Source organism: Nothoprocta perdicaria, unplaced genomic scaffold (assembly GCF_003342845.1).
Source record: "Nothoprocta perdicaria isolate Ctin4 unplaced genomic scaffold, notPer1 scaffold_134, whole genome shotgun sequence".
Taxonomy (NCBI): Eukaryota; Metazoa; Chordata; class Aves; order Tinamiformes; family Tinamidae; genus Nothoprocta; species Nothoprocta perdicaria.
This window is the reverse complement of record NW_020454472.1, coordinates 2,031,098-2,164,849: the sequence shown is the minus strand read 5'-3', so window position 1 is coordinate 2,164,849 and position 133,752 is coordinate 2,031,098. Positions and strand designations below refer to the sequence as shown.

Sequence of the window (133,752 nt, the reverse complement as noted above, 5' to 3'; positions counted from 1 at the left end):
CGCCCCCGCGCGCGGCCCGGCCGCGGAGGAGCCTCCTGCCCGCGGGCACCGCGCCGCTGTCACCGCTGCCGGCCGGAGGCCTCGCCGGCGGGGCCTAGGCCGCCCTCGCGACCGGCCTTGTCATTAACTATTACTCCTGGTGGTTGTTATTATTTCTCCCGCGCTCTGGCAGCTCTGAGGCCGGCTCCAAACTGCCGCCGGTCCCGTGCCGGTGTTTTGCGCCATCGCTCTTGGCACGGGCGACTGCGCTGGCGCTCGCGGCCTCTCGCCCACGGAGGCCGGTCTCCCGAGCGGCTCCCCCGCCTGCCGCCCCCTTTGCCCCCCGTCAAGATTCAGGCAGAGCTTCCCTCGTACGCTCGAGAAGTTGCTGCGTTTCAGGTGTTTCGTTCCAACCTCATGACCGTGACTGGCAGCAGAGGTGCCTGTGAGAATAGGCTCCACATAGGCTGTATTTTATTTTATTTTATTTTATTTTATTTTATTTTATTTTATTTTATTTTATTTTATTTTATTTTATTTTATTTTATTTCCACTCTTAATAAATCACTAATTAGATAGCAGTGAGAAGATGGGCTCTTTCCAAAGATTGAGAGGAAACATTGGAAAGTAAGGATCTAAAAAAACCCACATGATATAATATCCAATTTTTGGTTTGTGTGTGTATATGTATATATTTTAAGGCCTATAATGGCCATTGGAAAAAATCTAACAGGATTTTTCTTTTTAGTACATGCCATATTCTTTTCAAAATTAGGTTCTTCTGAGCTTACATTTTAAGTTTTGAGAACGGTGTCTCCATGTGTGATTCTATGAGCACTTTGCTAATCCTGCAAAATTTTCTACTTTATTTTCTATTTTCAGTAAGCTCATTTTAATGTTATATTTGGGAGGAAAAAGGACAGTTCGCAGTGTATTTTTTTTTTTAATGGTCATCTGATGTTTATTTTACAGTGCAACAGTGCAATTCTCCAAATGCCTTTGATTGGTCTGGCTTTCATAAATCTTAAATTTGGTTTATCATAGGGATAAAGAAAAACAAAGTGCAGTGTGTTGGAATTTCACGTGCAGAAAAACCAGTAGTTTATTGATCCACCAAATCAAATAAGCCTAAAATTTGTTGGACTGGACATCTTAAGTTTTTGTGACAGCTTCAATTTTTAAATTGCACATTCACAGGTAGAGCCAAAACTGCAGTTAAAGCTTCCCCCCCCCCCCCCCCCCCCCACATTGGTGTTAGTCAAATGCTGCCAGATTTGGCTGCATTTGAAATTTTGATAAACTGTGCTTTTCTTGCAAGAGAAAGTTGGAGGAAAATTCATGGATTTAAGGAAAAAAAAATCCCTGCCATGTCTAATTAGAAGCTTGCAAGGAGAGTGTGTTTGAGCTGAAAGTRAGCTGTATTTGTGATATGTAAGAAATTGTTGATGTAAGGAATGTCAAATAAATATTGGGTTAGAGGTCTGCATGAAGCAMCCACCAGTCAATAGTCTTTATTGGGGTGTGTGTTTATGTGTATATAAAACACAACATGTATTCTTTAGGCATCAACTTTGGTTTCTGGCGTATGCGTCTACTAGCAAAATTTCAGTAGAGCAGGCTAAGGGAAACTAAAACCCGAATCATGAGACTGCAGCATTTTAATACCCTGTAGAACAAGAAGGACATYAGAGGTTCTCTCAATAAGTATTTTCTAACTGCCTGTTATTCTGAGATGTTTGGAAAAGGTTTGTATGCTACAGACAGTAATTCATGTCCTACGTATTGTRTTGAAGAGTATGATATTGGCAGGTGGAAATTCTGAGTATTATATTTTAAAATAAACAGATTGGCTAGTGAGAAATTTTATGCCTCCCAGTAAATGTAACTGTCTGTAGAAAATTGTATGACTTCACTTAAAAAAAAAAARKWWYCMWTTTTTTCAGCATAGCTGATTGTCCAAAGTTCTTTTATTGCGACAATTGTCCGTGGTTGACTTAACGCCGATGATGTTTGTGTAACAGATCTGGTTCAAGTTTGAAGAGCTGAGTAGGACAACGTAGTTGTTTTGGTTTTCTTGCCTGGGAGAGTTGTTCATACTTCCTACTCTGGTTTTATTTGGATTTGCTGGCGTTAGGGATAACAATGAAATTGTTAATGTGCTTTTATGGCAACAGTGTCTTAGATGAAAAAGTAAATAGGACTGGAGCAGCTTTTGACTAAATCTAAAATTCATGTTTGCCTGGTGAACCTCTTCTTCATTTTAAGTTACTAGTCAGCAAAAACAAGGATTATAAAGCATTTGTGCTGAACTTCATTCCACACAACTCGGGGCTTGGAGATGGGGTCTAAAAAAGTGTCTGATGATGATTAAGTCATTCTAATATTTCTATCACTGCAAATACAGGATTACCCATTTCTGTATCTTGCATTCCTGGAAATCTCAGTCATTAAAAGCATTTTGTGTGAGCATGATTCTTCCCCCCCCCCCCCCCCTYCCTTCTGTCATAGGCATGTTTCTTTGGAACCATCAGGAAATATCTAAAGAAAACTACGTAACAAATGAGTGCAAATTTTAGAAGCGAAATAAGTATACTTAAAGTAATAGAAACGAGACAGCAGATAGGATACAGAATATCTCTTTAGAGATGCACTGGGAAATTAATGCATGGTTCTTGTATCCAGGTTTTAAGCTATATTACTCCCTTAAGTTAGTCTTCTGCTGTATTTTAGTCTTAAGACATTTTGTTTAGCTTTTCCAAATCTGAAAGTGGGTTTGTTTAGGATTAGATAGGAAGACCTGAAATATGAGATACTCCAAAGCAACTAATGGGGCAAGTGAAACATCTTTTGTTTCTAGTATTAGAGTCTTTGCATGTCTCATGAATATARTCATTGTCTGTAGCCCAGTGTAGTAAAGATTGCTGTAATTTGCAATTGACTCCTTGTAGATATATACATACATATATGTTTAATTATATAGATAAGTAGTAGTACTTGAAATTCTCAGCTTAAAGCTTTCCAGTGTTACTGTGCAATCTCAATTGGTCTTCATCAAACCGAAGAAGCCACTTTTACCATATTAAGTAGCTTGCATTTAAGTTGGTCTTGGTTGATTGTCCTTTTTACAAAAGCTGCTTCAAATCTTTGTAACAGTTATAAGACATGCTTTTACAACACCTAATTGGAAATCAATCATAATTCATTTGATGAGCCTTGGGAGTTTAGTAGACAGTGCTTAGAATTTATTTCAGGTGATACAGAGGTGTCTGACTGGAAATAAGTGCCAGGTTTTATGAAACCTCAATATTCTAAATGATTATCCTGTACTGAAGTAACTGCTTACASGTATGCAAAATCCAGTTACATGGCTTTTTGTAAAGTAGGGAGCCACAATTCTCCTTTTTTTTTTTTTGTTAGCAAAAAAACAAAATTAGGATTGTTAGCATATAAAATAATTTCTGTCAGCTGGCTTGTGTTCAAATAGCTATTTTCAGGTAAAGTAGAAAGTCCTTCACTGTAATATGACAGCTCACTCTGAAGTGCAACTGTCTGTGACCTTTTAAATAAAAAATATTGGTGTAGATTATTTTATAATCACTACGCTGCTATTGGTACACAAACAGTATGTTACTGCAAATTGAGAAGGTGGAATTGAAAGGTAAAAATAGCTCACTGTTAAATCCATCCCCTGCCCTCAAGATCAGTTGCCAAAATTGGCCCAGGATATCTTTTAGTGTAGGCAGAGTTTGAACTCCTTAAATATGATGTGCCTTATTGAAGTGTCTTGTTTAGATCAAATTTTACATCCTGTTCTCACTGTACTCGAAGTACCAGTAAATTTATGGCATTCTAGCTTTCTTAGATGGATAGAAAATGTTCTGGAATAAAGATACCAGGAAATTAAAATAGTGTTTTTTTGTTTTTTAAGAAATGGAAGAGTGAGAATATAGGAGGTGTTTGTGAGGAGGGAGGAAAATGGTTATAAGTGATTACTGGCACATCTGTGACTTTCTGATACTTACAAATGATTCTTTTTTTTTTTTAATTTTTCCCCTCTGACTATACATGAATATTATTTAAGGAGAAAGCTTAAATGTCTAATATTCTGTTGAATCCTAGTATTAAATAGGTAGTGTTCATTGTATTTTATTTTTAAATTGGCAGAAGATTACTGAAGTAATTTTTTGTTCCTCTATTCCTATATTTGTGTTTATTGATTCTTTATTCAAATAAATTGTTAATATATACTTTTTATTAATGCATATCAAAGATTAAATTTAAGACAGTAATTGGGGTGAATATGTTGGGGGTGGAATGGAGGAGGTTTATTCTAATGAATTTTTTAGGCTTGTTGCTTTTGAGGTGAGTAATTCTTAAGCCTGAACCTCAAAGTTAGGCTGCATTTAAAACTCACTAATAAAAAGACAGTATGCTAATCTGTCAAGCCAGGTGTATTGTATGTGTTAGGTTATATTTTGGCACATCTAGTTTGTCTTTTATTTATTTTTCCACTTGTTTTTAATATTCAGGTATGGATGATTTCACTGTAAACATAGAACAACACAGCAGTAAAAATTTAGATGTGTTGTCCTTGCCTTGCAATAAATGGAACTCAGTTTTATTAATATTACACCTTCAGTAAACAGAGAGACACCGTCTGAACTTCCCCGTCCTGTGTGTCTCGTTATCGGTGTAAAAGCTTCACCTTTACACATAGTAACGACAAAGTGTCTACTCATTGTGCTTGTTGATAGACTAATCAAGTGTTTGAGGTCACTATAAACATATAATTAATTTTGTAAAAAAAAAATTGCATCACGTATGCGTCCCCTATCATTGTTTAAGGTCAAGATGAAAAATAGAACWGTATCATGAACAAGAAAAGCTGTTACATGAGTTTGGTAGCAGGACTGAGTATTTATCTTACTGATGTGCCATTGTAGTATTACAGATTGCTCCTGGTTTGCCTTGGATGTGGTGTCTCAGTCTGCTTTGCTTTCTGCTTGTTTTAGTCTTCAGGAAATGTTTTTTAACCGGCTAACCAGATTTTTGTGAACATCAGTGATTAAWGGGTTATAACATGCTCTGCTTAGAAGCCATACGTTCAGATTGGATAAGGCTGCTGGAGAGAACTTGCTGTATGTAAGGTGGTGTGGGGGGAAAAAGTTCACTAATGGGAAAAGTACTACGTCTTCTAATGTGAAAGCTGTCACAATTGAAAGCTGTTTTCATCATATGAGCTAGATAATGCATATATGCTAATGTCTTGTTTTTAAAAATGCTGCAAAATGATTTTAAGAGGGTTATTTCTCATGTGTCACTTGTTGAAAACAGAAATGTAGAAACAAAAGTTAGATTTCAGCAGCTATGTTTACCTTAAAGTGGTAAAGTGTTTTATGATTTCTAATGACCTTGGCCTCTTCAGTTTCTCATGAAGTTTTATGTTTTGTTAAGTCGGTATTTTGTTATTTCATTGCATTGTAAATCACTTGAAAATGGAGATGTCACATTTAATCTTACAGTTTGAAAGTATTAATTTAGAATTTGCATATGTGAGTTAAATATTTTAAATCTTGTTTCTCTATGAACAAGATCTTGATAGTGGAGTTTCTTTTGCAAAAGATGCTGGTGTAGGACTGACTCAGGCATTTGTTCAAGGAAGAAAAAGACGAGTTGCTTGACTGAATTTTAAAAAGATAGTCACATCTGCAGTTTCCTGTGCTCTTTCAAGTGTGGGTACACTTGGAGTAATTTTTAGTTTGATATTTGAATGCTTGAAAAGATTCAACCTTGAAAATATGAAAAAATATGTACGATTAAAAACGTGGAGGTAAATGGAACATGGAATAAAATGCAGCCTGAGTGTTCTGGATGAATGCCTTGGTTTTAGTTTCTCTAGCTGTGTCTATTTTCTTGGACTCTGCCTGTCCCTTTACTAGCACAACAAAATCTCATTTGAACTCTGTATTTATTGCCTGTCATTAAATTATTTGATACATGCATAACTACAGAACTAATAATTAAGTTGCAGGTGGAAGGATCTTGGTGGAGTAGACGCAATCCATAAAATAGACTGCAACAAAGTATGGTCCTGCTGGAAGCTTAGTAAAGAACTTCCTCAAGGATTGGATGTTGAGTTTGAACTTGCTTTAGCATCTTCATTATTGACAATGGTACAAGTAGTGTTGTGTTTGTGGATCTTGCTGGTAATGCAAAATTGGAGATATGATGACCGAGAGGAAGAAAACAAAAGTAYTTGATGTTCACTAACAACAGTTTGTTAGTTCTGGGCTCATTTTGTTTGGAAGTAGTGAAGAGGGAATAAGACTAGAGCATAGTGCCTTATCAGAGGCTTATTGTGGATGTGATGCCTTGTAAAAAGGGACAAATGTGATACCTTGATTTTGTATCAAGGAAAGTATTAATATCATGGTCTAGGGTATCAATGAAGCTTTGGCACCAGACATATGGTCAGATGCCTAGTCAGACAAAATGAACCAAAGTAAGAAGAGTGTAAGGAAAAAAATGACTAAAATAAAGTAGAAGAATTTGGCTTGCTTACTTTAGTAAAAGTAAGATCGAAATGAGATGTGATATTTATATATAAATATAGCAGAGGTGAGCCTGAGGGAAGAGAAAAAGCTATATTGGCTAAAGGGTGTAGGATTGATACAAAAAGTTTATACAAACCTATATATTTAYGGATACTTGATGCTAATTCATTTATTTGAATTTCAAATCTGAATCATATGAGTCTGAGCCAAGCTTTTACTAAATTATGTGGGTAAGAACACGCCAAATATTTCAACTGATCAGATGCCATTTGCATCTGATGCTGTCTTGCGAAACGATTGGCTTAATGAGGACCTTGGAAGGTTCTTCGTAGGTCACCAGGGTACAATGTTCCTAAGGAATTGCAAGGACAAAGGTTTAACTTAATTGTACACGTAAGTTAGATTAAGTTGTGAAATATTCCAAGATGTCAGAAAGGCTTGGCTGATATAAGTAGTCTTGGTTTAAATTTCCTTTATAGGAAGGGTCATTTGTGAAATTAAAAAGCATGCATATAGAAGAAATTAATCCATGTGTGAAGTCAGTAATTAAGAGTTCATAGCAGTATGTTGTCAATTTAATATGGCGCTAAATCTAATGTACCCAATGAAAATAAAAATAGTTGGGGTTTATTTTGGATAGCTGCTAGACGTCGTTTCACTTGCGTGTTAGAGCTCAAGTTAGAACTCCAAGTAATTCTATAGAGTTGAGCTATCAGGTTTTGGAAAAAAAAAAAATGATTGCACTAGTTTAGCTCAGTACTTTTGATGTCAGAATAATGAGGGAATTGAGTTTGACTATGTCAGAGTGAAAAGATAGGTACAACTTTCATTGAAAGCACCTTTAGTGTTTTTCTGAGTAATGGTAGGATGTGCTATGCTTGGGAAATGGAGATTGGCACTCCGTGGATCCAGAGAATCGATTCGCTTCTGGATGGAGGGTCACTGGAATCTTCAATTTCAGGGCAGAACTAAAGTGAGTAGTTAATGTCTTTGGGAGCTGTTCCGGTATTAGCTAGTCCTGTCTGGAGAAAATTTAAATGTCCAGCCTTCTTAGACTGGTCTCTCTTCTGTGCCAAGAAAGTAAACTTGGACATGATCTAAAAACAAAGCACTTGAAACTGGTTTGGAAGTGTGCATTTTCTTTTTCCAAACAATTTGCTGTCTGTACTGGGAGAAATGTAAATAAAGATAGAGAAGAAAAAGATCCCTGTTATGTTGTTGAGATGACATTTGCAAGGAAAATGTCCATAATCACAAGAACTTTTGCATTTTAATTAATATTTGAGCCTGACATCCTTGATATCAAGTTCCTGGTGGGGAGATCTTGTGTGTGTGTGTGTGTGTGTGTGGTGGTGGGTGGGGGGGAAGTGTTAGACATCTGCCTTTGGTCAGGTGTTCTGTAGGAAGTTTGATTTCCTTGGAATGCTGTGAGTCATTACAGCTGTCATCCAAGATAATTACCGGTGTTCTGATTGCTGCTATGTACTTTGAAGAGCATCTTGTATGGTGCAATTCAGATCAGAAAGATTTATCTAATCGCAGGTTTAGTATTTGAGGTTTATTTATTGCAGGTTTAGTAAGTTATGGTATGTTGAACATCAGGTCATAGGACTTCGGTGCCACTAAAACCTTTTGTCATTAGATTCTTGGGACTGTCCTAGTAAAATTATGAACTATCAATTTTAATATATTCTTAATGTGGAGTACTATGTATTTGATAAGAATATCACTGTAATGAAATAAAGCTAAATTGCAGATAAAGTATTTATGCTAATGTGGAGGTCAAATATAAGTAACAAGCTCTTCTAATTATTAATAATGTTTATTTAAATACTGACTTTAAAAATAAGGGATAATGGAGCTTTCAATAGAAAATAAATAATGGATGCATGTCACTGGACCTAAACTGTTAGATTTTAAAACTGAAACTAAATATAAACATTAATAATGCTAGTTGAAATTACTTCATGTTATACCATGTTATTATAAGTATTTTTTTTATTGCTTAGGAAGCTTTAGTCCATATCTACCATAAAATGCGAAATAGTTCCTTTTTAGTCTGCATTTTATCCAATGTAATGCAAACATTCTCTTTGCTAGAATTCATGTAATCATGTATTCTGTGGCTGTAATCAACCCTTGGGATAGATATCAYTTCATTTTCACTTTCATTTGGTCACTGACAACAGACCAATGACAAACGGATGAATTTGGAAGAAACTGTAAGAAAATAATCTTTACTCTGTCAAGTTTGAAGCCCCAGGGTATTTATGTCTTTTTCTGTGGCTGATGGGCAAGCAAAAAAATTTGATGGCCATTTCTCTTGCTCCCTGCTCCCAGTAAGGTGTGCCTGGCACGTCTGCACGAGCACCTCTCATGACTCGGGGGTGGGTTGCTCAGGAGCTGTGTGTCCCTTTGACAGCTTTTTTAGGATTAAAAACTGGATGTTCTCTGAACGCTTTCCTTACAGGAAAGGTCTGTGATGTGCATAGTTAACATGAATGCTGGCAAAGTGTCACTGTGGGGAGCTGGAGTAAAATCTGTTGTTGCTCATGATGAGTAGTGACTGCCTGGAATCTCTCTTCTGCAGTTGTGCACGTCCAGGTGTGTTAGCTCTCTTTTATAGAAATATATAGTTTTTGGCATTCTGATGCTTATGTGCAGMTGGATTAAAATTAATAGCAATTTCTCAAGTGCCATAGCAAAACAAGAAGCAAAAGAATCTAATATTGATGTAATAGAGGGATATGTACCTGAAAGCTTTGATTATTTGTAGGTATTAATCTTGAAACATAATCAACTGATGATTCCTGGTGATTCAGACCTCTAATGTTAAAGCATTAATTCATGAGGCCTAAGTTGTTACGCATCAAAGACGACAAAATTAAAACAGGTGATTTGTTAGGGCTAGCAATTTTCTTCCATGCGAGTTTATGGGAAATTTGAATGACCTTTTTTTGGTTATTTCGAAAGGAAGGTAAGTGTATGATGTTTATTGGCAACAGATGTTAGGAATCTCATTAGATTATTTTCACAAATGGCTGAGTATTAATTTTTAAAAAATGTAATTGCAGGAAACTAGCAACATTCCTCCTGTGGCTTATTTTGTGCCAGCTATGTCTCCAAAGCTTTTCTCTGCCTTAGAAAAGCATCTGAAATAAATACAAAATCCTTCTTGAAGCATTTCAAAGGAATTTGTATATATTTCTAAGATTACTTTTATCTGGTTTGGTAATCAAGATAGTTTGGCAGCTGAACATTGGTCCTTCTTTTTTAGATGTCTTCCATGTTTTCAATTTGGACTCAAGTTCATTTGCAAAATGCAAGTTTCAACTTAATATTGACAACTTTTCTCCTTCTCCTTACRCCTTTATGTATATAGAAATGTACTGTAATAGCAGTATAATAGTATAACAAGAAATATTAGTGTTTCCAGGTGCTTTTAAAATAACTGTATAAACTCATGTGAAGGGAAACATGAAGGTAATGAAGACATCAGTGTCCTGTCTACATTGAAGGAAAACTGGAGTCTCTGACTATCAGAAGCCTGTAGAAAGTACTGTTATCCCCAGGTTCCCTGGGAAGTAAATGCATTCTTTTCAACCTCATTATATATCACAACCAGTGTGTGTGCGGATGTATAAATGTATATATGTATGTATGATGGTTGTTTATATCATAGCGGATAATTCAGCCAGCTACGTTAAAAAAACAGTTCTCAGTAGTATTGTCCCTATCCTATGTCACATGCAGTAACAAAATGTCACAGGAAAGAGCTGCTTTCTGTATGTCCAGCCCATTTTTTGAGTGTGCCTGTGTTGTTGTTGTTCTTCTGGTGTGACTCTCAAAGGAGAGCAAATCACTGATGTGCTTCTACTTCAGCAGATGAAGTGGACTTATCTTCCATGCATGCAATACAGTGTCTTCTGGCAGAGTGAGTTTAAGTATCAGATCTTAGGATAGTTACAGTTCAACATCTTAAACTGAAAGGAATGGTAAGCTTAAAGCATAAACTATAGTTAATAACCAATTCTTGAATTTTTGAGTAATGCATGCTCATTTTCATACAATGTTATCTGCCTTTTAATTGAAAATGTTATGTAATGGTATCCAAAGATAAATTCTTGCTTTCTTTTTGTTTCCTTTGAGATATTGTTCTGTGCCAGTCATTGTGTGTACCTCATGATAATCTTTTCTGACTTTCTAAGAATGGAGCTTTCGATAACAAAACCTTTTCTATTCTCAACAATTCTTCTGTTAGGTTGCTCTGTACTGCCAGCAAGAGGAGATATTTACTGTCATCTCTGACTTTTCCCCTGGGTGCTACAGAATGAAAAGATTCTTTTAAGCTGATCTTTGCTATTCAACACAGACGGCTTTGCATCATCATAGGATATGTCATGTAGTTTAGACTGTGCTTCTTCAGTGGATGCTAATAGATACCTAGAGGTTTGCTGTGTCCAGAAGGTCTTTCTCCAACCTGCCCATGCCCAGGTCATTGCTGGCTGTCACTATGCCATTGCATTTCCTGAAGAGCTGGGTTATGCCAGAAAAAGTGAAGTTTAGTATTTTTACCTTTTTGTGCACCAGTTTTGTCACAAACTTTTTATTAAAGTGGACAGTTGTGAGTCTTGGCAGGTTTTATATAGATTTTTTTCCTTTGAGACTTTTAGAAAGCAGGTGAAAAGTGAAGTTGTGAACGGAGTTCTGTGGACCTTGAAAAAGATTTCAGTTTGGTCTTGGAGAAATGTCTAAAATGTTGCTAAAGATAAAGGCCTGGGGAGAGGGGGGTGTAGTCGGGGGAGTATCTAGGAAATGTGCCTGTGTGTTTGGGAGACAGGCAGGATTTCCACAGGTGGTGGTAGAGCTCACAGGAGATACAGGCTAATTGGAGGAATAWTTTAAATCAGTTTTTACTCTTATTACGCAGACTTTGAGAACGAAGATGTGAAGGGACCTTTCATGCCTTTTTTTTCCCCCTAAATCTTATCATTTAGGAAAAAAAATCACTTGAAAAACTGCTCCYTCCATGTTTTGAGATGAGTCCCTTTGTGAATGAAGTAGCTCCTTTTGTTCATGGCAGGGACTTTCAATATTAGCCTCTGAACTGAACCTTTGTTTAGCTTGATTTTTTTTTTTTTTAAGCAGGATTTCTTCAGCACCAATTTTCATGAAGATTGAGAAGCAGTTAGAGCTCCCTCTTGCTTTTAACCACAGGTTGTCTAGAGTTGTGTAAAAAAAGGCTTTGCAAACCAAATCCCAAGTATAGTGTGTAGTGGGGCCCTGTAGATGCCTAGATTACAAGGCAATGCCTGGATGGCCATAAGTAAAATTCTCGTAATAACTACCATAAAAATATTTGTATTGCTCAAATGTTTGGTCTATTCTGCATATTTTGGCAGTGTTAGATTCATATGCATTTTCAGATGCTTGATGCTGGTTCTGTGGGATATGCCTGTTGTTTTAGTTCAAGCTCTATAGGCAAATATGACTGAATGCAGCATGAGCTATTGAGTGGTAAGTGGCAGGAAGCTTTGATGCAGTTTTGTACATACTGCCGTGAGGAGACCACCTCATGTTTGCTTGGATATGTATGAAGCCATGTCATATGCAAAGCTTTCTGAAAATGAGTGAGCAACTCCCCCAGAAACCACCTTCCTAAATGTATGTACTAAGTATTACTAAATAAATTTCATGTTTATATAAAAAGTTGTTTTTTTTTCTGGTACCTGCTCAGTTGGGTTTTCAGATATCSTAAGTATAAGGGAAATGAGTGCAATTCAGTGCACTTTACTTGGTTTCACACTGTTGCTTTATTGTATCACATAAAATAATTCCTGCTGGCAGAGGAGTATGTGCAGCTGCCTGCCTATTGCCTGATTTTAGCCTCAGAGGCCACCTTCCTATCTTGATTTAGAAAGAAATAGAGTTTAGAGACTGTGYGAATGATTCATCATCCTTCTTGCCTATTCTTGGACTTAAAGAATGAGACTGGGGTCTGTTTCAGTTAAGGCTGTAGTTGCTCATTAGCACAATAAAGCTGAATTCTCCAGAGCAGATAGTGCATCTCAGTATCACACTAAAAACAAAATTGAGAGCATTCCAAACGACATTTTGTTTCTATTTCTAAAAATACAGCAAAATTTACTTTAGCATGTGRCTGTTGTTACGAAAGTATTCACATGTGCTTTCTGTGCTATCCTTTGTACTAATGTTGTCATACTAGTATAGYTAAAATGGTAAAATGTATGTTGTAACCAGCAGATTGCTTAATATGTTTATGATTTAATCTTCTACTTTTAAAGTATAATGACAGCAACAACCTTCTAAGTTGCTGGTGCTGTATGAAGGTCTTTTCCTAAAAATGGGCATTTATTAAAACAAAACAATCCATTTTTCAGGTCCCTTCACAGACGTAGTAACTACAAATCTTAAGCTACGAAACCCATCAGATAGAAAAGTATGCTTCAAAGTGAAGACCACGGCGCCTCGTCGGTACTGTGTGAGGCCAAACAGCGGAATTATTGATCCAGGATCGTCTGTAGTCGTTTCAGGTACGCATCTGCTCAGGTCTAACTTATTTTTAGAGCTTTCATGGCATTCTCCAATAGTCATCTTRGACTTCAGGGAGTGCATCAGCTTTTTAAAATTATTAAATTCTAAAATAAAAACTGTTCTTCATTAGTGCAGCTGTCCAATTTTGGTAGGGGTGCAATGATACGTGAAAATCTGCTGTAGAGAGTTACTTGCCATCACATTTATGTGCAGTTCTCAGTATGCAAGGCAGAAAAGAAGTTGGAAGTGGGCAGTGACATTAGCAGTGCCTTGCTTCAGTTTATTCTTGCTTATGTCATGAGGTGGGACATTGCTTGGCTACTCTGAAGTTTAACATTTGATAGCTTATGGCATTTAAAAAACTGTTCAGAATAGCAGGGTAGTTTTTTGGACCCTATAATTTAGTATTTTTTACATTTATCACTTTGTGTTAAATGACAACAATTAAATCACTTTTAAGAAGGRTATTTTCTCTTCTTTTATGTGGTCGACTACATTTTACTATAGAAACAGCCCTTACTCAATTGTGGGGAAAAAGAATGAGCAGAGAATGAGATGGGGGGCCAGATGATAGCTTTCCTATCTATCCATCTGCCTATCTATCTCTCTCTTTTTCTTTTCTTTTTTTTTTTCTCCTTCCCTCCTCCTTAAAGTCCACGTTGGATAGCATGTCTACTTTATTTTGATAGTCAGCAGAGTTTTGGTAGCTGGACATAAAGAGGTTAAAGCTTATCCTGCCTGGAATGTGAGAAAGACTGCATGTTAGGAAATGTGGGTGTGAACATTCTCAAAGACCTAGAAAAAGAGAAGGTGCCTGTTTTTTTTGCCCTGCTTTTGGTAGGTCATTCTCCTGATCATTCTGAGACAGAAATCCCTGGCTTGAGAATCTCAATATTCAGGAGATTTCAAGAGGAGAATCCTACTTTCCTGCGGACCCATCATGTTTCCTAAATTTGGATATTGAAAATCAGCTTTTGATAAGTTGTGGTTACATAGGCTGTAGGAGGTCTAGAGGCTTGTATGTGTAACACCTGTAGCTGAAAGCAGGATAGCTCAGGGTGATGCTCTTTTTGTAGAACCTTTGAAAAGCTGTAGCAAAGCAAAGGGGGAACATTGAGCAATTCTCAGAGCTTTTCTTTTTCATATACTTAGTGTTTAGTAATTGAAAAGTTGGGGAAGTTGTTTCAGGTGATGGATTCAAAAGTTGCAAGAAATAACTGGAAAACTTTGCTTTTATGATGCTTTAAAACCTTGGAATAACTTTCTGTAAACTGTTTTTCTATTTTCATACAATATTCAGAGAATGACAGTGTAAAACTTGGTACTGCTTTCTGTGCACAGTCCAACATACTGTGTTTGAAAAATCACTTGTTGAGGGAATGTTTTAAAAATCAAAGCGTACTTAATTTGTCCTTTGAACTTCCACTTCCAGCCATTTGTCCTGCTGTATGTGGATTGTTTGACARCAGTTGTTAGGTGTCGACTACCTTTCCCCAGAGGAAGTCAGATACAGTTCATGACTGAGATATTGCTGGACTTTCTCTTAAGGGAATTAGATTGAACTATTCCATTTGCCTGTTTGTAGTTCTTTGAATGTGCCTGTGAACATGCCCATTTGCCAGATTTGTAGTTCCTTGAATAGTTCCTCTTTTAGAATGGTCTTTTACAAATAAGTGAATTGTAACTGTATTTCAACTTGGAGTTCACCAGTGAAAGGAAACCACTGGTTGAGTCTGTGGTTTGGATAGCTGTAGATCTTGGATATTCTTTTTTCAGTCTTAAAAGAAGCTTATGTATGGTTGTTTAGCTGTAAGCCAAAGATATTTCAGACACATCTTTCCCAAAACATGGCTTTTTTTTCCTTTTTTTTTTCTTTCCCCGGGGTCGTTTGGTAAGTACACAGAGAATTTTTTTAGTGACCCRCTTAATCTCATAATTCACTCAACTAAACGTTTTCAGTGCTGTTTTCAGATCTCTTTATATCATTAGAAATACCTATTTCTTGCATAGTTGTATAGAGAAGAACGACTCTGTCACTGACATGTTCAGAACTACCTAAATAATCTTCAGCCATTATAATGCATCATTCGGATACAGAGTCAAACTAGTTCTTTAATTCTTAGATGCAGGACTTGGCACTCATTTTAGGGGAAGGCTATGGGTGTATTGTCTGTTGTACAGCTTATTTTCTGTTGTACAGTTTCAAATCTGTAGGTAACCTCTTTCAATTTCTTTTTCCTTCCAAAAATAATGATTTGGTAAGACCCAATTTTCTGATTTGTCTACTTTACCCTTTAATATGATGCTCTAAATTAACTAATTGTTATTGTATCATGTATAGTAACTGCTTGTTGATTTTTCAGAATATGACATGTTTTATTTTTCCTTTCCAACTAATTTCAGTCTTCTCACTCTGTTATCAGTTTTGTGGAGGTAACTCCCCCTTGGGAATTTAACAAGAGTTGTTTTGGTTCCCTTAGCAGTGATCTGAGAGCTATTCAGTGATCTCAAGAGCACATATTGAAAACTGTGGCTTCATATATTCTTGTGGTTTGCCATGATTATTTAAAGCCTGATCAGAGAGCTTGAAGAGCTCTATGAGATTCTGTGGGTTGTCTTTACCTGTGCTGCTGTTCAGTCAAAATTTCAGCTGTGACCAAGTGGCCAAAACCAAAGTTATTTAGCTGTGGATTTACTCAAGCTTCTGTCAGCATAAAAAGAAGTCCTCAGTGATGGAGAGCTGACTTTGATGCACCTCAGGTTCCAACAGTTTCCGTGACGCAGGAAAACTGAAGTATTGCCTGTTATTCAGTAGCCTGTTGACATGGTTTACCTCTAGGAATTCTTCTATACCCTACACAGTTGGAAGAGGCCCTTAGCTTGCTCAGTTACATTTTTGACAACACTGACATCAAGAATTAAGGAAATCCGGCCGTTAAACCTTTCCAAATAGATTGCTTGCAAGCTTGTCAGATATTGCAATTCCCTTATATGCTTCATTTGGGAAATACCTCTGATTCTCAGATCAGATAATCGTATATTAGCAACCACCTGCAACACGCACCTGATATCTGTGATATGAGTGAAGTAAGTACAAYCCAGTTCATAAATCACTTTTATTTATAGGTGCTAGTGAATTTGGAGAGGCTGTTGGACATTTTGATACTGTGTTTGATATTTTGGAGTGTAGTTTATCCTTACTGTGAAGAGTTCTTTTTTGTGAGTGAAAGCAAATTATACAACTATACAAAGTTTCAAATTTCTRGAAAATATTACTTAATTGAATAAAACTGTACAATAGTATTGAAGTTCACAGATTGATCTYATTTAGGAATATATGGAGAACTTGTTTGAAGCACAGCTGGTGTTTTCCTATCCAAACCAGGATTTCTGCGCTAGCCTCTTCACTATTATAAAAATAGCAATTAATAACTCACCTCTACTGTTCACTCTGAGTTCTCATYCAAGTAATAATCCAAGTTGTGTGCACACACAGAAGAGTACTTACATTTATGTGGTCCTGGAGTAAATTAGTGACTGTTTTCAGAAAGGAGGTGTGGGCAGGGTGCTAACAGGACAGTTTGTTTCAAGATCTGTTCCATGCAGACGATAAGGACAGAGGTAGCTTGTGATCACGGCACATCCTCCAACAATATCCTAACAAATCTGGTGTATTTACCTGTTTCTGTGAACCCTTATACTGTGTCCCACGATATGTGACTCTTGCCCTGTTTAATATGTATATGTGTATATATGCRTTAYGTTCACTTGATTTGTATGRTCCATGTCATGCTATTTCCATCACTTAGAACAAAGGCCCAGTATATCTACCCCTGTATTGAGAATACGTAGAAGTCTGAAGATAAACAATTTATAGAATAAAACATAAGGAGAAGAATTTTTATTAAGTTTTGAATTCCTTCTTTCGTTTTCCCCTCAGGAGAATCTGATCCCAATTCACTGTACCATTTAGCTGTGTACCTAGATTTTGAAATAATTTCAGGCAAATATTATTAGGCTGTACTGAAAGTTAAGAATTTGTTAGAACACATTTTACTCAAGTTTTATAGTTATCCCATAACTAAGCACTACAAACCTTTTGCTAAAAAAAAAGAGCACTGGATGTGAAGGCAGTCTGAAGATGTGTTATTAAAGTCCCAGGCAACTTTACCGCTTTTCTTCGTAACAAATGTCCTGTAATAGTTGTGGCTTGAATGATATGTCTTAATCTAAACAAGGATTGAAGCTACTAATATGCTTTTTAAAAATCGATTGAATTTTCCTCACTGTGCAGGCCCTAACGTAAGTCCAATTTTCCCTCTGAGGAGCTGTCATGGTATGCACTATAAATCTTGTATTTTTCCATTCAGTTAATCACCAAATGTGTTTTATTGCACAGAAAAGTCTTACAATGTTTACTTTTCTTGTATGTCTGTATTGCAGGATCTTTTTAAAAAGATTTTTAGCAGTTTTAAAACTTATTTCCACAGTGTGTTTCTGCTCTATTTCCAGACCTGCCTTTGCATTTCAAGTTGTCTGTCCACTAAGAAGTAAATCTGAAGTGGATAGCATGTTTACTATAGTGGTTAGCTGAAGAACCACATAATCTTACACTTAGTTTTTTCTTTTGAACAGTAATGCTACAGCCTTTTGACTATGACCCAAATGAGAAGAGTAAACACAAGTTCATGGTACAGACAATCTATGCACCACCAAATATTTCAGATATGGAGGCAGTGGTAAGTAAACATGAGGTAGAATGACTGCTGTGTAGATTTTTCTTCTAAGRCTTAGGTGTTAGGTTAAATGAATCACTTATTTGTAATCCAGTTTTGAGGGGAAAAGAAGTAGGATTTTTCCTGAAARAGATGATTTCCGTAAGTGATCCCATGTTTTGAATATTAAGTACATGCTCAGTGCTTGGAGCTTGCATAGTGAACAGAAAGAAAATAGTAATGAGTCTTAGGTAAGATCAATGTTAAAATGATGGACTTTTTTTATGCAGTTGAGTGTTATATAGACATAGTAGGAGGAGGATAAACATGCAGGAATGTCATGTGTACAGACTGCAAGCCTGAAGGATGCTCTGTGAAATGAGCTCTGTGAAATTTGGTGTAAGAAGTKTTTATTTGAAACAAATTCCTCAGAAACCTATTCTGCAAGTATTTGAAAGGCTAAGGCCTCCTCTGAGAGATCCAAGAAGCTCAAGCCTGCGCCCGTGAATAGATTTACCTTCTGTTTAGTAGAATGTTCTGTTGATTCAGTTCTTGGGCATATTGGTTTGATGCAGATCCTGAAAGAAGAGATTTAGGAACTTAGTAGGATGGGATGTGCTTTGTTTGTTCAGGAGTCGGGATACCAGTCCCTGACTTTCCAAGCTGGCAGCACTGGGAAGCCTTCAGCTGTCAGAACATCCCCTTTAGCAGGGCATACTCGGGCTCCCGTAATMATCTATATTTGGATTCAGGGGAATGATGCCCAGGCTGCTCTCTCTATAACAAGTGTTTTAGGGACTGYCTGTTTTTCCACAGATATGTTCAGTATTTGCTTTGGTAGCTTGAGGTAGGAGAGTGTAGTTGAAACAAAGGATAGAATTATATTGTAGTGCTCASTGAAGTCCATTAAATCTGGGTGGGCTTTGCTGTGTTCCTTTCTGTGAAGGTAAAGATCACTTACAACATCTCTCTTCACTGAAAGTAGATTTTTGTAAAGCTTTTGAAGCRTGTAGTTAGAAAAATAACAATTTTCCTTCTTTTTGCTTTGCTTTACTTATCGCATTCCTGTAGCTATTAGTTATGAGCGGCAAGTGAAGTGTAGCTATTTGATCAAAATTTAGAAATATGCTTTAGAAATACCTTTCAAGTAACTGGTTTCTCAACGTATTATGGACTGCTGAGAAACCAATCTTGCAGAAAATYGGTAATTGTAGTTATAAATTACTGTACAAATAATACCACTAAAGAAAGGAACAAAAAAAAWAMAARAWTTTTTTGGAAGTCTTGGATCCYTTGGTCTTGAGGACCTGCAACTTAAAGGTGACTTCAGAGGACCAATAGGAACTGGAGACAAGGGCTGCAGATCTCAAATCCATCTCTGACCTTAAAGATTTAAGGCAACCACAGCAGTAAAAACTTAATTGTCAGTAGTGCAGAAAGATTCAAACCTATTTGAAGCATATTGCAGCTAGGATAAGGACAGCTATATGTGGGGAATTCTAAAAGCAAATTCAGGAACTGTTCACTGKTTCTGTAAGTCTTACATGTTGAGTAACCATATAAATTGTTGTCTTAGTGGAAAGAGGCAAAACCTGATGAGTTAATGGACTCCAAGTTGAGATGCGTGTTYGAAATGCCYAATGAAAATGATAAACTGGTAAGTAAGAAAAGAGGAAGAAACTCTTTGATACATTGCTTTTTAGAGATGTGCTTTGTTTTAGGTTATGTAAATTAACAGGTAAATGGGTTGTAGGTGTTTGTACTGAATTAGAGATATGCAGTATACAACTTCTCAGTGGTTTTCCTTTTTCTCTGAATTTCACTGGGGCCTGATCTTCTCACCAACATTAACTGTTTGATGCCTGCCTCTTAAGAGCCCTTGATGATACATTTTGAGTTCATACATTGTTGACAATGAGCTCTTAATGATTTATTATAACTTGCTTTATGGTACCAGTGCCATATATTTTTAACTAGCTGATTATGGAAAATTAGAATTTAGGCAACTGTCTGCAGTCAACTGCTGGCTCTACTTGCAGCATATGTCAAAGGTGTGTGCTTAAAACTGGTACCAGCAAGTTTGTTGTCTTTCTRTGTAATAAAGAGACTGTAGAAAACCAGCATTAGGAATGGCTTTTCTAGAAAGCCGCATTTTGGCAAGTTAAGTTCTAGTTATGTTGTTTAAGGAATCCTATCTTAATCAGAGGAAATGAATCTTTTGTGGAAGGCAAATTTAACATTAACATAAGTTAGATTAACATGTTGCGCAGTCTCTGTTTACTGCCCATAAGAGCAGTTYGGCAATTTTAGAGAGAAACCGAATTCCACCTTATACTGGTATAAGCATGCATAACGATGTACTGAGTGAGCTATACCAGATTTAAGTGTGAAAACTGACATTCTGTAAGCATGACTGTATGTTACTATGTAAAAAGCATCTTAAACGCTGCATGATACTGTGGATAGCAAACCAAATTACATCGTTTGCTTTTTAAAGTATAAAGTGCTTTTAATTTTAAAACCTCTGTTTCTAATTCAGCTGAATTGGAAAAGGAAGTACTAATCAGGGATAAGTGTGTACGTGTGTCTATGCAAATGTGTGTATATATACATGCATGCACACACATACATTTGTGCTTTGGGAGTTTTAAATACATCTTTGAAGGTAGTASAAAGTATGGATAATCAGGCAAAAAAAATCTTATCGCCTCCTTCCTGTTTTCCTTACTTCAAATACAATGTATTCTAATTGCRTAGGAGATGATAATTTCATGGTGAGGCTGCAGGAGTCTATTTTGTGTTTCCTTACAGTTGCAGTAGTAGATAACTGGCAGTGCAAGCTTTAAAGAATGTGCTATCAGCAGTTTGTTTCCTTGATAACTCTAAATTCTGATTTACAGGCTCCTGATTCTCTAAATTCTGTTTCTTTTCATTTGTGCTGTTTTTAGCATTGTGAATTAAGGTGCTGAGGCAGGATTTCTGTAAACAGCCTTATTTGCTGCATGCCTTTGATTCTTCTTTAACATTGTCAAGTTTATAAAATAATCTGTAGGATATATTGGAGTAACGTAGCATGAAGCCATTTATATAAGGCTATGTGATTATTTATATGCATAGAGGTCTGAATGGAGACTGCTGGCTGGTCAGTAGTTGTCTTTGCCACTATTCTTGTAATACATCTTTTTGAGTGTAACGTAAGGATATTTTTGGACCAAATATCAGTGTGATGGTGTATTTTTTTTTTTTTATAAATAGTAACTTAAGTGATGCAGGCATTTATTCAGCTGTGAACTGCCTGTGTTAAATGTGACATCTGTAAAGGCTAAACACTTTGGCTTTTTTATGTTTGTTAATATATTTTTAATTATATTACAGATGCTAGAGAAGTAGTATTGCTTTTCATTTTAGACGAAAACGTAGTCAGATATGTAATGCTTTGTACAAAACTAATAGCTTTTGTACTTTGGTGAATGATACCTTAATCTTTATTGCCCATCTATAATATTTATATTTTTCTAAGTGTAAAATTCAGTTGCAGAACCTAATCCTTTAGCAGTTGATTTAGCTGCTCTCTCAAACTTACCAGAGAAATGAGCCAGGTGCTGAGAATAAGGCTCACCTGGACACCAGGATTGTATCCTGGATACCCCAGGACATGAGTATTTCACTGCAGCCCTCAACAACTTTCTTCAGATGCCTACCGGCCCTAGACGGAAGATTGACACAGAGGAACCAGTCAGAGAGGTCAGAGAGCAGAAGCAGCAGGTTTGTTCCGGGGAGATAAGTCTTAAGACACCAGGGAGATTGCAGGATTATTMGAAGAAACCTGTCTAGCTAGCAAACTCACAGAAAAGGGTTTGGCTCTTAGCCTTTTTGTGTAGGAACTGAGGAAATTCTTGCAAATCRGAATTTTTATTTAGCTATCTTGTTATTATCTAGATGTGTTAGCTTTTAATAGGTTTTCTTTTACCTTTTAATAATTCCTTTGGGCTACTTCTCGTATGTTCTGGAGGATGTGGTGTGGTCATGGTCTAAATGATGTGGCTGGAGAGCAAATCAAGAATAGAGGCTTGAATCTCTAATATAAGTATTMGAGTATCTAAGAGTATTGCCATATAAATGTTGTGTTTTTATAAATGGTGACAATCGAATCCACTGGATTTTTAATGTTTGCGGAAGATAATTGTATAYTTAGAGCAGAGTTGCAGAACCTGGATTTTTAGTTTTATTTATGGCTTTCTTGCAGCCTTTTGTGTGGCTGTACACTTGTATTCCAAATTAGTATCATGTATTTTAGTGCTGTGAGGCTTAAGGTCTGTATTTGTGCAATACTTTGTTTTCCTTTAGGAAGAAGTACTCTTTAAGTGCAAAATACTTCTTGCATGCATGCTTCATGTTAATTTGTAACTAAAGTAGTCTGTAACAACTTTGCTTAGCTTTTTACTTTGGTCCTTTTTTATTACTGCGCTGTTTGCTCCGCTACTACTTTTTCCCCCAAGTTCTAATGCTATTTTGTGTCTCTACTGTGTATTTTGTGTATGTTTTCTTTTCAGTGCCTACTGGGGTCAGTGTTTACATCATTTGAATGTTCCTTTCTATTTCAGTGGCATTTGGGACAGCATGTGGACAGTACAATATTATCTTGCATCTTAATGTTTGTACTAATCAGAATTGATACTGGTAACAAGCCTTGGATTAGATTACTGTAAATATAAATCTAATTGAACTATTTTAGTAGCTGGATTGTTTCAGTTTTAAGCTGTGAATAATTTTTCTCTAGGTAAGTAAAATTCTCAAGCCATTCTTAATATTTGTAGAATGACATAGATGCAAGCAAATCTGCCCCAGTCCTGAATACATCGAAACAAGATGGACCGATGCCAAAACCACATAGTGTTTCACTTAATGATACTGAGACAAGGAAGCTAGTGGAGGAGTGCAAAAGACTTCAGGCAGAAGTTATGAAGCTGTCGGATGAAAATCGGCTCCTGAGAGTAAGTTCCATTTTCATATTTCTACTGAAGTGGGTGTCCCCTTCTTGATTGGAAGGTCTGGTTTATAATTAGCCTGACAAAGGTGTTAAGGAAAGTATTTCAGAAAGTGGGATAGTCACTAGAAGGTCAAAATACATTTAAATAAGATGTGCCAAAACCACATGGAGTTTCTCTTGATACTGAATCAAGGAAGACRGTGGAGGAGTGTAAAGGGCTTCTGGCAGAGGTTAAGGAGCTGTTGGATGAAAACCGGCACCTGAAAGTAAGTTCTGCCTCYGTGTGTGCTGGAGAGGGCCCTTTCTTACGGACTGGAGTGAGTATTGAGYAGTGTATATTCTTACCCTTATTAGCTCTGTTATGGTACCTCTTCTTGTGCAGTCTTTCATCCATTGAACTTGTAGCTCAGTTTATTTCTAAAATTTATATTTATAAACTGATCTGAGAATTAGTGATTCCTGATGCAGGAATAGGTGCAAGTAAAATTAACATTTAAAATACACTCTGCACTCGGTGATYAAGATCGTGTCATTGCTGTGGATGAAATACTGAAGCTGCGCTGTTTTCCTAAGGAAAAAACAGTAAAGATACTCCCCTTGAAGGCAATCTCAGATACTTTGACTGTGCCTATTTGAGTCTTAATTTGTAGCTCTCTATAGTAAAGTGCACTATTATTGATTCTTTCTAAATGAGTGAGAATTAAAGAAGTAGCACTGTGCATCATAAAATATTAGTGAGCAGAAACAAATGGCTAGAGGTAGTAAGCATACGAGATATTGCTTCCCAGTAGCTTTATATGTTATTGCCATTTTAATAGCCCATAACTAGGCAATATGTGACTTTRAGGAGATTTTTGTGTGTATGTGTAATTTGTTATCAGATGTCTGAAAATTTCAATGGCCACTAAAGCTTTTTAAAGAATCCTGAAATAATGCTGTCTTCTTATCCTGTGATTGTGGTTATATTAATGCTTGGAGAAGTATAGCACAAAATTACTGATTCTGGAACTAATAAGGAAATTGCTGATAAGGACTGTGTGAAGTGAAAACAACTATCTTCATTGTGCCTGCTAGGAATATTTCTTCTCCAGGAGTCAAGAAATAGGTGAATTATCTTGTCATTTGAGATTGTGGTTTGCAAACTTCACATGAATTTTAGATTCTGGTRTCGTATACTGTTTTCCAAATGACTTTATTAAGTGCTCACCARTAAAAATTGGCTGTTGATTTAAGTTTTCATGATTATTAAGAAGGCACTTTCATAAGTATTTTGCATGTGTGTGTTTGTTTTCTCCCCTTAGGATGAAGGCTTGAGGCTCAGAAAGGTAGCACACTCGGAAAAAGCTGGATCACCCACAGCCTTGGCCCTCAGAGAGAATGGCTCGAATTCTCTTCCTTCACTTCTTGTTGTAATTGCAGCCATTTTCATTGGATTCTTTCTAGGGAAATTCATCTTGTAGAAAGAATGAGGGAGAGAAGCATGCAAAATGCTTTTCTTTTTTTTTTTTTCTTTTTTTTTCTTTTTTTTTCTTTTTTTTTTTTTCTCCCTTGGCCAGAAAAAAAAGATTTGTTTACCTACCACGTCTCATTGGTAGTAATGGCCCCACAGCCCAAGTGACCATTTTTGTGTACAGCATCATAACAGGCTTTGCCTCTAATGATCTCGCACGGTTAGAAAACGCAGTTTAAAAAGACAAACTGTTCGGCTACTGGACAAAATTGTACATTAAATCATCAATAGCAGACGTCAGTTGCACATTGAGTCCTTTATGAAAATTCATAAATAAAGAATTGTTCTTTCTTTCTGTGGTTTTAATAAGAGTTCAAAAATTGTTCAGAGTCTTGTAAATGTTATTTTAATAATCCTTTAAAATTTTATCTGTTGCTATTACCTCTTGAAAAAAATGATTTATTAGATTGCTAATCCCACTCATTCAGGAATATATGACAAGAGGTATTCTGGGGGAAATGGTGCCTCTTTCTGTGTAAATTTTCTCCTTACCTTACTTTGCTAATATCATGGCAGAATTTCTTTCTTATCCCTCGTGAGGCATTGTTGAAAGTTTTTTCATCCTTACAATCCTGTCCCGTAATATTTAACATTACAAAAGAAATAAAATTGTTAACAGACTTTTCTGCTGGGTAGCCTGTTTGTGTGTGTCGTACTTCTAGAAGGGATTCCTAACCAGTTCATTGTTCATGGTAATTTGCTCCTTGTAACAAATGGCTATTTTACAATTTGTTTGCATAAGTCTCTGGCTTGGACTGTTGTAATTGAAGCTTGAAAACGTAATAAGGGTTTCCATTCTGTCTGTTAAAGTGAATTGTTTGCTGGCAACTTTCAGCTATGGAGGAAATTATCCAGTTTGTTTTGGGGCAGAATAATTTGGATATCCATCAGGTGTAAACAGCAGAAATAAATGTTTTGAGCATATTAACACTTTGCTTGGATTGTGCAGGAGTGTAATAATGGACGTTCTGTTCCATCCTTGGGTCTTCTGGGTATCTGTCTAGGTGACAATGTAATCATCCTTGGAATTCATAAGGGTTTCAAGAGGGCGAACTCGCTCAAAAACTTCATTTTAACAGAGATTCAGAAACCCAATTTGAATGYGTTGGATGCCCATAATGAATTCCATGATGCAGAAGAGTTGATATTTACTGAGTAAGCCCTAGTTGCTMGTCTTTGGAAATGGAAAGTAATTTTTATGCAACTTCTGACAGGTCTACCTATGTAAACCATGTATATCTACGTTTTAAAGTATGCATTTTGGGGTCTGAAATACTTCCCTGCACTTAATCTTATGTCTTGCCTCATCTCTGAATATGTCATAAAAAACAACAGTAATATTGGAACAAAATAGTACCTGTGCTTCTGACTAAGCATAATCCAATACAGGGAATTACTTGTAAACTGAAAAATTGTGGAAGAGATTTGCTCCTGTAAGCAAAATTGTGTATGCTCTTGGACAGCTTGACTTGATGTGGTGCAGCTAAGTGTGTTAGACCTTGGTATGTGCACACGTTATGTAGTTGAGAAAAATGTTCTAGAGGATTTCATTATCTTGGTTGCCTTTGATTTCTAGTGCTTTTTCTTTTTTCTTTCAAACTATGATTACATCATGTACTGTCACTGCTCTCTGTGATATTTTTATAAAATCTTGCGTATATGCAAGGATAAGGGTGAAGAAAATACAAATATTGCTTTTCATTTAAGCATGCAAGTACASATGCTTCCAGTTACATGTTCCAGTGTCTGCCTTCAAGTCTCCTTTCACTGCGGTGCCTGGAAGAGCGCTGCTAGGTCTGGGTTATTCTCATCCCGCTGTTCAGAGTGGTGTAAGTCTCCAGTTTTATCTCCAGCAGAACACTGACACATCAGACTTCAGAGCCTGTTCCCAAGTGATGGCATGGCAAAGGATGAGGGCAGTGGTGGGCAGCTGCAGGCAGGGCAGTCATCCCAGCCTGGAAGGAGGAAGTAGAAAATGGGAGATGTTAGTGCAGAGATCTTGCTGTATGGAGGCTTCCAAGGGTAGCTGGCACTTTCAGCACTTCCAAGCAGAAAAAAAGGAGTCGTTTACCCATGCAGCCAAGCCAGGCTTGATGTTTGGCAGCAGTGCTGTGAACGGCCACTAGTAATAAAGTAAAAAACAATGAGAAAATCAAATTTTAAGTTTTTTTTTTTAAATCAACAGGTGGTGGTGATACCTGATCAGGGTTGGTGTAATGTCCTCAGAGTCAGCGTGGAGAGCGCTTGTTAATGGTCTAAGGAGACTGTGGTGGTTTCCAGTAATCCCTTCACTAGCTGTATATAAAATGTAACGCTAAAACTCTTTTGCTCTCAGGAGTGACTTTGGATGAGACCGACTGTATTCAGTGAATTATGTAATATGGATTAAATTGCTTGTCTCTGTTCCTGAAATGGTTAGAACTTGTTGCTTTGTCTGCCCGCTGACTTGTGTACGTAAGCACGGGGAAATAGTCYTCTCTGCCCCTAGGGCCACGGCCGAGGGACGATGCCCGTGAAGCCACGCGGGGCTCCGTGCGCAGCTCGAGTTTAATGCGCATCCCAGGGCYCCCTTCCCACTGCTCCAAAGGGCAAAGGTGGAACAAGCACACAATATTTTAAAGTTTTATGAATATAGCACTCTTTAAAAGACAGCATAATGGCTTGGGAGGGGGGAACCCCTTGTTAAGTGGAAAATACAGCTTGTGTAGTAATTTTGAGCACCAAATTTAACCCACTTTACAAATTATATAAAGGACATTTAAGAAACCGTGTGTRCATTAATGCCCAAACTCTGTGCATTTCTGCAGATTCTCTGAAAGCTGTTGACAGACAGACGCTGTTGTCCAGGTTTGCACGTTTGTGCTGCTGTGATTGACGCTGTTCTCCGGCTCAGAAAATAACAAACACTTGCTTGAAACTTCATCCTCCTCTTGGGAGGTGAGGGGTGAAGGGGCGAGGTGGAAGGGGGACATCTTGCTGAAGGGGAATAGACAAAGTCAATAAGCAAACGTTATCTTTCAGGCCTACTTAAAAGATATTAAAAGCTGAAGTGTTAATAAACGATTAACAGTGGTGGAGTGCCCTTCTTATTTTGAGACTTCTCCCAGGTACCGTGTATAGAGTTTACTGATACTGAGCAGGTGCGTCTAGTTCTTCTTACAGGCTCTATACTGCCCTGCATGTAACTACTGCTAGTAAATGTAAAGCGGGATTGGATGAAGATACAGTGTTTGAAGGAAGAGCAAGTACCTCAAYCACACGGCACAACACGGAGCCTGCGGGTGGCTTGTCGGGTTCATGCACTCGTCACGACAAAGGAAGTTTCTTCTTCCTGGTCGGGGTCCTTAGGTATYGACTTGTCGAGGTCGAGTGGTGTCAGCCAGGGGTGAAAGAATGAGATTTGGTATAGAACAGTCCGCACAAACATTTACAGTAATCCTGAGCAGCCCTGATTCTTGCATTTGCCTCTGCTCTCTAACACGTGGCTGTGAACGGGGCACCTCGCTGCTCTGCTTCCGTCTGCCTTTCCCGTGTATGACTTTGTAGGGTGCTTCCTGAGCACAAATCCTTGTGCGACCCCAGCAAGGCCCTCTCTGCTCGCCTTGTGGCTCTGGGGACAAGTCTGAGTGTTGGCCAGGAGGGGGAGGCTGGACACAGGAGTTGCTTTTCACAAGTCCTTGAGTTCCTGCAGGAGGAGCTGAGAGCTAATCACATCATTGAATAGGATTTATTTCCCACTTTATTTCCAAGAGACTCACCARCAGTAATAATAAAGGGGTCTGTGTTTGTTTTATCCTGCTTTCCCCCTGGCTTTGGCTTGTAGGGCGTAAATGTTTTTAAGAAAACTTGCTGATGCTGTCAGGGCTATGTAGACATAGTGATAATATTGCCTTCTTACATATGACTTTTGAATTGAAAATAATTTTGTAGAAATGTCTTGTGCGCACATACACAAAATTTTATCTTGCTTTCTGATTATTCTTAGACRGGAAGGCACGATATTTGTGCTGTGAGTTGGTACCACCATCCGGAGAAGCAGTCAGGGGCTCTTGTGCTTATGCCACAGGGCAACTGGGTCTGGAGCGGATAATGGTAAAAAAYAGGTTTTCAGGGAGTGTAAGATGTGATTTTAGCTAAATTCACATTTCTAATCTGAGCATCTCTAATCTAGATATCTAAAGTGCTAAATTATTTAGACCTTGTTGCCAGCCTGTGTAACACTGATAAAATCGCCAGCAAAGTAGAATGCTGCTCCTTCCTTCCTTCCCTCCCTCCCTCCTCTCCTTCCCTCCTTGTGAGGTGTCTAAGCAGGGATAAATGAGACAGGTATTGCTGTAGATAAAGAGTCTGAGCTCACACACTTGAAATGAATTAAAAAATAATTAAAAGGTGTTTGAAATTACTAATTACCTTTTAGACTTGTATATAAAAACTATTTTAAAATCTTTATTTATCACTGTTCTGCTTTAAGAATACTTCTGTAGTTAAGGAATAACTGTTTCAAGATGTTCTTGGGAACTTGTATTTCTTCGAGTGCTGCCGTAGGCTCAAGTAGGCACAGGTGAATTCCAAGGGCTTGTCGGTGCTGATCGTTGTCCAGGCTGCTTTCAGAGTGGATAGTGATTAGCAATCTTCATGATTCTCAATCTGCCTTGTAAGGAAGGTTTATCCTGTGTTTTCAGATGAGGAAGCAGGTGCGAGTGTTGAAGCAGATGGGAAGGGATGTTTTAGATTCAAATGCCCTTTCGGTAGCACGCTGTCCATACTGCTCTGTYTCCGAGCTTTCTTGGTCCTTGTCCAGATACTTTTTGTTGGACTTTCAAAATGCTGCTTCCTGTTGCTTGGAAGTCTTTGATAGGCTTTTAAAGCACCTTATGAGGGCTTTAGCTGTTGGCATTCTGGAGCTGTGTTTTAAACAGGCAGAAATCATGACGGAAATGTCTGGAGACAGAGAATGGGGTTATAGACTGACCTCTCCTAATGACAGCAGCCAAAGCAAAATCCTAAGCGTTTGGGTACCCTGCATATCATGAGTGTTAGAACATGAACATGTTTCTGTACAGCAGAAATAAATATGTGGATCCACTGCCATTTGTACATTCAAGTCCTAAATCTCCATGGCTACTATGTTAGGTAAAGCAATATATTGCTTTACCTGGGGGAAAGGCAGGGKTTTTTTTGCTGTTGGCTACTTCAAGTCTAGGTACGGGTGATAGATCTACACTTGGGTTTTCTGAGGCACTTCCTTAAGAAGTGCCAAGCATTGGAACTTAAGCACATTTGACTCTTACAAGCAAAGGCACTCCAGCAAAGGTAGACTCTTAGGAAATCTAAATGCACTGATGTCATTTCATTTGAAATTAGTAGTAATAGAAAAGGAGTTACTGCTTTTCAGCTGCAGTATATTCCTGCAGTGRCATTGGAGCTGCTTTAAAGCATATTGATAATGCAGCTAATAATTATCTTGATATAAGGTTGCTGCTGTATTTTTAATGATTGAGAAGCCTAAATTGATGTAATTCTGTAGGACAGTAATTCGTATAAATATTTGAGCCCTATGTCAGGTACAGAGACAGCTCCCTAGCTCCCTGCTCCAATCAGAGGTACTTTGAACACAGAAAAAGTGAGCATTCCTCAAACTGGAAGCTTGTGCCATAGCTAATTTTCCTTAATTGCCGCCTTAATCACCCYTGGGTAGCTGACAGTTCTGAAATTGTGAGGCACCTGCCCCCATCTCAAGTGAGAGCTGGAAAGAGGTTGCTGCCAGTGAAGAAAAAGGAGCAAGGCAGGAAGARGCAGTCATGAGAGAAGTGGGGTTGGAATTAGCCTTGACTTTGTGTTCTTGGAGAAACTAAGGAGTTAGGTTAGCACAGACTGACTTCTCCCTAAGTGTGCACTAGAAACTCCTGTGGCTTTGATGAGGAACAGGCTTCTCTCCATCCCAAGGGCCTGAAAGTTAAACCACAGTGAGCAGCCCTGTCAACGGGAGAGCTCCTGGAGAAGGGTTGTGCCTGTACGGCCTGCGGTTCCCTAAGCCCAGCTTGCTAATGGAGCCAACCTCCTGGCAGCGCTTTCAYGCTTCAGTTTCTTCCATAATACCTTGAAATACTTCAGCCCTTGGGCCTTTTGTTGCATGTCTCAGCTTTGAGGAAATCAGAACAGATTGCTTTTCTGATTAGATGAAATTATCTTTGTCCTGCCTCCACAGGAGCCAGATTACACCAGGGAAGGAAGGTCAGTTTATTTGCAGAAAAAACTTCTTAAAGAGACAAAAGTTGATGTTATTGCAGCATGGGTTCTCCCAGTGTGAATTTGAAATGTAATTTGAACCATGTTCAATAGAAGTGTGGATGTTCCACAGATCCCAGCTACCTCCAATTGCAGGAGGAAAAACAGCATTAGCTGCCCTCTAGGGCAAGCCTGCCCAGCGAACTGAAGAGCTCCCTGTCCTGGGTGTTGCTATTCGACCTGTTAATACCCACGTGCCTAAATCCTCATGCCTCCAACCTGCTGTGCTCAGATGCATTGGAAGTAATGATTTTAAGGAAAAAATTCTCAACAGTGAGGGTGACACAGCCTTAGAACAGGCTGCCAAGAGAGGTTGTGGAGTCTCCTTCTCTGGAGCTATTCAAAGCCCACTTGGAMRCCACCCTGTGCCACGTGGTCTRGGTGTCCCTGCGTGTGCAGGGGGGTTGGACGTAGATGATCTCTAAAGGTCATTTCCAACCTTAAGGATTCTATGATTCTGTGATGGATAGGGGAAGGAATTTGATACTCTGAATGTGATCCCTGTTTTGATGAAAATCTAACTCTGGTTTTATGAGTCATTCCTAGAGCTGGGTTGATGATGCATTTGTAGGAGTAAAGGTGTAGAAATGAAGCAGCTGGCCAAAAGTAAACATTTCCAGCCCCATAACCAGCACAGACAGGGGCCTCTTGGCCTCCTCCAGCACTGTTGTGTGAGTGCAGCAGGAAAGGAACAGCACAGGACCCAAACTGTGCCAGAGAACAGCGTGCTCTGCGCGCGGTGCAGCGCGTTAGTGACCTGTGCAAACGCTAAATCCCCTTCCGGGCRGGCACAGGGACAGCGTTGTGCCACTTTCTTTATAGAGCACCTCTTTGTGTACATGTGTCTTTTATGTGTGTGTATGCAGATCTTTCTGTGTGTTCACATCTAAACTGGTAATTGCAGTTAATTACTATCTGATTTACATTGTGTCATACGTCGCTTCAGTTGTTCCTGCTAATCTGTTGCCTCTTTTAACTGTTTCTGTCCCCTCTAACTAATGAGCAGCTTTAAAATCGCTAATTTTGAAGYGGCAATACAGCAATATTTCCTTTATTCTTACCAAATGGGATCCATGTCCGAAATGCCCTTCAAAATAGGCCCTTGAGCTTTGAAGGTGCTAGTTTGATACCTACAGCACCACAAACTGGAGCCCCAAACTAGAGTGGAACAAGGTGGATTTCCAGCATCCAAGAGTGTTTGCTATTAGGCTATTTTCATAGGTAATTATTTTTAATATAATGTTTGATGGTTGCTAAGTCCTGGGTGCCCCCACCCCCCTTTCACAGAGGGGTATCGTTATGGCTATTTGCAAATTTGGAATTGCAGAAATTGAACCACTTGCTTCTGTAAATGGAGTCATCCAACAATAATCCAAGATTCCTATGGATACAGAATATCAAAAGTTAGTGATACTTTTAGCATACATAGTGTATTTGATAGCTTGTGTGACTCAGCACAGTTTTAGCTGATTTCTGAATTTATTTAAATTCTTGGTAATACTGTGAATAAAGTATCTCATCATTTGTGAGATGTCTGTGCATGTGTATATATTACTGCCTTTTCCATTGTGCAGTTGTATATACATTTTAGACTTGATATGAAGTCTAATGTATAGATATTACAAAAATGGTTCATATGGCTTAGAAGATGCAAGCAAATGTTTCCCCAGTTTTTCTGAAGAGGTGAGAAGGAATTCCCGTAGCATGTATTGTATAGGTTAGAAAACTTTTGACTTGCTTCCGCACATGCAGAAGGGGCCGTGGGGAGGGCTGCAAGGACACAGCTTCATTTTGGCATTTCTTAGCGTCTGGAGGTTCTTAGTTTCTGAAGGTGCAAGTCCAGGGGAGTTCCCGTAAGAGCTGGACCCCAAAGGAGTCAGTGAGAGCTCTGATGAATGTAATTCTTGCTCTTTCTGTATGACCAATCCCACGGATGGTGGCCTCTCCTGGTAAGAAGATACCACCTGGTGGAATGAAATTTCATAGTTACATTAACCTCCAGGGAAGRCTCATATCTTTAAAAGATGTTTTAATTTCTGTCTGTTAAAGACATAGACTCAGCAGTGATGCTGTTTAAGGGTCGCTGCAGTTTTGCTGTTTATTCACCCAGTTTGAAGGCTCTGCTGACCCTTTCCTTTCCCCCTCCCACAAGCGGTGGTGGTGTCACCTTCTTGCCCTACCRATGCTCCTTTGCTCCCCTCTTGTTTGCCCACCCTCCTGAGCAGGTTGAATAACCACAGTGCTGCGACTAACAGCATGTCTAGCCTCTCCTTGATTCCTCTGCTTCTTACGGACCTTGATAAAGGGACTATGAAGCTTAAGGCTTGTCTGGTTCTGGTCCCTGCTCCCCTAACTGTGTTAGCAGGTCTTATAAAAGCTGTTATCACGTGTTTGCGCTTTAGAGGCGACTTCCCTGGGGTGTTTTGACACCTTAGGTCTTGTCTGAGGTGCTGGTCCTTCAGAGGGTGCCCCGGAGGGCTGAGGCTGGGCCGGCCTTGGCCACCAGGTGGCGATGTCTAAAAAAGAGTGAGGGAAAAGCCCGCGCTCTGGAAAAGCTCCCGCTGCCTCCCGGGCCTGGCAGGTTCCTTGCACCAGATCCACCGGGTAATTCCCTAATTTATCAGCCTGATAGAGATTTCAGGCTCAAACTCTTTTTTTTTTGTGGCAAAATATCGATTTTTTTTTTTTTTTTGTGTCTCTTATAGTGATGAAACTAGTTACGGTGCTGAAACTCGCTATTTTGCTTGCTGGAAGAGATGGTTGTTTCCAGCAGTATTTTATAGGGCAGTTAATCAGGCTAATGTCTAGCAGATATAGCTGGTTTTGATCATCTGCTGTCTTCAAATTACTCCTATTTGATGCTAAGGGAAAAGGGATACACTAGTGGGAAATTTGCTTAAAAGAAATTCATAAGGAATGCGTTACCAGCAAGTTTGTGTCCTCTGGACAAGGGTTTGTAGGTCTAATCACAAACTTCTTGTGTCTGTGGACTTGCTGCACCCAAGAGTGAGAATGTAGATGATCTAATTCCGAGCAGTTCCCAATGTAAACATATTTTTTGTAGACCTTCTTCATTTATTTCAAGACAGTATTATCCTGTACAGTTCTGTTTCCCATTTTCCAATAGAGCTTCTCGGCAGCTGTATAGGACACGCACAAAGCTGGATTCCCATGGGAAAAGGATGTTTGGGACAGTGTCCGGCCGCCTTCAGGCACGGGCAGTTTCCTTTACTGGAAGCTGCATGYGATTGAATTATTGTCCTTGGAGCTTGGCAGCTCCGTGGCTAAAATCCTTCCGAGAGGCAGCTCCCTACCCTGCAACAGAACTGCAGAGAGGAAGGGGCAGGGAGAAGAGAGCTTGGTAAGTAATTGCCAGCAGCGTTGCTTCCTTGGTTTTTGTAGGTATTCATGGTTTGATTCCTCACAACCACGAGCAGATATTCAGCCGTTATTTCTGCCTGATTCAGCAGAATAAAGTAAAAAAATTGGTTTCTTCATTTCTTTATTATTCGGTGCTGACAGCAAATAATAAAAAAGATCAACGCTGTGCTCAGCGTCATGTCCAGAGAACATGAGAAGGAAAAAAATTTGGAAATACTTAAAATGAGAAAAAGATAAACAGGAAGTAGTCAAATGTTAAAATTCAGAGCGAGTGCTGTTGGATTTTCGTTGTTCACCTTCTTTTTGCCCCAAGAAGGGGTAAATTAAGGCATGTAGAGTCTATTTATGCCGAATTCACCATGCCCACAGCTCTGGGTGGAAAGGGAAGCCGCTGCTTTTTGGGCTGTGGCTCAGAGTGCCTTGTAATTTAGGGCATGCTTCCTGAAAATCAAGCTCTCTGTTCAGGGATCTGCTGTGGTGTTTCCAAAAATTCTGAGTCACTTCAAACACTTGGGACTGGACAAGTTTCTGAATCTTCCGAAGTCRGTGGTGGAAGTCTCGTTGACTTCATTTCACCCATCTTCTTTATGCAAGGGAGGCAGTAGTGAAACTGCAGGGCATGAAGGACGAGAAATCTTTTACTCACAGATTTCTGTCTCTTCAAGAAAAGTATCCTATTTTTTTCCCTGCATTACAGCCCCTGGAACAAGTGAGACAAAGCAATAATTTTGTTCTGCTTCATTGAAGTTTCTTTATGAAAAATAGGTTCTTTCTGTTCACGCCACCCGCTTTGTACCGACCCACAGCTGTTCTGGCCATACTGCCCTTGCAAGCCAACACTTCCAGCCTGCTTTTCAACTAACTTCACGCAGGCAACCAAAAGATTCAGTGCGAGACCCTAATCATCCCTGCTGTATTCATCACAGCTGCTTCTAGYGAGATGCTCTCAAATAAAATTGTTTTCTCATATACAATAAGCTTATCCGTGCACAASTACAGGAGATACCAGTTAGAGGGATATAGCTTTCCAAGACATGAATTATCCTTTGCAGGTGACAGAGATGACAGAAGAAAAAATTATTATGCATAAGCAGAGGAATCCTGAATTTTTCAGTTAGGCTCTTTTTATTTCAATCAATATTTTAACAAGTGCTCAAACTTCCCCGGCAGTTTAATCTGGAACATATAATTGAGAAGAAAAATACCTTCTATAACTTTACAAAAATAAAAAGTTTTTTTTTCCCTAAAAATCTTGTCCTTTAAGCAAGCACACTCCCACTCAAGCAGGCATTGTATCCCAAAATATGGACTTTGGCTCTTAAAATGACATTCCACCACAGGGCAAGCAGGCACAATATGTAAACGGAATAGGAGCAGACCTGGAACACTTTCATTTTAACTTTCTGATCCCTTTTGCCCCTTTTAGACTAGAACATGAAAAAAAAWTGCCAAAGCTCTTCTTGCTATACTTTTTTTTTGGTATAGGGTGACTCCTTGGGTAGGCTATTTCAATGGTGTGATGAGGAGATCTTCTTCACTCCTCCAGGCTGCCGGGACAGTTAATAAAGATACTACTCTAATCCTTTTAAAACATCTGAGCTTKGGTATGGGAGAAATTACAGAATTGGCAGGTCTTCCGCTGCTGCTAATCCATTTGTGGCTTAAGTTCCTCAGCAGCCAGGGCAGCCAACGTAGGCCGAGGTCAGGTTAAGCCAGTGCAATGAGCAGAGCTTATTTTGCCATGTGTGTGCACGGCGCTGTACAGCTGTGMGTTTAGTCTGTGTGATGAAAGGAGAAGATGAAGGAAGCTTGGCTCCTGTGCCTGTAACCCAGGAGAACCCCTCCAGAGAACATGGATTGACTAATAAAGTACATGGCTTTGGCTTGTTTTGACAAATGGGAAAATAAAAGGTATATTTATATACAGACACAAGGCAGGAGGCTAGTGTAGCATATGCTATGAAAATTTTTCAGATCATGAAATTTTGTTCCTAATCGACACTACAAATGAAGTGGAAGAGCCCCAAATCAACCTTCTTGCAATGCATTGGGCTGTGCTTCCTTTTTAAGTGTCTTCTAGCTCAAAGGAAAAAAAGGCAATTCTTGCACGGTTCCTAAGTTCTGATACACTTGCCATTAGTGCAAGTGAGAAAACTCTCAGCAAACCTACATTTTTGCAAGATTCAAAACGAGTGTTTTTTGTATTTTGATAGAATATGYTTTTCAGAAGAAAACTAGACAAGTCTTTTGAAATTTATAATTCTGGTACTAAGCAATTTACAGAGGAGCTATGAAGCACTARTAAATATATGGGCCATTGCCCTACTGAGCATTGTGTATCGTGTTGAAGACCAGTCCTGCTGTAGGCTTCAGCCCTGCATTGCATCTTAATAAATGCCCAGTGTGCATCTTAATAAACTGAAATGCGCATAGATTTGCTCATGCATCTTAGAAGTCAGGAACTAAGCCAGTATCTGAAGGGACTTCTCTGACTAGTAATAGACCAGCAGTTGCTCCGTTGGAGACATGCTGGTGTGAATCTGTTGGACATAAAACTGAAGTTTTATGGATGGAGAACATCCAGTTAACTGGATGGAGAAAATCCCTTAAATCCCTAGTTAAAGTCCTCTTTCAGAAGTATAGTGATCATGTCTCTCCCTTGACCCTTCAGTTCTGAACTATGCTCCTAACTCCTCTCCACCTGCAGCTCATCCAGAACGGACCCTCTCTGAATAGGTTGAGCCGTGCAGAGTAGACAWAGCAAGAAATGCTGATGAGACCAGCTCTTGTTCTTGGGGCTCGATTCATCATGAGTACATTCGGGTGACTCCTGAGCTGTGTTTCTGAAAGCTGAGCTGGGTTTTCTCTGACTTTTCATCTGAGGGAAAAAAAAAAAAATGTGAGAGGTGTCATCTGCTATAGCAATGGGAGTCTGCGGTTCCTCTTGTTCCTGCTCTCCCCAAAGCAGGTGAATTGCCCTGATTTAGTGCCCCTCAGTGAGGAAATGTGCATCAAAGGCTGACAGCAGCTTGCAAAACTGTGAGGAAGGCAGCAACTTTGTGGGAGTTGGTCAGGGAGCCTCAGTGTCATCATTGCTACTCAAATAGCTTTTTCCTGCCTGTTCTGCTAGCAAGACTGATGGTATCACTGTTTTTAAGGAATGCTTTTGCTATAGCACACAGTATGGACTCTTCTATGTAAGGCTGACAGACCTTTATTCAAATATGCTTTTCCTATAAGGCCTAAAAAAAGAAATACTTTGGAGGGCTCTTCCTCTCTGGTCCACACTTGGCAGGTTCTACTTAGATAGTGGTGTAGAAACATTATGACCTTGCTCTGGTTTCTCACACAGGTTCCTGCTCCTCCTGTAAGACAGAATGCTCCATGTACTAGTAAAGACCCACTGCAAATGCTGCAAGGCTAAGCCATGTCCTCGCCTTGGTGCCCATCAAAGCAGGGGAGCAGCAGGGTTCATCTGCRACCCGAACCTCCTCACTGCTCTTAACTCTCTGTTGGCTCTCCTGACAGGATCCACTTGCTGTGGTTCCTATCTGTGAGCRCAGGAGAAGATATTTCTCCTGGGGGAGATCCTGGGGTGTCTGGGGAGGGGGCTGCAGCGGGAAGCTGTCTGAGGGCTCTGCCTGTTTCTTTGGAGTGATGTCTCCCCAGACTGATGAGGTTTGGATTCGGAGAAACCACAAYCTCAAGCAAGGGGAAAATGAGCAGAAGGCTGTTCATGTAACTCCAACTCCTCCCAGAATACTGGGTCAATCTCCCTACGTGAGATGGATGTGAGGCTGGTTCCTACTGCTTTCTTGCTCTCTAAACAATACTAGGGCTCTTGTCTCYAGACGATACTGGGGCTCACCAGGGCACTTCCTTTGCTTATTCCTACCTAATGTTGCATTAAACCTGTGCTGCCAGATTGGACTGCAGAATATATTAAAGCCCTATATGCTTCTTTGGTTTATCCACTTGGATAAAACCAAATCCAAGGCACGAATATTGCATAGACAGTACATAAGACCTTGTGAAAATGAGAACAGAGCCTGTCACTTCAGCCTWATATCAGCAACTTACTTGTACAGTGCACATGTGATTAAAAAAATACATTTTCTAYCTGGCTTTAAGAGGGGTTGGTTGCAACTACTCACTAGATAGAAAGGGAGGCCTAGAAGCAATTAAGGAAATTGARAAAGAAAATACTAAGTCATTGGTTTCTGCAACTTCATGATTGTAAAAATAGATCAAATTACTTAAAATATTTTTAATCGGAGATACCAACTTGTCTGAATGGAGGTGTGTTTGATTTGCAGATCCTTTTTGTGTTATGAGGTGTGAGATAACGATTAGATAAATCCGYGTGGCTTTCTTTCTTATATACATATATCTACAGCAGAGCCCTAAAGTCAAAGGGGGAAGCTGTTATCACAGTATTGCCACTACACTGAGTGATTCCTCGGAGTTAAAATCTGATGAGAAATTGAGCCTTGGGGAGGAAAGTACCACACTGGTGAAATGGCAGCGGCAGCTGAAGCAGGACTGTAAGGCTCCCCCCAGCAGTGAAGAAAAGGAGACCCCTTCCCTCCCCCCAAAGTCTGCAGTCCTAAAGTGCAATTACTTTTGTGCAGTCATGTCAGGCCAGGGATCAGACTGGATGAAGTTCAAAGCACAGACATCAAATGAGTGCCGTCCATGATTCAAGGAGCAGGGGGAAACAGGGAAAAGAACAACACTTGTCAGGCATTCAAGTGCATCAAGGAAATAAACGTCCCTTTCATTCTGAAGAAAAACAGCCCTCAGTCTTATGGAATCCTGGCTTTGTAGTCATGAAAAATAGTTTTTTCACTTCTAGCTGAGCATGTCCCAATATGACACAGTACAAATAAACAACACCAAAGCAAGAGCTGGGGCGCTGGAATATTTTTCTGCTGCCCTGCTGCTGTACAGACTTATTTTATTCTCCTCTGGTGACTCTTCAGCTCTGGGCACGGAGGAAGCGCACTGAATTAAAGGCATCTGGTAGGAAGTGGCTCTCTTCTCCGGCCGGTCCGGGCTGGAGCCATCGCTCGGTCTCTGGCCGTTGTACAGCAGGTACCGGCCCCGGGCGTCCTGTTCCATCTTGAAGATCTCGTACTCAGTGTGAGGGAGGCGGATGCCCAGCGCGATGCAGCCGTTGGTGTGGGTGACGTCCTGCTGCACCCCCACCTGCCAGGATCCCTGCGCTCCGCACTCGTTCCCGTTGAAGACGTTCAGCAGCGAGGCCGTGGAGATGTCCATGGGAGTGACCTTCATGTGATTTACTGTGGAAAAGGAAGAGAGGAGGCCTTAGCAGGGGGAGACGGAGGAGGACAACAGGCTGGTTGGGGTCTATCTGTGACACGAGAGTCACAGTGGGTGCTCACCATTCTGCCTGCCCAGGTGGCACTTACGTCCCTTGTCATCATCTCAGTATTCAAAGACACGCAGAGATCAGTAGGGGAAGCAAACCTCGAAATCCTTTTAAAAYTGACCCTTTTGTCTATGTACATATGAGTGATGCTAGCAAAGTCGTGGAGGGTTTCGGTTAGTCTTAGAAACTGTGAAGACAAAGCTGTTCTGAATATGTCTGGGTGACATTTTGGTGCTTCTTCAATTATATAAGGATGTCTTTTAATCTTACCRAGAAGAATTAGAGCAACTCTGAATCTCTGTTTTTCTCTTTTTTCTTAAATTGAATTTTTATAGTGCAGGTATGGCCAAAAATTCTCTTGGCATCACTTTACATCTTAGACATAACTGCTTCTTGCACAGAACATAAAAAAAAAATCTACAGAAGCAAACCTGGTGGTTGGATATCTTTGAGATTAAGCAGAGCTTTTCATAAATCCCAGACAATCTTTTAGAGATAAAGCCTATTGGTCACATGAGAAGATACATAAAAGAGGAAATAATAAAACTTAACTCATATTTTATTACCTTTTAATGCATAAGCAGGGCTCTTTATAACATCTTTTTATCATTCTTTTAACATATGTTAGCCCATAAAGCTAACGAAATAAGTTCCAATTTGGAAATTACCACAACTGCACTATCTTCATATATCATCTGTTCTTCTTGTACGAATTATACAGTTAGTGCTGAATTACAGAGGGCTACTCTCTACTCTCTCTCCTATCCTAACAGTGACTCAGTGTGTACTTGCAGATGTACAAGTTTTACAGCTTCTCGGCTCTAACTGAATTGACCGTATTTCAACGACAAGTTTAAGGCACATAAATACTGATTTTGCAGCCTAGTTTATCAAGTTGGGAAGAGCTAAACTGAATGAGAACGAGGAAGCTGAATAGAGATTATTCAAGGTATTTGTTTGATACTGTGTTTCAAGGGAAGAAAAGGGATTCTGAATGGATGTATACTAACTGAAACAGAAACAAATTCTGATTTTGAGCATAATTAGATTTCATTCCAGGAGCTTGAGTGGAACATGCTACAYACAGCAATAAAAAGCAAAAGCTTAGAAGATATTCTGCCTCCCGTGAAAATCCTGCTCGGGAAGTTATTTCTTCTAGTCAGATGCTTTCTTAAACTGGGGGCATGCAAGTAGCTATGTGCTTCTCACGTGATAAGGGAAGTATGAAGGAAAATAGTGTACAGAGAGAGCTTGGGGCTTTCACAGGTTCCAGTGGGGCTGGTGCTGTGAGGGGACGATGTATTTTGCAGATGTGTGTGTGTGTGTGTRTGTGTGTGCTGATGCCACCGAGCTCTCTGTGAGCAGGGCACTATGGAGCTGTTTGCACAAAGCGGCTCTTTAGCTATGGGGACCTGAGCAATGTCACCTCTGAGTGCTGCCTCCTGAAGGAGCCCAACGGTTTTATTAAATACAGCTAGTTTTTGCTATTCTGGSATTAATCAGGGCTATCTTTATCTAGACCCACTTTGAAGCTGATATAAAAAAGCCACACACTTCTATATCTGTCTCCCCTGTGACCTGAAATACCTTCTGAGGGGACTTCTTTCTCTCCACTGAAGTAGCCCTCAGACACTGATCCAATCTCAGGCGTTTCATTAAGATGCTTAAAATCTGGCCAGGGGCCCTCAGGACTCAGTCACACAAATTATAGCCTGATGTTATTGTACTGATCTTAAACATGTCCCTATTTTGCCTCAGAGGAGTATTGCCTCAGTGGTGGGAAATACAGTATATATAATAGAGTTTGTCTGGGTATTCACAGAATGCTTAGAACTTCCCAAGAAATGTCTAAATCCTGAAAAGCAGCAGAATGAAAAGAGARAATTCAATCCTTAGCATCTTCTCAGCTCATGTGCAAGCTCTGTGCGCCAGCCCAGCTCTGTTCGATGGCTGCCTGACCGCTCCYGCCCAGGTAAGGGGCACTACTCTACCTTTGAACACGAACTCAGTGCCCCCCATCACTTTGGAGGAGTGCACCCCGCGGCTGTAGCGCCCCTTGGCGTAGATGGTGAAGGTGGGGTGCTTGCAGATGGGGTCGGAGTAGTGGTAGTAGTGGCCTTCCCAGGTGTTGTTGTTGTCGTGGAAGATGAAGTGCCGCGTGAGGAAGAGCACCTCGGGGCGCACCTCGCACCGCTGGCTCACCCACTCGCCGTGCAGCCCCATGGTCAAATCCGCCTTGGGGGGCAGGATGGGAGGGTGCTGCTCGTCCGAGCGGTAGATGATTCTGCACGCAATGCACGTGTGGTCGTGGTTCTGAAACGAAGCACAGACATCCCCTCGTTAGACCTTGTCCACAGCAAAAAGGCTTCACTGAGGTGAAACCAGCTTCAGGTTTTAAGGGCTATTTTATTTTCCTTTATCTCAGTCATATTTTCCTGCAGGTTCTCAGCACCTGAAACGTGGCATAGTTTGTTTTCGTAGGGATAAGTTTGCACGGCAGCAGCAGAATTAGATTAACTCCCTGTTCTGCATTTATCTCAAACGAGCGTTTTAGTTCAGGTATTTACTGAGCGGATAAAAGGCTGACTTTATAATCACAGAGGAAGCTGACAGAGTAAATTTACTACAGTAGGGACCTGAAAAGCCTTAGACATTAATACACTTCTGCAGCTCTTATTTTGCATCTGTCTTCCTTTTACATTGTTAACTGTGGGAGCTATAGGTAGGCACCGGTGTCCCAGGTACATTTTCATTTGGGTGGCAGCCTGGGGAGTTGGTAACCAGCAATTTTAATCTTGTTCAGTGTCTCCGAGCTACAGTGCGAGGCTGCAGCGTGCACTTGCTGTATCCAGCAGAGCCCCAGCGGGAGCTTCCACCAGTTTCCTCCTCAGTGACGTGCGTGTGCCTCCCCTGACAGAAACACGGCTATGGGGATGCAAGGGAGCTCGCTCRGAGCCTCGCGCCGCTCCAGGAGGCAGACGTGGCTTGGTGTCAGTTCACACACTGAAAGCTTTATGGCCCTTTCCAGCAGCAGTGGGATTTGTGGTGTCTGTCAGGCCTGAGAAAGGCTCACACGGCTGGGCCGTTTTCCGAAGCAGCACCAGCCTTCAAGAAGCCAAGTGCCCCCAGCTTCCTTCACATCCAGGAGAGCTGAGGGCATCTTATGCCTTGCCTACACGGCCTTTGGGGAGAGGGGCTTCGCAGCGGTTGGGAGCGCTGCTTGCTGTGAGCGCTGCAGCGGAGGGCAGGGGACGATGGAGCCGGGTGTAAACGTGGGGCTGCTCACGGAGCTCAGGGCCKCAGCAGGATGGAGCTGCCACCCCGGGCCTGCTCGTGGGCTTGCACTGCGGCCCTGGAGAACTCCGTACCACGGAGCCCTCCGGAAGACCACGCGTAGGCCCAGGGTGCTCTGTGCTGCTCCGACCCCTTCAGCCCCAGCACAAGACAGCGACGGCCAACAGCTCCGCCGCTGGCACTGATATTCCCCTAGCAAAAAGCAGTGGGCCCCACACCAACCCCTTGGAAACCAGTGGCTTTTCAGCAGAGAAACCCGGCGTGGCCACCTGGTAGCTCTGGACAAGTGCACAGGAAGATCTGCGTGTTGATGTTGGATCCGGCTCTGTGGCAGGAGGGGAGGGAACTTTATTCTCTGGCTTCCAGCCCTTCGCTATCAGATTAAAGCTACAAAGCCGTGTACATTGTTTCCACTGCTAATTGTTTCTGCAAGGTTTTGTCTCTTTGGCCAAAGACTGTGGCTGTGTTATTGTCTTTTCAAAGTCTGTTTTCTTTTTCAAAGGCACGAGAAACTGCAGCATTAGAATTTGCCTCTGCTCTGCTGAGCAAACTTCGAATTGCAGTTTATGGAAGGATGAAGAATTACAAAGCTAAYTTTTTAGTTCATTTATGAGAATAAAAAAATAGATCAAGAAGAATAAATGCTGCCCTGTGAGATAAAAGTGGTGTTTTCTGTTTTACTAGTGCCTGTTTTGGATTTGTTACAGRCTGTTTGTTTACATCTTGGGATGTGATGGTAGAAGCTTTTCAAGTGGTTATTGATGTGCTGAGCGGCTGCGCTCCGAGCCTTAAGCAGGCTTATCCTCGCGTGAAAGGCAAAGACCACACAGAGAGATTCGTACCTTCATCTTTCAAGGGTACTTGATCCTCAGGAGACAGAGGGAAGACTTAGGTGGGCTACTCATCCCATCTAGCTTATTTATCCCATCAGGTGTTTTCCTGAGGTGCAATTCAGAGTGCATTGAATGAGGAGCTGATGCTGCCCACGCTGCCAATGGGGAGAGGGATGTAGACAGTACAAATACGTGCTCTTCTGCTCCTCTCCCAGCCCTCGTTTCTGGGAACTCTCTGAGCTCTTTGACCTTTCTGACTCTTAGGAGCCAGCAATTCTCCATTCACAGTCTTTAGCTCATGGCACGCTGCTCTGCTATAACATCTACATGTTTTAAATTGGTGCCAAGTTTGTCTTGTAATATGAACATAAGCAGCTTTAGAGAGTCACTAGGCAACTCTTGCAATATATCCTCTTTACACATATTAAATAGGGTTTATATTTGCCTCTCCCACGGATCAGACAGACACCACAATCTGCCAGTAATGTCACTGGGATGTAGCATAATGGCTTATGTGCAAAATAACTATACACGAGAAAGCTCATGCAGACSTGAACCAACACTGGCCAAAAGTCCTGCTTGGAGCAGGAGCCTGGACTAGGTGACCCCCAGAAGGACCTTCCATCCAACATGACGGCTCCTGGTAGCACGTGTCACCATGCAAATATAAAGGGTGCAATCTTTTCCCATTGCTGTGCTTTTTAACTAACAATTATAAGATACATTTTGCAGCTAAATTCTGTAAGCAGGTAGAAGGGCCATCAATATGTTAACGAAAAGACAAAGACAATTCAGTTAATTTAACTGGAACTGGTGAAGTTAGCACAGATTTGCACCCTTCTAAGTGACAGTGGATTCTGTTCCTCAAGTATACAGATTTCCTGAACATTAAAAGTGCAGACGATGCAGATGGACTGTGAAATTAGGGCATCTTCTAAGACTGCAAGTTTCTCTTTGATTTTCCAATGACTAAGACAGGAATCAAGATCCAGTTTGGTTTCAYAGTTTGCTATAGATTTCCTGTGTGACCTTAACCTCGTATCCTAGAAGCACAGGGAATAACAGCTCTTCTCTTTGACATGACAGTGGTGGGTGATTGAATAAAGACTGTGAGCTGTCAGAAAGCAGACATTTCAGGGGCCTGGATATGTTTAAAAATAGAAKAATAATAATAAAAAYGYGCACAGCCTTAGTCCTGGAACAAACCTTCAAACACAGTCTGACAGAACTGTTGTATCCTTCTTCCTCTTGCCTACAATAAAAATTCACCAGGTTTCATCTGCTGGCTTGTTTGGGATTTATGAAACTGCTCTGTTTAATCTCCAGCTCTCTTCAGAGAATATCAGCCCATTTCTTTGGAAAACACTCTGTTTTACTGGGAGGTTTGCGGCTCAGAACTGTTGAGGGACAGGGAACTTTTATAAACAAGCAGGAAATGCCTCGGTGCTGGGCTGACAGCATGGAGACAGCTTTGGACACCTCGGGCAGCGGCACCGCGGGCCTCTTTTCCTTGAGCTTTAGTCACGAATGGCAAAGCCAGACTGGAGAGCTCAGCTCAGAGCTCAGCTGTGTTGCTTGCACCCCAAGACATCTCCAGGTGAGGTGTGCGCTTGTGTTCCCTGTTGGCAACCCGAGTACCATTGGAATATAGATTTTTGAAGTGCTATGGAAATAGCACTTCTTATTTCTTGGAGATCTACATCCAAAATATGCTGCCGTTGTCCTGCAGTGCACCAGGCAGAGGGGCTGATCCCTGAGGATACCAGCGCATCCCACACATGTTTCTCCTGTGCTGCTGTCTGACCGTGGGTTATTCCACAAGATATTATGGGTTGGCTATGCCTGGTGGCAGTAATTTGATTGCTCCATTGAAAAGAAGTGAAACAGGAAAACATGGAAGACAGTCTTATATGCCCATAATGTATATAACCTGAACTAGCAGGAGCCAATTTCTGCCACTTCATTTCRATAAAAGAGAAGTTGAAAGTTCTTATGATCTCCCAGAGGACACCYAGGCAGAGCAGTATGAGCCAGTTGGTTCATTTTGTATATATTTAATTCCTTTCTCAAGGGCCTGTCCTGTGCAATCAGTTTGTGAGTCCAGCTAATTTAACCTGAGAACCAGTGGTTTCTGTTAACCTTGTTCAAAGTCTGAAGAAAAACAAACAGAAACCCAGCCTGTTGTGTTCTTGGTCACTCTTGGCTGTTTGTGGGATTTCCCTGTTCTTTCTTAGGTCCAGTAAATGGACAAGAAGGAAAGCTGGAATCAATCCTAGTTTTAGCTTTTTATATCAGTGAGGACTAGGAAGCATAAACACTCATTTTGCCATTTTTCTAGCAGCGCTTCTAGGTTCCATCTCTCTCTACCACTTTAAAATATATAAAATAATAATAAATAATATAAAATATTATGATGCAAGGTTTAAAATATATAAAATAATAATAAATAATATAAAATATTATGATGCAAGGCTATGATGCTGGGCAGGAATAGCTATTAATGCCCGACGTCCTCTCTGTCCTACTGAGACTGCAAGGGACCAGGGACTCCTGCAACTGCTTCATCTCCCGTGCTGCCCCTTGGCTGGCGACAGCAGCAGAGCTGGTAGAAGAAGGTTCATGGAACCCATCAGTGGAAAAAAATACCTAAATGTGGGCAGCATGTGGCTCATGTCTGGAGGCAGACAGGGGCTCTGCTTCCCCACAGCACTGCGATGTCGGGCTGGCCCGTACGGCTGTCGCTTGACTGCATCACTTCCCTGAGATTAGGGCTTGAGTCTGACTTACATAAGTGCTTTTCGCTGTGACAGAAAACGCTCTTGCACCGAGTTAGGAACTTTGTAGTAGAAAAGTGTGCCCCAGGCAAAATCCCTCCGTGAGATTTCTGTCCAAGCAGCGGAAGAGAGAAAGAGCTAGTTTTGCTATAAGACAATTGGGCTTAATTATGGAGTAATTTATGTTTAACAATTGCCTGTGTTTTTCACTGCTGCTTTTTCAGGTCAGCTGCTCTTGGCTCCTAATTGCACTGGCTGAGGCCTTGCAAATCACTGCTTTTCCATTTGTCTTGGGGAAAGATTATTTTCTAAAAACGGACAGTCACCGAAAATATGGAACAGAGGCAGAGGACATTTGATTCCAAACACGATTAAGTACTCTGTAATAAAAAACTCATTTGGGCATGACATAAACCGAAAAGCAATAAAATGTGCCGCGGACGGGATGAACATCTGTTTTATGTTTTAAATATCTTAGGTGTACAGTGCTCAATGTTCTGCACGGTGAGGTCTTGCTGAGAGCCCCTGCAAGGGCTGCTGCCCCACGTCTGCTCCACGTGTGGATCTGGGAGGGCTCCTTGGCGCTACGGAGCAGGGATGGAGCCTCCCTGCAGCCCGGCAGTGCTGACTGCACGGTGGGCAGGCTCTTCCCTCTCCTTCAAAGCCAATCTGTGAATTAATCCATGCGGCTACGTGGGCTGAAATAAGCCTCAATCTTTGGCTGAAAGCTCAGTTCTTGTACTTGGTTTTAAAAATAATAACGATAATAATTAAAAAAAAAAAAAGGGGTTGTGGTCTGAATTTCCACYCGTATTTTTCTCCTTCCCTCCCTTTTGCTGCCTCCACTGAAGTGGTAACAGGGCCAGGGAGCTCTGGAAGCCAAGCAGGGAGGTTTCTAATAAAAAAGGTAAACAAGGATGAGATTCCTTGATCCTTTTCCCAATTGCTGTGGATAGTCAGAAATACAAACCTGCTCAGCATATTTTAATTTTCTGTTAGGTTCTGTGGGATGCTGTGGCTGCCTAGGACGAATTGTCTTCTCATCAGTTCACAATGTTTTTTATGCCCCAGGTTATAAAAACTCTTAACATGCAACTAGGATGCTCCTTACCCCTGAGCAATAGTAAAATAGGCTTGACTAACACGTAGACAGTTGTTTCTAGAAGCTGTTCTAGTTTTGTTTGATCCCCTTTTTAATTCAGGTTTATTGCTATTGTTGCAAAAGAAGATGTACATAGGCCAAACTCTTTTCAAAATGTACAGAAGATCTACACTTTCCTCATAGTTAAAGCAGAAGCTGAATCTTATGATTTATGTCAAGGAGAGGACCTGCAGGATGGATTACAAGTTGTATTTAGGGACCAAACAAATGAGCACCAATATTAAAGAAGGGATTGAAAATCCAATTATTTTCTATTGAACACCTTGTTCAAACATGCTTGCATTATCCTCCGTCTCTCCTGTATATCCTGCAAAAAAATCCTGCCTATAGCATAATCTAATATTTTTAAAGCACCGCTTGTCTGCAATGTATATTAATGCTCCATTAATAATTCAGCCTTTCTGTAGTAGCATCACAGTGGATGATTATGTCTGGCATTTGGCTGTTTACATAAAGAAAGATTAACATTGTCTCAACTATAACTCACTATTTTAAGGAAGGATTTATTACTCAGACTACTGTGATTATGAGAGCTGTGGGCATTCTTAGCAGAACAGATTGAAAAAAAATAGGTATTTTTCATTATATTCTTTTAAAGAACATTTCTAAAGGAAACATATCTGACTGAACATACATAGCCTGGAAAGAAACAATGGCATATTCAAAGTATTCAAATTTTCCTTGAAAATTAACTATCTTTAAAAAAGTGAAAAAGATATTTGGGGATTTTTTTGTGCCATTTTCAATGGAGAATTTTGACCATTTGCAGACAAGCTCTCACTGTTGTTTTTGATAGTTCATAGAATCCCAGAATCCTTAAGGTTGGAAGGGACCTCCAGAGACCATCTAGTCCARCCCCCTGCTCCAGCAGGGACACCCAGAGCACGGGGCACAGGGCGGCATCCAGGTGGGTTGGGAAGATCTCCAGAGAAGGAGACTCCACAGCCTCCCTGGGCAGCCTGKGCCAGGGCTCTGGCACCCTCACAGGGAAGAATTTTTTTCTTAAATTCCATAGTTGGTGCTTTTCCAGATTGGGCACATTAAGCAGGCAAATGCACAGCAGGAGTGTTAGTTGTGCAGTTAGCTCCTAAACAAAAATACATCGAGTCCTTCTACAGGAGATCTGCTGTTGGGATACACAGGGAACAGTTGCTGTTTAGAGTTGAATTGGGCTAAGGAAAAGAGCCGGGAATAGTGAGAAGTGGTGAACTCAATTCAACTCAAACCAGCGGTTTTCTTAGTAGCAGTTTGTTGTGTATCTGCAAGGTCTTTAAACTTCTCTTACTGAAGAGAGATTACAACCGAACACATGGAATTACACAACAGTATCCCCAAGTGATTTGGGAAATCCTGCCGGCTGCATAGGCTCAAGCTATGTGCCCCCCTTCCCTTTCTATCTAGAGCCACAGCAGACGGGATGCACCCTCCTACGCCATAAACTGGGTAAGAGATTAAAGCACTAGCTCTGCCTCAGTAAACCAGGAAAGGAAATATTATTTCTCCTCTGCTCTGCTGCCTTTGGACTCCTCCTCAGTCTCCTCTTGCCTCCTAGTAATGCCAGTGTAAAGCAAAGGGCCGACCCCGAGACCCTTGGCAGAGCAGCAGCTTCTCTCCCTAAYGCCTCCCTTGGCACTCAGACCTGCCCACTTCCCCTTTCCATTCAAACCCAGCTCTCCATATATTCCATGCAGCTACTCTGAGTAAGCCCTTTACTTGCTTTCCCCGCTGGCACTGGGGATTAGCTCTGTTCTCCCCCTCTGGAGCTCTGTCACCACTGTCCTGTTCGGTTATAATCGCCCCTGATGCTCGGTCCAGTTGTACTGACATTGAAAATATTTCTGCATTCTCAGTCCCTGTGTCTATGCTAGTGATTGCAAGGTGGAAAACTGCTTTGGAAAAGCCAGGTCCTCTGCTGTTACAAAATCATTTTCTGGCCAGCCCTGATTTCCATTGACTCCTGATGTGTCACCTGAACGAAAGGATTACCAGGACAGAGAGCACTGAGGAAGAGGGCAAGGAGCAGAGACGCTTTGCAAGGATTTCTCACACGCACCCAACTCCTGTGTCATGGGCAGGGCTCAACAATGCTGGGACTGGTCAGGTCAGGCATGTCTGGTCAGGATGTCTTCAACATCTTAGCTGAGAACATCTGTTCTTAGCTAAGAACCGAGGTGCCAGATTTTAGTGCTAAGAACTGAATGCTCCCAGAACGAGTACAAAAACTAAAGGCTTGGGAGAACGTCACTTCAAAGAAGGCCTGAACTTGGAGAAGAGCTTCAAACAGACAGAAAATGTTAGATGGGTTTGTCTCGTGTTGCCAAGGGGCCGAGTCCATAGAAAGGACACTTTTATGAATTACTCAGTACAATATCAAGCTCCACTCCTCCACTGCTTTAGATAAGTGCGGCCCGAGACAACACTTTCACAAACGGCTATAATCTCTCTCCACCACAAAAGTGATAATTTGCAGGCTTTCCATGACCTCATATGAAGCGAAGTTGGCTTATGTGCATTAGGCTGGCTCTGGGGAGTTGAGCATGGTTGACACAGAACTCAGCCTGCCAGAGCAGATGAAGAATAACACAGATTTAAAACTTTAATTAAAAATCTCSAGGCAAATGAAATGTTGGAGAGAGCAGTAACTCCTTTGCAGGCTTGTCAGTTTAGGATTTCTTTTGGCAGAGAAAAGGGGAGCTCCAAGCAGGAAGGAGGGTGGACATATGCTCAGATTTATCTATAAGTGTGCACTGTATATTTTAAGATATTGAGGAAGAGTTTTTATTAACTACTCCTATGCAGGGAAAGATAGCGAAGGAATCCGAAGGTACTACCATTACCCAATTGCCTGATCTAAGAGATTTCAATTCTGTTGCACAACTTTCAATAAACCTGAAATAAATACAACTGAAATGAAATGCAAAAACTATAAGGTTTTGCTTTTCTGATAGAAGCTTTTTTAACCTGCACAAAACACAAGAATAAAGACAAAATCGGCCTTTTTCGTACATGAATGTGGCTGCCCATGTCATCTATCCCACTAAAATGACACTAATTTATAGCGACATGAATATTTTGGGAAGCATCAACAAACAAATTCCTGGGAAAACTGGAGCAACGGTTTGAATGTCGGTCTCCAGGAGCAAAGTATTCCAAAATAACGTTGCCKTAAATATTTATGATGCCTTTAAAAGGCAACCTGTACAACCCCCCGTGAACTGTGCAGCAATATTATCAGTGAGTCTCCTCTCTTACAAATGATGAAATGATTGTGGTTAGCTGCCAACAATGAGGAGAGTGGCGATAGCCGAGACATATTTGTTGGGCTGATCTGACTGCCTCTTTTTTAATTTTTGCTAGACTACCTCCTTAATTTGCTCTGTGGTACGTCCTTGTGTTGGGGCAGACTCCCCCAGCAGCTGCAGAACAGGCATCCTTAATGAAGGCGGCAAAGACGACTGCGGTTTTAAGCTCGGCTTTTGGAGGTTCACCCGGACTGRAAACCGAGCTTTTGCCTCAGCCCTTGGCTGGCACGAGGCATCGGCGCTCGTGCAGGGCGCATGTGCAGCGTGGCAGCTTCAAAGGACTCCTCGTCCGCAGCGTTATAGCCCAGAGCAGCGCTGAGCGAAGCAAGGAGCAAGCCCCAGCGAGCCGCTCCGCTCTCCTATCTCCRAAATGCATCTCACGCTGTTCTTGTTCACGAAGCTGAAATTAATCCATTTGAACGAGGATCTCGCTGCGCCTCTCGTCATTTCCCTAAGCAAGAGTCTTTTGCAAATAATCATCAACAAAAGAAACCYTTTAAGTATTGGCTGGGTCTAGAACAGACTTTTTGACTGCCTAGCAGCATTCCTTTGCCAAACAAAGGGGTTTTGTCCTCCAAAATTAGACCTTTTTTGGTTGAGATAATATTTTGCATATTTCTCTGAGGCATTTCACATGTTTAACATCTACTTATTAACTTCTGCTTGCATTTTCCTGGGAGCTACTCAAGTAAGCAGAATTCCCATACAGATGAAGTAACCAAGTTTCAAAGAGCTGAAGACCCAAATTTTCCAAAGCACGAAAGCTTTGAGCAGTGTCAGCTTAAGGCAAAGCCCAAGCAGCAGCCTCTTTACATAAACCCCACAGGAGCTGCAAATGCCAAGTACTCCCCCTGTGAACAAACCTGCAAGAAAGAATTGGTGCCTCGGAATTGCTTTTTCAACTGGAAGTACAGGGCCAGCAAATGTTTGAGCCCAGCAAAGGCAGAAGGGAGGTTATTCCAGCATGTTTTAGGTCTCTTGTGATGTTCCAGATCACTCTGGCCCTTTTCCTAAATAACAGTATAATTAGACCTGTTGGGATCTTTCCGTGCRTTCTGTCAGCTTATAAAATAACGCAGGGAGTGCTTTGTTTACAAAGCAGCATTTTGAAGACAATTATATTGGAAGCGTGGCAGTACTGGAGTTGTAGGCATTCCCCATGCTTTTAGACACAGGAGATTGCTCTGAAAACATCTTCTTTCTTCTGAAAACATTTTCTTTCTTTCCGCACGGTGATGGCATTTCAAGTCTGTCTTCATGCTACAAATTCCTGTATGCACTTATAAATAATGTGATTTTGTGATCAATCCGCCAGGCTCCTTACTCTCATCCTAACCAGGGATGTCTCTGGCCAAGTGTTTCCATCATTCTGCCCTTCMCATCGCTTTGCTCTCTCGTGTTGGCTAGAGAAGCTGAATGTGCAATAACTGGAACCCCTTTCTGAACTCACACCATCAAGAAACATCAAAGATGTYCAGCCCCCTCCATCATCAGACCCCAACTATTATCTTGAGCCAGCCTAGAGGAGACTGCTAAACCATATCTATATCATGACCTATTAATGAGCTCCATTCAGGAACTTCCACATATTTTACAAGAGGAATTTGTTTAAGGTATGCTTTTATCTAGGAGAATTTGTAAAGCCTAAAGAGATGACATTAGATATTTCTAAAAGCTCCCTGGTTTTATATGAACACTTGTGTTAAGATATGGTAATCTGTGAACTTATTCAGATTTGTAGCTCAGCATAAAGCTGCCTGGTTTTTGGACAGCCCTTCTGATTTACCATCTTGTGGTGAAATCACTGCAGGAGTTTGGAAAAKGTCCAATTCTATTTGTTTAAAGTCCTGAGCATGGGGCTTTGGCATTCCTGCYGTATCCAGCAGTCATTTGCTTTCAATTATCATTCTGTTCAACCACATAAGTAATGAATGTGGCTACCACATCCAGCTTGCAGGCTATGTAAATGCTTGAGCTGGGTGGAACTCTCTCCTATATAGAGGCTTAACTATAAATTTAACTCAGAATGTGAATCCTCTTAACTTATTTTAAGCGAGTCTTTATAAGTATAAAATAAAAATAAATAAAAAGGAAACGAAACAAGCCCTAAATGAAAGATTCCACACAATACACCTGATTCACTTCAGAAGCAATTTCCTGGCCTCCCCAACCTCGTGGTCTAACTGTAGAAACCTTATAAAAACAAGTTGATTTAACATTTCTATTTATTCATGGTGTTCAGTTTCCAGAGGAGTCTGTGACTTGTAGTTTTAAACTCAATTTAGCATTTAAACTCATTTTCAGCTGGGTCCCAGTGGAGCAGCAATTAGAAAAGGAAAGGAGTTCAAAGAAGAAGGGTTATAACCTTTCAGTGGCATGTTTGCCTGGGCTTAAAAAACGCCTCTCTGTTACTATTCTTCCTCCATTCAGCAAACACTAAATCACACAACTGGGTTAAAAACCTGTTGGTACAGAGAACTTCATGGTTAGATACAAATCAAAACCCAGAAATCCCTCACGGCTACTAATGCAGCAAATCATTTTTGGGGGTACCATTATTTGTATTATGATGGAAGTCTAAAATCAGCAGGCCTGACTTGTCTTCAGAAAAAAGACAAAGAAGTCTCACATTAAATCTGAACAAGATGAATCAACCAAAAAAATGCAAAGAAAATCTTCTCTGCTGCACATTCAAGAGATAAGCCTACCCATCTTCTGCAGTTGACAGTTTCAGTTGAGACTGGTCTCCTAATAGCCCAAACACTACATGTCCTTGCATAAATTTGGGGAGCCAAACAGGCCATGCAGACAAAGGATGAAGGAGAAACCGTCTTGAAGTAACTTTCCAGAAGTCAAAATTGGCTGAAGTGTGAGGAGAGCAGTAGCCTGCAACTCAGGACCTCTGGCCTCATCTATTAAACCAGAGAAATGAGGTTTGTATGTATYTTGGCATACTCTGAGTTAGCTTGTGCTCCTCTAGCAATCGCACTCTCTGTAGCTAGCAGTACTCTTATGAAGCACATTCCAATGTCATAAATTCAGCCTCAAGATCCAGCCTTTGACAAGACCTGGCTACCAAAATCTTATCTGGAAGCACCGCACGTATACCAACAGATAACTCTTGGCTTGTTTGCTTTTCCTCTTCCCCAGTTCCTGTCAACATACAACATGGAAATCTCCTCAGGGATCCACACTGTGAGTTTTTATGGATTTCAGTGCACACACATCTGATGATAGGCCCTGCCTGTCAAAACCTGTGCGACTGTGGGCTAAATGCAGACAAGATGAGTCAGGATCCCTCCAAGGTGGCACAACTCACAGACTGGCGGTACTGTTATCATTCCCATGTGATCCACTCATATCAAAATGGMTCATACCATTCCTGAGAGAATAGGCTCTGTGAATGTAAATGAGAATTTCAGTATTCTCAGATTATCTGTAGTCTTTCAGTTTGTTTATTTAACCTGACTCAAGAAAGAGGCTTCTTATGAAAGATACAGTCCTCTTAATTTGAGCACTGTGTTTCAGAGGCAAGCTGTTCAATAGTACTAGATGTCACACAAGWCAGGTTGGGAAACAGTGACCAGTGCGTCCCAAAATAACTGCTAATCTTGCCAWAAGTTTTATTTCTATAAAGCTAGTTGACAATAAATCTACCCATTCAGACTCTAAAAATTGGAAAAATTGGAATTGGAAATTGGAAAATTGGAAGTTTTTTACTATATCATTTATCCATAATAARTTAACTAGATTTAACCAGATAGATCCTGAAAAAAAAATCAGTCAGCTGGTTGAACTGAATCAAGAGTTTTGTCTTCATTTAATTTGGTTGGGAATCAACTCTGTCTGATAGAGTAGGTGTAATATATACCAGGTGTCAGATAATTTGTCACTAAATATTTTTTTAAGGAAGAGATTTAGGTAAGAATCCTCACTCACAAATTTGCAAATACAAACTAGGTATGTTTGTCTGAATTAATTAAAGGAGAAATTAATACTGCCGTATCCACCATTTTGCCAAGGAACACGCAGTGGCTGCTAAAGCTCACTATTTTGAGAAGACACATGTTTAAATATGTCTTGAAGTCACTTGAAGTGACACATTAGAATGACAGAAATGACAGCAGAGTTTGTATAGGGACATGAATGATCTACCTTAAAAGTGATTTAAGGTAGATCAGACGAGGTTCTGAACTATTAGAATTTGATGTTCCCAGGAGGCAGACACAACATGGGGCAGACAGAATGATTCTGAATGAGATGATTAAAAATGGTGATAACCCATTAGTTGGAAGTGATCTTATAGCAGTATCTAGCTGGAATATATTGATAACAACTGCAGTCTGCAATGTGGTTCCARTTGCTACATTCCTTTGAAATGTCACCAGAAAAGATGTATAGAGAGACCTCCTGCTAAGGGCCATCAGTGTCTACTCTTCTTGTTTGATTTTTATTTAACTTACTAGGGGTCGATCAGTTCCCAGTGAAGCTAAGGACACTCTGAGGCCCTTTGAAAAATGAAGTATCAAATAGAATTAAAGTTCCATTCAAAATTCACCTGTTTTTCATTTCATTAATGTATGTGTCTGCTCCCAGATSCATGACCTGCACAGGCCATCAATTTTTTTTACCCTTCATACTGTCCCTTTCAAGTCTCTACCTTCCAATTTCCTCTTTCCCTCTTCAGGTTATGGATCACCCAACTTCCATATGTTGATACAATTCGATTTCCTTTCTCCCTGGGACTCCCGCAGCTGTTTCTCTTGCCCTTTCCCAGTCTTGTGTCATTTTTTTTCTCTCTTCTCTGCTACTAATCTGTAGTCTTAATCCCATCCAACAGCAACTTCCACCTCTTCATTCATGTCTTTGATTCCATCTTCGGTCTCCAAGTGGCCTTTTGGACCTGAGTTCATTAGGCCAGTGATCAAACATTTGATGCAATCTCAAAAACCACAGAGTAAGTACTATTCCCATGAAATATGCTCAGTGATTTTGTCTAATTGACTGCATCATCTGCAAGGCATCRATCTCTTTCTTACTTTAAAACCACATCTACTTTTTAGATTACACTAGTATACTGTTTTAGAAGAGCTGAATAATGTACTTACAGTATCTTAAAATGTCTGCATACACAACACACACATACCTTGGCATTCTGAAGAGGAGGCTGGTAACTAGAAGGCCGATAGTACCTTCTCTGAGTAGCATCCGTGTGGATGTCTCCGAGAAATAGCTCCTCCACAAGGTGATCTAAATTGTGATGCAGATACTGTTTTTCTACGCGGATCAGCTGCAGTTCGTGCATGGCAAAATTCAGAGCCTTGGTGCATTCACAACCGTTCTCTTCTCTCAGCAAATCATAGCTCACATCCTGTTCCCAAGGACTATCTTCTGGTATAAATCCAGGACATGTCTGGTTCACCAGCTCACTTATTTTTTTGGTTACTGCTTCATTGTGGCATATGATTTGTATGCTGCGTAGCTGATAATCAGCTTCAGTGCCCCCTCGGATGATCCAGGATGCTTGTCGGAGACGAATTTTGCCACGGATAACTAAGGTATAGATGGGATTTGTGCAGTGATTGCCACCATAATAAAACTGGTAGGCCTTAAATGTATTATTGTGGTAGAATCTGTAAGATCTTGTGATGAACTCTGGGCCTGCTCTAACTTCACAGCTGTGGGAAGACAAAATGAAGGAACCAAKTGTTAACAAGGTGGAGCATCACGAGCACTACAGGTAACAAGACCGAGCAACACTGCATAGGTCTAGCGAGATACTTGGGTGTCCATGTCCTTTAGACATGAATGGCATAGTATAGAAGGAACTAGGCATATATCACCTGCCAATTTTCCAGCAATTCCCTTTGCTGGCCGATTTCCTTTGCCGTTATGCAATTCTTAACATATTGCTTCATGGTAATCATATCTACCTGAGAGCCTTGTTTTTGCAGATTTTATACAATTTCACTCATATCCTCAAAGTTGTTTTTCCTTTTTTTTTTTTGCTCCTACAGACAATCATGTGACTCAATACTTCTTTGAAAAAAAAAACAAAAAGACAGCAGCTCATTAAACATATATATTCTYCCCTTTTGCGTGGTGGATTAGCAAAAGGACTGATCGGAGAGCAAAATGCCAAATGTCCCCAAGACACTGTAAATAACTGGCTTCTCCAGCTGCTGTGAAAGCTTTTGGTGGCACACTGCCAGCTCTGGTCTGCAGAGGTCCACAAGGATCTCACCCTCAGCTTTTCCACATACAGAGTCAGCTGGGATGACAGTTAATGCAGACTTCCTACCTAGCTTGATTTGGACCTAACAACATTGATTTTGTTAATCAAGAGATATTTTTCCCCCTCTCTGAGGGGGCAAATGGCAACTAAATTYCACTTTCCATAAAAAGTCAAACTTCCTTTTCTATCTTCAAATTTCTCCCTCTTTGTCATCCATGGGGCTTAACATAAATACACTCAGCTTTCTGTTAAATAACCATACATTTCCCTAAGAGCCACTTCAAATAAATGGATGAATATTGCTTTTCGAGAAACAGAAAACAAAACAGGTCTCTCTGAATTAAAGGTTTTTATGTATGGAGAGAAACAGAACTGGTCAAATAGCACTTTTAGGTTTCTTTTGCTAATAAAACTTGTGCTAGACATGATCTGAAAGCAAGGATCCATCCAAATGGCTCCAATGAACATAGTTAAATACAAACTAATGGAGGAACAAGCATTCATTTTGGCAACCTGATGGTCTCTTTCCTATTCCAAAAGAGATCTGAATGTATTTCACAACATGCTCTTTAAAATTCAGGCTACCAATTGATCTATCAAGGAAGTTTTACAGCATGCAATTCTGACATCTATAAAACAGCTCCTTCTTTCTTATATATGTAAACATACTGTACATAAAGCACCTGGGATTTGGAGATTCACCATATTAAAAATATATATCTATATTTTCCTGATAGAACCCCTGCTTAGAGTGGGGTTATTCTTAATTCCCTCCCTGCCACCTCACTCGCTTCTCTTCCATACATTTTTCCGGCATCTTATTTTAGCTTTYCTTACCCAGTGGAGACCCAGTGTCCCTCAATATTGGGAGGCATCTGCACGGTGATGCGGGCTCCATTGTGGAGATGTTTCAGCATATGGTGACACTGTGACTCCTTGAAGGCCCTCCAGGCACTCTTCTCCAAGGACTGAGGGTGTGACCTGCTGTCCGGGTGAAGAAGAGCAGAACCTTCTCCGAGCCCTGAGAGAGATAAGTGTAAATTATCAGGAGACCTTCGTGAGAATGACTTCAACGTGGTAAAGGAGGCTGTGAGCACATTGTGTGGAATAATACGTGTTCACAGTATTGTGTGTCCAGGAAAGCACTGTTTACATTTGTCTCACCTGACAAAAACTTCACAAAATCCACTTTTGAGCTCCATGGGGAGCTCTTCTTCTCTGTCAGCCCCTTAACCATCCACTGAGTAGATCTGCTTTATGTAATGTAGTAGYGGAGGACTTGAACCCAAGGCTGTGTATACACCCCCTGGAAAGATGGCTCTGGATCTGAATTTTGCRGACACCTCTTCAATCTCTGGTCAGGACAATCAAAAACCTGGACCTTGCAGCTTTTAGAAACTTGCATCCAGATCCGGGCACAAACTTTGCGGTTTTGGCCCACCTCTAATTTGAACGCTTCTATAATAAACTTCCAAATAGAGGCTACTCTTTAAAGGAAGGGAAAACAGATATTAAAAGCACAGCCTCTGCATACAGGAAGCCTCTGTGATGACTGAGGTGGTCAATTAAAGGCAGATTCTGCTATTTTTGTTTTAAAGGGGAAAAGGAATTTTGAAAGCTAATTTTATCTCCAGCACACAGTAATTTTGGTTTCTRGTAATGTATACATACAAAACCCACTAGCAATCTTTCTACACATTATTAATTGAACAAAATGAATATGTAGCTTTAGAAAGACTGCATTTTTACTCTTTTACGCACTCTGCACTGTTAGATGCGTCAGGAAAACATGGATCAAAAGAAAAACTCACATCTAGAGGTTAAGAGGTGAAAAACATGAACCTTACATAAGAGGCTGGAAACTGTATTACTTTGCAGAAAGGAATTTAAGAACCACTGGGCTAGAAAAATAATACAGGGTGAGGTGGAGGGGCTGGCTGCGTACCCTCAATGAACAGGATAACTTAGAACCAGTCTTAGTAACATACACTTCCAGGGCTTAGGATTCACCTGCCTTTTCTGTGTCCTGTTGGCTCATCCAGTTCAGAAAATGGGCTGTCCTGGATCAGCAGAGTGTGGGACAAGCCCTCCTCATGCACCATATGCAATGATGAAGCACCTAACCCAGGACTGTACATTACACCCCCCAGGCCAGACACCTTAAAATATAGGCACTAGGTGTGACTTTGAAATGTGAGGATTGCATTTCAAGGTAGTCCTATAGCTGCAGGCCAGTTCAACAATGTGCAGTACTGCTATGTAGCTCAAAAAGAAAATCAACATCATTCATTTTCAGACAGACACGGCTTCACCCCCCTGCTATTGCCTACTGCAAAAAGAAAACAGCGTCAATGATTCATTGTGTTGACTGTCTCTTAAGTCTTCAGAGAAGCCTGAGCAACACTCAKGAAAATGGTTTTGCGAAAAATATGTCAACATATAGAAAGCAATTCACCATTTTGAAACAGTAATTCCTAAACTAAACCAAAGTAAGGACTTGTCAGTACTTGAATATAAACAGTATTTATCAGGGAATGATCTTATTCATACTAATGAATACAACCTCACAAGGTCTTTAGTGGAGAATCTAGTGGCTTTGCTACAGGTTACAAACGATTCTTCAATCTTAACGAAGACTTGCGGCCTTACACTCTAAAGAGCAACAAGATACTGGTGGTGCTCTGATATTTGAGGAYGCCATCTCAGCTGCCCTTCAAGGAGCTTGGTTTCCAGAGGCGCAGTATTTCTGCCTTTCTGAACGTCGGTCTCCTTAGGCATTCCCACCTTGCTCAGCAGAATCGTTCCTGTTGGCGCCGGACGGCCCTGTTCTGAGGCCGGGACCGGCGCAGCCACGCCAGGGTGACACCTGGCTCGCGCTAACTGCCTCTTTGGAGTGGCAGTATTTATTAGGCSGGCCCAGCGCTCCATGACCCGGCTGTTCAGCTCCCTGGCCACAAGCCAGCAGCTCTACACGGCTCTTGTCTGCAGCCAGCTCACCTGCAACATGACCTGACACCCTCGAAAACTYGGGCGTATCGGGTCTATCTGAAAGCTCATGGGTATGGGGCCGATGTCACAGGCCTTTACACTGCCAGACCACAGCCAGACACAAGGGAATTTGCTGGTGTGTTTATTTTTATCACCATGAAATGTAGCTAGTGGTTGAGATTTTGTCTTGTAAACCTCTTCTGCGTCTCTGAATCTCTGCACGTTCGAGAAGGCCCCGTTGCTTGAGCACGTCATTCTAGAAAGGAGCCAACCGCCCTGGCCGTGAGCTCAGTCCCTGTGGGCCGGAGCGAYACCTCCTGCCTGGTACCTGGTGGAGCCCGGAGCCATCAGTGCTAACGCGTTCAACAGAAACTGAGCGGTGAAACAAATCAGCGCACACTGAAAAAGGCTTTGATAATTTACATTTCTGCCTGGAGTTGGTACGTGCTTAAAATCTGCCCTCAAGAGGAGGCTTTGAAATGGYTCAAGTGACTATTTCCAAAGACATATTTATCATACCATTTGCTTTGATGCGTTGGTATTTTTCCTAGCTCATGTCATGAGTCCTGAATCCAGATGCATTTTAAAAATAAATAATTTGTTAATTTAATATACATGAGCATTCACTTTTCCAAGCAAGAATCCTTTTGCAGGAAGATTCTGGTCTGCCTGCAGCTTGCAAAGAACAAACTGGAACCAGGGGACAGAAGGGACATTTGCATCTTCAGCCACGGAGAGCCACACATCAGGAGAGAGTATTTGTATGACATTGGATACATCAAAATGCAGCAAACGAGGGCAGGAGCATGTTTAGGTGATTAGGACAGTCATGAGAGCGTAACAAAGACTCAGTGACAGAAGATAAGTAGCCAACACACATAYGCTAGGCAACATCATGTAACTTGGATGTGAATATGAAATACGGAATAGGACTAAKGGGCAGTGACAGGGCCCTCGCTTTGCTTGCTACCTGCCACTTGCTTACACTGTGCGTGTTGCTGGCACAAGGAAATGCTTATTCTAGCACAGCTCCTTCCTTACAGGATAAGCATTTAAATACTTGGGTATTTATGTACTATGCCTTTATACACAACTATGAAACATAGGTGCCATAACTTCTCTTWGTACCAGCTAAAGATCACACTGAGAGACCGGTACACACTGCCAACACCGTGCACCCTACTGAGCATGGTGTTCTCGTGCTTCTCCACAGAACAGGCAATCTGGAACTGTTCAGGGTCCCCCCGCTTCGCCTTTGGCAGTGCACAATGAAGTTCTCTGCAGAACTTGGGCCTGGCGCAGCCTATGGCACTGATTTTAAAAATCCATTTGGTGATGTTAAATGGGACCTTGCTGGAAGTCTGGTGGTTTAAATATTCTTTTGTGAAACTGGGATGAGGCTTTCGAGAATACTTCACAGCCTAGACACAGTTGCAACATACTTATCTAGTCACAGTGATCCAGCTGTGCGATTCTCTACAGCACAAATGCTAGGCTTCCATATACCCCTGACAAGCTGTATTTCTGTATAGCCACGTCAAGCTCCAGTTTTAAATTTTTATGGGCTAGAAAGGAATCTTACACATTAAAAAAATCCATTCAGAAGCATGAGGGACCTCAAACAAATAACAACAACAACAAAACGCTCTTTGCGTCTTTGCATAAGACTGACAGCAATAATGCTGTGAAGTCTTCAGTTGGCTTCCATTTCAGCTACTATACCMTCACCAGAGATCACAAGTTTGTATCACCCACCCCACAGTCACTGTTTCCTGAAAGAAGCAAGTCCAAACGGAAATCAGATTTTCAGAATTCATCACAAACACCATCTAGAAAAACAAAGCAGAAGCATTTTTGGTGAGTTGCTATCCAACTTCGTTTTTCGTAATCAACCCCTAAAAGTGTAGGCTACAGCTTTATCATCAAACTTTGAATGGAAATAGGACAAGAGATGCTACAATTCCATGTTCTAGCTGGGAATACCCTCTTGGCTGTGACAAATTACACTTTACAGATGCAGCATCCCTCTGAATGGGAGAGCATTAGTCCACACAGCTGAAATTGCATTAAGACAAAGATAGAAGCACACACCGCACCAGGTGCTGATCACAGAGGGGACCTCAGGCTTTTAGATCCACCTACAAAACCAGTTTCTGATGTGGGAACAAGCATTTTAGCTAAAATTAATTTTGAGGAAAGACAGTTTGCTTTCAAGTTCTTCAAAGAGTTCTGCAAATAGCTGTGAGTAAAATATGAATCTTATAAGTGCAATCTGTTGGCAGACAGCTACCAGAACGTGTTTCAAAAGCTGCTCTGAGAAACTTCTCCATCAACATTTCTGAAAAAAATTGTGAGCTACTCTAATAAATGTTTCAGTTTTCTGCAGAAGAGTACGCAAACAATGCACTGTTGCAACATGGATAAGTATAGTTGTGCTTGAACACAAATTCTAATCTTTTAATTCATATCTAAACACTCTTGCCGAATTCTGCCTTCAGCTACATCAGATTGCAAAAGTTTAACACAAATCTTAACTCTTCAGATTTAATCAGTTTAATTAATACCTCAACCAAAATCTAAACCATGGTTTCAAACTTCTCCAAATGTGGTGCTTCCAGACACAGACTCACAGCTACCAGAAGCTCAGGAGTGTATATCACCTTGTGATATACAAGAAAAGAGATTTTAACTGAAAGTAGGATTCAGACCTGGATTAAGATTGGTATTGCTCACTAGGGACAATTTTTTCTTGCATCAATGTAAATCCAGAAGAGTTCCATTTTATTACAATTTAAAACAGTCTCAAGTGATAAGACAAATTCAAAATATTTGATCGCTGCATCTCTGATAGAAAATCTTTTAACACTCATGCTTTATTTCTGTAGTAAACACTTTTCAAGTTCAAACTTGTTTGAAACTAGAGACTTTATAACAGATAAATAATAATTGGCTGGATTAAGTTTATAGCTTTCCTTATCTAGTCAGCTGCCCTGCACAATTAAATAAATATACATTCGGATTATACTCTTTCTTGATGTGGGAAAGTGTTAGCTAATGCCTATGACAGGCTTTTAGCCACAGTGTGACTTATGTAATTACAGTGGTGAATATAATGTCCTGTTACCAAGTTGTTGTCTATGTTTACCAGTGTTTCCCTGCACTATTACCATTTAAAACTTCAAAGAGCCCTCACCGGATTGGGGCCTAATTTAGATACTACAAACAAAAGTGTTGGAAAAGGAAAGCTGAATTTTATGGTCATAAAAGCAGGCAGGACTGTGCTTTTCTTTCGCACACATCTATTGTCTTTCTTGTGTATACAGAATTTTCAGGTACAGCTTTCAAAGAGACTTGCTGGAAAATAAACATTTCCGAGCGCTGAGGAGCCCGAATAGAGATTAAATACCTTTCAATGGGACAGTTTAAAATAAATATTTTCAAAATGTCCCAAAATTTAGATCCTGTGTTATCTTAAAGCCCAGTTCTTACTCAGTGACTGTACTGGAACAGATCAGAGAATCAAGCATCAAGCAGCCAAAAAGCCAACAAACTCCACTAAACTTAAGTGCAGCTTTTAATTTGTATCACCACTGCGAGAGAAACAAGACAAAACCCTGTGCTGTCTGGTGTGGGTGTTTCTATGAATCCAGAAAGGGTTAAAGCCCACTTCCATCCGGGGCAGTGGAAACACTAACCCTGACATCCGCGGGTGCAGCATCGGGCTGTCAGTGCAATCCAGCATCTACAGTAGGTTGCTCTCGCTCTGTTTGAAGCAAACATCTGTTCTCTATCACAGACATCTACAGGGTTCTGCACTACAGCCCTCTGCTTCATACAAAATATGGGCCCGGTATTTATTCAGGTGAAGCTCCCTTTAATGCCTACTGGACTTTTGTTAAAGACAGTACTACAGACAGCAATAATGTCAGAGAACTTTTTAAAAGGATAAACAGCCCTGCTCTGAAGAGCCTGTAAGTCCCATCTTCATCTTTATTAGCACTGAACATGTCCATGAGGTTATCAACGAATTGCTTTTTCTCATCCATTATGCTAACAGTAATACCTTCAGAAAGACTTCAGAGTTTCTTCTTACCATTTGTATTTGTAAAAAAAAAAAAAAAAAAAAAAACAAAGATAATAGCCCAATTTGTTCAGAATCCACTTGAATGTAGTTCTTATTAATCAGGTTCTCTGGGGCTGAGTGATCTGAGCATTTGACATCTGAAACTCCTGTGGCTTTTTGTCTAAGCAAAGAAAACAGTGATAATGGACAACTTCCAGCTGCAAACCTCTTTTGACATTCTGCAGGTTTTATTTTGACTAATGAATACAAGTTTTTCCAAGTTTTAATTCAGTTAGACTCAAACTTCCTTAATGCAATAAAATCCTAAGTGTCTGTCCTGTATGGCATTTTAACTGGCACTAAAAAGCTTCAAGCCCTACACACACACACACACACACACACACACATGTCCACTCTTAACTCTTGAGTTGCCAAGTGCAACAGAAACATTTAAGAAAACATTACATGATGTAGAGAGGCTTAACACTGTGTTCCCCCAAGACTGCTGGTTATTCTTATGTATTACCAACAGAGACTAGACACTGACTGAAAGACGTTTCTATATGATACTATGGCATGAAGAGAAAAGCTCTAGGGCAAGTTAAAACTAATGGGGCATATGCATTTAGACTTGCTATGTTTYAGTGCGTGACAGGCCACTGATGTCCTTTTCAAGTTCTTAGGAGTTTTCCCGCACTCAGAGCTGAGACCCAAATGGCACAATGCTACAGAACATGCAGATGTTGAGTTTTACATTTCTCATAGAATTTAAGTCTATGTTATATGGTGAAACATATCTGCAGATGTGAGAGGGGAAGAAAAAAAAGAAAGTGATTTTCTAATTTCATCTTCTTCTGGCAGCTGCTGTTTTGATCTGATCATTGGCCCCGATTTGTTTCCCATCCCAGCCAGGGTTTAGAGCTGCTCTGTAATTCCAAGCAGATGAGCCCAGGAGTCTAACTAACCCTCTAATTATACCTTCTCTCTTAACCCTCTAACTTCAAACCTTCCATCTTGACTTCTGCATCTCCGATCACGGAGTTTTCCTGAACASCTCTGGCATCCAGGCTCCACTGAACAGGTTGCCACACTGCCTGCATCTCAGCTGCAAACACCCCTCCYGACAGCCTCCCAAAACAAAACACACAGTGAGAAGCCCATGCTCTTTATTATTTATTGAATATCATCTGTGTGCTCAGCACTTGTACAAACACAGAGAAAGACAATCCCTGCTCTGCAGAAAATCAATCCCAGGAATAGCTTTAAAATCCTTACCCACTCACAAATCTCACATTGAACCCATGTGAGTTACTCGTCTCATAACAGTTAAATTCCTCATTTTATGAGAAAGCTTGGGGTCCCGAGAAGTCTTGCTGAAGAAGGCGGGAAATGACAAAGTAGCTCAGAGTGAGGAAACGATGCTGCGATTTAGTAGGTTGATTCAACTCTTGCAGAACAAAAACCTCACACAGACTTTCAAATCTAGCTGCCAAATACCCAAGCATCAGAAGTTTCTCCTAAAGAAGAGAGGAACKTGGGGAAAACTGGTGATCTGTTTAGGTAACTAAGAACAGATTTACAAGCGCAACTCAGCACATCCCAGTTTAATACACTGGCTTTTCTCACTAAAATTTTGCCTTCTGTGCAGTCCCGTAGGAATTCCTGCTAAGCGGAGAGCGGATGAGAGCAGATCCGTGCCTACCGGCATGCGGAGASCTGTGCTCTCCATCAGAAACTGCTGTGAGAGCCGATGCCACCCAGCTGTGCCACCACCTGCGGCTTCGTAGCGCACACGGCTGCGCTGCAAACCTGCGCACAGCGTGCGGGTGGCACGGGTGGCACAGCCGGACACTCGCCGTGCTCCTCGAGGCTTCGGCACGGCCACCTGTGGGCTTGGAAGTGCCTGAGTGTGTCCTGTCCCCGCCACCGACGGCCTGGGGGAAACTTTTCTGCGYGCAGCTTCGCAACTTTACAACCCCACCGCGGCGTGTTTGCCCCCCAAACGCCTCATAGGGAGGCACCGTTATCAAGGGGGCCGCTTTGGCGCCGCGAGAGGCTCCGAGTGACCCAGCAGCCTCTCACCGCCACCGCCACGGGCGGCCGCTCAAACGCGCCGCTCGCACCCCGGCCCCTGTGCCGCGGACCGGCCCCCGTGCCGCGGACCGGCCCCCGTGCCGCGGACCGGCCCCCGTGCCGCGGACCGGCCCCCGTGCCGCGGACCGGCCTCGCCGGGCACTCACCGTGCAGCAGCAGCGCCGGGAAGAGGCAGCGGAGCAGGCTGCCGTAGGGGAAGGGCATGTCCGCGGCGCGCGGAGCCCCGCGCGGAGCCCCGCGCTCCCCCGCGGCTGCCGCCGCCGCCGCTCAGGGCTCTCGGCGCCCCGCAGCCCCGCACACCGCCGCCAGCATGGACCGCGGGCGCCGAGAGCCGCTCAGCGCCGCCGCGGGCACCGCATGGCCGGGCGCGCGGGCCGGCACCGTGCGGGATCGGCTCGGCTCGGCTCCCGCCGCCTCCTCAGCCGCGCTCGCTCGGTGGCCGCCCGCGCTGCGCCTTGCACCGCAACCACGTCGTGCACTGTCTCCTCGGAGCGCGGCGGCGGCTCCGCTTCATATTTCCCCTTCCCCGCAGGAGGAGGAGGAGGAGGAGGAGGGGTCAGGGAGGTGGGCGCTCCCGCGCCGGCCCCGAGCGCCGCCTCCGAGCCCGCCGCGCTGCCCGGGCCGCCCCGCGGCGCGGGTTGGGGTCCCCGCGCCCCCCGGGGGGGACGGTGGATCCCCCCGCAGGGGCAGCGGCCTCCCCGCCCGCAGCGCAGCAAGGCGCGCAGGGGGCCGCGCCGCGGGTTGACCTGTTGCCGCGGGCAGGTCGGCCGGGAAGGGCGCGGGAAGAGCGGGGCAGCGTGCGGGGAGAGCCGGCTCTCCCTCAGCCGGCGGGACATACAGCAGAGCTCTGGTGTGTCCGGTGGACACACGCAGGGCGAATGAGGGGTGTCAGGGCTCGCGYTGGCGCGCGTGGATGCTGTTTTCCAGCTGGTCCGGGAGGCGCACCGGCCATCGCGCCCGTACATCCATGAGGAGGAAAGGCGGTGTGTGCTGCTGCCGGGAAAGCAACCACCTTCCGCAAGGGCACGGTCACAGTTCTCCGCATAAACTGGCCATTTCAGAAAGTATAAATAGACGTGTAGGTTGCCTTCTTTGGTGTTGCACTCTCCTGTGCGCATTTTCCCATGTCTGCTGTTGATTAGTTTTGCTTTTTAGTCTAGTTTTAGGCCCTGGTCATACAAATGCATGCTCCCAGTGCCGCCCAAGCGAATGACTCACGTGCCTGAGGTTAAGCACAGGGATTTCATTTGTAACAGCCTCTGGTCGGGGCCATCGTACTTAGTCTTTGTTGGGACTCTTGGGCTTGGCCGTAGGGTTTCATGGCAAGGAATGTTTAGCAAATTGGAGAAAGTTTTGAGAAAACCAGCATAACTGAGTTTTGAGCAGATTAGCTCAGCTAAAATGTTTACATAGTGCATGTTTAAAGAGGAATACAAACAATCCTTCCAATTCCCTTGAGTAGGAAGAATAAATTTAATCTTCCTCATTTATACAGAGAGGAAACTGAGACGGAAACAAGTAAATAGTGAGTCAAAATTAGAACKCCGCTGCTTTGGATTCTCAGGATGATGCTTTTCCCTTCACACAAATGTTCTTGAGTCAGAAAACATGGTATCCAGGGCACTTGGTGGCAGTCTGTATAAGCATGTAGTGGGCAAATATCCTCTGAATGACCTGGAAAGAACTATACAGAGTAAAGTGGCATCCTTTAGGAAACAGGTGTGCATGATTATTGCATAAAAGGCTCTGAAAATATCCTTATCCAGTGCTGTTTTGTCAARTTCAACCCATTCCTTGCTCCAGAGGTGTTTGACAGCTGTGCAAGAGAAGGGAGGTGATTCCTGTCATAGATCCTGTACACTTGAAAAATATTTTGGGAAGCATCATGTTACTCATGTTGCTATTTTTAAGGGGTACTAAAATCCAATCCAGGATGAAAATCTAATTTTATCATTCTTAATAATCCCACAGAGAAACCAAACAGTAGTTATTTACTTGTGGATTCCATAAGGTGAAATGGGCAAATGGGCAATGAAAAGAACCATATTCACTTAAATACGGTTCWGGCATCTCCATGTATGAATCTTGGGAACTGCTGCAGGTAATATATATGGGACAGCTGCCTTTCCAAAGACGTATTTCTGCAAGGGAGATCAGTGAGATAATGCCGTGTGTGCAAAGGGATGGTTGTAGGATAAGTGTATGTTGTAGGATAAGAAAAGCAGCATCTGTGTGAAAGTGAACTTCCTAATTGTTGGTCATGAGCACAAGGTTGTTACTAAAGGGTCGTTCGTGCTGGCAAGAAAGGTCTCACTTGTTTGGCACATGTACAGATACAGTGTGTAGGAAGGTGCTGTCATTGCCCGTCACCTGTTACTGTGTTATGTGCCCCCCACATGCATTCCTGTTGTTGTCCCTTCTGAGTGTTCAGCCTACTCCCTCATCCTTAAGAAGCAACAAGAAGGGATTAAGAGGAATATGAATCTAAAATGCAAGAGGTAGACCAATATCACTGCCAACAATGATGAAAGACTAGCAATTTGGATGTTTAATTATATAACAATAGCAACATCCCAAAGGAGACATTTTTTTTTTTTTTTTTTTTTTTGTGTAGACACAACCTGCTATGCAACATAATTATCTACAAAAAGATCAGGCTGAGAATGGCCTGAAAAAAAGTCAGTTATCCCAGAAATGCTCATTTACTCCCTGGAAACAACAACCCCTTAGCAGCATCACTATTAGCTTTTCATAAGAGGAAATAGRACTGACTTTACTGCTTCATTGGCCAGCTTTGTAAATTAGGCCCTGCTTGTGATTTACTATCAGTGCAGCTTCAGATGTGGTAATGAAATAAAATGAAATCAATACCCAATGGGCTCAGCCACTTTCCAAACTTTCCAAAAACAGCACAGACTATACTCWGTGTTTTACTCTTCTTTTTTTTTCTCTCTTTTTTTACTTTGTGTTATTTTAAGGATATGGGATTTTTTGAGACTGATGCACAGTATTTTTTAAAAAATATACCCAGCTCAGTCCCACTTGTTTCATTACTTTACCCCTTTTCAGAGTGTACTGGTGCTAGTAGTAGGGGGAAGTAGTGACAAATAACAGCTCCCTGTGCTTTGATCTAAGCAGCATGTCACATCAGTGCTCGTTAAAAATTGTATTAACCAAGCCAACCTTGGCTTTCTGAACTTGGGCTCCTGGGGCAGGGTATGTACTAACATATGTACAATGTAAATTGCAGTAGAAAGGCAGCTCTTGGCCATATTCACAAAAACATCATGAGGTCAAAAGCATCTAAAAAGTGAAGCTTGCAGGTCAGTAGAAGTTTCCACATAAAGTAAYCCTTTTGAATAATACCCTGATGGGAAATGTACTTTGTGGCTGGCCCTCTGCAGAAGTATGAGAATAGGAAGAAAACTGACTTGTTGGACTTGTTGCATGGCACTTCAAAGATCTAAGCATATCAGCATAGCACTTGTCTAGCTAAAGTGCAGGCTGGTTGGCTGGCAGCCAATGCCAATCTTGTGGTGAAAGATATTTAAAATAGAGACTTGATGGGAAAGACTGATGGCCGTGAGCATATGGGGCACTTTATGCTATGGAGAAGAATGAGTTGGTGTAACGGTCTTGAACTCAGTTATGCTTTGGCATTGCCTTGGCATTGCCACAACTACAATTTGCTAATGGCTAAATTATGTGTTTAAAAAGACAATATGTTCTTTTGAATAAGTTCAAGGAGCGGGACATAAGGAGTTATTAGAAAACAGTGAAGCAAATAATTTGCAAAGAATTAAAAGTCTGTCAGATTTCTGTCTGTGAATTGTCCATGACAAATTTATCAAAATAAATGAAATTTTAGAGGGAAGTTTTCCTACATGGCCAGCTTAGGTTAGAGTATGCAGCACCAGTCTATCTGATACAGAGATGCTGTATGACTTCTTATTTTGGCTTCAGCTGTTTGAGGTAGAAGTTAAGCTGTTTTACAATGTAAAAYGAATGGCAGTCAGCTTGTTTCTCTGTTCAAGCTGGATTGAGAAATCTATAGTTTATGGARTATAGCAGGTTTTATCAGTTACTGCATCAGTCATTTTTATATATTTAGAATAAGATGTTAAAGATGGTGTGTTTTTTTTTCTTATCCTTTGTTAACTGAAAAAGYAACTGAAAGTGCCCTTGGCAGCATTCTCTAGATGTTAGGCTCACAAACTTCTGCAAAATATTTTATGTTCCCTCACTGGAACTTGATCTTCAATGTAGCCACTGGAGCCAATGAAGTTTTATGATCATTTTAATGGATATCGTATCTGGTTGTACTTTTATCAGATGTACCTGCGGYTGTGCTCACCTGCACACTGTGGCTCTGAGAAGGCAATTTGTCTGTGAGATGGTCTAGGGGATCTCAAATGGTTTATCCTTCCTTTCTCTTCCTTGTTTAAGTAGATAACTATTCTGAAAAAAATCTATTCTGCATATGATTTTAGTCTTGTAAGACACAATGCGTGTTGAAACCCTGCTACGTAGTAACAGGCACAGAAAATAGAGACTGAAAATAATAAAAATGACAGTCTCTTAATCTCTCTTTTATTTATTTATTTATTTATTTATTTATTTATTTATTTATTTATTTATTTATTTTTTCACATGTGCACAGCCACATGCAGATATAGACACACATTGGAGACTATCTGCTGGAATAGACTTGCTTAAGAGATCACTGGTTTCACACAAATTTAGGTGATCTGAAACAGTTTTTGAGTTTGCACAGAACAGGTTGGAAAGTAGATGAGAATAAGGATATAAAATGTCATGAAGAGTAGACCCTGCAAAGCTCAGGCAACCCAACAAAGAAATGAAAGAAATACGTAAAGAACTCAAAAAAAMCAAATGACTTTCCATAAAATAATCTCTCTTCTTAACATCTTCACTTGTTTCTGGCTTTTAAGATGTGCTTGTGCTTTGATCGCTCTGAGCCAAAGTGAAACTTCTCTGTTTAGAATTACTTTACTATAAGCAAGGACAATTTCATGGTACTGTTACTGCAGCCGGAGTTTTAGGGTCTAGTTCAACTCCCAGTGGGGGTTTTTCCATTGACTATAATAAGAGCTGGATCAGGAACTTAATGAGTTGTTGGAAATGTCAACTAGAACAATTGATACTTGTTGTATGTGATGCATTAATCTGGAAGCAAGGAAAACAGAGGCCAAAGGTATTTCTTAATCCAGTATATGTATTAGCTGCCTTCCTAACCCCCCTCTAGTGTTGCCAATTTCATTTGTTCGTGCCATTCAGATACCATGAAAATGARTGCAGTAAAAATGCCTCCATAAATGTTGTTTATGTCTTCCATTGTCTTCACAGTGACTTTCTGAAGTTGCGACTGAAAAACAAAAGCCAAACCAACAAATTGAAAATTTGTTACAGTCTGGGCAAAAATGCTCTCCATACATCTTCTTGCTCTGCAGTGTTGTGCAACTGCTTGGAGTAATGGCTGTTTCCATTTCTGCAGACAAAAGAAAACTTCTGAAAAAAATTGAACACATGTAGAGTGTTGTTCATTATTGTTTATATATTTATATGTTTTCCCAGAGTGAAATTAAGCTTTGATTTTGATTGATATCTCAGAGAAAATGGATTTTCTGGCTTTTTTTCTAAAGTACTCAGAAAAGTAGATTTCATTTCTAAGCTGAAAAATGTATTAATGTGGCCTGTCAAGCTCATGTGAGACTCTTAATTAATGATTAGTTCCCATATGCACCTGGGAGCTGCTTTCTTGGCTTATATTCTTGCAGTCCCTAAAGGGCCAATGCTTCTCCAGGTTAGTTAAGTCATTTGGGAAATGGGATTTTCCTCCTATGCACAGCATGATCCATGACCTTTCTCCCAGTTTGCCAACTTCTGTAGAAAATATATACATGCRGAAGAGAACTAAAATGGGAAATTAAGCCTATTCCAAGTAGTCTTTTTAGAAAGGGAATTTTCCTTCAGAAAAGGCAGGAGGAACTGCTCCCATCATCCTACCCAAAGCTGTTCACCAGGTGGGCTCTGAAGATTATCTCAAGGAGRGCTATGCAAGCGGGAGGTGTTAGCTCTCTGCTCCCTGGCATGTGCTTGCTTTATACTTGTGCTGGCTTCACGTGCTCTACCGTGGTAGAGGGCTAATTCAAGATGCCCTTTTCCACGCTACAACTTTTTCCCTGCTGATATTTTCTCTCAGGGGCTATGAGAGATGTCTTGAGGGAGTGGCTGCAAAATTTTCTTGTGCTGCTTTGTTTAGTGTTTGCATTCAGTGATGTATCTCTTSTAAGGTGGCTTAGAGAATTTATACTTGGGTTGGACGTTTATGCATGATCCTTTCTATCATGAAGGAAGAAAGTTCTTGGGTTATGGTAGTGGCCCTTTGGCTGCCTTGTGCCTGGTCCCATTGCCACAGTAATGCTGTTTAGTTCTCAAGAGCTCACGTTATAACTTCTAAGCCACTTCTGATCCTGATCTGAAAAACAGGTGTCAGAGTCTTGGAATTCTGCAGATATCTCAAAAATGTGGGGGCATTTTGCTTTGTTCGTTTCAGAGGTGGCTTTCAGTCTTCTCAAAACATTCACTGAGCTTCAGGATCCTACCTCAGAGTCCTGGCTGTCAAAATCACTTGTATGCTCAGTACATTTTTTCAAATGTTCCCCTTCTCTCCAAGGAAAGGGGAGCAGACCAGTGTCTTTCAGCAAAGAAAAACCACTTCAATGTACTTTCAGACTGAGTCATAAGAGTGTCATCCTGGCTACTGAGGGCACACTGGGCTCAGGAAAGACATAAAAGTGTTTGTTTTCCCGAGGAGTTTGAAACTAAGGAGGGAAAAAATATAAGCAACATGATGCCTTTGAGATTACTATTTCTGGTCTAGGCAACGTGTGACTTGGACTCTAGGGGTCTTAGTTCTTCTTGTGTGATGTTAATGCAAATCATTCTGCTTCTCAGGTGCTCACTTTGCCCAACTGTAAAAAGAGTCTGGATACACTGCAGACTAAATGCCGTGCATATACAGTACAAAGTGTGACTTAGAAMAAGAGGTCACCCACAGATGAAATGGCATTCATATGGCTTTAAATAAGGGATATACTTCTTCCCAGGGTATTCCAATTCAACTGCATTAAGTTTTGAATTCCTTCCATCATTTCCATCTATTTACCAATGTAAAATATATTTTTATGTATGTGCATACATCACTCTCATATGTTATGTATATATGTATTTTATATATGTATAAACTCTTTGAAACAGCTGGATAATGCATTATCCAAGTGTGTTCTCTTCAAGTCCATAAGCAACCAGCTTGCTGACGGCCGAATTAAACTGGAGTCTTCTCAAACAATTCAGTCTACAGCTGCAAGGTATTCTCCAGGCTACTTAAAAACTGCCAACTTCTGTAGGAAAGTTGCTCATCTCCTGAGAAAGTTTAGTTTCTGTACTTGATACCTGACGTAGGAGTGTAAGAGCTGGTGAACAGTCATGGTGGCTTAAGACATTTCTGCGTTTCCTGGAGCTGATTCCATTTAGGTTCCCGAGAGTAGCTGGAGTGTAGCAGGGCACAGCGTTAGAAGGCTGTTCTGTCCCCTTTTGCCTCTTTGACTATTGGTGATGGTTCAGAACAGTTCCAAGGTCAATGTAGCTGGAGAGGACCCCAAACCTAGTCACATTTGACTTAGGTGAAGCAGTACATAGAGTTACTTTATCCTCTGCTGTGGGAGGAATTAATAATAATGCAGAAGGGATAAAGGATTTGGCCCGAGGACCGTTGAGACACCATGGCACTTGAGTCATCAACATGGCAAGCTAGTGCATCACCCTGGCTGCCCCACAGGCAACAAAAGGGCTCTGTTAGGACCAGCTCTCCCTGTCAGYGTAATGAAGTGCACAGTGTGGAAGAGTAAATGACTACTGAAGTGCACCCTGCCCCAGGAACGAGGCAGTGTCTGACGGTGCTTTGCTGTGCAGGTGGGAAGGCGCACGAGGGGAGTGGTGGCGTGACTCACCCTTCTGGCTAGCTAACCTCTAACCGTGCCACGGGCGCTCGGGTGCGTGGAGGCTGCGGCTYGGGAAAGTCCTGTCTTCCCCGTCCCTCCTCAGTCCTGCCTGCTGCTCTTGCCCTGCAACCGTAAATAAGATGGAGCACTGCAAGATTATCAAACGCCCAAATCTAGTAGAATCGTAGAATGTTTAAGGTTGGAAGGGACCTCAGAGGTCGTCCAGTCCAACCCTCCTGCGCACGCAGGGTCACCTAGAGCACGTGGCACAGGGCTGCATCCAAGTGGGTTCCAAAGAAGGAGACTCCACAACCTCTCTGGGCAGCCTGTGCCAGGGCTCTGTCACCCTCACTGTCAAGAATTTTTTCTTAAGTTCCTGTGGAACTTTTGGTGCCTCAGTTTGTGGCTGTTTCCTCTAGTCCTATCACTGTCCACCACTGAAAAGAGGCCAGCCCCCTCCTCCTCACTGCCTCCCTTGAGGTATTTATACACACTGATCAGGTCCCCCCGCAGCCTCCTCTTCTCCAGGCTGAACAGGCCCAGCTCCCTCAGCCTTTGCTCATAGGGCAGRTGTTCCAGGCCCCTGATCATCCTGGTAGCCCTGCACTGGACTCTCTCCAGCAGCTCCACATCCCTCTTGGACTGGGGAGCCCAGAACTGGACACATATAGTAAAACATATTCCCTCCTCCACGGCCGTGTGCAGTAGGAGTGAGTGTGTACATGTGTGTGTGACACTTAGGGAGGAAAACTGAGAGCAGAGATGTGGATTACAGACAAGGCAGCTAAGGAATGCTGACCCTCGCACCACGCTTTTCTCCATCAGCCAAACACGTACAAACAAACACCCCATGTGCAAATGGCCTATGGAGCTGCTTTCCCCACTGGGATAATCACAGCYACTCCAGTTATAACCACACTTGTGTGTGGCTTGCTCCTGGCAGATAAATGAATGATCTTAAAGCTATCAAGTTACTAAAAATATCCCCTTCGGTCCCCTCTTTAATTACTGAACTGTTCAACTGTTTCCCCATTGCGTWAGGTAAAGCACATTTGGTCTTAATTTTCTTAAGTGGAGAAGCCTACACACAAAACTTTCTGCTCCTAATGCAAATGTGGAAAGCTGCGAGATATTTTTAAAGTAATATTTCACATAGGTCCTGTCTTTAGTGACTGAAGGAGCAGAAGCTGCTGCTATTTTCCTTTYGGCATTTACTCTTCCAGGTCTGGAAGGAAGCTAATACAGTCAAGGTGACTGTTTGGTCACTATGTATTGACACAAGCATGGGGAACAGAATTCTCTTYTGAGCTTAATTTTGTATGAAATTGGATCAAACTGGCTGCTATGCGCATAGCTGTTTGGAAGGAAAGGTGGTGTATGAAATTGATACTGATTCCGTGGGTCACATTAGGTTCTGTATACCAGATATGCTCTCTGGATTTTCACTTTTCCGTAGTGGGCACAGGGAGACCTAAGTAGTGAATGGGACCTAACATTTCACTTTTCCTTTCTGAGAAATGTGGGAAAGGGAAGAGAAATATAGGCCACTGGCTATCGAGGGCCTTCTGAAACATACTTTGCTGCTCACAGGCTCTCCTGTCTTGATTGGGAAGTCAAGAACTGTAGAGAAGGGCAGTTTAGTTGCCCACAAACTTTCGTTGTCAGCCATTGCCAACCTGTTATTACTCATCTCATTCCTCTCCGACACGAGCTGTTGGTGAGCTCTGTACTTTCTAGACTTAGTTTTGGGCATCTTGGCAGTACAAATGTTCGGTCTAAAGCGCTACCCATTTCTGATTTGCTGGTGAAATACACTTGATGTAACACTAGGAATACTTTATGGCATGATAGAAATGACGCGGTCACTTGTATCCCAGGAATGGAGATGCATAGCAGCGTTTAAGTAATGGATAACAGGTAGCAAACTTTTTATTAGCTCTAATGATACATGAGAAATATAATCTCTTTAGTTTCTCTTTCAATTTCCAAGCATACCCTTGACACTAATTGTATTGGTCCAGGTTTATAGTCCAGAAGTTTCCCATTGCAATCAGTGGGAGTTTCACCTTTGGTTTCAACAGATATGGGATAGGTTGTAYGGCTAATAACAAATCCTTTACAGTTTGAAAGCAAGTGCAAACAATGAAAAGAAATGTCTTCATAAAGACAATTTGCATGTTGAAACTTACATTGCGTAAATATGCTATTAATATCATTAATATCTTCCTGGAGATAAGATGCAACGAGCTTCTTTGAAGATGAATTGCTCAACTCACCCCTGGCAAGACTTCAGTGGAAATTCACCCACTTTTGACAGTGATTTATTTCGTCTGGAGTACTTTCCTCTGGGAGTCCAAGATGTCTATCTTTCCAAATCAATACAATCTAACATCAGAGAACTTAGAAGCAGGACTCTCAAGTTCCAGTACGAGCTCTGCCATGAGCTAGCTTTATGCTGGTTGTCTCATTTAATTTCTGTGGGCCTTGGCTTAAGCATAAATCTCACAGGCATACGTATKTCGTACAAAACTTCTCAGAATCTCACTTTGAAAGCTGAAAAATTTAAATTGCTGTAACTTAAATGCTTCTAAAATAATTTGCAAGTAGAGAAGGAGATTTTTTCCCATTAAAAGCAAAGTTAAGGAGATGTTCCCTGAGGCTCTTGTAGAATTCTTTTTATCATATATAATGGATGGAATAGCAAAGAAAAAATCTTGGGGGTTTTGTTTGCAATAAAAAGGAGGCCTTCTCCTCATTTTTCCCTGTTGTTGTATTGGTATTTGCTTGTGTATTGAAAGGTAAAAAGTGTTCACTTGAGGAGAAGCAGGAATGGTTCAGGGTTGAASATGAATTGTGATGGGCTGCCTTTAACTATTTGTTACTTTTAAATTTGCTGTATTTAAAGTTGAACAACAACARCAAAACTGCACAAATGTTTCTTTGGCCAACACCTTATCCCTTTAGTTTAAGGTTTTTTTTTTTTAATCCACTTTTATGCCTCCTTGATTCTGGATAAGAGCAGTTTGGGGCCTGAAATGCCTTTGTGTTGATTTTCAAAGATCTACATTTAGTGTATTCTTTGCATCTTGCTTCCAAGAAGATATGAATAATATCAATGGAAATTGTGGCAGAATTTGCAGAATGCAAGTTTCAGCTTGTACTGGAAAATGAAGAGAAGCTCTTTTATACTCGAAAGACAAAGATTGCATTTTAAAATATACAGAATTTAGGAGTGGGAGGACCCTCTACCTTAGCACTTCCATTTTTTTTTTTTTCATACCTTGATATTATTGTTAAAAATATTGTACAGGGGAATAGTCCATTTGGAAAAGCTTAGGGTCATATTCTCCTGTAAAGAGAGTGATTATGATCATAACATAGAAGAATTCATGTTCTAGCTCGACCTTTTGGATAACGGCAAGAATTTGAGTAATAGCATAGTAAGTTATTGCAGAAATCGAAGAACCCATATTTTAGCGAAACAGTCTCAGATACTTGAATGGAGCAGAGACAATTCATAACACTTAAAGGCAAAAATAATTTGGTAGAAGTAACACCCTCAGAGATAAGGTGACAGCTAACACGGAGATGCACTAGCAAGAACAGTTTTATAAGCTTTTTGGGAAGAAATACTTACTGACTAATGAAGAGACACTGAACAAAATAGTTTATTATGCCAACTAGATTATATTTTCCTGTTACTACTTCTCTTCTACGTATCAACATTAGTGTTAAAATATGAAATTCTATCCTAAACATATATCTGTTCATACATGTGTTTGTGTGCATACACATATACCTACTTACATGTATATATGCATATGCCAAATCTTCTAATATCTGATCTATAGATTAATGAACATGGCAAGATTAAATAACATGATTTTGCAAAATTAAAATAAAGATTCTGTTTGGAAAGGTCCTGGCACTGTAAGAAAATTTTGCAGGCTGTTATCTATTTTTAAAGAACTTTAGCCATACCAKTTTTTTGTAATTATTTCAACTCACATGTTCACATCACAAACATTCAGAAACTGAAGCTAAAAGATCTGAAGCAGATGATTCTCCTGAATTGCAATAATTATGCTTGCGTAATACTCTCTGTGACAACCTGTTGCTTTCACGGGCTCATAATTTTCTGAGCGGTTTTATCTGGATTCCTGCTTTAATATGAAATTTGTTTGCCAGACTGGAGCAAGAAGTGATTAATTTCTCCCCATTTCTATGAAAGGTAGGAGAAAATGTTCTCCTTACCTGTCAGAAGATACCACCTCTGAACCTAGTGATGAGGCCTTGCAGCTCGAGTGGAGCTTGGGCTTCAGCTCTTCTATATTGTGCATGGGAACCACACATTTTATACAAGGGAAAAGACAAATCTATCTGGGGCATGCAAACTCACTGGACATTTAGAAAATTATTCTATATTGGTCAGGCCTCAGTAGCCAGGTTACTAAAATGAACAGCACTGTTTTGTCTAGAAGAGATCACTGCTTCTCAGAAATAAAACAATTTCAGAGTCTGTTCAGTTATGTTTCTTTTTAAACAGAGGATATATTTACCCATGATGATCACTTTACAGTGTTTCACTGATTATGATGATCATTTTATGATTTAACAGTGAAAAGTAGAGAGAAGGCAGATGTTGTTGGTGTCATTAATGCAGATTAGCTTCTTAATAGGCTCAACCAGAAATACTGAATAGTGGGAGTGGGGATAGGTGGGACTTTGCCTATCCTCCAGAAATTAGGTGACACTTCATGTTATTCTTCAGATTTTTGAGTCCTTTCCTGATTCCCATTAGATAAGGCACCTCAAATTTGAAAGCTTATTCTGAGAGCAGGATGTAGACAGAGAAAACTACTATCTTTTCATCAATGTAAAAAAATCTAAGAAAAGAAATGAAGGCTCTGAAAAACAGCTTTTTCAGTGTAATCTGCTTATCCGAGTAGAAGTGCAAACATCAAAAAGAGCAAAATGCAGTTATGAAAGATCTCACTTATTTACAGCAATTTGCAGCAAAAATTCACACATCAAGATGAGTGATGAATCTAATTCTTTTGGTATTGCCTAGTGGCGTTAGGAAGTGAGCAGGGTAAATCTGCCTTTTGACTTCTGAAAATAGGGTTAGTCAAGCTGAGAGAACCTCACAGCCATTCCCATTCTCTTTGTGAGTCATTTTGCACACTGTTTGTCATACCCTACCTTCAGGCCTTGGAAAGATGACAAGAAAAGCTTTTGAGCAACTCTAGCAACAACTTACTGAAGTTCCTCAGACTAAGAGTATTCAATCGTCCCAGCAAGAYAGTCAGTATAATGCTARTGCACCAGGTCCTGTATATTCTTGATGTACAAAGATAGAAAAAAAAACAAAAATARATAAAAGATTTCAGAAGAACACAGATCCAAATATATACATATAGAGAGAATATTTTTGTCCAAACCTGCAGAGCGGTGTCCTTTAATATCATTACACATCCAAATAATTGCATTAAGTTTCCAAGTCTTGCCCTCTTATCCTTACACTCATACCCCTTCCACCAGATAGACTAAACAATCAAAGTACAAAATCACTCCTTTTTCATTTAGGCCTCTTTCTTTCCATATGCTTTGTGTTTTGATGAGGCAACTGACTAAGACCTCAGAGACTACTTATTAGTATCCATGTGGATGTAATTTAACTGTGTTTTTTTTTTTTTTCCAGACGTGCTTTCATTTGAAATGTTTAAAGATAGTGGTAAAATACTAAAAAGAAACGAAATAAAACAAAAAACTTTGAAGAATGATTCTTTTCAGAAAAGTCTTGTTATTCTATGAAATGATGGGTGGATTACTGTGAGCGATAAGTAAGGCTATAGAATTAAAAAGGAGAACATTTTAGTAGTAAGTGTCAATGTCCAGCAAATACTTACGTACTGGCTAGATACCACTGATATCAAATTCAGGCTCCACTTGTAAATGTGCATATGTTCCTGACTAATGCTTTATGTGTGGGAAGGCCTCTGTATCAGGAGGACAGGACAGTGCAAAACCGAGGTTGGTATAGGGAACAAAGTGATGTGTAACAGTCCATTTTACTGTTACAGCTGTAGGGAAGTGGCACTAAATCATTGCATTAAACTAGATTAAAATGTTCTCATAATAACTTTGTGAAGTAGGTAAGTATTATCACTTCCATGTAGATGGAGATAACGCAAATTTCATGGAAGGACTATGTAATTAAAGTAYGTGACTTTTCACCTCTGTTTATTTCCTGTCCTCTGAGGGATATAGAATCCACAGTATAATGTATAAGCTTTTTCATGTTCAGTAAAGAAGAACCCATATTCCCATACTTTATTTCTGATGAGATCTCATCTCTTATATTCATAAACATTAGTACGTCCGTTCTGCATGCTCATAACATCATGCCTAATTTCATCAGTTTCTAGGATAACCATTTCTGATTAAAGCATGTAGCGCATGTAACAGGCACACAACACGTTCCAGCATCAGCTGCGCTCGCATGGAAGGGTGGAATTTGCTTTTCCTTACCGGCATCTTGCATGTGGTGACACAAGAGGGGCAGGAGGAGAGCTGTGCCTGYGGCTGCCCGTGTCCTGCTCGCTCATGCTGGGCAGACTCAGCTCTCTGAAACTCAGGGCAGGTGTCAGGAGCCCAGATGGGCACTCAGTGACCCTAAGCAGCTAAATAGTAATCTGCCTGAAAAATTACTTGTTTGACCCAGTTAGTTACTTTTTAACATGATATCATCATGTCTATGCCAGCACAAAGAGGGTTGGGAAGCAATCACCAAGGGTTAGGCAGTAAGGGAGATTAAATTCTTCTGGAGGCACCGCATCAGGAATGGAGAGCACCATGTGCCTGGGACTAYGGGGAGGGCTGGGTGAAATGAATTTATAGCCAAGACCAAGACTGTCTTCTGCACATTGCTGCTGTAGGATATTGTATGTATGTGTGATGGGTGAAGTGACCGTTCTGTACTTTGCCTTCAGACAAATGGACTAGTGGAAAAAAAACTGCATTAGGAAAAAGTTTTTGTTTGGCTACSTTCTCTCAGCAATTGCCTGGAGCTGAGATTATAGGAAGTTAAAAAACTGAATGTATTTCTTTTCTCTCCTGTTATGACTTTTTTCTTTTCCAGGGGAAAGAAAAACTTAAAGATATCCAAGAGAAGATAGTGAGTTTTCTTATGTTTTTGAATTTTAAAATATTTAAATAAATAAATATTTTAAAAAAATATTTAAAAAAAAACAGTTGGAATTATTTAAAAGCATAGATATTAAAACTTGATGTTTACAGAAATCATATTTTGATAGGAAAAATCTTTTTAATTGAAAAAATGCCTACAATCCCACTGACTGTATTAAACAATGAGTTGGTGACAGTTCCAGAAATGAAAGGCAGAAAATCTAGTTCTTCACGTCAAGCAGGCCACAGCCCTCCAGACTTTTCCGAGCAGAGCTCATTCTTAGTGAAGCTTATCTAACTAGCAGGGAAATCCTTTTCTGAGAGCCTTCTTTTAGCTGAAAATCTGCAGTTCAGGATGAGACCCGGTAAGTGTTACTGACCCTTTTTAGATTGAGTATATATTTAAAAAATGGAGGATTTTTTAGCTTCATCCTATCAAATTCAGCATCCAGGATTATTTTTGGATGTTCTGTTCTTGCTGCGTTAGTGTTTATGCTTCAGTTTATAAAAAAAACCCCGATTTTGAACAATGTGGGAAATGATAGCATATGAATAAACAAGAAAAAAATGTTAAGGGCACAAGCTCGAAATTTCCAGTTCAATCAGATAAGCTTGAAAATATCATCATTATCTTGATAATCAAATATATTTACCAATTTCCACAAAAGCGTCATAGTGTCTATAGCTTTACCTCAGATATTTCTTTCTTTTTTTTGTTTTTTTTTTTTTTCCTCCACTTTCCTTGGCTCTGGAGCACAAAACTATCAAATATAGCTCTTCAAATATTACACATTTGTTTTTTAAATTTACCAATTTCTGCAGGAAATCAGTAAAGCAGGATTATTTTCTGGTTKTATTTTTGTTTGTTTGTTTCATAAATTGAAGTATTTGTCTCTAGTTCTAAGCTTACAGGTGAGGTTCAACCCAGCCTGTCCTTTGATCATTCTGCTCCAACATATCACACTGATCAAGTGTCCAAAGCATGAGGAGTCCAATATTCTGTGGACTAATTTATCTATTTTTGACATACCTTCTATACAATGCAGTGGAAATATATATACATAAATACCTATATGTGCTCTTTTCATTGACTTCAATGGGAATGTGGTTCTTATCAGTGGCTTGAAGTTTTCCTTGGATAACTCCACAGAAGAGGCCTCTCCAGAGAGCTCCTCTTTTCTAGTAAAGAAGAAGGACAGAAATATTAGAAGGGAGACTAAGGAAAGCCATTTTTTCATGAGAACTGCATTTCTAGAAAGCYTGGATATGAAATAGTTGAGATGCTTGCAAAAATCTATCACTAAATGCTGTTTTCAGCGTGGAAGATAGAAAACAGGAACGCCAAGAATAGCAGTGCAGGACTRGAGCAGGCACTCATCTAACATGGGGTCCTGCCCCTAATGTTGGCAAGCCATAAATGTGTAGGCAAGAGTATTATAGTGGGACTTATTGCTTAACCAGGGATACTCCCTTGGAGCACTTTTCTATTAGCCAGTGACTTGGGCTTGCAAACCTCCTGAGCTGGGAGCTGCACCTATAAATTGCAACCAAATTCCTTGGTGAACCTTTGTTTCGTTAATAGGATTGCCTTTGGAAACTTCTGGTATCCACAACGTCCTGAGGCAAAGCACTGCGTGGCTTAATAACACGCTGTGTGAAGAACTGCTGCCTTTTATTTGTTCTGAACCTGCTACCTTCTCGTTTCATGTTATGCCCCCTAATTCTTGCCCTGGAAGGGACAGTGTTCTCATTGTTCCTTACTCTCTCTGTGACACACGTGATTTATAAACCTCTGTCATATCCCCTCTCAGTCATTTCATTTCCAGCCTATTCAGTGATTCCTAGTAGGGAAGCTGTTCCACACCTTTGATCATCCTTGTGACCTTTCCCTGAACCTTTCCCATTTGGAGTATATCCTTTCTGAGGCTGGAAAAACAAAGCCGCACAGAGCATGCAAGATGCAGGCACGTGACAAAATACATACCATGGCAAAATGATATCTCATTTTGGTCTTTTCTTAAAAATTCCAACTGTTTGGATTGCCTCACTGACTGCTTCTTGATCCTGAACCAGCATTTACAYGGGAATATCTATTATAACACCAAAGTCTTCATTTAGAGAGGAAGTTCAGCGGCCATCATTTTATTTGTCTTTGTACAGCAAAAATAGAACAGGCTGAACAGTGTTAACACCAAAAAAAGTTTATTTTAAGAAAAGAAATTAGAATTATTTTTAAAATTTGGAATAAATATAAATATTTGTAGGGCAATGGGCCCAAATTTTATTTTCACTTCCGATTGCAAAAGTTTTATGTGAAAGTTTTTTTTTTCTTTTAAGAATGATTATATTGCTCTGGAGAAGATTCAAGACATTTCAGTCCATGAACCTTTTATTCAGGTCTTGAAAAATTTTTGAATTTGTTAAATAAAATGAAGCTGGAAGATTGTAATGAGTCTTAACAGTGGAAGATTGTACTGGGCCAATTTCTTGGAATTCTTTGTGAATGTCAATAAAGTAATTAGTGGATTAAGAAAATGAATAGATAAAATAGAGGTAGATTTTAGAAGATATTTGACAGCAGCTATTAAAAAATTAGAGTAGTCACTGGCTAAAAGTCAAATAGTTGTCACATGAAAAAACAGGAAAGAACTAATTTTCATCAGTAATCAGTATTCATTATCACAAAAATGTAAAAGCAGAGTCTGACAGGTTTCCATACAGGCCCAATGTTAAATGTATACAGTAATAATTTGGAAATGATGGTTAGCTTAGAGGCAATAAATCAGCAGATGGCCCCAAAATAATCTAGGTTAATCAAGGTGAAAGAAGTAGGTAGGAGGACAAAGACTGGGAGAAATTTGGTGCACTTTAACAAATCTAGGTAAATAAACTACTTCATACCAAATAGAGATCGATGTTAGTAAATGCAATTTATAAATGAAGTAATGGTTATGGAACCAGTCTGTAAATAGAGTGCACTACATTGTAGAAAGTTCTGTGTTACAGAAATTCAGAAAAAAAAATCTCTATCTAGTGTGCAGCTACTAAGCTACTAAACTTGCTAAATAGACAAAGTCCTATCCTCATGGGAAATAAAAATTATTCATGTAGTCAAATCACTGCTTTTTGATTTAAGAAGTTCCTGAGCCAGACAAGTCTATAAGACAAAGAATTCATAAAGAACATAATTTTGAAGAAGATGCTGCTTCCTTCTGCAGTCTTGGTAACTGCTGGAAGAGAGTTTTGTCTGGCCAAAATCCCCACTTTGACTAAATTAGGTTGATTATTATTAGAAGCTGTTTGAAGATCATAGAGATAACTATTTTCTGGTGTACTGATACTCCTAGCAAGTTTGAGAAAGTTCTCACAGCACTGGTTCATTTTACATAAGAACCATAGAATTGTTTCTATTTTGTGATTGACCAATGTAGTAATAGAATCCTGATTCTTGTAGAAATACAGGATAAAGCACATTTAAACTTTGTTTTTCATCAGTATGCAACCTTGTGTATTTTTGCCTTCTACAAACACTTGCGCTAGTAAAACCCGATATCATAAATAACCAGGAAAAAAAAAAAAAGAAAAAAAGCAAACATAAAAGAGCAAAAACAGCTGGAGAACATTTGTTTAGAAAGTTGATCAAATATTTGCAGACTTTTTTTTTTTTTTTTTTTTTTCCTGCAGTATTCATTCTACTATGGACGCACAGAGGTAGCTTTGCTTTTTCATATAGACACTACTTGTCACCTATAGTATTCCAATCCGTTTTACAAACAACAATCTGTCGTGTTGTGTATATGATCAGTATTATACTTCTGTCAGCAGAACAGCGTTTGTCCATGGTGTGAAAGAGGCAGAGCACATCCCTTCAAAGCAACCCTACTTAGTTTTGATGGCATGTCATTATTGGTTCAGAGGGGTAAAATAAATGACAGAAATAGAATTTGGCCAGCACACTTGAATCAATGCTTTCATTTTAATGAATGTCTGGTTCTTTTTGTGACTACAAACGGGAAGGTGAAGCGTTTCAGTCAAACTCTCTAAAGGATTCAGTGGGTCAGAGAGGGGATCAGGAGGAGCCGTAGAGGACTGCAGCACTTGAATATTTCTCAGAAATCTTCTAGTAACGTACAGACTGATTGCAGCAATATTAAACATGTGAGGAAGAGTGGAACACATCAGAGAGCAATCGCTGCTGAACATACACAAGGAGATCAGTAAACTTTATCTGCCTTTTTCTTCTATTTGTTCTTTCTTCTATTCAGGTAGATTTGCCACAGCTTGGTTCAAATGGATTCCATTTGTCAGCTTTCAGGCTTTATGCATTATCTTGCCTTCCATCTTGATTGACTTTTCATTCTGTGCTTTTTGCTTTGCAGCTGCTCACAGTTCTTTACTGTAAGTTGTCACAGATGTAGACTTTTATCCACATGCTTGCAAAGTGAATCAGTGGCAACATCTGTTCCCCCAGAGGCATGGGTGCACCAGCCCCAAACCACCCACATTGTCAATGCCTATGGAAGTTGGTATTTCCTGGCTTGTGTTCTTGTGTTCATTAAGAGCGGGGGGGAAAAATGATCCGTGCTTTTGTGCTTTTGTGCATAGGTGTGAAGATCTGCCTTGTCTTCAAAAAGACAGGCTTAGAGGAAATCATGTGGCATTAATATTAACATGCATCTGAAAGTTCCAGTTTAGTCTAAGCTTCCCTATATGGTTATCACAGTTAGAAGATGAGTTATTTCATGTGTGGCAGATGTTCCAACATCTCATAAAGATTTTTTTTTTTTAAATTATTAAAGCAAAAGCTATTCTGTGGGATACATTTTCTTCTCTGTAGCTTTAGTGGACATGCATATATATACCTGAGGCTGACCCATATGTATATTCCATGCATATTCCATGCATTTCAGCATTCCATACTGAAAGTGACTGGATTTGTATCAATCTGCATTGGCTCTGCAATTTGTCAAATAAAACATACTGGGATTTGAAGCAGTTCAGAAGAAGAGGTATCAAGGAGTGAGGAGATGTGTGAGGCTGTTTTGGAGTCAAATTCTGTCAAAAGTCTATAGTTTTTCTGTAATTGACTGTAAACTCTTTGTTAAAGACTGTGCCTGAAAAAGATGATGTGATTGAAAGCTCTCTTCCTGCATAGTCAAAATGGAGGGAAGATGGAGATGAACATTCTGAAATTCAGAAAGAAAGATTAAAGTGAAAAGAAATTTACCAAGATAGCTTAGATCCTCCTGCCCATTGTTACTGACACAAGCAATATAGTGATTTATAGGAGACAAGACTGGGAAGGAGCTGTGTCAAGGTGCGAGTTCACGTGCTCTTTGTGGCTTCGCTCAGCCCTGAAGTATCCGATGTGGAAGAAGTTCATGCTGCCAGTTGAAATGTTCCTTCGGTTCAGAAGAACTGTGGGACACGGGTACAGATTGGCTCAGGGGAGACTAGCTAGAACCTTTGCTGGATGATATTTTGAGGGTCTAGTCATCTTATACTTTTAAAATAGAGGTGCATAAAGTCAAGATCGCAATTTTATAAGATAAAATTACTGGTGGAAACACCTATATCTTGGATGTGAAAGAATACAGCTGTTAGCAGGTAAAAGGAGACCTCTGAGGTTTGTTGACAGTGGCTCTGCCATAAGAATCACAGAGGATTTTATGGAATATTTAGCAGTCCCTTAGGACACCAGTCTATAGATAAGAAGTCGTAGCACTTAAGAGATATTCTGTATGCCTGATGGACACTGGATTGCAGGAGTAGGGTTTGCAATCAGAAGTGGGGTCATGAGCCTGGAAGTGCAACAGCAAGTGAGGTCATGAGTGGAAAATTTTGAGAAACTGCCCTGAGAACTGTGTTTCGTGCACGGTTGCCCTTGGCTTTTCTTACATGCTCTCATGTCTATGTTCTTAATGCTTCTACAGAGGATTATAAAAGCTCTTCCTGATCCCTGAGAATATTCTCTCAAATCTGATGTCTTCRCTACAGTTCAAAACACTTGCCAGCAGGCTAACAATCTCCTTTGTCTATGTGAGGAAAAACCTGGGAACTTTGTGATCAAGGACTATTTCTCATTTTCACGAAAGAAACAGGAAAGCATTGAGCCACAGGGGAGATATTTAGAGACAAAGAATAGAACTTGCCTCAGCAAAACCATAATGCATTTACACACACAAAACAGCGTAGCTCAGTGCTTAAACATCACTAAGTCTTGTAGCACCAGACTAGCTTCTCTGGGAGAATGATCATTGCTCTTTGATTAATGCTAGCTGTGATGCATAAGAAATGAGCCTTAATAGCTATTTGTAATTTAAAAAAGGCTATTTGTTTATACGTGCCCTTCTCATGAATTCAAAAGAGGACTAGTTTTTCTTAATCTAAATGAAGAGAGAGTCTAATAGTCTTTCATATTTTCCTTTGCAACTGCATTAATAAAGAAATTAATTTCGATCACACAATAAAGGCATTGAGGTGTTTAATTATTAGAACATTAGAAAGAGAAATGATGCATTGTTCTGTGTAAGCAATATAATAATTTTATGTGATTGTCACTTCTCTTACTGCACGATATTTATGGTCATAGATTTATATTTTATTAGGAACATTTTCCTGAATGTGCAATAAGATCTTTATCAGTATATATTAACAATGTCCCCTTATAAGTGGCCCTTAGAGAGGGTTTCTTGTTTTTTTACAATCATTTCAGAGATTAGGAAAGGCAAGTAAGATGCAGGATTTCCTTAGAACTGCATTTGATCTTTAAACAAAGTTCCTYTCCATATCTTTGCAAGTTAAAATGCTACTTCTTAAGCAAGAAACAATAGAAAATTCTCTTTGTTTGCCAGTTTGGAATAATTATTTTAATTGAGAGCAYTGGACTGTGTTCCCATTCCTACACTGAAATGTCTTGCAGGCATAAAGAAAAGAAATTATTTGTGGAATGCAGCATCAGCCAAGTCTCAACACAGATGCTAGGAGGAGTTGGCATAGGTTCACCTGGTTTTGCGTGCAGTGGAGTGTTGAAGTGTAGGAGTTTGGACTGGTTTTTCTTTTTAATTCCTTTCATTAATCTGAGAAAACAGCAAATCCAAAAGGCCTGTTACTTGCTTGCTTTTCATGTTCAATCTCTGACTTGCTTTAAAATAGAATAACCATGGCTTTCATTTGGATTTACCATGCATCAGATTATTCTTTTCCCTCTMGCTCTTCCTCACCCTCTTCCTCTCTCCTCTTCACCTACTCTCTCTCCTCTTTCCTCTTTTCTTTTCCCCTTCTTCTCTCTCTCTCTCCTCCTTCATTTCTGTTTCCCTTTCCCCTTTTCACTTGTCTTACAATAATGATGTTGTCTTTTACTTAGATGTGCTTTGCACACCTTTTCCTGTTGTGTTGTGGCGATTTGTTTTCCTTGGCTGGAATGCTTACAGCAGCTGAACAAGTAATATCTACCAATTGCAATTGAATGAATGTATCATTAAGGTGAAGAATTAATTTTTTTTTCCTCTGGTGACTGAATTAAAAAAAAAATAAAGTTTTGGTTTGGAATAAAAATGAATCTAGATTATTTTTTCAAGCAAGAACAAAAACTTCCCAAATTACATTTTATGTTGCACAAAGCATTAGGTTCAACCCAAAATGAAACATTTAATTTTCCAAGCATTTGCAAAAAAAGCAAAGGAAATGAATGGACAGATTCACAAAATTGGAAAATAAAAAAAGAGTCAGACACTTTTAACTTATTGCCAGAGAACTCTTCTGTTTTGCCCCTTTTCAACTTTATATAAATATTTGTTGGAACACAGAAATTATTCCAGATTGGCGTTCCAAATAACAGGCTRCCCATGCCTTCTCCTGTAGCTATTCCTCTTAAAAAGTTTTTAAAATAATTTATAAAAAGTGGACCTAAAGGCAGCACTTTCATAGAGACACTTGTTCTGGATGCAGAGTAGTGATCAAGATGAAGGAAGAATTCATATACTTCTTGCTTGGGCATTAGAGCTTTTAACCACTTCAGAGCTGCACAACTCACCTTGTATTTGCTACCAAGCCATTGAAATGCAAAGCAGTGAATTTAAGTTGTATCTCTATGGTGAATATCACAAACAACAGGTTTTAGTTGGAATCTCTCAGTCCCTTCTACTGGAGTTGATTGTGTCCTACCTTGCCCAATGGTAGGACACTTAGGCAGGAAACCTGTAGTTTACTAATTTCTTCAGTTCTTTAATCACTTTTATAACAAGAAATCTTAACAGGGCAGATTGAGCCAAATACCCCTACCCTGAATATGTGAAAGGCTGATACTAAGAGTAAACTTCTAGGAGGTGAAGGCTGTTCATTACYTCTCTTGTGCCAGAGGAAGGAAACTTGCGTTTTCTCATGTCTACCTGAGTTTTCCAACTTKTGTTGGAGTGTGCTGAAAAAGCACCACCACTAATGCTTTCCTGAGTCTGTTTTTTTCACTTTTATTCAAGCCAAAACAATTTGGTGATTTTGACCAATCTGCCCTTTGCTACATGTATTACATGGCAGATATTCCACCAAATAAAAAATGTCCATGAACATGTGTGAATTCGCAGTATGAGTCCAGAGTAAACAGCAGGTTGAAGGAAAGTTTTAAAGTGAAAATCACCTTTTATTTCAGAAAGTGCTAGAAATCAAGAATATACAGGAGGTTTCTACACAAATAGGGCTATAGGATACCTTTATCACCAGTGATGACTTTGGATTTTAGGTTTTGTTGGGTAGATACCACATCCTGTATGTACAATTTTGYACTAGGTGCAGTAATTTTGTACAGCACCTTGGCTTTGACTACATCAGCTGTGTTCAAGTTCCTTCAGCTCTTTGCGTGTCTATAGAGAGAATATTAAGAAGAGACAACAACCACTTCAGATTGATATACTGATGAAGATAGATGAAATGGACCTAGTTTAGGATTGAGTAGATTTGCCAGAATTGCACCTTTTCATGGTAGCATCTTCATGAGCATGAGAACACTGCATCTTTTTCTGACACAGACAAGGAAAAAGGCTGACACCAAGACAACTGCTTTGCTTGGAAGTTACTCGTACTTCAATCTGCAGGGACTTGTAGGCTTTAGTTTTATTGGTCCATTCTTGAATAATTCTCTCATTCTGTTTTTGTAGGAAATGGCACACATACATGCATTTTTACATATGCAGATGAGCAAATTTTATYGACAACTTCAACTTATGCTTGTAAAGTAAGTTGAACAAATGGTATTAACAACAGCCAAGTGCTATTATTCATAGCTTGAGGACAAACAAAGATGGGGAGAGAGAGAGAGCAACGAGATTCTTCCAAGTTTTGTTTCAAGCTAGAAAATCATGAAAAGTAATTTTAGAAAAGAGGAAAAGTTAATTTCTTCCTTCAAAATTCAGAAAATCTAGATAAAATCGAAAAAGAAGCAAGCTTTGACCTAGTTGTTCCGTACAAGTTCTCCACTGAACTGTCGCCTGCTATCTGAGTGGAGGAGACTGAAATAGATTCCTGCAATAGTATCGACTTTAAGTGAATATATTTTCCTCTTTTTCAAGGACTCAACATCAAGACTATTGTGTGGCATTAAAATATGAGACTGCAGTTTATTTCAGAACAGATAAAGAAGAAAAAGCCTCTGTCCACATTTCACAGATGTGGCTGAGTGATATACATAATTTACCTTATGACCCATATAATTACATATGTTTACAAAATATTAATATTTATGCTGAAATCCACATAYTCATATGCAATTATACTATAATAACAAGAACAATTTAAGATTGATCAAAACCTTTCATTTAACTTGAAGACAAATATTTGATTTATTCTGTGGGATTTCTAACTCTTTTAGAAGTTCTTTAAAAATAATTGGACGATATTAAACTCCAAAATACCACTTTGAAATAAGAAAGGAAAATAATACTGACAATGTGAAATGATAAATTTTGACCTGTTCCATATTTTCCTAAGTTCTCACTACCAAAACTATCAGCTAAATTTTATCTATCCTTCCCTTCCCACTACGTAAAAAGTGTAGAAATAACCTAATTCTACTCTAGAGTCCTTACATTGTACTCCTTTCTCTAGCTCATGCATATTATGTTTGCYATTTGCAGGCTCAAATGATATTCACTTGCTGAGTTGTGCATAGAAATGTACCAGATGTACCCTTCAAAASTTTAAGCACAAAAATCTAACATAAAAATGACTGTAGTAGAATCTGAACAATTGTTCTAATAAATTCTCCATAATACAGTGAAATTTAATCACTGAAAATATCATGCTACCTGGCTTTCTCAGTGACCTGCCTATGAAACACTAGAACAGATCTCTGGTGGGTCTTTATTTTGAGTCTCCAYCCAAACCACCTGACCATGCTGAACTTCATTCTCTGTGTTTGTAGAGGGAACTGTATTAGTTTTGTGTGTGTGTCTGTGTTTCTTTTGCTTTTCTTCTATTTTTCCTTCAAAAACATTTTTACGTGAGAAAGAAGGAGTTAATAAATATAGGCTTTCTGCTCTTGAAATGTCAGCCACAGCTTCTCATCACCCCATGAAAAGCCCTCTTGTTTCCTTGCTCAGTTCCTCCTGAACTTCAAACAGTCCTATAATCCCTTCGACCTTAGAAGGTCAAAGATATATAAAAAGTATCATTCTTTGTGTAAAAGCACATTAATCATTTTTACCTAGCCCATTATTCTCTTTTGAAGACCCTATGATATTTTAATTTAAGTACTTTCTTCTATCTTTAACATGTATTATCTTTAAGCAGGTAAAAGAGGAAAAATCCTTTCTGTAATGCTGGCTCCCTGAATATAGCCACGTAATTTATTTTCATGGTTAATTTAGTTGTATGATTTAAAATCTTAATATTAATCCAAAACATACATATATGCAATTGTACTATAAAGGTTGTCTAATTAAGATACTTTAAAGAGTAGAAGTAGGTTTTAAAGCATGCCGCTATTCATTTCTGTAGAAATGGTAGGACTTGCAAGTATTAGGTGTTGTCATTTAGGTCAGTGCAAATCTGGAGTTTAATTTAGATCAATAAAAAAATAACTTCGGACTTTCACCTTCTACTTCAGCAGAGGAGAATTCTCTCCTTTCATTCTGCAGCAGAGGAGAAAAGGGAACATAAAAGATGAAAACCCTACTAAAGGCAAAGCAGATTACAGCAAAACTCAATTGACTGTGCGGAGCCTGTAAAAGGTCAGTGCAAGATCACCGCGGGAAATACAAGTGCAGGGCTGCAAAAACACCGGCACGGGGAGAGTGAGGGCACGGGGAGAAACGGGCCTTTCAGTCAGGCACGACGTGGTGTTGGAGAGCCCATTAACGAGGTTCGCATGCCCACAAGGGACAGGATACTGCTGTCTCCTCAGGCCCCAAATGTGACCAGCAATTAACTGTGCCTTTGCACCAACGAGCCGGAACCGTGCTTTTCATTAAGCACATGCTCAGCGCCCTGATGAAGCAGGACCTAAATTAAGTGCAGGCTGTGGAAACAGCTGTACCAAGTAAGTTAGTAGTAAGCGTACAGGGTTTRATGCTGTTTGGAGCCTGACTCAGATTTTTCTCGGCCCTCTGTACTTGATGCTTTTGGAGGAGCAGCCCTTTTGAAGTTAATGAGCTGTGCACTGGTGCTCTTTTTTTCTGTTAAAAAAAAATCTGCCCGTTTGCTAGCGGGCTAGCAGGACGGCTCTTTAATGTAGTTTCACGAGCAATGTTGAGACTAGTAGGTTTTATTGCACATGCTTGGAGGATGGCTACACAAAGAAGCTTTGAAAGGGAATACACAGAAAATTTCTGGATGGCATGGTTCAAAGGAGAACTGCAGGCTACAGAACTCCTTCAAAATATCAGAGCTGGAATTATWAAAAAAAAATCAAAGTGAGAGAGAAAAACAAAGCAAATACATTTTCTATTAAGCTTATTTTTTATGCATAAACACCTTGGCACAAAAAGAGAAGTACAAGTAACAATAATTACCAGCTTGAAACTAAATGTCTTGACACAGCAAAGGGCAGGATGAGGTGGACAAAGTAATAAGGAGAAATGTGAAAAATAGAGGTGAAAAGGGGAAGCAAAGTAGAGAAGAAAGGAGGTCTGGACTGATAAGTGCCTATTTCTTAGTCAGCTTTTTAAGAAAAAGAAATGGAAAAAGTTGGATTTAAGAAGGTGAGACTTTTTTAACCATACCATGGGGTCAGGCCATGTCTGTATTTTCAGTTGTGCCRGGGAGGTTATATCAATATAGCCAAGACTTGTTTGTCTCCATCACTACAATTCCGGGAGAAGAACCGATTCTTGGGACGTAGCGTTGGCCTTAAATGGGGTATGTGACACCATTCATCTTGGCATCCTTTCTTCTTTCCTTTGGCCTTTCTAGCGTTTTTGCAAGCCCTGAGAGCTCTCTAATCTCATTAAATCTTTTAAATAAGACAGTGAGATGATGAGAGAAAGTCCATCCAAAATACACACGCAAAAAAAAAATCCATGAAAAAAATYCATTTTCATGTTATGTTTCCCCAGGGGCTGAAGCAAAATGCCTGTCACTGATTGTTGTCTCACACTAGCTTCTAAGCTAAAGGATATTTCTGACAGTAGTAAGATTCCTTAGCCTTTTTATCTTCACTTGTCAGAAAGTTGCATTGCACTGAGAAGCAAGGACAGCTGAAGTAGCTGATGTTTCACCAGTAAGTTTTGTATGTTTAAAATGAACCCAAATCATGGAGTAATGACAGAGGGCTCAGAATGAGGTTTTAGGATCCACTACAAATAACATGTTATCTTGGTAGACAGCAGGAAATAACTATCAGTTGGGCTCTTCTTTGTGGGTGGGAATACACTATAAGCTAGAGGATCGAATGGAGAAAAGGAACGCACCTGTGAGTGCGTTAAGTGAATCTGAAATTCTTCTGCTTCTTAATACAGGATACTATTACTTAATACAGGATACTATTACAGAATGCTATCTCAGATCCACAAAGATAAGTCATTGGTCCACTACTGCATGGACTTTTCTTTTGTCACTTCAGTCCTTGGTCTTGTTACCCTTTCAGCATTGCAATTTTCTTGATCTGCGAATGTGTCTGTGTCCTTAGCTCAGGCTCAGACCGAGCTCTTCCTGAGCTCTTCTGTCAGCCCTTCCTTGCTTTTAGTAACAAGGTCCAGCCTTCTTCCCGCAGCAACTCTCTCCTCTTTTCTCAATAGTCAACTACCCAGTTGACTATTGCCCCCAACTACCGAGACAAATATGAAGGATTCTTACCCAGCATACTAGCAAAGATGTAGCAGTGTACCCCAGGGCTACCTCTTTGGATATTTTTTCTCTTCTGCTGAAGCTCCAACTACCTTTTTTTTTTTTTTCTTTCTTTTTTTTTTTCTTTTTTTTTTTTTTTCCTGAAAGAGCTCATCCATCTGTTTGCCTGCCAAGGAACTTGTTACACATTTTAGCTGCCTACCTGCTGCTCTAAACCTGTCTTTTTCTATACCCAGTATGAGCTATTTTGGCCACTGAGTCAACTGACTGTACAGAAGGGGCTCTTCCCAGTTGTCTTCTCATGTATGAAGCCTCACAGAATGTATTCAGTGTTCTTGGGACAACAGATATCCTTTTGTCCAAGTTGTGAAAGGCTTGGTGTCATAAGCCTGCAAAGTATGCCATCTGAGCCAGCTCAGCCTTAAAAAAAATCCTCACCTGGCTCAGATATATGATATTGGTCATGATTTTTTTCTAATTTACCTCCCACAATTTGAGCAAGATGGGTCAATAGTTTAAGCCTGATTTGTGATCCCAGCCCAGCTTGGCAAACCATTGAAGTCAAGTTGTCCCTTAAAGTTGAAAGGAGAGAACCCTCCCTCAGAGACTTGTTGAGAAAGTTATGTAGCTTGCCTACAAGTTTAGTTACCTACAGGAAAAAAAAAATACAGGTATCCATCAGGTGCTTTACCTGGAGTTATGGATTGCAGGGTATTGGCAAGTTCTGATACTGTTAATGAATGTGCCAGGTTTCCTGCTGGGCCTCGAAGAAACAGGGCACTTGTATTTTAGCAAAGAGCATTTCCAGATACATGTGTGAAGGGGGAGAATTGTAATTGTWGGGACTTGTGCAAGAGTTAAAGAATATCTTGTTTATATCTTTGGGAACAATGTACAGTTTATCCTGACTACTTGAGTCTTCAGGAATAGCTCTATTTGGAGCAACCTTGCTTAAATGGAAGTTCTGCAATGTTGCCTGCCTTCTCCCTTGCCTTTCCCAAACCGTACCTAAATCTTAGAAGTGTGAACACTGCCTGAGACRTGTAGAATGCCTACTGGTTTTGAGGAACATGAGGAGGAGCTCAGGGGGAGGATTTTGAGGCAACATGCTCTTTGTTTTCTTTTCACTCCCTCTTTGAAGATGTAGCAAAACTAGTAAGTCTACTTCGACCAAAGGCTTTTCATGTGTTAGAAAGAAGCTGGCTAGAGAACATTGACAGTTCATTGTTATCCAGGAAGAGGTCAATTTCCTTCTTTATAAATATTTCAGAAAAAGCAATAAAATATTAAACCCCCACCTCTTTAGTTTCTTGGGCAGTCTGTCAGGAGAGAAGTGCAGGAGAAAGTAAAAAGTCATGAGTGTGGCAGTGCTTACAGCTTGGATTATTTCCCCAGAAAGGAAAAAAAAAAAGACAATCTGTCTTATCTGTGAATATCTCTTATGGGCAAGAGGGAAATGTATACAACTTCTTTCTGTTAGATTTGTACAGTATCTGCCTTATCCTTGTGATAAGGGGATGGGATTCTTCATATTAGTCAAATCATTTTACACCTTTTTGTATGTTTATTTTGTGTAGAAAAAATAGCCTGGACTGAATAGCCTGGCTTCTGAATAGCCAGGACTTTACAGCATGTAAAGCCTTTTTTGTTTGTTTGTTTGTTTGTTTGTTTAGAACACCTTTAAGCTGATTCTGTTTGATGTTATGGAAGAAGCAAAGCTTTTGCGCCAGTCTCACTCCAGTTATAGTGCTGTCCAATTTAAGCAGTTTGGGTAGTACCAAGTAGTACTGCTCCCAGCCTGCGAGGGCCTTGGGGATGTGGACTAGAGCCAGTCTGAGGAAGCATCCCTTCTACTCTACCTGAAACCACAAGAAAGAGGCAGCAGATGCAACCAGAGCAGATGTAACCAGATAGGGGAGCTGCATTCATCACTGGAGAGCAGAGCTACTTACACTCAAAAAACGCATAGTTGAAGTGCAGAAGAGACCCATTCTGCTCAGTTCAGGAGAGGGTAACAGCCCCCATGGCTGCCACCTTCCCATGCAGTGTGGTCCTCTTTGGCTGCACTTTGGTGTTGCTAATTACCCAGTTAYGTGACAGAACCCCTTAAGGTGGCACCAATATCTCCATGAAAATCCTTCCTTAGCTCTCTTCCTTGACTGGARTCAAGATCAAAGTATGGGGGACAGTGAGGTAAGTCACTGAGACTGTCCCTTGCCAGAGGGGGAAAAACCCTTTGTAATAAAACACAGAAGCTGTCCTATACTTGGAGGGGGTGAATGTCCAGAAAATCCGCTAGGTCAGCAGATTCAAATGCTGAGTACAGAAATGCAAAACAGATTGCAAACAATTTCAGTCCTAACAATCTCCTAAACTGTGCAGTTTGTTGTTTGTTGTGCAGATTTTTGATGCGGAGGGGTGGGAGTGGCCTGGCAATAAACGTAGGCTTAGTATTGGTAGTCATCACAGATGAGACCCTAACTACCTCACCATATTCCCCATCTGTGAGAAGGAAAAGGGACATAGTAGTTTCTACAGTCCCCCTGACAAGAGTCAAACTAGGTTTGAAGATGGGATGTACTACAGTCGTTAGAATTTGTGAAATAATCACAGGTTGCACTAACTCAGAAGATCTGAAGAATGTGTTCAGAGGCTCAGCCACAAGGTTGGGAATATAAACTGGAGAGCATGTTCTGGGATATGAGATAAGATAAGGTTTAGGGAAAGTAAAGCAAGCTGGTTGTGGTTTAGGAGGATGAAAATACACAAAGGTCAAATCAGAAGCCTGGAAGAAACTTCAGGAGCTAATTCAGGAATTACTAAGTGAGGTTCAAAGGCCAAGCAAAGACTATGCAGACAAGAAGCAGGGTATGCTACAAACATATATGTTCCCCTTGGCAAAGTCTGTCTTTACTTGATTAACTAGGACCAGAAACTCTGAATTTGTGCCAGGGTACAAAATCTTGCAGGGAACAAACTTGGAGGCTGCACTTGTTTTTCTTCAAAAGAAGGTTTATTTATGATATGGGGAGCCTCTGAGATAAATATGTATGTTTTATAGACTGTACAAATATGACTTTAAAAAATAAAAAGATCTAAGGCACATGAAGGGTTTTTTTTCCCCTTGTTTGAGGCACATACTCAAAATTATTTCCATTGTCCAAAACCTTCTAATTGAGACATTTCCGGTGACCCASTCATGGTCTTACTGCAAGAACTGCTGAATGACTTCTGTGGTCTGCATTCCATAAGTCATGATCACAACAATCCGTCTGTCACCAAAAAATCAGGATGTACTTGAGCATATCACACCTTGCGGCACCCACAAAGACTTCCTGGCCAATATCCTTGCTTAGTCTAATTAGCCTCCCCTTTTATCTGAGTTTAAAACTGGCAATGTGAGAAAAGATTTTTCTTGGCCTCTGCAGGCTATGGACCCATATTATCAACTGTAATAAAATGATGCTGGAAAGGAATTGAATGCTTTGGTGCAGAGTACTTGAACGAGCTTCAAAATCTTGTGTGTTCCAGCTGAAAGATCAACATCATTTTGGTTTGGAAATGCTGACACTGCTCTGAACGGCTGCTCCCATTCCGACTAGTGCGGAGCAGATTCCTGTCTCTCTCGCCCTGGTTTTGCACTGAAGTAGCTCTGTCAGCTCACTGGAGGTACGTCTGATTTAACTCAATATATAACTGAGAGGAGAATCAGGCCGCAAATATCCCAGGCCCTGCTCTTTCAGAAAGGAAGGAACTTATGGTTTGGATCCCTTTGGGTTAAGAGAAAAAAAAAAAAACTAAGAAAAAAAAAGTGCTTTTAAAACCTCAAAAGCAAACATAACCTTTCCTTCCCCTCAGCAGCAGGTTTTGCTTATGAAGTGATAGTATATGACTCTATTTAGTGTGCTGGAGCTGCCCCACAATGATACAGTACGTTTTCTCTTTTCCTTCTCGGAAAGTGCCTGCTCGCTGGCAATGATGTGTGCACGCAGCTTGGTTAGTTGTCGAACCAGGAAACAGTGGGTTTGCAGAACTGACGCACTTTGGCTTCATCACCCATCTTCCTTCCTCCAACAGCAATGCTCAGCAAGGCAGACAYGACCTGGAAAGATTTTTATGGAATAAAAACAATGAAGTGTTTGTTTCAGGGAGCTCTGATGGCACTGAAGCGATATCACTAGAAAGGCATCTTTTCAGGTGGTAATTGCAGCTTAGTACTAGGTCTTGCTGCCATTTTATCAGTCTCACTGCCCACATGATGCAGTGTGGTTGMAGTACAAAATGCAGAGGTAAGGCCAAGATGAGAAGAACTGCAGAGCTTTAGCATGGCCTGAGTAAGGTCCCACAGCAGATCGGTGGCTGRGCTCCGATCTCCATTTTCCTAAATCACAGCTCAGCGCTTGAGAGCTTCTCAATATAGGAAACAGGGGTTACAACTTGCATTTCAGTTTGCCACTGGAAGGACTGGAGGACACATATCAGTTCCCCCCCATTACTAAAGTTCTGCTTGAGGATGCAGTTGAAGTGTATACTTTATATACAAGAACATGAGTCAAAGCCTATAGGGCTTGAGGGCTTTTGATTGCATATAATATTTGGATTCAGACAATTTGAACCACTTTTTCTCTTCCTAAGGCTAATGAGATTAGTGGATTGTTAGTAATGATAATGGTTTGTTAATATTATTGGTTAGGATTAATTAATGATAGATCTACCAATAGTAAATCCCAACAAACTATTCTTAAGAAAACTATTATCTCTGTGACTCTTCTTTCTTTTTTTTTTTTTAAATTAGTCTAAGAGAATTTGAGGTTTCTGACCTCAGAATGGCTCAAGTCACAGCACGGCTCACTTCCAGACTTTCATGTGGTGAATGGGAGTGATTGCCTGGGTGTTGGTTTTGTTCAGTGGCTTGGTTTGGATCCATCTATGAAATTGTCTGTAGGCACTCAGAGCTTCGTTAACAGAAGCATTTACAGCTCCATCAGTCAGTATACTATTTGGCAGCCTGTGTTGTAGCTCATGCAAGCCAGCACTGTACTGTACAACACAATAGGCTGGATTCATCAAAGTGATAGCAAGGTCAAAAGGACAGAGTTGCCAAGACATAACTCACTGTAGTTTAGAGGTAATTTTAGTTTTATTTCCTTTTTGATTAATGTTTAAGCTTTGATTAAGAGTTTCCAGAGAAGAACAATAGCGCCGTGGGATAGATGTTGAGGTCCAAACTGATAATGCAAAACATGTAAAAAATAAGAAAAATAAAGAAGTCCTAAACCTCTCTGAAGAACTTTTTCCAAGGAAAGTTCTTCATGTTGAACTAAACAGGCTATTCCCCTTCCATCTCTGCTSTTCTGCAAATACCAACTGCCTGTAAATAAAACTAACATGTTGTCCATCTGTTATGCRCAACTAAAGGAAATTTGAAGACAATACTGCTAGAAGTACCAAAGATACCATCTAACCCAGTAAATAATTTATTTTCACAGCTCAGATCAAAGAGCCCCTGGATATTGGACTCAGAAAATCTGTTTCCATGGGGTTTTTTTTCTCCAACAAAGAGAAAGAGATAGCAGTGATATGGACACTAATGGGTAGAGATGACAAAGTTTCAGTGTGGTTACTTCTCAGAAATTTCTGAGATCTGGACATTTGATTAACTGAGATTCAGAAGAAAACTGTTTCAAAGCTCCTCTTAAATGTAAGAAGTTCCACACTGAACCCCCAGGCATGAAGATGAAATTGTACTCTTTGACATCTCTTCAAAACATTTCATTGCTAAGCTTACAGTGTCCTGGAAGAAAGAATCCACCACCCCAGAGTGCGAAGTTGCTGTCATTATCCCCATTTCCTACCTTTTATCTTCTAATATTGGCTGATGATTTGTCTTTAATGCTGCTCTGACAATTCACAAGAAATCCTATTTTAGCTGCACTAGTCTGGGGAGGCTTTAGCAAAATGCTGGTGCCCTATGTACTTCTGCATAAGGTGAGAAGGTCTCAGATCTCCTCTTTGAATCACGCCATGCCCCAGGCCCTCTGCTTTTATGTAACAGATTAGGTGTCATTAGTATGACGTTATTAAATGTGGAAAACTTCCACATGTGGCAGTACTCTTAAAGCAGGACAGAGCACATGGTGCTGTTAACACTTCAGCTATACGTTACATGCTTCAGGCCACAAGGACTTGGAAAAAGCCCAAACTGCATGCAGGGGCACAGAAGTGTTTCATACTTATGATGGTGCAAGACCAGGGAAGTGTGAGCAGCTGAGGAATTGGTCTCGTGGTGGTAACTGGGAGTTTTTTAATTGCATGAGACAGGGTTCAGAAAAAAATGACACAAATTAATGTGTCTTTTGCTTCTTCCTGGTTTAATGGTTACTACTTATTTTCACCATGTATTTTCCTCATTGAAGGCTACCTCATCTGTATGGCAGATACATACAMTGGTTGCCACATTGTTTGCTAGAAGTGGTATTTGGAAATTGGTCCTTTAAATTTGGCAGGGTAAAACATCTGTCACTCTAAAGCAGCTGTTTTGTGGCTTTGTCTTTCCAAGTATTCTTATCATTAACTAACCTACTTTATTTTCTTTAAAACATTGCTGAGGATTATATTTTAATTATCTGTGATAACTCTTGTAAAAAATAATCTCTGYAGCAATCCATAATCTCTTGAATTCTCTGAGGAGCATACTGTACTCCCATTGCAGAGGGCTTGCAGAGCTCTGGAAACAGGGAAGTGTGGCCATAGCCTGAGATATATGGTAAAATAAGCCACATTTCTTGTAGCTTGTTAAAGCAGGAGGGATAGAGGAGAACTTGCAACACTCAGATATATTTTGGCAGCTACTTAGGTTTCCCTGTTGTTAGCCACTTCTTATCCTCTGAGGATTGAGGACTTGATTTGGTGGAGTGGGAAAATGTGTTTTCAATTGCCATATAATACATGTATGTCTAAGCACTGAGATGCATAGTTAGAACTGTTTGTAGTGCAGATCAGCATGCATTAAGCTAGCCCTCAAAATGCCAGGAATGGGACTACTTATTTTTGAATGAGCTCTATTGGTCCCTCACCTACCTAATTACTTTCACATATATATATATATATATGAGTTAACATTATGTGCCTGAGACAATAGATAAGTATCTAAAAACCTCATTACTTTACAGTTCTCATTGCCTTAATCTACCTTCAACAATAACAACAAAAATCAACCACCTGTTTCAAATAATATATAGCTATCCTCTGTTGTGCCCATGTCTTTAGAAAGGGCTAAAAGTGCTGTGAATATTATAGACCAACAGCATCTGTAGCAGATGTTGTATTGATACTGCTACAATATTAATACGAGAAAATACTATTTTCTTGCCTAAAGGGAACATTAAAAGTGAAACAAAAGATGAAGAATATCTGCATATAATTAAACTAACTGGAACAATTTTTGCAATGGAAAATTTGTATCTCACTAATCTATTAGTAAACTTAGATTAGGTGATTAAAAAAATGCAAGTAAAGGAAAACCAATTGATACTTTTAATTTAAAAGTTAATTCTGGGTGAAATCTTCCACAATGCTCGTACATGAAGTTTAAACAGTCACACTGTCAGAAATAAAGTGCTTGCAGAAAAACAAGAATATAATAAAACATTATAGCAAAATGTTTACAAGAAGGGAGCTAAATTTGTATTCATATACTTCATATTCTTGCTAATGACATGCAGAAAGAGATGAGCTAAAGAGCCACGTAATGGCAAAAAATATTTCAGTTAGACTAGGGAGAATATCACATGGATTTAACTGACTGGATTTAATCAATTTAATGGTGTGGATTTTATGTCTCTGTGGAAGAAACATTTAGAATATTTAAAACTAATCAGCAGAGATAAGGAGAATCTGTGACATGGGAGAAGGGAAGATGATCTGAATTATTTTTGTAGGTCTCAGTGTCTTCTGATGAAATATCTGGCTGTTTTCAGAAACAGGACTACAAACCCAGACTTGAGCATTACCATTTTTATGTCCTGGAAAGCTGTATGTGAGTGTCATTATAAGAGAAAGATTCACATTCAGCATATAGAGAAAGAAAGCAAAATCAAACTAAATGTTCAAATTCATAAGAAATTAGACGAGGTCTGCACAGTGATTTCCTCATTGGGAATACTGACTTCAATCATCTTGCCTTGAGACTGTTAGAACTGCCTTAAGACTGCTAGAAAAGAGATGGATGAAAACAGCTTTGTTAAAAGTAGATAGAATAACCTATGGTAAACACAGTAAGTGGAGAGGGATATTTCCTTTTTTTCTGATTGTGTAAGAACAAAGTAATGTTCACTGAAAATATAGGTTAATTCTGACTTGAAAGAAATAACTTCAACACACAAAACGTATTCGACTGAGTTCTTTGCAGTGAGATATTTTTGAAACCAAAAGCTGAAATCTATTCATGAGATTTTTTTTTTCTTTCATATTATTAACCAAATTATCCACTATCAGAAAACTTTGGAAGACAAAACTGAAGAGTTTTGGGAAGTGCCAGACAGGACAGCGGGGTGGAAAAGCAGGTGGTTTCAGGGCTTTCCAAAGCAAGAAGGATATAAATGCCTCTGAAGACTTCTTAGCTTCTCTTGAAGATGAGGCAATGGTCTTATTCCTCTGATTTGGTTCAGAAATGGTGTGTTTCTTTTGTCTCTAGTACACTAATATTTAGTCAATGACTGTTTCATTTCCTGAACTTACATTCATCTCATTTAAAGATGCACTTAACTGATGTTTAATAAAATGTCATGGATAGTTTTGAATTTAATGAGTTGCCATGTCAGATTTCATTTAAATCCTTTGAATTTTGTCTTAAGTTTATAGCCCAGAGCTCTGTGTTTCATTTTGACCAGAATTATTTCTCTGGCTATTGGCACTGGATTGCTTGTATTTACATACCTACAAAACAAGGACTGAGCCAAACTAAATTAAAGCTTAATAATAATAAAAACCCTTAGAAAATGAAAACAACAACCTAACTCTGTACTTCACCTCCTCAGAAATCCCAAACCACAACACATCAGCAAAAAGTACCTTTTCTACTTTATTACTGAAGGCATGTTTATGTATTTTGGGCCTAAAATGAATGGATCCTTCTTAACTAAGACATTAGTGTGTTTTAAAGAAAGCAAAACTTTTCCATGGGGATTATGCTAAATTGACACCCACAGAGATTACAGACTTATCTTTTCATGTGGAGAAGATGTCACCCTGCATGTTTGTTTTTGTGTGCATGTGTAAACCATGCTCTGCAATGCCTAAAATAGCTGGATTGCATGGGTGGGTTGGGGGAAAAATGCAGCCTGTGTTGCTGGACTGTCTGTTGACATTTGCATGTATATATTTGCATATAACCAGTTATGGACATGTATGCATGTTATATAACATATATTCATTTGTGAGGACAAGCCCTGCTGTGGCGAAACATGGTTGCAAGTATCCCACAGTTATATTTGTACATGAACTARAGTGCCATAYTTCTTGCATACAAAATGTAGGAGCAGCATTTCATTATTCCTCTAGAAGCTGTGAGAGATTTCGAAGTGACAGAAATGTGACAAARTAGAAAAACTGAAATTTTTGCAACTTTTAGAATAAGTTATAAAAAATGTTTGAGATATTATTTTTTTCTTAGAAAAATTATTGGATGTGTTTTGGTATTCAAGGTTTTTGGGAGAGTGTTTGTGGTTCTGACCTTTCTATTAGGTTTTCATTCTGTTTGGTTAGGTCCCATTTTTTGCAGCTATGTATGTACAATTACATAAACAGAGTGGTTACCAGTATGCATCAGGAATGGCACATATAAGCGGAAAATTCAAAGTACAAAATTTCAGTCCAGAGGATTTACGTTTATTGTATATTATTGTATTATCTGGGAAGCAGAAGCAGGCATGTCATTAAATATAACTATGATGAATATGAGCAATCCATGAAAAAGAAGCTTGTGGAAATTAAGATTAGGCATTTCAAATCCTTCTATTTGCTCTTAACTTTAAATCATAAACCTTGATGTTCTCTTAAGTTAATTTTAACAAAATAAGCATATTATAATGAGCTTTATGCTGATTTAACAAAACATTTTTCATTTATGAGTGTATTTTTGATCCCTTGAATGAGCTTATTTTAAAGGCAAACAGCAGCTAGTATAAGCATCTTTTTAAGAAGTAGTATTTCAGGTGTGCTCTCATCACACAGAAGCAGCCTGGGAAGTGAGTTGGTGCATGTAGCTCTTTATGCCCTGCTCATTGTAAAATGTATTAGCTGCTCTTTTCTTCATCTTTGATTCAATTCCTTGAGAAAAAGAAAAATCTGCCAGAGGGGATAGTGCTGCAAATTCTCCCAGCTAAATGAAGAGACATGTTAAAGCTGTAATCAAGCCTTTCTTTTTTCCCAGATTCTATTTACTTAAGTAGCTCATGGGAGAGGTTTATTCCTCGCGTATAATGAGTTCAAGTGGGACAATGGATTTGTGCTGCAGAGGATTAACAAGAAAAGACCAAGGCAATCTTTTTAGCAGTGTGTCTTTTCTAGACTGAAAAACAAAATAGTCTATCACATGCTTTCCTTCTTGTACTTAGAATAAATCACAATTTTATTTTTCCAACTTTCCTTTACCTTTAGTGCACTTTCAAGTGCACCAAACTTCCTCCCATTAATGAAGGAGAGGGGATTAATGTGAAACATAAACATGTCTGGAGCATATTTTTTCAGGAGTGATAATGAAATAAAAAAAATAAACCAAGGATAAGCAAATGGTCCTTAATTAGGCACCTGTTTTGATTTGTGGTTATCAGTGCTTTATAGGGCAGAAATGCCAAATGACAGTGACATTTTTCATGCTTTTGAAAAGAGAGCTTTTCTATTCACTCTTAGCTTAAAAACTGTAATGAGAATGGCTTTGGTTTGCTAATAGATGAAACATCTATTAGCTAGATGTTTCATCTAGATGTCTAGATATTAGCTAGAAACATCTAGCACAAGATATGAAAAGAATGATTTCTTTGTGACTGGAAAATCAATGAAACATCTGTTTTAATGTACAACCCAGAAATAATGAATCTAGTTGAGAAGGGAATTATAAAGASGGCTGTTTTTTTTGTCTTTTCTCTCCAGAGTGCTTAGGATGGAATTCAGCTAAGCAGAACTTGTTGAATGTGTGTCCTCAGTTGCATGGTTGAATTGTGTCTTTTGAGAATCTTGACTATTAGAGTTGGAGGAGCTAGCAGTTCATGTTTACTGACACCACAGAAAAATTTCCTAYGACGCTGGATTTTGCTTCTGTTTTCCAGACACGGACTGACTGAATGGCTAATACAGCCCTAATCTGGGAGGGCAGGAGGAGCTGGGAGCAGTGCAGACGCATGCAAAGAGATCTAAGCTTCTGTTCACCGTGGACTTGACCTCTCTGGAACATCTTTGCCCTGTTGTAGGGTCCCTGACAGGGCAGTCATTGGAGCCTGGGGGGACATCTCTGCATACGGTGTGATTGCATGGCCAGTGCTTAGATGGAGGCTGTTTGTCCTGCTCCCTTTCTGTCCTGGAAACCTTGCTGTATCCCTGTCTCGTGTCTTTCAAAGGCAGATGGAAGGAATGGTATAATGGTCTTAAGCTTCCATTCCAAAGTATTCCTTGCTGTCTGTTTGCCATCTTTTTGCATTTCCAGAATACTGGCAGTGCAGAAGGCAGCAGAGAGGTTTAATAGCAGTATACATACTGGAAGGAACCTCCCCATAAAACCTGGATACCCTGAATGATGCCAAACTCAGAAGAGTTTTTTGAGGAGAAAAAAATAAAATTCAAGTAGCTGATTACTTCAAGACACATCAGATTGGTATTGTTCTACACCATCTTAGTGCATAAGAGTTATATAAATTGGAAAGGTGTAAGGAATCCAGACATTAGTCCTACTGGGCTTGTTAGAGCTCTGCGGATGTGTGTGAGATGAAGTCTCTCTTTGGCACAACTGCAATTCCAGAGATCTAAAGAGAGAAGTGAATAGCAAGCAGATAGGCAGCCCTGGCAATGCTTGAAATGTGAGATCAATAGTTTCCCTGGAAACAAAATGTTGCAAGTCTAAAAAACCTCCTGGCAGCATGTGGGCGGAGAGAAAAAAACCCCTTTGGCTTGTGTGCACAGCTCTTGCGAGCTGTGCTTTGGTGGAGATAATGCAGATGCTGCGAGAGTCACACACGGGTTCTCCAAGGAGCCACCTTATCTCCTGTTCACACAGAAAGAAGTGGCCAAAAGTGATTTAAGATATGCTTTCCCTTGGGAAATGTCAGGAGGATAAATACATTTTTTGTTCTTGACAGCATTATCCATTATCCACTATCCCTACCAAGGGCAGCAAAAAAATCCCCTTACAGTTCCCAGTGAGTAAGTTTTTACCACTGAATATTCCAGCCTGCCCAGTTATAAAACACAGTCAGTACCAAACTTTCTATGGGCCTGGMTTTCTACTTGTTCTGGGGACTGCTGCAATCCTGTGTAGATTGAATGTTGAAGCTGGCACCTTGGGACCATTGGCCTTATGGCCACTCCTAATGTGYGCATAGTTTGGTGTTCTCTCTTCAAAAGTAACTGCTAGCTAYCGGCAGTTTTATAATTATACTTTACTGATACACTGTTCAAGCCTCAGGTGAGCTGTAATTTAGGGGGTTCCTGAGCCAGAGGTGGTGTTTTGGCAACTAACAGCTCATGAAAAAAAAAATGCTTCCATGCATTTGTTTAATTATGTCTTTAACCAATGTAAACTTTGGCATCTGCAATGCTGTCTGACAATGACCCTGAAATTTAAGCATATGATGCTTTAAAAGATACCTCACTTTCTCTGCTGTAGAACTACCAGCTGAGAATCWCTTTTTATGCCCTTATTTCGTGTATTATTGGAAATTATACATTCCTTGCATCTTCCTTACCACTTGTAATTTTATCAGTTATGTCATTTCTGACATGAACAGCCCTAGTCTTTTAAATCATTTTTTAATAGAAGTTGATCCTTGCTTTTTGTCATCCCTGTAGCCTATGTACTTTTTATAACTTTGTTATTTTCTTTCTGTGATGATTGGACCAAAATCATGCTTGATATTCAAGATGTACGTACAGATAGGTGCAGTTGAGTAATGATGTGCTTTGCTTTGGTGCCTACTTACTTAGGAGTAAGGAATTTGTTTGGTTTTTTTTTTTTGCATTTATTTATTTATTTATGTATTTGGGCTGATATGAAGCAATGGGCTGAATGGAATTACCTATTATAATTGTAAAATTTTGTCCCTAGATAGCAGTAGTTGAGATATTAGGGTGGTTTTTCCCTGTGTGCAAGAATTTCATCTGCCTTTCTGTCACTCAGTCAATTTTATAAAAGTAGTTTCTCAGTGTCAGTCTCAACTTTACTATGAAAATCTTCTAAACTACAGGGTTTTTCATTCATGTTTATCGTATTCACCAATAAAAATTCCCCTGTTAAAAGGGTTCCCTCTTACATTCCACATTTAACATTCACATTCCTCATTTACAGGGGAATGAATATATTGGGGAATATGCTGAGCAGCAGACAGAGCTTCTGTAATGGCCGTGTGAAAATTAATTGTTTATTCTTACCTCATGTTTCCTGTCTTTGAACCAGTTCAGAAAGAACTTTTGGAGACCTTCTTGTCCACATGTTTGCTGAGTCCTTCTGAGAACTCCAACAGGTTAGGCTCATGACTTCTCCCTCCAATGCTGTGTGAACTCTTCCTAGCATATCCTATTTATACTTACTTGTGTGTAAATTGATTCTATTTTTATAGTTTTTACTAATTTTCATGTGTACTATATACAGGTAGTCCTACAGCACTAAAATGTTGCTGCTTTCTCTTCAAGTTTTGATAACTGCAAGCCCTGTAGATGACGCAGGGGAAATCAAACTACAATGCAAAGGAAGCCAGTGTGCTTATACATGTGTAAAGCAAATAATGGTTGCCCACTTCTTTTTCTTGGCTCACCATAGGTATTAGATAGATTATGGCATGACAATACTATGGTATTCTTGATTTTGTTGTCCTAATTTTTAAAGCGTGCCACTGAAATCAAGATTCAAATTACTGAATACTGAAATCCTGTGTTATTTGTAAATATATCCCACATTTTTTTGTTGTTTTTTTGGTGGAACAAATTTAAAAAGTTTTTAGGAGTTTAACAGAAGTAAAGATTGTTACTGAGGCCAGCACTGAAATATTAGCCAAAAAATGCAAGACTTGAGGAGGAATTTAACTGTTGCGGAACATACTTGCAATTTCTAATGATCACTCAGTTGTTTCCCACAGAAACTTTCAAAAGAAATACCAAAACTCTTATATAATTAAAAACTGTAATTGCTTGTTTCACTATTTCCATACTCCATGTTTAAAAAGTAGCATCTTGTCTTGATTTGTCTTCTTTTTAGGGAAAAAAATAACCAAAGTAAATGAAGTTTCCCCAGACTTTTACGGACTCCCTTAAAACGTAATCCTTATTTACTTTTGCTTTTCTCTGGATCCAGTAGAATGTAGACTACACTAAGGAGAGTGTGTTTATTTGATACCTCAGAGACTTCCTTGACAGGTGTGAAACTGGCTCTGTGCCAAGGATGCACAAACCTATGTGCAGATGAAGTAGGCAGCAGAAAAAATAACAAGATGAGTGCTTGAGAAAGAAGGAAAGGATAATATGCTGAAGAACTTTAGCACTGTATTTGATATATCAATTTATCCTCTGAATACTACAAATAGATGAGATACAGMGTATTCTCTTTGCCAGTGATCCTTCATCGCTTGATGAATGTGGCAGCTGGGAAAGATGGAATAAATCAGATACTAAATTCACAGTGCACTCAGATATATACAGAAAATATCCCACTTTCATATCTGGAAGAGAATATCTATGTCTAGCTTTTCTTTTATTTATGCATACAACAAGTTGCATGGAGCTGGTTGAAAAATATCTTATGTGAATATATATCTGTATATCTTATGTGAGATATATCTCTGTATATCTGTGTATACCCATTTCCAGAATCCACACTTAAGTGCTGACTTTGTTCTGTAGAACCTAATATTTTTGTATGTGTCTTGTTTGCGCCATGTCTTCCTTTTTAACATCAAATCATACCCTATGATTTATGTTCTGTGAGGGATTATATTTGCATTCTCCCACAGCACACTTATTGACTGCAGTGATTGCTTTAAGGGAGGCGTATGGTCGCTTATTTTTGTGCAGAACTTTGTTTAGATGGGGCATCTGGTTTTCAGTGAGGCCCTGCTTCTTACCCAGTTTTCCAGCTGAGCTGACAGAGGTGTAAGAAAGCTAAAAGTTATGCCCAGATTCATACAAGGATCAGAGACTTTAAAAGGATTAAAGTTGTGGACCTTTTGACCCCGGGGTCATTTGTTTAAACTTCAGCTGGCAAAATGAATGTGAAACCTGTTCAGCTTTAAGGGAATCTGAAATACAGATTTGAGTACAGTGACCTTGATTAGATCTCTGTAACAGGCCTATAGATTTGCTCCCTGCTCCAWATGGAGGTGACTTAGCCGTATCAAGTCCAAACAGGCTATTACTATAAGCACTCAGTTTTACTTTACAACCAAAATACCACTTGCAAAAATGTGAATGTCAACTTTAGCTTGCTTTGTTTTAGGACTTCTTGGCAGTAATCKCCAAATGCATTTTTTTCTAGAGAACTGCTCTCATCTGCCTCAAGAAATTGATAGGTTAATAGGTTGCATAATCTCATTTTGGAGAGTATCAGATCTTCACATTTGGAAATGGGATGCTTCATTAAGAAACTGTTGTCATTTTAGATGGCAAAACTGAACTCTTTCTTGCATAAGAAAGCTCTGGAAAACTAAATAGCAATTAAACTCGTAGGATTCTGCTGATTTTATAGTCTATTTAAATTTAATATATAAAAAATAAATTTGAAAAGGGAATAAACACATGAACAAAATGTGCAGTAAGATATACTTTCTGGATTAATCTTAATAGGCTTTTGGGCTCATTGAATATTCTCTGAATGTTAATAGCAGGAACACAGACTTCTATGAATGAATGAAGTACCTTCAACTTTTTAGTGAAATCTTTGCACAAATTAAGTTCAAATGTTCATCTATTTCCTTTCGAGTCATATCCTCAACTCCCCACAGATATTTACACTCCCCGCATCTATTGAATCTGCTCTGCATCTGCTGTAGCTCTTAACCCTTGCAAATTTTATCCCAAATACTTCATAAGCAATGAGCCATGGTATCCTCTGGTAGCTGTGGGCAGAAGCTTGCTGCCCCTGCTTGTGCAGAGCACAAGAGAAATTTCCAGGTTCTCAAATGAAACCTTGAATATGGGTTCATTTTCAGCCCGTGTGTTTATTTGTAGGAATGGGGCCTCATAAGGAGCTTGCTAGTAATTTCTTTTGGCCTTTGTTGAATACGAAAACATTTGCAACAAATGAACTTTCATTCTTGGAAAGTATATGTTGCCATCTTCATTCTGTCTTGTTCTTGCATTGTACACCCCCTTGACTCTGTAGGGAAGATGTTGTTTGAGTTGTTGGAAAAGAGTATTAATAAGTGAATGAGCTATAAATAAACAAATGGAGACCGCTGAAAGAGGAGTAAAGTTGTTTTAATGAGTAGGACACCAAAGTAGTATAATTGTTTCCGATAATCCCTTATTACAAAATACTTAACTTTTTCCACATTTAGACTTCTGGGTACCATTGTCCTTTAACAGAAATTTTACTTCATCATACAGAATGRGCTTGTGGCTTCATCTAAAGTGCTGTGGAATTTGATTGTTTTATGATTTTTCTTTTTGTAAATTGTTATTTATTACCCTGTGGACACTATAGAAATGCATTTTTTTTTTAGTTCAAATTGGAATTAAAAAGTAGAAAATTCCTCCTCCAGCCTAGCACTGTAGCTTAGTGTGTGTTTTTTTTTTTTAAATGAATCCTAGTATTCATGTGATTTTGATTGAAGATATTCAGTTTGAAAGATCAGTGATAATATAATTGAGCCTGCAAGTCATAAGTTAAGAAAAATTCCTGGCTTAAAATGCAGAACAACAGCTTTACAGATTACATGTCTCCCTTACACATACTGTACCACATAAGAAAAATCAATTCTGTCCATATTAATTTAGCCTGAGGTAGGCCTCAGTTTGGCAACTTGCTTGATCTAATTTGCCAGCTTTGTAGCATCCTGGGTTTAATTATCTTTTTCTCAGCGCCTYGGAGGCTGGGATGGCAATGTATGAAGAAGATCGAAGTACTGAACTAGAAGGGAACTTCTGACTCACTACATGAATCAAATGCCATCTTCCAGTGAATTACTGTAGAATTAGGGCTAAAGTTGCAGTGCCATTTCTCTGGTGTTTAGAAACATTCTTTTAATTTTCAGCTTAGATGTATTCATGATTATTTTATACCTCTTGTTCTTGTACTGATCTTATCTTGCAGTTAAGTAATTTGTATCAGTGTCTGCCTTGGCAAACCTTGATGTTTTTATGGACAGTAGTTGCATCTGTGCTCAACCTCCCTTTTGTAGGCTGTACAATTCAAATGTTCTCAGCTTGGCTATAGATATTAAACAGATCTTTTTCCTCATCTATCATAGTAATCTACACCTATTCCAATATGAGGTGGTCATACATAGTYGTGATTGTATTACAGAGGTGGCTTCATAGAAGTGCTGTATAATGAAATCTGTCTTTCCTGCTGGATGGGAAAACAGTTTTGCCCCTATATGCATCATCTATATGCATTTCTGTTTCACACCGACATCATAGGTGTGGTTCTAACTTTTTCTGTTACTGAGTGATTCACTCTTTCTTTTGCTCTTCATCAAACTAATGAGATCTCGGCCTATGGCAAAAAGCCATAGTGGTTTCTAAATGCCTGGCCTTAACTTAGTGCTACTGGATGTTAGTTGATTTCCAGAGCTGCGTACCTCAAGGTCATCTGTTTCTTCTCACTGTCCAGACAAGAAGGTGGAAATTRCCTTCTCCTTAGCCCTCCACTGGAAATTGCCAGCAGTATCAATAGTAGTGTTGGGTTTCCAATTGATCTGCCATTAAAGTCATTAGCAGCATCCAGCTGCTTTCCAAGCCATATATTATCTATTGAAATGTGTATATTGCAGGTGGGGCACAGGTCACAGTTTTTGGCTGCTCCACTCTTTGACACTCTCCAGTTGTCCTCTTGATTAATAGGCCCATCTTTAGGACATTGCTTTTTAAGCCAAAGGCATGAACAGAAATATATAGTTTTTTGGAGAACTCCAAGAAAACTCCCCCAATCAATTGTTTTGCTGTCAGCACATCTTTCCTTGTAGTTAGTTTCTTACTAGCTTACAATTGTTGAATTCAATTCCCATTTTCTACAGCGTGATCACTTGCCATATGACACTGTACAAAGAGCTTTAATGAAGTCCAGATATATGAAGAGTGATTCATTTTTCTTGTTTGAAAATATTTTATTCTGAGAAGTCCAGTCTTTGGTAAACCCGTTTTAAATTGCACCCCCAATTTTCAACTATCTTTTGCATCTTTAATTTCTTTCCTTCAAAATGTGTACTAAAACCATGGATGAGGTTAATAAATCAAAGACTTTTAATAGACTAGATCACTTTTCTATTTTTTAGAAATTAGATATTATGTCTGGTATTTGCCAACTATGATGTCAAGGACAGTCAAAAAGCAAAGTAATTGCTAAATCATAAGGCAGAAGTCTAGGAACAATGAATAGACAACTTGATTCCAGTCTTATGAGAGGACTTAGGGTACTCACATGATTAMGTAGTCATATCATAATCAATATGCACATGTATATTTATAAGATTAGGGCCTGACAACTATCTATATCTGGGATATATGACACCTCATGTAATATAGCCATCAGCTTGGAAAGATTGAGTAGTAAGACACTGGTTACAGAGTCTGGGAGATGACATCCTTCAAAGCCTCTTGCTGATAGCAATGCCGTGGAGCTCAGTGTGCTTCAGAAAGAACCGTGTCAAACCCAAGTTAATGTTGGGTTTTGGCCCCTAAAATGAAACAACCCTAACTGTTATCTGCGTAACTTGTACCTTTTATGTAATTTTGCCCTTATTCCTACCTCTCATATGYTTGACCCCATCAGTTTCAGTCGAGCACGGAAAGATAGCAATAATTAGAAAGCTTTGGCATCTCTGGAAGTTTGGGCATGTGGCAGAGAGGAGATGTTAACAATGCATTTGGTGGAAGGTCAGAGTGTTAGCAACAATACCATAGATAACAATATCTAGAAATCCCCAATGATGGAAAAAGTTTCAAGTGAACTTTACATCTATGTTAGACAAGGAAGAATCCAAGCACGAGATTATGCATCACTTGTTTTGCTGCTCATGAAACAAGTAGTTTAAAACCATTGATGGAGCCTGACTTTTGCTTTTAGCTTCGGGCATTCTCAATGCTGTTTCTCCAGATATCTCCTGTCAAATGACTATGAAAAAAAATCCTATTCAGAGTCATGTGATTCCAGGCATTTGTCCAATACGTGTCTCAAGGCTCTCTGTCATGGCTGTTAGTGCCACAGGGCACTAATATGATAATGATAGCCGACCTATGATCAAGAAGAGATCTTCATATGGCTTCAGACCTCAGGTTCTTCTGCCTTTGTTTGACTTTGGATAATTTATTTCTGCTGTTCCTCTGTGCATGGCTATGCAGAAGAACAATTGTCTAAGGAATAAGCARAATCATGCATGCCTTTGACTTTATCAGCTGCAATGTTATTGCTCCATGCTTGAGTGGTCATATTAACAACAGGTTGTGTGGTTAAATTGTTTGGTTTCTATTGCTTCATGGATATAATATGCCAGACATTTAGAAAAATGTTTTTCTTCATTTTAACTGGAAGATAGGATTTTTTACCTATTCTTCCTGAAGATGCATATTTTTTCCTCTGTTGTTTGTGCTTGTGACACTTATTTTCAGATATTTTGACGCTGGATTCTTTAGTGTGCCATGTTCCAGGTTATCAGACACTTGGTGGGAATGTGGGTCTGTATAAAAAGGCCAGCTACCTTCTTATCTTTCTTGTCACTCATTTTTCTTTGTATTTATTTGGCTTAATTTTTTCCTTACTGWACCTCAAAACTCCATAAAGATGAACAGCAAACAGCTGTTTTCTGATTGGAGGTAAGAATATGACTGATCTTGAAGAAATGTCCTGAGGAAATGGGTTGAATTCACTAGCTTAAATATCAGTAGTGTAGTACTAATTATGACTATAAATTCAGGGCAGTAATTGTGCAAGACCAATCAGATGTAAACCAAAGACATAAACAGGGTAAGAACAATGGTTTAGGTAGCAATTCTTGTAGAAAAGTGTCTGAGGGTTGTTGGATATCACAACTTGGAATTACAATTACTACCATTTCTTTTTTCTTTTTTCTTTTTTTTTTTTTTTTTGCTTTTTCTTTCCCAAGATGGTAAGCTACTTATATTGATTTGTAAACTAGTTTTGTGTGAAGGATGTGTGAAGAAAATTTTTGCTCTGGTCAGAAATATTTAGGACTCTGCTAGAGTACTGTGCCTGGTTTGGGACATTGCATCTAAAGAATAATGAAAGAGGCTTAGCAAAAAAAAAAGGGAAAAAAAGAGCTAAAATACATAAGCTATAAAAGTACTGGAAAGACTGAGATTGCTTAGCATAAAAGAAATGGAGAACTGGAAGGAGATGTGAGGAAATGTGAATATAGTTCTCATGCATTCTAGTGCAAAGGAAAAAGGAACAACCCTAGTGAATATGGGCAAAATACAAAGGATTTAGAGTTGTAACTGCAAAGATGAAGGCTATATATTTAGAAAAAAAACTTTCTGACAGAGAGGACAGTGAAGCATTAGAATTCTAAATTGCCTGGAATTGCTGGAAGAAATTCTGCAGCAACAGATTAGCTAAACATCAGACAGGGTTATGTTAAAACATAGGGAGTTTTGGAAAAAGGAGGCAGAGCAGATAAAGCCCAGAGGTCCTGTTTTCTGAGTCATTGTGGCTTAGCAACTTTATAAATCATTTCTTGCTTTTAGCATTGCCCTCTTTTACTACTCTGAAATAGATATAGCTGAAATTAAATACAGTTTTTAAGATTTCCGCTGACTTAGTTAAGCATACATCAATTCTAGCTTAAAAACTAGCGGTGAAAAAGTAATCTCTTGAAAAATGAAGTGAAATGAAGTAAGTATAAACTGCGCATCTGTGTTGAAACAAATGTGACAATTCTGTGGCATCTTCTGGCTGATCTGCACATGACATATGGTGTTTGTGTTTTCCTTACAGACCAAGATATTGTCTTCAGATTTTTGAGCAGCTGAAGAGAGAGTTTCCTCATTCCTCATTCTCTTGATGCCATAAGCAGGGTTATGGGACTAGCAGTACCTTGAGCGCTGACTGATGTGTTAAACAATGTAGYTGTCAGAAGGGTTCTCTATTATTTGTTATTTATTCCAGAAATTCTGACTAATTTAATATGAGCCTCTGGGACAATATTTTGTTTCTTCTCAAGAGACGGGGATTTTGTAATAGAAAGAAGAGCACACTCTAGCTCTGACCTTGAAATCAAAATGAAGAGTCTTTCTCTTATATATTTCTTTTCTGTCTCAGTTAACCTGGAGAGACGTTAGTAGATTGTGTTAACTTCATCTATAGAGTTATCATCGACAATTGCTTATATTGCTTATATCTGATGAGGATATARGTCCAAATCTATATTTATTAACTGAAGCATTAAATACTGTAGAACAGGTACTTGAATATAATACTATTCCCAAATGGCAAAAAAGATCAGCTTTCAATAGCTAAAACATCTSTACTATTATTAGAGAGAGGTATTAGAGGTTTAGATGCTGTAGATAGTGTTTCACTATTTTGAGACTCACCATTGTCTTGTGTTCAAACAAAAGTCTGTGGGGTTGAGTCTATGCTCGACTTCCCCAGGGGTTTGTTTGAAATAACCTTACTGGAGTCAGTGGAGCTTTAGCTAAATAAAAAAATATGTAGAGGCAGAGTTGGATTCTGAGCTTTCATGTACAAGCAAAATTGATTTCAGTTCATAAAATGTCAAGGAAGTTGAATAGAGACAGGCAAAGAAAAGCTGCTCGCTCTTGAATATGAGCGATTGTGTTTTTGGAGAGCACATGCCATTAGACAGTGTACAATGTTGGAAAGGAAGATGTGTTACTGGATGCTTTGTTTACATTGGTTTCAGTGGAAAAGTATTTGTTTACAGCAGCCTCGCTGTAAATTCTGAAGGGACTTTGGTAGTAGTAATCAGCCAGATCMAATAACGGATTGACAGGTCACAGCAGAATAATTTTGCACAACTGCCTAGTAGCAAAATTATCCTTTYCATCTTTTTGTTCTCATCCGTGCACTGATGTATTGTGTTGTTCTTGTAATCCCATATATAGAATTTTTTCATTATTTCCAGGTTATTTCTGTGCTGAGGGGCATTTGCAGGCCCTGCCAACACCTCTGTAAGTTATTTGCTTCCTGTTGTGCCGTTTTCTTAACATCTCATGACACGTTCATTCAGTAAATCCTTTGATCCCCTTTCACCCTTCCTTTATAGGGATATATCTACTAAGACTTCCTAAGGCTCTCTCTCTCTTTTTTTTTCTCTCTTGTAAAAGAGACTGTAACCCCTTTTCTACTGGATTCAATGGTTCTGTTTCTGAATGGCTCAAACAGCCTGCACATGGTACAGATGCATCTGGAGTGATGTGCTGCAAAATGCTTAAGCCTGCCTGGAACTCTGGAAAAGCAGTAAGGATTTAGGCTAGTTTGCTGCACAGTCAAAGCATCTTACATGCATTTAATGTGACACTCTGTCTTACAATGTATTTGGTAAGTATTTGCCTGGGCTGGGGTGGGGATGCTGTCCTCTCTCCGTGTTYGGCCATAGGCTGGAGAAGTGTTAAGCCCTTTGCCACTTAGCTGATTTACACACAAGCTGTGGGTGATGTTGCTTTCCTCAAGTGGCCTTAGAAAGTGGGTACTGAAAGGAGTAGTGACATTCTGAGCTGGGGTTTAGGAAAGCAGGCAGGAAGAGAGTGGAGAATTTATTGTTTGGGATGAAAAGAGCAGCAGTTCTATCTAGAAGAAAGCTTATAAAACAAACAGCAAAGCTAGGAGCAAAATAAAAGCCTCAAGCAAATGGCTTTAAGGAAAAATGAAGGCAAGCTAGAATGTGTGTTTTTAACGATACTGAAGTATTTACCAAAACTGTTAACTTTGGTATAAAGTATCAGCCAAAATAGTTTAYAAGCAGCTGTATGTGATTAGAGTAGGAGTCCTTAGGCAAAAGGGTAGGTAGGGCACACCACTAGATTTCAGTAAGATGGAAAGTAACTCTGAGCCCAGGAAAAACCTGATGTTTTTCTGCGTGGGTGCTGGCTCCTTGTTGGGGGAATTATTACTTTCTCAGAGTAGGCACCTTTCAGCTTTGAGATGTGTTATGGGCAGAAACGTAAAGCTAGCCAGACAAATGAAGGAGTAGGAGATGTAAAGAGGCTGAATCAGATGGAACTGTATGAAAAGGTAGTTTTAGGCTTATAGAWTGGGCCTATAAAACAGGTACATCACTTGTTATTACAGCATTTTTTTTAAGAAAAACTGATACTTTCACTCAGTCCTTTTGAAATCTACTACTACATCCTTGCCTTTTGTTATGACCTTTTTGCCTGTGAGAATTGACCTTCATACAGTGAACATGGGCTTCTGGCCATTAGTTCAAGTCTCTTGTGCACCCTGTCACTTCCCTGTGTTCAGCTCTGCCACGGGTCAAACTCTATTTTTTTTGCATTTTCTTAAGCTTCAGACATATTTTGTCCACCATGCCTTTAATTTGAGGCAAGGCTGCTCAATGAGAAATTAGATGGTGCTTGAAGCAACCCTCTGTTGCAGACACCTTGGCTTCAGGCATGTTCTAGCTTTGCTTCTTGCCCTATTGCTCACCCCTATAAYCCCTCCTCTATGTCAATTCTAAGGAGGGTGCTATGGGAGCCAGTTTTCCTTGTCCTAGCACGTCAGGGGTKGGGAATTAGAGATGTCTCCCCACAGATTAAGCCAAGCTGTTTCATCCTGACTGGTGTCGTCTAGAAAAGCCCAGGCAAGCAGCACATGAGAAGCCATCTCACTATCTTTTAAAAATATTTTCATCCCCTCACTCTGCTCTGTTTATTCTGTGTTTTGATTGTCTTGTAAACTTGGATCATATACTCTTTTAGTCTAGGAAATACATTCTTATCCTGTGATTGGAAATGTATTTTTCTTCTCATGTTGTTCTTTGATAGGAGTCACAATTGTCATTTTGTTGTCAAAATGATAACGGAGTAGGACTGGTGAAAAACAAAAAATGCTGTTAAGTAGAAGGTGGCAAGACTGCTTATGTAGTCTGCTGTGTGATCCTCAGATATCTGCCTGTTCTTTTTCCCTGATGCAATTGCTAGGATTTTTGAAATTCCACTTTGACGTGAACTAGATTGTCAATATGTAAGAAAGCAAGATTTTAATATATTTTCCACTTTGACGTGAACTAGATTGTCAATATGTAAGAAAGCAAAATGTTAATATATTTTAAGGTGGACTATAAATGCTGCAGTGAGAGCAGGTGAGTGATTCTTGAAATTTGGTCCTGTTTGGAGAATGTACTACAAAACTTGTCCAAAAAGTGAAATGATGTTTCCTGTGTGATTAGYCTTTTGTGGACAGACTCTTTTAAGCAATTCTATACATGTCTTAGCTAGCAAAACCTCTTTCTTTAATGTAGTATCACAAACATTGCTTTTTAAGACTCTAATTTTCACTGATAACGTTTCCTTGAAAATAGTCTCATATGGGCACCTAAGCAGAAAAAGAACTGCTTGTCAAGGAGCAGGCTGCTCTTGTTAGCTTCCTTGACAAATTTGCACCCATTTCTTCTCCTCRTGCTCTTAAGCCCTTCATAGTCATCAGTCCTCTGATCCTCTGTGTCTGTGGGAAGAGGCAGGGTGTGCATTCAATGATCATTTTGAAGATGAATGTGTTGGATAGTTTTGATTAATAATTTGCTATTTTAGTTCCACATTGTGCTTTGATGGCTCTTATGGGATTTTCTCTCACAGTAAGGGACAAAGATCTAAGGGGTGCCTGTTTAATTTTTCTCATCCTGTAACAATACAGAGTGTCATCTTGGCCTAAGTAGATACACATGTCACCAGCCCCATGGCACTGTTCTGAATAAAAAACGTTACCCTCATACAAATACTTGCATATTTAAGGGGATTTAAGGGAAGGAAACCAATAAGTGAAATCCTGCTAGAATCTGAATCTAGTCTGCTATTGCCTCATACTCAGCTTAAAAAGAAAAATGTCTTAAAACATCTCTTCTTAATTTTCAGAGCTATTCTAAAATCTAAACGAATTAAGGTTTTTTTTTCTTTGCAGGCTTGTAGATATGACAGTTTTATGGCAGGAGGCTGAGTGAATGTTATCTTAAATCCAACTATTCTTCCCACTAATCCAATTAGCTTTTCATTAGAAGTCTTAATCTAAATGTAATATCCCATTCTGAATTTAATTACTTCAACTGTTGCCCTCTCCTACTGTAAGGTGTTCCTAGTTTTCACATTCTCCTGCTCTTGTCTAGATCATAAACATGGAGAGATTAAAACTATTCTTTTTTTTTTTTGTATTTAAGGTACTACTATGCTATCATACACAATACCTTTGTGCTTGTTGCTAATTAAGATGATGTATGTTAAAATTAATGATTTATAATAATACTGCATGTTTGAACGGAAAGTGCTATTACTTTGAGACTACATTCTGCCACTCTTAAGTTGGAAAGTGCTTCACTTTTCATATATTTTATATGCACTTCTTCGCTAAAAACTCTGACCAGTGACAGAAAGTAAATCAGTGGTTAAGCTTAATGGAGTCAAGTCTTTTTGAAGTCTTAAAGCTGTGTATGAGCTYGCATGCTTGCTGCGTAAGTGCCAAGGGCCTTGCTCAGGAACCTTCTTCCCACTTTGCTGCAGGGGTGTTGGAATCCAGTCCCGGAGCAGGGTGCGATGCTGCAGTTGCCTCCAGCCTCAGGTCCATCTTACAAGGCYGACTAGTCTAGCTGGAGCTTGCACATTACTTAGGTTGTCAGTACTTGGAGGATGAGTCTCTGACGGCCCCAATTGTGTCAACACTTTTGCCTGTGCTTAATTTAGGGTTACTGACAAGCTTACAATGAAGTGCATATGTAAGAGCTGGCAGGACTGATGTTACAATTTGCAGCTACTAAAAGACATTTCTTAATATACCTATTGTATTTTAATTTAAGATGTTTCTCAGTAATCAAGACATGTTTACTGCAAGCAGCAAACACGTGCTGGAAGCAGGACACTGTGTATTAGCAGAAACCAATGTTTGCAAGAGCTGGTACTGTTTATTTTCCTATAACCAACTCTATTTTAAWCCCCACCCCCACCATACTGACTTTGAGGTAAAGCACAAGATGAGCCTCAGGTGCATAATTTAAGAGACAGAGACAGTGATTTTTTCTTGCCCTGTGCTTTATTTTCCCACTTAAACATGAACTATCTGAAAACGACCCTTTAACAGTGTTGATGCAATTTGATTGCCTTGGTGCATGTGCTTATTTACATTAATGCTTTCTAGTCACTGATTTTGCTAGATTAACGAACTGATGTATTTTGGATTGTGGCAAAACTTAAATTTAGAGGCAGTAATGCTTCAAGCTTTTTACTTGTATGGTGGGGAGGTCTGTGCTGGCACTTTTGTTTTGACAGATATAGCCACATAATATTTCTCTGATACTCTACCTTATAAAATAGCTTTATCTGATGATACTTTTATCTCTGTATGGCACCTAATCTGCACAAACTGTGAGGCAAGGCAACCTCTTGAGTTCATTTCTTGGTCAAATTCCTATTTGTCTTTCTTAAAGAGATTTTCCAAGGCAAGAGCAGATCGTGGTTAATAGTATGTTAAAAACATCCTCTGACTTTTACAGATTTTAGTTTTGTGCAGAATTCTTCCCTATTGTGTTTCCTTCGTAGTCACTGTGACTAAGACTAATTCAACCTCTTGTCATGGGTTATGTCCCTTGCTGCTAGAATGAGTGGTGATGACATGATGATTGTGGCACATGATTAAATGGAGTGTGTGATGATTGTCATAATTTATTAAAAAAAAAAAAGGAGACAGAGAGGAAAAAAGCACGACCAGCTTAAATGCAGGCTGCTAGTATGTCACGTTGGAAGAGCTGCATAACAGTCATCTTTGTGTGTGTGTGTTTTTTTTCTTTTGTCTGAAAACCATGTGGGCTTTTTTCCCCTTTGTTTATTTATTTATTTACTTATTTATTTATTTAATGCTGCATGGTCCCATGCAGGCTCCATGCAACAAGTTTCAGRTAGGAGGAGCTTTTTAGGGAAGCTGCAGTCTGATGCTGCTTGGTTGCACCCGTCACCTGCTATGYGCTCATGGAGTGGTGGGAGAGCTGTGGTGCTGAAGGGCAGTGGGAGACCTGCGGTGCTGAGGCTGTGAGCTGCTCGTCTGGCTCCTGCAGGCCTCTTCTGCCTTGCCAGTTCACTGGAGCTCTGGTGTGTGATTCTATTTCCATCCCTAAAAATGGTTGTTTGAGAATGATGGTGCTGAGCTAGCAAAGTCTGAGGTGGCTTCGCAAACTGGAGTTACAGAGAACCCAGATGTTTTATGGGTTTTGATGTGCCACATTCCCCTTGCCTTTCAATAAAATACATCTTGTTTTCTCTACAAAAATAAATATTTTTCCGTAAGTTCAGTCTTCTCATTAAGAACTCATTTTTTTTTTCTTTGCGTCTTCTTCTTTAATTTTATTTCTATATGTTTTTCTATTCACTACATTGTGAAAACCACTGAATGAAGAATCAAATTCACAGGAAGACAGTAGAATGGGTAAAATGTGTAACCTCCACATGACACGGTTTCATGGTGCACCTGAAGTCCTGAATCTCCGTTGAATTCTTTATGCAAGCCATAAGATCCAATCCTTTACATCCTTTAGTATATTTACCTTCACAATAGCTGTAAAGAGAGAGATAAATGCACTTTTTTTTTCTTGCTTGCCTACATATTAAAACTTCCAATAGCCTTACATATATGATTTATGCCTCCTTTACTTTCGAGAGGGTAGTGATGATCCTGAAATAACAGATATGTAATAATCTGTAATCCAGTTTTTCAGGCTGAAACACAAGTATCCGTGGTGAGAGCCTTCATGATCACCAAATTCTCTCTGGTTTTTGAGGCACAGAAAAGAAAGAGCATGGACTTGCTGGATTTACCCCATTTTTTCTGCTCCCTTCTGCATCTTCTGCCAGATGACAGTGCTGTTTCTGGAGCTGCTGAGTTTTGCATGCTCCTGGCTTGGACTTTGGGTGGTGAATGAAAGGATTCTTGTTTGTTGCATATGTGACTCTATATAAAGCGCTTTTGGATGCTTCACAATGAAAAGTAGCTGTAAACTTTATCATTGCACCTGAGCTTGCGACCTGAGCTTGCGATTATCTATGATCTATGCACTGAAGCTGGTAAACACTGCTGGTTTTCTGAATACACAGAAAAAATTGTTTATTGCAGTGTTTAGTGCACAAGTTGTGACTAAACACACTCTGGCTCTTTCTCCACTAGCAATATTTTGTCCTCTCTGGTAAACATCTTATGTCCAAATTCTGGGTCTCAATTTGCCATTTTACCACTAGTAGATGGATGCTGGCAGATTTTCTGGTACAGTGTGCGTGTTTCTTTTTTTATTTGGATTGATTATTGTTTTCAGTATATTCTTACTGATACAGAGATTTTTTTTGTGTGTGTGTCTGTATTGTTAAATTTATACAAAAATAATACAGAAAGGAATTCCCTTAAAGAGAAGTTATTCTTGTATTTTGGGGAAATATGAAGTTCTTTAAAACATATCACAGGTCAGATTAATTGCATTATTAATAGTTAATTATGCAAGTACTACATGAAACCCATGTCCCAAGAAAAGGTTATTCTATTTAGATGTAATTCTTCTATATCCTGGATCAAAGATTCAGCTCTCTTTTCTAAACTTCATTATAAAGCAAAAAAGCAAAACCTCCCAAACAAAAGAAGTTTTCCTTCTCAGAACAACATCTGTTATTTAGCAACGTAAAAAAATCTATAAATAATCCCAGATTTTCCCTGCACAAAGATATAAACAACTATTCCACACTCAGGTCTCCCCCAGTTTTGCTGCTTTTCTGTGTGAGGGAAGTGGGAAAGAGTCTCCTGTGGCCTTGGTGGGGAGGCTCTCAGTAGGATGCACATCTGGACCGAGGTGGCTTGGTATAGACATGAATACTGGGCCTCTGTGGGTTTCCCCTTGTAAGCTTAGGTGGAAAAAACTCCTCTGCTCCTTGGAAACCCTTCACCAGAGGGCATTTTGAGACTGCAGTTTTCAGCTGTCACACTACTGAGGGAACTGGTCCTGCTGCCTGCCTTGGCCAAGGATTGGTGGTGGTGATGTTGCAGAGCCACAAGCCAGAGGTGGATGCAGACCATGGCGCTGCCAGAGATTGAAGGTGCTCTGCGACTCCGAGGTTCTCTAATACATGTTATTTCTGCAAAAGGAACAGAGGGGGCAGATGATGTTTGGAAATTATACCCATTATTCTATGCTCATATGCTGGAAGGTTTGTTTGTTTTTTTAAACACTCAGTGGGTAATTAAAAAGAGTTGTAATTGAGCAACAAAGAATTATGGCACAAAGAAATAAATGGCAGTTCTAGAGGCATCAGTTGCTTCATAAACTTGTGATGTTCATGGAGTTCTGTTTTGGATTGCCTGCTCTAATGATGCTTTATTCTTAAAGCATGAATATACAACTTACTGACAACTTAAACCATGCCTTCAGTTTAGCTTAGCTCATCTCCCTCCCCAAATCCACCCAATTTGTTAGAAAATATAAAATATCAAGGGATTTAAATTTCTTCAGTAATTCAGTAAACAAGGACACCAATTTTCCCAATAAGTTTAGGGATGGCTATTTAAAATATTTTATACGTATAGAAGAAGACCAGTTTAGTGGGGCCAGATTGCTGTTTCACAACCAAGCTCATTTCTGCTTATCATTGTCCTTGTCCTTGGACTATTTCCCTTCTCTTACAGGTGATCACTCCAGACATCTTCTCTGTGCTTTGAAAATCCTTCAATAATTATGTTCATAATTAATCTTGATATTATTCCTTGGTGTTTAGTGGATGCCTTGCCTACTAACTTATCTGTTAACTCTTTTCAGAGTCACAGTACTCATCTTTCTACTTTCAATGGCACCAATTTTCTTTTAAATGGGAATTATTGTGTCAAGAGCATACCTGTTAAGGGTTTGCTGCTGGTGCCTTACTTGAAGAATAGCAGAAAATTATCTTAAAATCAAGGGTTGGATATAAGGGCTGCATTACATATAAGAAAATCTTTCTGGTGGAGTCCAAGGCCTGAAAGGGAAATCTGTGCAAAGACAAGCACTTTGCCTCCTATCATGGTAGAGAAATGTCTTAATTGTGATCTTGCTGAAGTTGTTTTGAATTCAACAGAACCCCAGAAATACTTTTACACTGCTGCTTTGATATTTTTATATCATCTTAAAAATTATATATGATTCTGTTGCTTTTTCTTTACTTGTTCATGACAATGAAATTGCTGATGATATGCAGCATGACATGCAACATATGCAACATATGACATGCATACGATATGCAATAAGAAAGCAAGAATGACTTAGAGAAGCTATGTCCTCTTGAATACTATCTGATTTTAAAACTTATGTAAAAGTCCATGTAACTGAAGTTACCAAGCTCAGCAAGGAGCTCTTGATTTTCTGTGCTAGCTTTTGTTCTTGCCAACGTGTCTGACTGCTTTAAAAATCTAATTATTTTGTATTGGCACCTAGAGACTTCATCTGTGAATAGGACTCCTATTCTCTTCTTAGCCAGACCAGCTTTTTATCTCCTGAATCCTGCTGCTTCTCTCAATATTTCTCTTCAATTTCAATAACTTGTTTTTCAAGAGGAAAAGATTTGGTTGAGGGATCTGGGAGTAGTGACCAGATGAACTGTAATTGACTGGCCAGACGCTCAGCTGGAGCCCACAACCAGCAGCTGTGGGTGAGGAGCCCTAACATGGGAGGGGAGCATTATGAATGCCTTCCCTTACCTCAGGTCTTGAGTAATACTGCATCTCATTCTGCACCTTTCAAGAGAATGATGAAACTCCCTTTGGTTTTGATTGTAAATGTTCACCAATATGCACTTTATTAAGAAATACGTTTCTCTGAAAAACTCAACATTGTTAGAAGCAATATTATTTGAAGTGGCAACTGCTTTCATTTCTGCTTAGCTGTTTTCTCCCCTAGCACAGGAAGAGAATATGAACTTAAAGATGAGCACTGTTTATCTTTGTCAGCACCCATTGGTTCAGTCTTCTTATCTGAATTTTTGCCTAATGTCAGATGGTGAAGTTTTTGTGTGCCTTATTTGTAGTAAAATCAAGATTTTGGCTTGGACGTGTATTACTGAATGGTACAAGATTTAATTACTGGAGAGACTGCTCCATCGTGTTAGTGCCATGGAAATGGGCAGAAGTGATCAAGCAAGCATCTTTTCCACAGGCAGAAGCCTTTGGCTGTTTGTGGTCTTCCCACCTAAATTTATAAACTTCCTGGTATGCTTCGAAGTCAAATCTTTTCTTAGGGTCCTGAAGGATGAAATGCCTTGCTTTTAATTTCACTGGGTTTTGGATCAGGGACTGTAGCAAGAATGTGCTTCTTGTGTATCTTAGTTTCCCACATTTTGTTGTGATGAGAAAGATATCTGGATGTGGTCTGCTTCAAATGTCTCATGACCAGTGATGTACATGATATACAGCCCTAGATGTTGCTCTGCGTGGATTTTCCATACAGTCAAGAGAAGGGGAGAGTTCTCCTCCAGAAGGAAATTTAAAGTATCTAATTTAGGCTGCTCTGAATCCTCTCCTCCCTCTGCAATCAGTAGAGAGGGAGAGGTAGTTATTAGATGCACCTGCAGGTAGGTGGTGGCTATACCTGCATAGATGCTTTCCTTTGAAGTTCTGCAAGTGAGAGATGAATGATAACTAGAGGAAGAGAAATTTTTTTGGAAGATTCTTTGTTGAGGAACTCACTGTGTTAACAAGAGGGGGAAAAGGTGGGAATTGCTGAGAGCTGTCAGTGCTTCAGCTCTGCACACCAGAGCTCTTCTAGGTGGCTCAGACCCTGTGAGGTGTAGTGGCTGTCCTGTTGCTGAAAGGCAAATCCTGGCATACATACAAGAACAGGACAAATGCTGGTTTATTAGCTGAAGTGCTGTGGCAAACAGCCTGTGTGCTTTAGCAGCCTGAGCCATGATCTAGCTTCACTCCCAGGGGTGCTGGAACTCTCACATTACAAAAGACTGGTGTGTGTAGTAAGTCACCCTGTCAGGGTGCACTGCATGTGCTGGCAAGGGTGCTGAGCTTTGGGAAGGGGCCTAATGTGGGAAAAGCTGCCTGTTAGCTCTCTCTTTAGGCCCAGTGAGAGGCCTTCATGGTCAACTGCCCCTCTTCCTCCAGCAGCACATTTGCACTGCTTTCCATGTGCTGAGCCTGGCACGGTCCAGCCCCAGGTGGGCTACATCAGTGACTTCAAATGGATGTTAATACTCCACCCTGCTTTCCAGCAAACCATTCAAGTGACTTAGCTGCATCCTTATCATCAGGAGACTGAGAAAACAGGAGTTTTCTGAGAGGCTTCAGATCAACTATTGAGGCAATATTTCCTATATCCATCTGTACAAAGGTGCCTTCTAGATGTTGCTGTATCTGACATCATTTGGTCTCGTGGTTTCTCTTCTGCAACTGTACTTTCCTATCACTGTCTTTTGTGATTTCATTCCAGGATACACAGACAAACCCTTCATTGAAAAGAAATAGGTTTCAGTATTTCAGACTCTTACATGTCATGTGCTGAATGCAGGTCTTACAAAACTGACTTATTAATTAGGCTTTTTCTCTGCTCTTCTGACCAGCTTTAGTTGAGGTTGTTATTGCGGAGCATAACCCAGTGCAGCCTCCTGCAGTAAAGACAAAAGTATTTGACATCTATGTAAACATAATATATAGTAAGGAGTCTTCTATTTCTGCCTGTGACTGAAATGGCACTGGCTAGAATTGCAATAAAATGGGCATATTTGTGCATGATCGCATCAGTCTGGGTCTGATACACTTTGGCCTAGCTCTCGATGGATACTAGCAATGTAGTAGCTTCTCTGAGTTAGTTCAGTGGAGCAAATATTTGGAAATAGGATTGCTTTAAGCTCTCAGAGGTGCTGTGAAATCTCATATTGCACAAGTCTGCTGTTTACCAGAATCCTGAATGACTTTAGGGTTCCCAAGGGGTCTCTCACCTCTTCTGCAATGAAGACCTTTATAGCGGGAGATGCACAATGAATTTCTGCCAAGATCAACTTTCCTACCTCCGGTATGTGCACGACATTGAGGAAAGGGCACCCACAGCAGTGGCGCTCTGTTGCTGGAGTCCTGGTAGGGATGTGCTAGTTTATCTTAGTGCACATTAGAGTAAGGAAGAAGAATATCTGAGACATTTGTATCCGGCCCTTTTGCCTTCTAGGCAAATACCTGGTTCAAGGTGAGATAAGCCTTTCCTTCCTCATAGTCAGTAGCCCACTTCTCACATAACCCACTTCTCAAACATCTTCCTTCTTCCATGGTGAGATGGTGGTGAGATATGGGCAAAATGGGCTTGTGGTCTGGCTCTTGACCACAGTGTGTTATAAGAAAGGCCTCATCGCACATCTCTGCTGCTGTAGGATCCACCTTTGCAGTTGATGCCTCTACATGTGACAATTGGACTCATCATTCTGGGCTTTGCTGGGCAGTAAAAATGAATATATTATCACTCACAGGTGCTCAAAGTTGGTGTTATGGCAGAGACTGGACTGATCAAAACAGGTCAGAGAGGGTTTGACAGTTCCTGTGATTGAACAGAATAAAAGGCTTAGATTTAGGCTGCAGTTATAACACAGAGAGACTGCACATGTTTTCACTCTTGCTGTTCGGTGGAGATGGCTGCAAACATAGCATCCAGAGCTTGGTAAAGCTTAAAGGGTTAATTTATTTTTCTTTCTACTTACGTTCAGCTTATCTTCCAGAAGGAATTTCTCGTTCTTACCCACAACACCAGCTTAATTATAAAATGCATGTCTTTCCTACTTTGACTGGGTCTACTCCTTTGCTCCTCAAAGCTTAGCTATGAGCAGTAGTCCAGTAGCAAACACAGAGACTTTGAGTGAAGGAGAAGAAGGGGATGAGCTGTCCTATTCTAACTTTTATGACTACCATATAGGTACAGTGCAATGAGTCAGTATTGAAAGAGCAGGTTTCAGTGTTCCTCAGAGCTCAGAAGAAAACTTCGGCATGGCCAAGTAATGACCAGATTTTCTCAAGTATTGTAACTTGCACTTAGCAAAATGATGTGACTATATATAATTATTATTGCACTGGAGTTCCAAATTGGAGTGCTAGTGGTGCTGATGTTGTGGCAAATATGCAGCTAGTGATTTTAAGACTCCTGTAAAACACCACACAAGAAAACAAATAAAAATACACATTCTTCTTCCTGTCTTTTTCATAGGATAGGAGAACGGGTGACTGTCTTGTGCATTCCCCCTTAGGTCTAATGCAGAGCTGAGACATATCACTGCAACCCACTGCCTCCATATGACAGGAAAAAAATTGGCTGTAGATGTTTGCCTTTATGTTCATGTGGTCTAGCACACATGGCTGTCATGTCTGTGGCGTCTGATCCAAGTCAGTGGAGAGATGCCTGTCTCTGATATTCAGGCCAACTCCTTGCTCTCAGAATCACCAAGTGCCACTGCAATTGCCGTGTGACTGCACCTCGGTTATGTGAACTGGGAGTGAACGTGCTGAACAAACAAGTGCTAATATACAGGTGATAGACTCTGTATAACACTTGTCTCCTGCCCAGTCTATCTGGTGTACTGGTACTTGATGCTTTGCACATGAGAACCCCTTGGCCAGCCTGATATCTGCTCATTCTATTCTCGAATTTTGCAGTAATATCCTAATGCCAGTGCTTTGCAGTGTTGGAAACAGTTTGTAGCTGGCTTGCACTTGTTCAAAATGGTTTTAAAATGCTTGCATGCACATTCAGAGGCATTCCGTGCATGTGATCCTTACACTTGTTTTGGTGTGAATGATTGTATGGTGTGAATAATTGCAGTGGAGAAGAAGGCCTGGGTTTGACTCTTAAGTCCCATGAATTATCACAGCACAGGAGGAGAATTTATATCTACAACTGGCACTAGATCTGTAGTAAAATCCTTTAAAATCAAGCTAGTCTGTCCTGGGCCCTCCTACCTGTGTTTGCAATAGCCATGTCGATTCTGTGCACTGATAAACTTCTTTCAGATCTGGGCTATCTTTTGGCTGCATCTTTCCCTCCACTGGAAATGAAATGCTCCATTCCCTCCTTCCCTCCACCCCACTCAAATTCTTCTAGCTGCAGCAGGGCTAGCAGCCAACTGCTTTTCTAAGCTTCCCTTGTCTGAGGCTCCATCCAGATGCTTTCCGAGAGAGGCTTGATCAAAGCAGACAGAGCTGCGATTGAGTCTTCATGCAAGAATCTGCAAAAGTGTGGTGTGCTCCCAGGAAAATTTTGCAGGTCTCTGTCAGGCTACTTTGATGAGGCCAGGCTGAGCTGCCGAGACAAACTCACTAATGATGTGATTGTCCGGAGCATCAAGTGTGGCACAGAGGAGGAAAAGAGATGAGCAGAAACACTGTAGTGGTAATATGAGTTTTGGGAAGGATTTCATTTTCTTCTGTGGCAAATCTGAGTTTTTCACCCTTTCTGTGCTATTATTTATTAGTCCTTTTTTCTTTCTTTTTTTTTCTTTCTCTCTCAGCACAAATTGATTACCTTGCTCAGCATTGCTCTGACAGAGACGTATAATTTGATGAAGAATACCACAGCAATAGTAATTATATATTCTCTTCAAAATGGTTGCATTTACAAAAGAAATCTTTGTCAGCTTGTGTTTAGGGATGATTGCATTTGTGCCTTTGTGTATATCATGGCCTAAAAAATGCTAAACATTTTTAACTATCGCATGTACAAACAATGCAAACACTATTACCTGTATAAACAATGCAAACAGCATTCTGAAGTGTCTAAAATAAACTTCTCAGCTATCTGAAGTAAGGAGCACCCGTCCTTACTGTAACCTATGCATATGACATTTAGATACATACTATTTTTCTATTATGGATCTCATTATCTATAATCCCTTATACAGCCAATTACTGTTATATTCAATCAGATTTCAAAAGGCTTTAATAGTGTAAGTGAAGTGAGTCTGGTTTACAAGAAGCTCCTCATCCTCAAAACTCCATTACCATGGGTTGTTTAAAATGGTCACATTCTTGGTAGGGTGAACAGACAAGTTTGGACAGCTTGACGTGTAATTGCCAAACTATTCAAACCTCTGGTGTCTGGTGCTGTTTTATATGGACATAGGCATTTGCTGTTGAATACTCCCTGAATCCCTCAGAGATTAAGATTATGCTTTTCTACTGCCCCTGCTACTCTTTGGGATAGAGAGAAGGCTTTATGCTCTGGCATTGCAATTCTGGTAATCTGCATAAATACTGAGTTTACACATATGCACTCGAGTCATTGCCAATAACTGTTTTGATGGGAATCCAAAATTACAGTTGCTTTCCCAGAACACATCAAACTCTTGCTTCATGTAATGAACAAGCACTGATGGTCCCATTTTGACTTGTGTGAAGTGTGACAGTGTGTCAGAAAAGCAGCTTGGCTTCTATCACAACCTCAGGTAGGCTACCTGACTCTCTGGGGACTGCAGAGTGTGATGGGAAATGAGATGAATGTGTTTCAGTAGAACTCAGCATAGAAAAAAAAGAAGATCTTCATAAAGAGTTAAATTCTCATTTTGCTAAGTGGCTAGATGAACATTTTCATCAGCTTCTCTTTCATTTCAACAAACTTATCACTCCAAGTTTGCACGATGTCTTAGCTGATCATGGTTTATCCTCATACCACATTGATAGCCTGAAGGTGGAGTTACTGTAAAAAATGTAGTGTTTTTCCTCATACTAATTTTGGAAAAAAAGTAGTTGGAAGAAATCATTTAGAATTTTTCATCAAAAATGAAAAAGAAATTCAAGACCCAACTCTGATTATTTTCCTTTCCTTCCAACAATGTATTATGAAACACATTTACTATTTGTGAACTGCTCTAGCATAAGGGTAAGTCATGTAATTCCCAGAGAGGGACGATATGAGGATATGAAAGAATCTAAAGTGAAACCAGATGAAAAATAAAGAATTGTGGCATTTTCCTTTATATTTCTTTTCAATATTTGTGGAATATATATGGATGCTGCTTGTGTCTGTGTATTTTATAAACTCAGGCTACAGTACCAATAGCAAATATGAATTGTTCCTCTTGCAGTAGCTATCCTATTACTTGACTAAGCATGTGCTTATTTACATGACGCATCAGAAACGTTTAGGCAGGTTCTGATAGTCCATCAGTCATGATTTCTTCCCCTATGTTTTTTAAAAAATATCACAGCAGCCCCGATTTAAAAACAGTAGGGTCACAAATGATGATCTTTCAGATGCACAGCCTAGTGTTTGGACTCCTTTTCTCTTTGCATTTTAAAAAAATATTGAGAAATACTCTATTGCTTCTGTGATTAGGGAATCTTACTGGCATGTTGGAATATTTTTTATGTAAGCAAGAATAGCTGAATACAGCTTACATTAAGAGAAATATGTGTTACTTAAAACAGATTCCAGGCAACTTTGAAGAACTGATAGACTATACTGCTATTCCTTTTATTGCTGGAAATACTTGATCTTTAGAAAGTTGAAATGTTCCTACATTCACACTATTAACATAGTTGTGTTCTTTCATAATAATTCATCTTGAAATTACTGGTTTGGAGATGATAAAGCGGTTCTGAATTTTGATATCCTATCCTGTATGTTATCTATGGTTTTCAAACCTGTCAGCTGCAAAGTATGTGCAGGTGTTATCCCTGCTTAGCCCGAGACCATCTCATAGCAACACATGCCTTTGTAATCACGCGGATCAGTTATGGTCTTTCTTTCTTAGCAGCTCTTTCAGCAGATCTCCTCTATCAGATTGAGAATGCAGCATGACTGTTTGCTCTCTAGCTTTAAGCTGCTGTGCTCAAATTACACACACCTCCAAGTCTTTATATTTCATGACTACACAGTGGCAGTTTGATTTTAGACTAGTGGTACTCATCTGGGGTTTTGGCTGTATTGGACATTTCTTCTTTTGGCTTTTGTCTTCACAGACATCACAGGCAAGTATTTTCTATTATCATATATTAGCTCAAGGCGTGATATGTTCTGCTGTATGAAACAACGTCCTGTCTTGAAATTTGTGTGGTTCTCCTTTAAAAGTAATAGTGTTTTGAGATTTTTCTTTTTTTGATATTTTTCATACTTGAATTCAACAGGGGTCAGACTTCTTTCAGAATGACTCAAATCCGACCGAATTTTTCTGGTTCACCTAGTATAGGACATGGGTACAGTAGAGAGAAGTATGCAGGGACATCTTCAGATACACACAAAAGACTAGAGAGATAAGGTTTGTGCTATGCAAAACGGAACAAATGAAAATTTATTTCTGAATGTAAACTGGGGCTTCTGTGGCCTTTAGCAACTGTCTAACCAGTGTAACTGGTTTCATACAGTGGGTTTATGTAGCGGCATTCAGGTAATTGTTAAATCCCATGACCTTGCTAGTAGGTGTTAGGATATTGAGTTTGAGAGTTGGGAAGTAGAGGAGATAGGAAACAGAAGCAAAGCTAGAAATATGTCAAACAAAACAGAAGTGAGATGGCGTTTAGCTTTCCCTTCTGGATGCTGTTTACCATTAGAGTTTGTGGCATGTTTCAACTCACTGACCCGA

The 133,752-nt window shown here is 40.0% G+C and overlaps 2 protein-coding genes across 2 annotated transcripts; one reads left to right on the top strand and one right to left on the bottom strand.

Moving 5' to 3' along the window:
- Positions 1 to 12,938: 12,938 nt before the first annotated feature.
- On the top strand, positions 12,939 to 26,594 carry VAPA (VAMP associated protein A). Its single transcript, XM_026033837.1, has 5 exons — positions 12,939 to 13,087; positions 17,724 to 17,827; positions 19,380 to 19,460; positions 22,621 to 22,797; positions 24,095 to 26,594. The coding sequence occupies exons 2-5, from the start codon at positions 17,726 to 17,728 to the stop codon at positions 24,251 to 24,253; spliced, it is 519 nt and encodes a 172-aa protein (XP_025889622.1). The 5' UTR covers positions 12,939 to 13,087; positions 17,724 to 17,725; the 3' UTR covers positions 24,254 to 26,594.
- Positions 26,595 to 35,683: 9,089 nt separating this feature from the next.
- Positions 35,684 to 66,317, bottom strand: APCDD1 (APC down-regulated 1). Its single transcript, XM_026033867.1, has 5 exons — positions 66,256 to 66,317; positions 57,802 to 57,985; positions 55,876 to 56,407; positions 41,356 to 41,677; positions 35,684 to 39,275 (listed from the first exon to the last, which is right to left on the bottom strand). Exons 1-5 carry the CDS (start codon positions 66,311 to 66,313, stop codon positions 38,824 to 38,826), a joined length of 1,548 nt encoding a protein of 515 aa, XP_025889652.1. The 5' UTR covers positions 66,314 to 66,317; the 3' UTR covers positions 35,684 to 38,823.
- Between the last annotated feature and the right edge of the window lie 67,435 nt (positions 66,318 to 133,752).

Coding starts and splice junctions, on each gene's coding strand:
- APCDD1 (XM_026033867.1), bottom strand. CDS start 66,313: ATGCCCTTCCCCTACGGCAGCCTGCTCCGCTGCCTCTTCCCGGCGCTG. Junction 57,986..66,255: donor CCCGGCGCTGCTGCTGCACG/GTGAGTGCCCGG, acceptor TATCTCTCTCAG/GGCTCGGAGAAGGTTCTGCT. Junction 39,276..41,355: donor CACTGAGTTCGTGTTCAAAG/GTAGAGTAGTGC, acceptor CCTTTTCCACAG/TAAATCACATGAAGGTCACT.